Source organism: Urocitellus parryii, chromosome 5 (genome assembly GCF_045843805.1).
Source record: "Urocitellus parryii isolate mUroPar1 chromosome 5, mUroPar1.hap1, whole genome shotgun sequence".
NCBI lineage: Eukaryota > Metazoa > Chordata > Mammalia > Rodentia > Sciuridae > Urocitellus > Urocitellus parryii.
The window spans coordinates 68,868,377-68,992,306 of NC_135535.1; the positions used below are offsets into that span (position 1 = coordinate 68,868,377).

The 123,930-nt window shown below is 38.2% G+C and overlaps 2 protein-coding genes and 1 long non-coding RNA gene across 7 annotated transcripts; 2 read left to right on the plus strand and 1 right to left on the minus strand.

Moving 5' to 3' along the window:
• Window positions 1-25,327: 25,327 nt before the first annotated feature.
• LOC113191059 (uncharacterized) lies at window positions 25,328-29,366 on the minus strand. The gene is made up of 5 exons (XR_003301856.2): window positions 29,302-29,366; window positions 29,043-29,159; window positions 28,887-28,934; window positions 26,409-26,432; window positions 25,328-25,438 (listed from the first exon to the last, which is right to left on the minus strand). It is a non-coding gene; the product is annotated as an uncharacterized LOC113191059 (long non-coding RNA).
• Window positions 29,367-40,234: 10,868 nt separating this feature from the next.
• Window positions 40,235-103,724, plus strand: Slc38a4 (solute carrier family 38 member 4). 5 transcript variants are annotated; one of them, XM_026400660.2, is made up of 17 exons: window positions 40,235-40,400; window positions 64,306-64,363; window positions 73,982-74,211; window positions 78,279-78,369; window positions 78,862-78,977; window positions 81,464-81,537; window positions 81,979-82,071; window positions 87,392-87,473; window positions 87,558-87,640; window positions 87,750-87,808; window positions 88,663-88,938; window positions 89,070-89,149; window positions 90,370-90,470; window positions 92,497-92,621; window positions 98,015-98,159; window positions 99,527-99,624; window positions 101,574-103,724. In XM_026400660.2, the coding sequence occupies exons 3-17, from the start codon at window positions 74,093-74,095 to the stop codon at window positions 101,673-101,675; spliced, it is 1,644 nt and encodes a 547-aa protein (XP_026256445.1). In that variant the 5' UTR covers window positions 40,235-40,400; window positions 64,306-64,363; window positions 73,982-74,092; the 3' UTR covers window positions 101,676-103,724. The 5 variants fall into 5 exon arrangements, with proteins under 5 accessions (XP_026256445.1, XP_026256444.1, XP_026256447.1 ...); XM_026400659.2 differs by lacking the exon at window positions 64,306-64,363; XM_026400662.2 differs by lacking the exons at window positions 40,235-40,400; window positions 64,306-64,363 and adding an exon at window positions 40,532-40,747.
• An 11,538-nt stretch (window positions 103,725-115,262) lies between these two features.
• Window positions 115,263-116,681, plus strand: LOC144255006 (uncharacterized protein C12orf71 homolog). The gene is made up of 2 exons (XM_077799065.1): window positions 115,263-115,919; window positions 116,421-116,681. The coding sequence occupies exons 1-2, from the start codon at window positions 115,263-115,265 to the stop codon at window positions 116,679-116,681; spliced, it is 918 nt and encodes a 305-aa protein (XP_077655191.1).
• The last annotated feature ends 7,249 nt before the right edge of the window (window positions 116,682-123,930 follow it).

A 123,930-nucleotide genomic window follows, 5' to 3' on the forward strand; every position in this document is an offset into this window, starting at 1 on the left:
AGGTTTTCAAATATTTTCTCCTAGTTTGTAGCTTGTCTTTTTCGTCTCTTTCACATGTACTTTCACATGCCTAGAATACAAGTTTTTTCTATTTTCATGAGGTCCAATGTACCACGTTTTTTTCTTTTAGAGCAAAGTTGCCCATAATGACTTCAGAAAAATATTGTGGTAAAGTATACGTGACATTGTGATCTTTTCAACTTTCTAGGAGGAACTTTTAAAGCACAAATCAAATTATGTTGCTTTTCTATTGAAAATCTTTTAGTGGTTTCCCACTGCCCTCAGGATAAAGTAAGGCCCCTAATGTGGATTACAGCCTTGCAGGATGTGGCTGCACCCCTGTCGCTCTTTGAATTTTCAAATATTGGGAACTACTTCAGTTCCTCTGAGACATCTGGCTTTCTCTCCCCTCCTCCTGGGACCATCTTCTTCTACCACTTCCCCCTCTTCAAATTCTTTCAGGACTTAGCTGCTGCTTCATATGGTGAGGTACTAACATCTCCACTCTCGAGACCGCAATTAGACGTTAAGTGCACATCCTCTTGCCACCCCCTTTCACTAAACTCCTCAAAGGGAAGAACTGTTTCTTCATTTCTGTCTCTGCATTGCCTGTCCAAATGCCTGCCACATAGAAAACCCAGATCTACATGACTCACTTCTGGGACTTGCAAGCCTCCTCATAGCACCATGCTGCAAGGAAAGGAGAAAAAATCTAACCACACTGTTTACTCCCAAATTAGCATCACTCACATCATTCTCTGGTCAGCTTTCAAAACATTCTGCAGTTACAAAGCAGCCTTTATTTTTGAGCCGTTGTGTGGTATGGTATTTTGGCAAAGTGTTTTATAATTAGCTTGTCAATTGTCTCTCTAAACCCTTAATGAGAAATGTTTACCCTGTCTCAGGGATTAGGGAACTGAGCCCAGATGGATCAGAAAAACCACATCTAAAATCAGATGGCAAATCATTAAGCTTCACCAAGGTGGCTTTGTCTCCCCAGCTTTGACCCTGACATGTATTGTGACAGCATTGGCAAAGTCCATGAAGCCCTGGGACACCCAGAGAGGATCATTCGATAAAACTTTATCTTTTAGACCAACAAAAATTGAGTGATCATTTTAATTGATGGTTGAATGTGTGAATTGAACAATACATCCTTATTTTTTTTGTTAATTATTTAAAGCAGTAGACCCTTTCTGCATCCTGGCTTACTGGATGGTTTCTCATTTATGGAATAGACTTTAAAAATTAGTATAATTGCCTGCGCAAAGTGGTGCACTCATGTAATCCCAGCAACTCGGGAGGCTGAGGCAGGAGGATCTTGAGTTCAAAGCCAGCCTCAGCAATTTAGCAACACACTCTAGCAACTCAGTGAGAACTTATCTCTAAATAAAATATTAAAAAGGGCTGGGGATGGGGCTCAGTGGTTAAGCACCCCTGGTTTCAAGCCCCAGTAGCCCCCCCACCAAAAAATTAGTATAATCATAACTATAGCTTTTATAACATTGAAAATAGAGAAAAAATCTTCAGAAATGGAACTATTTTTCTTTATTTTGCAAAAATTGATCTGGATTTCTTCTTTATTAGCTGATAAATATTAAAGAAAATCATTATAAAGTTAACCCACCCACATTGTCAGACCAGCTTGAGCCTCCAATGAGGCCCCTCATGAGAATGAAAGTCCTTCTCAAAGGGAATATTAGACAACAAGAAAAATTTAGAATACACACACCTAGCCTCCTCATCTAGATCTAAGGTAGCCCATTCCAAGAGTCCAAAGAATCCCTGGGCACAGCTGTGATTCCAATTAATGTAGGATTAGGATCACTTCTTGGATCCAGGTTGGACTACTAGTACATCTCCATCCCTACCCCCTCGTCAAGAGGGAAACCAGAAACAGATCAGTCTGAAAGCATCATCTGAAGCAGTGAGCCAGGTCCAACAGTAGCCCCAACCCACTAGGGCAGGTCTCACTCTTCATCCACCTACCCAAGTAGCACCTGCTCGTCACTGGTGTATCTGCACCAGGACTCTTGCATCAGCAGCAGAAATTCACTTTGCGTACATAGATTTTCTTTCTCCTAAACTCACTCACCCTGAAATGGGCTCAATGGTTTGAAATTGCTTGTCTGAAGATAACATTTAACTAATATTGGATCTCAAAACATTTTTGGTCTGGTTTTATTGACCAATATAAAACTGTTATTCATTTATTTATTCAACATTTACTTACTGAGGACTCCCTCTGTGCTCCTTCTCTCTATTTGGCACCGAGGATAAAATGGTAAACAAAATAAGCAGGGCCTCTGCTCTTTTGAAGCTCACAGTGAGGTAGGGGAAGAGGCTAAAGTTCACCAACGCCACTAGTACACACACACATCTCCTTTAAAGGCAGCCTCTGCCGCGGCATTGGGTTGGGATGACACTGTTAACATCTGATGTACAGTCTATTGCAGCACCCTGTTGTTTTCCTAGACTCTTTGAGAGCCAGCTTGGACAACGGAGATTCCATGCACCCACCACACAGCAAAGACCCTCAGCATGTGCTTCTCAGGACCACCACAATGGCCTTTCCTTTATTGGGTATTCTGGTGAGTCATTTTACTTAAAATACCTGACCAAAAATGATGTTCTACTGTGACAAAGAAATAAATACATGATAAACTTTATGTTAAACACCTAAGTGTGGGAACAGTTAGAATCCATCTTTAATGATGGCCAGGAATAGAGAGCAGTAGCCAAGAGGTGAGTGGACTTGGAGGATTTCCTCTGACATGACAGGATGTCAGAAGCATCCCTGAAAGCCCTGAGGGTTGAATACTATTAGTGTGGTACAAGTTGTATCTGTTGGAGACTGGAAGAGACTTAATGGAACATGTCATGGTGTCAGGGTCCCTGAGGTGAACAGGAGAGTGCCTACCCACTGCAGTGGCAATAAAAATGTATCTTGAAAATCCTCTTGCTGTTAGGAACTTAATTACCAGGGCATCAGTGGCTACGCATTGGAATCCACCACTGTGCGCATTGGGGCTCTCCTGTGCACTTTTCCTAAACATGTGTTTGACCAATAATGAAGGGAAGATTATTACTCATTGACTGAGTGTGGTGGGCATAGACCATCAGATCCCAGGAACATGTGTCATCAATCTTTGGCTCAAGAATTTTGTAAGGGCTTTTAGAATTTAGGAATTAGTCTTTCTTAAAACTAATGCACCTGAGGTTCCATCCAGCCTTTTTGCCCTTTCTCCTTAAGTTGGAGCCAGGCTCCCCCCGATACTGACAGCTCTTTCAGCCTTCACCAGTTCCTTCTGTTCCTTTTCACCCAATTTCTCTAATAAAGCCCTGGCATACTTAGTTCCGTCTTGGCTTCTGTTTCCTGTAAGACCCAGACTAGAACACCATCCTACTAGGATTTAAACTATAACCACCAAGGACTGACTCAGTATGGCTATTTCTAGGAAAAAGCCCTGGCATACTTAGTTCCGTCTTGGCTTCTGTTTCCTGTAAGACCCAGACTAGAACACCATCCTACTAGGATTTAAACTATAACCACCAAGGACTGACTCAGTATGGCTATTTCTAGGAATTCTTCCCCCACCCCCCTGCACTAAACCCTGTAATTATAGATTGTTATAAATATTATGAAGAAAAAGAGCAAGGTACTCATTAAGAAAATAAAAATTTGGGACATCAGGGAATACCACTCTAAGGAAGTCACATTTAAACTGAAACCTAAAAGATAATAATGAATTCACCTATTCATTTATTCCAAAAATGTTGATGGAGCACCTACCACGTGCCAGGTACTCATTGTTCTGTATGCTGAGGATACAGCAGTGAACAAGACAAACCCCTGCCCTCATGGAGCTTGTATTCTAATAGGGAAAAAAAATGCCAAAACAAGTATTCAGATGGTTTATTTACATCTATAAGTTAAATAAATTTAATTTATTCCTTCTGTAGGTCTACAGAAGGAAAAAATAAAATATAAGGAGTCAAGGAAAAGAGGAAGACAGGGACTAAAAAAACGTCTAGGCCTTACTCATAAGGTGACCTGTAAGAACAGTCATAGAGGCATAAAAGGAGGTAAGGAAATGAGCCATGATACTGAGAGCACAAAGCCCAAGGCATAGCATGACTGACAGTTTGGATAAACCAGGAACCAACATGACTGGAGTTGAGGAAGAGTAGGGAGATGAAATTAGAAAGGTACTTGGGTGGCCGGGTAGGGGAGAGGTGACATCTTATAAGACTTTATAGGTCTCCCTCAGACTTTGTCTCTTTCTCTGAATGGAATGAGAAGTCCCTGAAGAGTTTTGAAAATAAAAGTGATAAAATCGGCATTAATATTGTTTAAAGATCATTCTGGTTGCTGTGTTAAAAACAGATTATAGGGATGCTTTGGCAGGCAGAATTTCAAAGATGTTCCCTAATAGTCCCATCTCTTAATTATTCTTCATCCCTCAAACACTAATCTAGGCCCTTCTCTGAAGGGACTTTGCAGACGAATTAAGTTTACGAACCAGAAGACCTTAAAATAGCAAGACTGTACTAGATTATTGGGGTGGGACCAATCTAATCACTTGGGACTTTGAAGAGGAATGAAGCCCTGTTGGCACCTTCGACTTCATGAAACCCAGAGCAGAAAGCCAGCCAAGCCTATTGGACTGCTATGAAGTTGTGAGATAATAATTAGTTTTGTTTTTAGCTGCTGAGTTTATTTAAACTATTACAGCGGGAACTGAAAACTAATATAGGAGTAAAGCCCTTAATTAAGAAATTATTGCAAACTTCTAACAAGAGCTAATGGCGTGGACCAGGCAATAGAATGGAAGTGACACAAAGTGGTCAGATTCTAAATATATTTTGAAATTAGAGCTGAAAGGATTTGCGGATATGGCTTATGACTGGGAGGAGCTGAGGATGACTCCAAGGTTTTTGTCTAAGCACACGGAAGGATGGAGCTTGCTATTGGTGGAGACAGCATCAGCTATGGAAGGAAGGGTTTGCAGAGAGGAATTTTGAGAGGCAGGAAGGAACCAACTCATATAGAGTTTTCTGAGACAAGAATTTTGAACTTTATCTTAAAAGTAAAGGAAAACTACTGAATAATTTTAAAAGTAGTCAAAAATAAGAATTGGATTTGGAACTTTAAAAAGAACTCTCAGGAGTCCTTATGGTGGTGAGACTGATGTGGTGAGTTGTATCTACACTATGAGGTAACTGGAGAGATTTTTTTACCCCATATTTAAGAAAAGCAGCAAAGCCAGGGTCTCCCAAAAGGAGAACCAAGGAGAGTCTCTTAGCTCATAGGAATGGAATTTCTCAAATATAAGTAATAAAATGACAGGCTATTTCAAGAAAAAAAATCCTCATAGGGCTCCAGGATTTTATTTAAGCTATTTTAAGCATAACAAACTAAGCATAAACAATGTATAAATAGGACTCTTATACTTCAGTATACATATAAAGTGAACATTAAGAAAATTATAACTAAAATTTAAAACAGTAATCTACATTATGTAAGATGTTATGTGGAAACTAAATTGTCAAAATTTGATTTAATAACTGAAAGATGCAATCTGGTTTCTTCTTTTTCTTTCTGTCTTCCTTTTATTTTTTTCTAAACATCAACAATACAAATGCAAATGCCTGTTGAAAAATGTACGTGCAAAAATGCTGTTACCAATATCAAAGTTTTGCTTGCTAGTTCAAAATAATCAGATATCATATTAGTCAAAATTTTGCCAATAGGCAGTCTTCAAATGGCATTTCTAATGAAGCACAATTTAATAATTTTGTGAAGTTTTTTGCTGCCATAAAGATGACATAGCATTGCAACATCTTAGAAATCTTCATTAACATGATATTTAACAGTTTTGTTGAACATCTTTCATTATATATTTGTTTCTGCACAATTACCAATAAACTATTGCAACCAGACACATTTAAAGGTGGAATTTGTGTGGTCCATCTACTTAACAACACAACAGATTTTTCAAATTTAGAAGTCAATAGGCAAAAAAGGTTAAGAGAAGAAATTAAAAGGATTAGAAAGGAAGAAATGAAATTGAATCTATTTGCAATTGTTTCAATTTTGTGCATAAAAACTCTAAAAGAAGATTCAGATAAGTTAGTAGAATTGACAAGAAAGTTTAGCAAATTTGCTGAAAACTAAATCAAATAAACATTAGTATGCATCTCACATACCAGTAGTGGTTGAAAAATAAAATTAAAGTGATATTATTTAAAATAGCACCAAAATACCAAATAATGAAATTACAGAAGATAGGCAAGTCCTTTCTGGAGAAATATGTAAAACTTTTCTGAACAGTGTCAAAGAAATTCTAATTATATGGAATGTGATCATGTTCATTGATTAGAAAATAACATTTTGAAAAGGTCAACTTCCTGTCATCGGTTCAATGAAGTACTAATCACATCCCCTACACACTTTCTTTCTTTTTTGGAAATTGACAAATTGATTATAAATTTTATATATTCAAAGATCCAGGGATAAAAAAGGCATTTTAAAAGGAAAAAAAACATATGGGAGTGACACCCCAAGTAAACATGTTTTATGTAAGGCATTATTGAGCTAAAGTAATTAAAACCATAGGAATTGTTATAGGCTGAGAGAAACAGACCCTAGAGAGACACTTGAAGCAAACCCATAAATATGTTTGAAACAAGATAAGGGTCATATGTAGATCAATAAAGACATGATGCCTTTTTGAAAAAAAAATATCATTCTTAGAAGTTGGTTATCCTTTTATACAAAAATAAAGTTGGATATCATTCTTACATCATAAATTTTAAAAAATAACAACTGGATTAAAACCCAGTAAAGCCAAAATTACTGAACTATAAAAATAGGATATATTGTGATGTCATGATAGGAAAGAATATTGGAAATATGACATAAAGAGCATAAATCATAAAAGACTGATAAATTTAATTGCATTAAAGAACACTAGAGCCAGACATGCACCTTAGTCCCAGTATTTCTGGAGCCTCAGGAAAGAGGATCACAAGTTCGAGGCCAGCCTCAACAACTTAGTGAGACAGGTCTTCCCCCCAAAAAAATAAAATAAAATAAGAACTGCTATTTATCAAGAGACCCATAAAGAGAGAGAAATGGCAATGCACAAATTGGGAGAGGACATTGATAACACATTGATAAGATGGGAAAAATGAGGGTTTTTTATTAGCATAAGTGAGATGGAGGGTAAAGAGATGTGATAATCAGTAGACTGAGGCCTCTGGAGGGGACAAGGTAAAAACACCTAAGCATTGCCTTTGATAACAGTGGAAACTCTTGCCCACTAGCAGGAGGGAGGAGAAAGAAGAGGTCTACAGGTACAGAGTAGTCGTAGAGTTGGTGGGAAGAAGCAGGAGCTCCTGAGTGATGGTTTCTATTTGTTATGGATTTTATGAGGTTGTCTCAAGTTAGCATTGAGAGTTCAGGGAGGTCAGATGCAAGGTTGAAGATCCAAAGAGGGGAAGAAGTCATGGAATAGTTGTGGAAGGAAGAATGATTTTACTTCTGAGCCATGTTGGAGGCCAGTTTAAGCTTGATCAGAAACATGTAGAGGTACCATTTTTCACAATTACATGAAAATGTTTCTGGTATTGTTCATTCTTTGAATATATGTTCAGAGGATGCCAATGTTTGCATTTCTCTAGGGTTGGGTTTTTCCAGGTAGCCGTGACAGCAAAATACCTAACCTGTTGCAGGTAAATTTCAAAGTGTTTTAGATACACTGATATTTAATTCTCCTAATGATCCTATGATATAGGTACTAATATTATCCTCATGTTACAAATGAGGCAATAGGATTTTAATTGTGGCAAAAAGAGACTAGAGATTACCAAGAGAGAGAAAGTGTGATGGGTCATGGAATCAGTGCCAAATAAGGAGCTAACAAAGATAGACGGGGACTCAGAAATCACCAGGTTCAATGAAATGTAAGTCTTAATGAGGTTAAATATGATTTCAGTAAGAGTTAATAAGTGGGCCACCAAAGAGAGTAGGTTGTGCTGGAAGAACTCCAGAACTAGTGATTTCAGGGGGTGGCACAATGTTGGACCTGGATTTCAGGTAGGAGGATACAGTAACCCTATGCATTGGGATGGAGAAGAATATGAACCACATGCTGATGTGTCAATCAGTAAGACATTGTGCTTGGGAAGTTCTGAGATGAAGGCAATTAGACAGAAGTTGGTGTAACCAGATAGCACAGCCTCAAAGACAGAAAATGCCTGAGAAAGAAGTGGAAGATATAAAGAAGACTATTGATTGCAGGGTGAGTGTTCTATAAATCACAGGGGCTGGGAATGGGAGGAAGGAGAGGATCAGGGATGGAGTTAACAGGACACAGAACGCAGCATGGGAATAAACACTCAATAGATGGTACATGCCTAGAGGTGTCTGCAGTTGCTTCACGGTGAACCATGTAAACTCACTCAGGAGGCAGGTGCAGGAGGTGAGTACCTAGATTGAGGTAAATTCAGCTGTGTCCTTGAAGGAAGCTCAGTGACAGTGTAGGGGCTCCATGTATGTGCCTTTACTAGTAGTAGCAGCCACAGTGACTCTGGAGGAATTAAACAAAATACACTGGATGGGTTACAGTCATAGGTGAGAGATTGGGGTCTCAAGGTAGCCCAATTTACTCTTCCCATGAATTTTATTTGCTTCATGTAAATTCAAATAGTTTCCTATGTATCTGCTCATAATTATTAGCCTCTCCTCCCCTAAGGCAAGAGAAACTTAACTTTTTATCTCTCTCATTTAAATACTGGGAGTCATTTAAACTTGAACATGAATATTTAAATTTTAAGAAAGCTTATTATTTATTCTGGGTTAGTAGATCGAGATTGAATGGATATCAAACCTTTGCTAGTTGTGTTATGTTTTGGGCAGATGCAATGGGTCCTTATTCAAGATAAAAAGGCAGTATACACATAAAAGTATCCTGCTATGTTGTAAAAGACATATAACACCGTGGAAAAGTTTATGGATATGAGTAGATAAGTGTGGTAACCTTAGTGTGTGTGTTTGTGTGTGTGCGTGTGTGTGCACACGTGTATGTATGTCAGCAAGGCAAACTCTAACTAATTTAGGAAAAGAAGCACAAATACCTGAGGTCCCTCTTTAAGGGCAGAGGCAGAGCCACCAGATGGTGACAGAGCCATGCACCTTTGTCTTTTTTACATAAAGGTCCTTGACAGACCAGTTGTGGCACTGGGGGAGAATCTGGTATATGTGATAGAATCTGGAAAATGCCCCCATCACACCAGGGGCCTGGTCTGGAGAAGCCATCTGGGCTTTGCCCACGCCACAGGCATTCCTGCCACTGTGACCAGAGACAGTGTCCTCCAAGTCTCTGGCTCTAGGGTGGGGTGGTTGGCTGTAGTTGCAAAGGAGGCCTGGCAAGCAAGTTTCTGACATAATCAACTTTATTAAGGAGCAGTGTGTGAACCACCCACCAAGGCCCAGAAGATGAGGAATTCCCCAGAACAGGGAGAGGTCCAGATGCTGGCCATCTAAGAAGAGAGACGCAGCACTTATTGTTGCTGTTGTTTTCTGCCCTTGTGTTTTCTCATTTTCTTTTCTTTTCTTTATTTGCTTGCTTGTTTTTGAATTTACTTTTACTTTTATTTTCCTTTACCCTGACATTCTAAAACACAGGCAGATGAGATGGTGCTTCAGTGCAAAAGAAGACAACTGGAATCAGCCCAAGGTTGAAAAAAGGATCAGCCTATGGATAAGCAATAAATTAACTGAAAGGAGGAACTGTTTTTACAATAATCATATGGTGCTTTAGACTACTGATATTCACTCCATTTACAGGGATCACTGCATGAATGAGGCAATGTGAAAACTTAGATGGTAGTTTTAAATGAAAGCACTAAATATGAATATGTTTAACTCGATTGTTCACTTATTAAAATTTGACCATGCAATATTATTATTATTTGTACTATCTACATCTATAGTGGATCATGAATGTAGGTGCCGATGTCCATACTTGCAAATGTCTCTTCATTTTTCTTCTCTTTTCTCATTTTGTCTTATCTTTTACCCCCTTTCTTTCCCTCAGTACTGTGGATTTAACCTGCCACCATAGCAACATGTACCTCAACCATCAACCACACATCCTTGATCCTGCCTCAATTTAAATCAGTTCAATAAATATTTATTATTTGCCTATTGTGTGCAGCACATCAGAGCTGTTATTAAAAATTCAGCAACAAATCTTTTCTCTCCTTGTCTCCCTCATCACAGCTTATAATACAACATACTGTGCCAAATACATACTTGATAAAAGCAAATTAGGTGAATGGAGAGATAGAGTCAAGATGCACACAAAACAAATGAATCAAAATTATCCACAAGACATTAGCAAAACACTCTTTTTGTCACAGTTTCTTTTTTTTTTTTTTTCCTGTTGCTGTTATCTTTTAATACCCAAAAAGCACCCTTATTTTAGTACACAATTCAAGAGCAAACTATAAATGCATCTAGAATTCCCCATATAAAAGATAGAACCTGTGATGGATAAATAAAAGAAAGTACACTTCATATAAGAGAAAAATGTTAGAGATGGTCATCTTATTTTTTATTTTCTTTTCTAATATTTTGCAAACATTCTCATAAAATAGTGAATAATTTTAAGAAATGTGTATTTGAGGTTAGGAAAAAAGTTCTGAGGCACTTATAATTTGTAAGAATGTAATTAAGAGGTAATTGTTAAAATATGTTAGTTGCAGTTAGAGTCCATTCGTTGATAATCCACTCTTGGCACTTAACCATGGCGCTAGTGCCTATGCCCTCGGAAGGCAATTGATAGAAGCTTGTCAAAGCCCAGGGGAACAGGGCTCAATGGCTCCTATGAGCATCATTTTGAAATCTCATAAGGAACCTAATAAGAACACAGTTGTAGCTTTCCATCTAAACATTTATCTTGTCACTTAACAGGTCTGTAGACATGGATTAGTTCTTTCTAGTAAATTTAGTGTGAGTTGAAGATTATTTCTGCAAAACACAGCTGTTGGCAGTGCTGGGATAAACACAGTGGTGACTAACAGACACTGGAAGGAAGAGTCTGCTGTTTTAAAGACAAACATGTGACACACATGGCCAGCTTGAAAACACGTTCCGAGGTTTAAATTTGGAGACATTCAAGCAGAGTACGCACACTCTTGTGGGGTTACACCGCCTAGATCTGCCTGGTCTCCCCTTCCTGACAGCTGCCCTTTCTACCTTCATGTTCCTTGCAGGTCACCTATGGAATTCTATCACCCTTCTGAACAAATCACCTTGCCTCCTGCCTACCAGTATGTGTCGGGGGAAGCTCTCAGGGTAGAACTCCCCTAAAGTTCCAACTTCATAAATAGGTGTGTGATTATTGATTTAACATCTTCATGTCTCCCTGGGTAATAGAAAGCTCAATGGGGTCAGGGATGGGCCCAGTTCACCAGGGTCACCAGAAGCTAGAACATGGTCTACCAGTTCAATAGGTATCTGCTGCATAAGTGAATGAACATATGTCCTTTGCTCACTTAAAATTTTTGTTTTAAAAACGAGTTTTTAATGTAATATATTATCCTGGCAAAATCCCCCCCCCAAGTACCACATTTTATTAAAGGAAATGTTAAACCCCTTCCTCTGTGCATCCTGCTGGAGCCCTGCTTTGGCCTCTTCTTCTCCAGCCTGAGAAGCCACCCCTCCCTGTGTCCCAGATTTCCTTCTCTTGCTGTGATCTTCTTTGGGAAGCGCTTCTCCCTTAAGTGGACCATCAGGGAGGGGGCTTGGCAGGGCAGTTACTCAGAGTGGCCAAAGGAGTTGCAACAGCTGAGGGCGAGGGCGGCAGCGTGGCCAACAGAGCAGTGGCCAAGTGCCAGAGCAGCTGAATCAGTCATCGGATCTTCAGGGCGAGTGCAGGCTACAGAAAATAAGAGGCAAAGCAAAAGGTCAGAGAGATGCAGGAGGGTCAAGAATGTAAATGCAAAGCAAGACCCAGAGCAAGGGCCCAGGGCCACACAGGAAAGGGAGAGCTGAAGGTATATGTGTATTTGGTGGCAGGAGTCTGACTGGAGCTCATCCGTGGGTCACGGAGCTCAGGGCTGGCACCCTAACACCTCTTCAGATCTTCAGTTCTGTTAATTATCCCTCTCCTTCCAGTGCATTGGACATCTTCCTTTCCTCTAATGAATTCTTTCTCAGACTATAAATAGTCTCTATCTCTTCTACCTAAAACAAACAAACAAAAAGACCTCTCTCAACCCTGTCTCTCCCCCTAATTACTTCACCCAATCTCCCTTCTGCCAATTCTAGACACATTTTTTGAAAGAATAACATAAACTCCCTCTCTCTGCTCCTCCCTCCCACACACTGCTCAACTCTGGGGTTCTACCTTCTGCCCCAACACTTTGCTCAAAGTAATTTGTACTAATGTCACCAAAAGCACCACCACCCGCTTCAGAAGCCCAGATTTAATTGGGAAAGCAGGTTCCACATTTCAAGGGAGAATGCAGGCTATCCCAGGGGAGAGATATCTTTTGGGGTAAAGCAAAAAATACACCTTGAAGGGAAAATGCCAGCCATCTGGAGAGTGAGAGACTCCTGGAGTCAAAGAAGGGGGTACACCTCCGAGGGAGAACGTGGGCCATCTCCAGAGGAAGAGGCAGCCACCCACAGCCTTCTGACTGCTAACATTAGATACAGATGACGCTGCATTTCTATCTGAATCGACTCTGATGCAGTGGCCCACTTCCTCCTCACGTGGCCTCTCTGAGATTCCCCTCTGCTGGTTCTGCTCTGTGACTTACCACTTCACTTCCTCTGTGGGACCATATTCAGCCACTCACTTTTGTATGTAGTTGCCATGGACGCCCAAGTCACACCGTGTGGCAGACTGGTTGTAGGTGTCTCGCCCTCTCCAGGCACCATTCCCTGGTATTAAACCTCCTCTGGGTTATTGTTCAGGATTGTTCCACCACTTACTTCCAGTTTTCTGTTCCTAGGTGACCTCACTGCCTCCTTTTTCTTACAAGAAAGCATCTTTGTCCGTCATTTTTATCACATTATTTTAATGGCTATGGTTCATTGAACGCTTCCTGGGGACTTTGCTATCACTATTTATTCAGAATCTTCAGTCTACAGATACTTACCAACTCATTATGGTGCAGGCACTTTGCGGATATGTAATTCCTAGTTATCACAACTAATTTAGAAGTCAGTATTTTGTTATTTTACAGGGGATGGGAGTTGTATTGACCTCACCTCTGAAGATTACATAACAGGTAGACCAAAGATCTGAATTCATAGCACTTTCCATTTCATTAAGATACCTTAAAAAAAAGTATTTTATCTTTCATCAAGCTTTCTATGCCAGCACCTCTCCCAACCTTTATCTCATTATACCAGTCAGATCATTCGCCTATAATCTGATGTTAGTTTTAAAACATTGAAGAGAGAGAGATTCACAGCACTAAAACCCCAGAATTCCATAACTTTGTCATCAGCACCATCAAACGTGTTTCCACAGATCCCTGACAAGGCTACTCATAAATCAGGTAGCTTGAGATTCACTCATTTATTCATGTTTTCCTGGAACTTACAACACAGTGATAGGGGTAGGGTGTATTTTTTTTACATCTAGGAAAAATACCAGGGAAGAAAACAGTACAATTAAATAAGAATGGATAACAGAGAGATCTGATCTCGATTGAGGGCTCAAGGAAGCTTTCTTAACAAGGTGATATGTGAGTCGAGTACTGAGTGTCTACTAACCCCGTGAACAGAGGAAGGAACAATTCGAGATAAAGAAACAGGATGTATAAAGTGGGGAGGAGGAATCATAATATTTTTCAAACCCCAAAAGGCTACACCAGAGAATGTCAAAAGAAGCCAAGAGAGGCAGGCTGGGCCAGACCATTCAGACCCGACACCATTCTTTATATCTCAAGAATCGTGGTCCAGCAGAATGGGGGTCACATCAGCAAATTTGTTTTGAAGAGTGGCTATGATGTAGAGAACCTGTTGAGGGGGCCCAGGAAAGATGCATAGAGAATGATCAGAAAGCTATGACCAAAGGCTGAACAGGAGATGGCAGGGGCTGGGAACAGTAGGGTAGTCACAGAGGAAGAGAGAAGTATATTAATTTGATACATATCAAGAATGTGGAATCAGTAGGACTTGCTGACCAATTAAATAAGAAGTGATAGAGAATGAGGTATGAAGGCTACATCCTAGGAGTCTGAGATGCCTAAGGGTGAGCCATGGTGTCATGGCTAAGAGAGGGATAAATGGAAGTCAGTGAATGTCATGGACTGGCTGCTGTGTGGGTTAAATTGAGGAGTTTGTGGCACAACAAGACAATCTCTGTTATGTACCAATGTGAAACTACAAGGAAGGTTGAGGGCATGGACTTAGATGAAAGCAACAATGCTGTAATAATTGAGTCATGAACATGGATGAGATCAAGTAGGGAAGAAATACAGAGTGAGAAGAAGAGGGCCCAGGGGGAGTCATCCAGAATGCCTTCCTCTACAGGATCACTCTTACTCATGGAAAACATGTTCTGAAAAGATGCGTGTATTTATTAAAATAAAATTTCTCTTAACTGCTTTAAAATCTTAACCTCAACAAGAAATTTTTAAAAATATCTGCACCTACCTGGCCTCAAATGACTCTGTATTGCTTTTTTTATTAAAAAATAAAACTTGCAAAATATTGGTATTTTTAAAGTCTGGGGTGAACACATGGGTGTTTGTTATAGGTCTCTGTATTTTTTATATGAATAAAATATTTCATAAATAACAAGAGCAACCACAAAATATCCTAGGAAATAAAACCTAAATCAATAAAAACTCAGGATAAAAATAAATGCCAGAAGCCAGTTAAGAATAAAGGACTAGGGACATTGCCAAGGAGCCTCCTGGCCCCAATAGGAAAGGCTTTAGGCTCAATATAAGAAGATGTATCCTGAAAGATTCTGCTGGTAACTTCATAGGACAGGAATTTCTATTGCTATAGAAACCATAATAAATAAAACCTTGGCTTTATTTATATTTCAGGGTAATTAGGACCAAGAAGTTGGCCAATATTATTTGCTTTGGCTGTGAAGGAAGGCAGTTAGCCAGTCTGCCTGAATGGATGCTACTTTTGTGAGCCATATGTATGGGGATATTAGTTAAAATGTGGGGCTTGAAATGTAGCTTAGTGGTAGAGCACTTTGCCTAGCAGGCACAAAGCCCTGAGTTCATCCTAGTACCATAAACACAAATAATAATATTATTATTAATAATAAGAAGAATAATAAAATGTGAAGCAAACTTGGTCTAAAAGAAGAGCAGTGATCTCCAAGTGATCTCTAGTTGGAAATGGCTTGGTAATATAACCAAAAGCAAAACTGCTCTCTCCCTTATCATCTACTGCTACCACCACCACCACCATCCCTTCCTTACCACTACCCCCAAGAGATAATTTTAAAGGAATGCTTTCTCAAAGGCCTTACTCAGGCCCGTAGAGTAAAGGGCATGTGACTCAGTGTTGCACATTTTCTCATACTACCTAAAAGAACATAAACTCCACTACTTTGATAAACTCTCCTTAAGAGAATGACAGACAATGAGCAGGGCCGGGGGAAGGAGCACAGCTGTAACTTGCAGTGGTGTGATTATTTAAAAGGAACCGAGCATGGAGAGCTACACCTTGCCCAAATTATTCTATAGGGGTATAGGGGTAGGGATTCCCAAGCCCACCTTGAACACCCCGTTCCAGGCATTCTTGAGATATACTCTAGTAGTAACCAACTCAGTCTTTAAAAAATAGCCCATGATGATGATCATTCCACAAACAATCCAGGGGGGAAAGGGAAAGATTCCCAGGGCAGAGCCAGGGCCTGGAGTCCTGAACTGTGAAGGCTGAAGAAGGGAGCCACCCACAGGGCTCCCAGACTCAAGGGAACGGGCCTGTGTTATCCATGGGGTGATGGCTGTGAAGGTTTAATTTTTTGAAGACTCTTACTAAGTACAGGAAAATTAGGTGTAACCTAATTATTTTTCCCTCATGTGTTGTAGCTCCTTTTGATTTTTACCAAACTTTCTCAAAACCTGATTTATCACGTAATAAGGGTAGGCCAAACATGGAAGAATTTGTTCACCCCCTCTTGTTGGGGATGCAAATCAAGTCCAGATGGCGCCTGGAAGTTTGCCAGGAGGAGTGGTTTGTGAAGCAACGCCAGCGAGCCATTAAGACGATGAGGATTCCTTATTGGCTGACTGCTGTATCTAGATGATGTTAATCGAGTCAAGCGGTGTGTAATTAGTTAGGTATATATACCTCTGCTGTCCCGCAGAGAGGCGGTTCCGCTACCTTAGGAGCCCGCTACTTTGAGTTCTCCCTCGGTTCCCGCTGAGTTCACTTACAATAAAGTAGTTCCCGCTTCAACCTTCAAGTTGCTTTGCCCAGCCAGACTTCGGCACCCTCTGACATAATCATATATACATAACAAAAGGATCTTTAGATGAGATCATTCTGGACTGGGTGGGCCCTAAGTTCAAAGACTAGTGTCAATATACACAATAGAAAATGGGAAGACACAGAGACAAAAAAAAAAAGGAAAGACTATGTGAAGATGGAAGCAGGGATTGGAGAGATCCACACACCACAAGCCAAGGAATGTCAAGGATGGTCAGCAGCCTCCAGAAGCTGGGAGGGAGGCGTAGACTTTTTGGAGGATTCCGTGCCTCCAAAAAGAATCAACCATCAGGCACCTTGATTTCAGGCTTTTGGCTTTCAACTATGAAAGAAAATGTGTCATGTTTTAGTAAATCATACAGTTTTTAGTACCTTGTTATAGCAGATTTGGAAAACCAATCCACAGAGATTCTTGAGGAGTGACTGAAATCATTGAGTTTGGGGCTGTAAAGAGCAGGAGACTAGGCAGTGGCCCAGACCAGTGTCCAGTAGCCAATGGCCTAGAGGAACATGCAACTTGAAGGCTCAGTCGTCCAGAAGACCACTGCTATAGTGTGGATCTCAAATGTCTACCAAGTCCTACATGTTGAGGCTTGGTGCCCAGAGTGGTGCTATTGGAAGATAGTGTAGCCGTGAAGAGTTGGGTCTTTTTTTTTTAGTTTTTAATATTTATTTTTTAGTTCTCGGAGGACACAACATCTTTGTTGGTATGTGGTGCTGAGGATCGAACCCGGGCCGCAAGCATGCCAGGCGAGCGCGCTACCGCTTGAGCCACATCCCCAGCCCACGAGTTGGGTCTTAATGAGAGGTTCTTAGGTCACTAGGGATATGCTCTTGAAGGGAACTGTGGGACCACATGAGCTAAAATAAACTCTTTCTCTTTGTGAGTTAATTATCTAGGGTTATTTTATTTATTTACTTTTTTACAATAACAGAAAGCTGACTACCACTTAAGCAGCCACAGGTCAAAGAGGAAAGCGTTCCCCTTTCCCAAAAACGTTAGAAAGAGGGGATTCAAAGAAAGAGGGAAAAGCCAGTGCCTGTGTTCTATTACACTCTCCCTTCAGATTGCTGCTTGATGCTCCTCATATTGTCCTCCCTTCCTCTTTTCTTCTAATGACCTTCAGACCTCTATGCTGAAGGTGGATGAATATGTCTCACTTATACCTACATTCGTCTTGCTCTGAAGATTATAAATAATTTGGGGTAAACAAGCTTAAATTTCTACTAAAGTCACACAGAATTTCTTGGGAATTGTCAGAGACCACAGTATCCAGAAAAGTACTATTTTTTTTTTTTACTTAAAAAGAAAAATACAACTTTATTGAGATCAAATCATATACCATATAATTCACAATGTATACAATTTAAAGTATACAATTCTATGGTTTTTAGCATGTTCACAGAGCTGTGCAATGATGACCACACCAATTTAAGGACGTTTTCCTCTCTCCATAAAGAACTGTTGTATTCATTAGCAATCATTCACGATTCCCCCAACCCCCATCAACAGCCTAAGGCAACCACCCATTTATTTTATGTCTATGTAGTTATTTATTTTATGTCTATGTAGTTACCTCTTGTGAACATTTCCAGTAAATGGAATCATACAGTGTGGTGGGGGGGCGCTAACTTATTTTACTAAGCATAATGTTTTCAGTGTACATCCATGTCATAGCTCACTTCAATATTTCATGCCTTTTATTGACAAATATATTCTATTATAAGGACATATCAATTTATCCATTCATAAGATGATGAACACTTGTGTCTACTTAATAGTTATTATGAATAATGCTGCTATGAACATATCGTGGACATATATTTTCATAGGAATGGAATTTCTAGGTCATGTAGTAATTCTGCTTAACTTTTTGAAGAACTGCCAGGCTGTTTTTCAAAAGGAACTGCCCCAATTTTATGTCCCCTCCAAGAATCTACAAGGATTCCAATTTCTCCATGTCCTTTCCAACACTTGTTGATTAAACTTACCCTGTGTGGGAAGTCATACCTTATTCTGGTTTTCGTTTTAATTTCTCTAATGACTAATACTATTGAATATCCATTTATGTACTTACTGGACATTTGTATATCTTATTTTTGGAGAAATGTCTGATCAGATCCTTTGCAAAATTTTAAGTTGGGTTATTTATCTTTTTATTATTTAATTGGAAGAGTTCTTTCTGTTTTTTTAATGCCTAATAAGATAAGTCATTTACCAGAATTTTCTCCCATTTTATATGCTATCTTTTCACTTTCTTAGCTGTATCATTTAAAACACAAAAGTTTTTATTTTTCATGAAATTCAATTTATCAGTGTTTTTCCTTTGATGGTTGTAATTTTGGTATCATATATAAGAAAACAATATCTAATCTAAAGTCATGAAGATTTCCTTCTCTGTTTTTGTCTTAAGGGTTTTATAATTTTAGATCTAACATTTAAGTATTTGATCCATTTTGAATTAGCTTTTGTACATGGTATGTTGTAGGGATCCAGCCTCATCTTTTAACAAGTGAATAATCAGTTGCACCAGTATCACTTGTTGAGAAGGCTCTTCCAACTTAATTGTCTGGTCACTATTATTATTATTAGCATTACGTTGTATTGTATTTTGGGGGAACAGCTTCTAAAGAATTCATTGGCACTGATTCCTCTGTAAATGTTTGGTCTGGAGCTGGGCTGTCTAGACTTGGGCTTTTCTTTGTGGATGGTTTTATGATTGCTAATTAAATATATCATTTGTTATAAGATTTTCTATTTCTTCTTGAATCAATTTTAATAGTTTGTGTCATTCTAGGAACATACTCTTTTCATCTGGTTTAGCCAGCTTTTTTGCTGCTGCAACCAAGAGACCTGACAAAAATATTTTTATTTTAAAATTAAACTTTTAAAGAAGAAAAAGTTTATTTGGGGGCTCACAGTTTCAGAGGTCTCAGTCCATAGACAGCTGGCTCCATAGCTGGGCCTAAGGTGAGACAAAACATCATGGCAAAAGAGCATGGTGGAGAAAAACAGCTCAGGACATTGCACCCAGAGAGAGAGAGAGAGAGAGAGAGAGAGAGAGAGAGAGAGAAACCCCCCTCACCATGGACAAAATATAAACCCAAAGGCACACCTCCAAGGACCCATTTCTTCCAGCCACACCCTACCTGCCTATAGTTACCACCTAGTTAATCCCTATTTAGGGTTTAATGCACTGATTGGGTTAAGGCTCTCTTAACCCAGTCATTTTAGCTCTAAACTTTCTTGCATTGTCTCACACATGAAGTTTTGAGGAACACCTCATATCTAAACCATAACATCATCTAAATTATCTAATCCATTGGCATTCAGTTTCCGTGTAGTATTTACTTATTTTAATAGTTTGTGTCATTCTTTGTGTTTTTCATTTCTTTAAGGCCTGTGGTAATATCCCCTTTTTTGTTCTTAATTTTAGTGTTATGAAATTTATGAATCAAAAAATTTGGATCTTCCTTTCTCTGCTCCTTCCTTTGGTCAGACTAGATAAAACCCTGACAATTTTGTTGTCTTTTTTTCCCCAAGAACCAACTTTTGTTCTTCATTTATTACTTTCCACACTAATCTTTATTATTCCCTTTCTTGTCTTTTTTTTTTGTCCTTCATTTTCAGTGTCTTAAGCAAAAAAATTAGATTTAGTTGAGATATTCCTTTTTCTTTTAATATAAGCATTTACAGTCATAAATTTCTCCTTAACAACTAGCTTACACACTTCTCATAAGTTTTAGTATGTTGTACCTTCACTTTCACTCACTTAAAAATATCTTCCAAACACCCTTATATTTTTTTAAAGTGTATTATTTAATTTTCATATATTTGTGAATTTCTTAAAAATTTTTTCATAAATGAAACTGAAAAACATATTTTATATGATTCTAATCCCTTTAAATTTATTGAGATGCTTTTTATGGCCTAACATATATTCAATTTGGAGATTTTTCCACATATACTTACAAGAATATGCTTTTGGCTCTTGCTAGGCACAGTGCTCTGCTAATATCTGTTAGGAGCACTGAAGTCTTCAACTATTATTGTTGCATCATCAATTTCTCCCTTTATTCAGCCAGTTAGTTTCCTGTATTTGGGGGCTCTATTGCCAGGTGCATACATATTAATGATTGGTATGTATTCCTGATGGATTGATCCTTTTACCATTGTAAAATGCCCCTCAAGCTCCAGAAACATTTCAAGCATTTCTGGTATTAGTATAGCCACTCCAGGTTTGATATGCTTACAGCTTGTATAATAGAACTATTTCCCCATTTGTATCTTTGAATCTAAAGTGTGTCTTCTATAGACTACATACAATTTAATCTGTATTTTAAATCCAATAGGATAATCTTTGCCATTTTATTGGCTTGCTTAATCCATTCACATTTTGCAATTTTTTTAGATTATATATATAATTTTTAAAAATTAAATTATATACATATATATGTGTGTGTGTATATATAATTTTAGCTGTTGATGGACATTTATTTTATTTATTTATTTATATGTGGTGCTAGAAATTGAACCCAGCACCTCACACATGCCAGGCAAGAGCTCTACCACTGAACCACACAACTCCAGCCCTACCCTTTGCAATTTTGATAATAGTTGGAGATACGTCTTCCCTTTAACTTTTTTTCTATATTTCTCATGTCTTCTGCTCTTCTTTTTTTCTCCTTTTCTGCTTTCTTTTGCATTGAAAGAATATTTTCTCACGTAAGATTTTAATTCCTTAAGGAGTGCTGCCCCCGACCTGTGTGGGCAGCTGAACTTAAGGTCGCTGGTGTGAATTTCCAGGGACACCAAATAAAACACAGATACACACTTTACCTTTACACAAGCTTCAGGAGGGCTTCTCTGCTCTTGGCCTCAGGCTCCCCAAATGGGAGAGCAAGAGAAGGTCACGAGAGGCTGGCAAGAGAGAGGGAGCACGTTTGGAAGTGGGCTTTTATTGGGGGGACGCTTGTTCTTAGAAAGTTCCATCCAAAAAAGGCCAGAAGGGTCAGGGTTACAAGGGACAGGTGAATGTAATTCAACCCAAGGAGTTTCACCTACATCTGAAGACACACCCTCAACTTTCTGAACCAGGACAACGCCTAAGTCACAACAAAATGTAATTATCCGCCAAAGCCTCTCGCTTCAGGATGGAAGGTGGGAGTCATTCAGAGTGGCTCCCCACAAAGGAGTCGTAGGACTCTAGGACTCACCATACACATCCTAATTTATGAGACTTCAATTCAGTTTTATACTAGCTGAAGTAAGATACAGAAATAATCCTCTAAAGCTCTGTTCTTTCTTCTGAGCTTATTGTTATGTATATTGCATTCATATATTTGAAAGATCCCAAAATATATTGTTATAATTGTTACTTATATTAATTTGTCCTTTTTAGAGAAAAAGTGAAATCAAGAATATTTTTATAGAGTATGTTCTACTAACCTTCTTATTTTCCATTTGTGGTTCTCTTCCTTCCTTTCTGTGAATTTGAGTTACCATGTGAAGTGATTTCCTTAGCTCACTACAGCTGTGCTCCTAACCACCACTTTTCAGCAGATTTTGTTAAATATATTACATTTCTGTATGAGATAAGAATATAATAAATGTTGTTTTATGCAGTTACTTCTAAATTCAGTTAAGATAAGAAAAAGGACTGAATATGTATTTATTTTGTCTTTCATAATTACATAATTACCCACAGTACTCTTTGATTTTCAATTATTCTTTTGAACCCAAAGAACTTAACATATTATTTATTGTAAATTGAGTTTTCCAGCAATAATCATTCAGTTTTTAATTTCCTGGGACTTTCTTTATTTCACCTTCATTTTTAAAAGATAGTTTTGCTGAATGTAACATCCCTGGTTGACATTTTTTTATCCTTTGAGAACTCTGAATATGTCATCCCACTGTCTTCAGGGCATCCATTGTTTCAGGTAGGAAATAGGCTGTTTATCTTATTATTCTTCTCCTATCTCTAAATCAGTTTTCTCTAGTGGCTTTCAAAAGTTTGTCTGTGTTTTTAGAATTTTCACTATGATGTGTCTTGGCATGTCTCTCTTTGCATTTATTCTACTTGGAGTTTTTTGAGCTTGTTGGATATATTATTTAATATCTTTCTCTTAAATTATTGAAGTTTTCAGCCATGATTCCATCAAGTATTTTTATGGGCTCCTTTTTCTCTCTACCACTCCCAATACTTGTATGTCATATGTTTAGTAGTATTTCACCTTTCTCTAAGACTCTGTGCATTTTCTTTAATATTTTCCTCTGTTCTTCAAATTGCATAATTTTGATTAAATCATTTTCAACTTTGCTAATTTTTTATTTTACCAATTTAGAATCAACCGTTGGGTCCCTCCATTCAATTTTTCATTTCAGTTCTCTTACCTTTTGTCTTGAGAATTTCCATGTGGTTCTTGTGAATAATTTATGTTTCTCTATGGACAATCTCAATTTCGTGAGGCATTGCTATCACACCTTTATTTCTTTAAACATAGCCTCCTTTTGTCCTTTGAATGTGTCTATAACAGTTGTCTTGGGGTCTTTGTAAAATTCAATATCTGGGCTCGTCAGAGGCAGTTTCTGTTATCTGCTTATTTCTACTGGATATGGCTCATGGTTTCCTTTATCTTTGCATATTTCATAACTATTTTTATTAAGAACTGCATATTTTAAGTAGTGATTTTGGGTACTGTTCTCTCCTTTCCCTAGATTTTGTTTCTTTTGTATTCACTTGTTTGTTGGGTGACTTTGGTGGGATGTTTGTAATGGAGTCTTCTTCCCCTGTAATGTAAAAGCTCTGATGTTGTTCCTAAGAGCACAGTCTTGGGCATGCATACATTCACCCTGGGATTACAATGATTTGGGCAGAGCTCTCTTTGTCTCTTTTCCTGATCTCTCTATTAAGTTGTCTGCCTCTTCTGGTATCACACCCAGATGGTAGGCTTCACTCATGTCTGGATGTCTGCTCTATTGTTTTGATAATGTCCTAGAGCATACACTACTCCACAGTATTATCCAATTAAATTGAAGCTCCTTTGCAAGGGCAATCTTTGAAGCCAAGCTTTAAGGCTTGTTCTAATCCCTGGAAGCCTCTTTTCAATTGTCTTTTTCTCTGGTTTTCTTGGCAAACTTTCTGGCCCACAGTTTAACTTAATGCTTTTATGAAACTATCAACCTCCTCTTAATTGCTTAAACCTAAACTATTATTTTTCAGAATGTTTGCACTTAAATTTCCCCACTGCCTGTTTTAAATAAAATAAATTTCTCTTGGGAGAGCTTTGGAGCTATTCTTGTGGACTCTCTCCCTAGGCAAAATCTCTTGTGTCTGCCCTAGAGCTGGATACGGAGATAGTTGTCCACTTCTCTGTGACAGGTCTCTCTTTTATAATCAGAGTGCTAAGCGAGGGTGGCCCTGGTCTTCTCTGCTGGTGAACTTCTTCTCCAGAGTGAACTATTATGAAGGTATTCAGGCCCTGGTATTCTTCGCTGTGACACCTTCTGTATGCATCTGTCTTCTGTATAGAGGCTGGATGGAGGAAGGGTCTCCAGACATCCTTATTGCACTCACCAGAAGTTTAGCCTTTGAAATCTGGTGCTTGAGGTCATAAGAAGTGCTGGCCGTTCACCCTTCTTGTGAGAAATCATATCCCTTGACTGGGGTCCAATGGAGGAGAAAGCCCCAGATTCTTAGTTTCATCCCCACCATGCAGCTCCCATCACAGTGAGCTTAGAGCTGGGGAGCAGGTCAAGCATGGTTCAAGCATCACAGACTCTTTATTATGGTTTGCATAGGAGGTGTCCCCCAAAAGTTCCTGTTAATGAATGAATATTCAGAGGTAAAATGATTGGATTATGAGAGCTATAACCTGATTCATTCAAACTAGTCCATTCAAACTAGGATGAGGCAGGTGAGGCATGGCTGAAGGAGGTGGGTCCCTGGGAGCTGCCCTGGAGGGGTGGTTCTTCCCTGTGGCCTCGTCCCCTTCCCTCTCTGCTTCTTGACCCCACCATGAGCTGAGTGTCTTTCTTCCACTGGTCTTTTCCCCCATGATGTTCTCCTTCAACTTGGGCCCGGAGTAATGGAGTCAGCTGTCTATGGACTGAGATCTCTGAAACCATAGGCCCCAAATAGCTTCTCCTCATCTAAATTACTCTTGTTGGATATATTGGTTATGGAAACAAACAAACAAAAAAGATGACTAGAACACTCTTACTACTCTTAATGAGATTTAGTAGATTTTCCTGAGTAAATGTTTCTTTATTCGTTGTATATGCTTTAAAGATGATTTTCAGAGTCTTAAAATTATCATTTTTATTTTTAATACCTACTGTTACTTCTCTGAAGACTAGATCTGCAGAGTTCCTCAAGCTTCCATTCCTAAAAATAAGTCCTTATCCATATTTTTTAAAACTTTTGTTAGGAAGGAATCTTCCATGTCATAAATTTAGCCGTATGAAGAATTTTTTTATTATTGTTAAATCATTCTCATTGTGATAGATTCAATTTGTTTTCAAAGTTTTGACACTTTTATCATTAAGAGGTAGGGGCAAAGGTCATGCTCTGTGACTTCATGACCAGTAGAGGACGATGGAGGTGACCCAGTGTTTTATTTCAGGTCCTGATATAAGAGATCAGGATAATTCCTGCCTCTTGCAAACAAGTTACCCTGTTGTGAGAAAGCTCAAGCGATTCCCTGGAGAAGCCCATGAGGAGGAAAATTGAAGACCTCAGACAATCACTCTGATAGTCAGCATTTTGTTAACTGTTAAAACTTTTTTTTTTAATGAGACAATCAATTTAAAAAGAGGAAAGATTTATTTTGGTTCAAAGTTCTAGAGGTTTCAGTCCATGACTAGTTGTCTCATTGCTTTTGGGCTTCTGGCAAGGTAATATATCTTGGTAGGACATCTGGTGGAGGAAGCTGCTAACGTGGTGGCTGGAAAGCAAAGAGAAAGTGTGTGAACACACATGGAAGAGACAGAGCCCACCATCCCCTCCAAGGGCACACCCCCAATGACCTTCAGGGGCACACCCCCAATAACCTAAGACCTCCCTTGGAGGCCCCACCTCTTAAAGTTCCCACTGTCTCCAGGAGTGTCGGGCGGGTAACCAAGCTTTTAACACGTAGGCCTTTGGAGGACATTCTAGACCCAAACTCTAGAGATAGCCATAAACCGTCAACACCAATCTACCACCATGTGGGTGACCTCTTTCAGAAGGGAGTTCTTTACTATTAACACCAGGTAGAGCAGAGGCAAGTTGTTCTCAATAATCAAATTTATATGTAAAACAAGTGACCATTTTTATTTTGAACCATGCTATGCAGCAATAGATAACTAGAGCATTCAAGAAAATCATTAAATATTATGACATAGTTTTCCATCACACACACTTCCTTAACTCTTGTCCTCTGGCTCTCCTTGGTATATCTGAATAGCAGTTGCAAAACAGAGGCTCAAAAGAGGTTAGTAAATAAAGATAATTATTGGCACTGTAATGGTTTCCAAAGTATCCATTCTGTCACTTTATCATTGATAGCAGCAAAGTGGTTTGGTTGTGATTGACTTTACTCCAATATGCAGAGGGGAGGTGCTGACTGGCAATCAATAAGATATTTTGAATTCCTTTGGCTATATTGATTAAGTAGTAGCAAAAAAAAAAGAAGAAGAAGAAGAAGAAAGAATTTGGAGTTTGATTTCTTGTTTGGCAACTATTTTCAATTGCCTGACTAAGGGCTAAGCACTTTTATTCATATATTCTGGCCTCCTAAGTGTCCCCTTAGGTTAGACTTACCATTTTGTTTATTATTGTTGTTGTTGTTAGCTGTGCTGGGGATTGAATTCAGGACCTAGCACGTAGTAGGTAAGTGCTCTATGACGGAGCTATATCCCCAGCCCCAGTCTTACCTTTTTAGGCTTCAATTTATTCATCTGTAAAGGATAGGATAATGAGATTTGACTAAATTATTTTGGAGATCTCTTCCTGCTCTCCTGTTTAGACTTTATTTTTAATATAAATACTGTCATCCCTCCAGCATTGGTAATTCAATTACGCACTCATTAACTAAAATCAATTGGGTATTTACTAGTTATGTGCCGAAATTAAAAGGATAAATAGGACATGATCCCTTAACTTAATGAGTTCATAGTCATTAGTAAAATAGATATGTAATATCACTTATTGCACTATATTAACTAACTCTAATATAGTGCAATAAGTGATATTAAATATGTGCATAACAAATTTAATAGCTGTGGAGTATGGACCAGGAAAGCTTTCCAAGAAGAAATATAAAGAAATATACTTGCTCTGGGCCATGCAGAGGAATATAAAGTTTAGATAATAAATACATAGAAAGTTTAGAAGAAAGAGAACCTATTTTGGATATAGATAACATTAATTGCAAATGGGAGAAAGCACTCATAATTAATGATAACAATAAGATAACATCAATAACTAACGTTTTCTGAGTGTTATGAATATGTCCCCAAATTTCACACATTGGAAACCTGGTCCCTAATGCAGCTGCATCAAGAGGCAGGATCTTGCTGGGTGCAGTGGTGTATAATTGTAATCCCAGTGGTTCTGGAGGCTGAAACAGGAGGATCTTGAGTTCAAAGCCAGTCTCAGCAACATCAAGGCACTAGGCAACTCAGTGAGACCCTTTCTCTAAATAAAATACAAAATAGGCTGGGGATGTGTGGCTCAGTGGCAAAGTACTCCTAAATTCAAGCCCTGGTACTTCCCCCTCCCAAAAAAAGAGGCAGGATCTTTGGAAAAGATTGGTGGATCCCTCATGAATGTACTAATCCATTTGCTCTAGCTCGCCATGTGATACCCTTTGCTGTCATGACCCACATGGGAAACCTTCACTAGAGACTGAACAGATGTTCTTGGCTTGGAGACAACACTGTGGTTTTAGATTTTCCAGCCTCCAGAATTAAATAAATCTTTTTTCTTTATAAAATACTCAGTTTGTGGTATTCGGTTATAGCAACAGAAAATGAATTAAGACACTATTTATCACATGCAAGTTACCATTCTATTCTAGTTTAGGTGCTTCCTTATTCTGTACTTGACAACCTTATGAGGGACACCATCATTATCCCAAGTTTACTAATGAAAGCCCAGAGACAGCTTGGTTATACAGAAAGCAATCAGTTTAGGCTACAGCTTAGGCAGATTGCTCCTGAGCCATTTCACTACACAGCTTGTGTGAGGAAACTCCAGCAAGATACTATATTGGAGGACTCTTTTAAACTAGAAAGTAGGGTATATTTGATCAAAAAGTCAACAAAGGGAACATAGGTGTTTGAAATATTAAAAATAATTAGGATGTGATAAATAAAATTAAAGAAATAATATCAAAGGCATTGCCTTTGGCAGAAAGATGAAGGGGTGAGTGCTCCCCGTGCAGCCTTCACTCTTTGTAAGACAGCCCACATTTGGTGTGCTATGTTTGCAAATGTGAACAGCACATGCAGCACCAGTCACAGTGCCCAGCACGTAACAGCTAGCTCGTAAGTTCTCGTTTCCAAAGGCTAGACAGTTATAAAGAGAGAATGTACACAGAGATAAAACCACAGACATAAAGAGAGAATGCACACAGAGAGTAGTTGGGGAAGGACAAAATATTCTTCATACGAAATACCATTACTTTCATTTGTCAAGTGGCACTTATAAACTAGAGAAAAGTTGTTTTCCACAAAAGCATGATTTCAACTTTTCATCATTATAAACAAGCCTCTTTATTTTTGCTGGGATATTTGTTTTCTCACTTTAACAATCAATAATTGTAGTTACAAGGCTTGAGTGAGTATAGTTTTGAACTAAGAAACAAAAACTAGAAATATATATATTTTTTAAATCTTACTAAGTATGTCCTCTGGAAACACATTCTGCTTGGTGTTCTCTCGAAGAAGCAAGAAAAGAAGTATTACTTTCAATCTCACTCTTTAGAACTCTGGTCTAAAGAAGCACATGCTCTGGATTCTTTTTTTTTTTTTTTTTGGCACCAGGGGCATTTATCCACTGAGCCATATCCCCACTACTTTTTTTTTTTCTTTTTGAGACAGGGTCTCACTAAGTTGCTTTGGGCTTGCTAAATTGCTGAAGCTGGCTTTGAACTTGTGATCCTCCTCACTGGGCTAACAGGCATGTGCCACCGTGCCCAGCTGGATTCTTAAGCAAACTTGATCTCTTAGCAGGATTTTCGGGATGATGTGCCTGGCAGCCCTACTGTCATTGAGTCCTTGAGACTCAGATTGATGTTAGCTCTGCGGAAGTCCCTCTTCCCTTCCCACAGGAAGGGAAGTGTCTGTCATGCCTTTGGGTGCACACTTTACTCTTAGATGGCCTGTCAAGCTTACCCCCGGAATACCCACCTGTGTCTGCCAGCTGCATAGGTGATGAGCTCCTTCCTCATGCTTGTGCTGTGTCACCCAGCAGGGAGAAGTCAGATATCCCAGACATGTTCATTGAATGAATGAGAAATATCAAATTTAAACTTTGCAAAAAGAGATATAGTAAAAGGAGACTACCTGTGGCATTCTTCAGACTGTTCCTGTTCCTCCTGTGTATATATATTAATGCCATCAATAGTATCTCCATGGAAGGAGTTATGTGGGAAGTTTAAACAGCAGCTGGAAATCCCATCTCTACAACGTGGAAGCATCTTTCAGCAGGAGGGCCAGGTACACCATCTATCCTTGCTGGTGACCTAATGCTGGGTTCACAAAATCTGACTATTCCAATTACTCAAGAAAACAACAAAGAAAGCACACAACCACACAGAATTACCTTTTCAATAATCCAGAGACGTCTCTTCGAACTTAAGGGTCTTTGGAAAGAGAGAGAGCCACCGGAATTCTTTTTTCTTATATAGGGAACACACAAGAGGAGGTTCCATGGAATATGATATCCCCAAAAGGGCAAAGGGGGAGGGTTACAAAGAAATCGGTAAGTAGCTCAACCCCCATGGGTGATACTTACACCTGGAGCCATGCCTTGCTATCTGAGCTGGGACAATGCCCAAGTCACCACGAAATGTAGTGATTGGTCAGAGGCTTGTGTTTCAGGACTGGAAGGCGTGGTCATTCCAAGCGGTTCCCCACAGCCAGGCACTTAGGCAAATATGTTGTTGATGGATCAGTTCTCCAAAAGAGATGGGTAGAGAGGTAGAGAGGTAGGAGAAAATGCTACAAATCAGGAAATTATTGTACATTTTCTTTGCCAGGAGACTCTAAGTAGCTCCCTTTTTAAAAACTTATCAGGGCTATCTATGTGTGTGTGTGTGTGTGTGTGTGTGTGTGTGTGTGTGTGTCTTTGCCAGTACCCCTGCATCATGTCTTTTTTGTTAACTTTAGAACACAAATGAGCTTATTATTTAGGGCAGGAGGATGGCACCTAGGGGAACAGCAAAGTTGCCTGGAGATAACCCCCTAAAGATCTGTCAGTGATCGTCACAGAGAACTGAGAACTAGAGTCTCAGGTGAACCCCAAAACCAAACAGTGTGAGATCAGGGAAACAAAGCAAGCTCCTCCAACTTCTCTTCTCTGTGCTATCCTCCGAGCACTGACAGGACTCCTAAATCTGGTGCCTTTGATGTTCTGGCCCAGACAGAGGAAGGGGAAGGTGGCTTTGTATCCAAGAGTGGCTGGGCCTAGGCCCTCTGCTTCCTGAAGTGAAGTGCTTTGCCCTCCAGATTCTCCCAACACTCAGCAGACCCCAGACCCCACAGTGTACTAATCATATTGTAAGAGTTAAATCACTAGCTACTGTACTTATTTGTGAGCTGATAATGTGCAATGGTGGGAAGTCACATTCTTTGGAGGAGGAGGAGGAGAGGAAGAGGAGAAATATGAAGAGGAGGGGAAGAGGGAGAGGAAGGAGGAGGAGGAGGAGGAGAAAGAAAAGATTGTTCTCCACAGTGCTAAATCCTAGCCCAGGCATGGCTTCAACCATTGAGAACTTACACTGGAGACTTGGGCTTCAATCCTGCCAATGTAGAAACCACCAGGCTCCAGTCCCTTTCTCTTCCCTGCCCCCAGCTAATTTCCTGCCATTACCTTGCAGGAAGGCTTTTATGGCAAGAGGGAATGGGGCAGAGCAACGAGGATGGGTAGAGAAGGATGCAGCTGCCCAAGGAACTAAAGAGCCCTTTCTCCCTACCACTGGGTCAGCCCATCCAGGGTGTGGCCCCATTGGCTGGAAGCTTGGGCATCTCCTGACAACAAGCTCTGGGTGTGGGCAGGGATGTCTTGTTCTGAATTTTTCCAAGTAGCTCCATAGAAGCTATGGTGAAGGAGGTACCAGAGCATAGGGGTAGAATCAAGTTGGTGACTGGCTGATGGGCTGGTCATGTGCGTGTGATATATTCCCTTTAGACATGCTCAGAAATAACTAGGGAAACTTTGAAAGAGGGGAAACAGACCTTAGTTACTGTGATGGAAAAATTTTTACATATGTATCTGTCTGTACATATGTATATATGTAGGTGTGTGTGTGTGTGTATATATATATATATACATATATAATAAAAGCATGCTACATTTTACTGTATCAATATGACATCTTATTATTCCTTATTAAATTTAAGCTTACATATAGGTAAGACTTTATACAGGAGAACATATAGGGAAAATATTTATGAATAAAAGAATAGAGTAAAAATAGACCTTTTAGGGCACTGAAACCTCATGTACCTTGCATATCAAAAGAGACAATAGATGAGTTGATCCTGTTGCCTCATTTTGCATTTAAAATTGTTATCCATTCCAATTTACATAACAAGTTGCTGATAAAATATCAATTTTTTAAATATCAATTTTTATAAAGCATGTCCAGCATGAGATTGTTTTCACTAAAGCTCCTGTCTTTCTCTTAGCTATATGATCATGGTGTTATTTTATAATCATTTCCTTTAGGACTGAGGTTCTATGAGAAAATCTTACCGTGAATGATGGCACCAGAGTTCAAGTACATGACTTTCTTCTCCCAGAGGCTGAGATGCTGGCAGTTCCTCCTCTCTACAGGGACCTTCCCTCCAGACAATGCAAAGCTGCCTTCCTAGGCTTCAACCTCCTTTACTCAGAGCTGCCACGTTATTTTCCACCTGAAGAATCAGTTTTAACTCAGTCCAGAGGAACCTTACACTTGGGAAATCTACGTTGAGTCACTTGAGTACCAGAGTTCACAGCAGATTTCTACATAGTTTCATCTATAACAGGGGCTCCTTTAAAATCAGAAAATTTAAAAGACCCAGCCATTGCCCCGACAAACTCCATTTTGTTCCTATGATCTTTTCTTTTAAGTCATTTCTCTGACCAAGTTTCCTACAGGCAGACATCTCGTGCTGAGAATGGAAGCTGAACAGAAACTGTTCCCCAAGTCCTGGTACCGGGAAGACACCCACACAACCTGCTGAGCCAGGTGTGCCACAGCTGGACCAGCCTGCAGGTACATATGCACATCTCTTGGCTCCCTGCTTTTGCTCTTCCCCTCTGTGATTCTGAAGCTGTCATCAGTATGGAGAAGACAGATTTCTAGGCTAGCTCTTATCCCAGTTTTGGCCCAGCTGAGAATGAATTCATTTCCTGCTTCAACACTGGTTCACTCTTCGTTAATGAAACTCTTGATCTTCAAGTCAAGCCTCTGGTTGGGGTCCCCAGTAACACTTCTACCTAAATCTTCCATTGGACACCAGTGTCTTTGTGATCCTGTCCCCAATTTCCAGTTCCATGATCAAAGAACTCTCTGACTGAAGTGTCCCTTTAGTTTTCTGACAGGGTCTCTTCTTTGTCTACTCTTCCCCCTAGAATGTCCCAACTCTTCCTAGAGGTCAAGGTCTTTAGGCTGCCTCTCCTGCTTGGTCCTCCTACTCCTCCACACTATGGCTAGTTGTCACCAGGTTTCTGTATTTGGCCTACTAGAGTGCCCCCCCACCCCCAATGCACCACTTAAATCCCTCTCCTCAGTGGGTTAGTCTAGTCTAGATAGCTTAACTTTAATGGGATCAAAAACCATTTAGGGAACCTGTTAAAAATTGGATTCTTGGGGCTCATCCCAGGGATTCTGATTCTATACGTCTAGGGTGAAACTAAGGAAACGTTTACATTCCCATTCAGGGTGTCTGTCACAAAACATTGATGTGGTCCCAGGTTTTATGTCATTTGGACCCATCCTGCTGAAGTTCATGGGCCTGGTCTCAGGAGTAAGCAGCATTCATATAGTAGGAATGGACCCTGAAACACAAAGAACCCCACACTGTTTGGGCCTGAGTTATTCCCTGAAATTGTTAGGGTCCTAGGATAGGATGAGAGCTGACCTTACGAATAGACATCTCCCTCCAAACCCAGAGTGGTTTCAGGCATTTCAAGAGTTTGAAGTGTGGTTTCCAAACCTAGTCACACATTAGAATGACACAAGGTATGTGACTGAAATATAGATTAAAGGGCCACAGCCCAAATTCTCAGTGAATTGACTTCTTCTGAATGGATTCTAGGACTTCCTGATTTACCCCATGCTTTTGATGAATCTGAGGCAATCCTGTGGTTGTTGGGTCTGCAATCAGGTACTCTAGGGATATGCACATTTCCTCCTGCCACCTAAAGTTCCACAGTTGGAGGTTTATCACTTTGTCTTAAAGGTTATTCTGTTAAACATACTAACATCCGTGGGAAAGAGGGTCTCTTCAAATGTCAGAGAATATAAATAATTAACACGAAATTATAACCATGATGTTTTGGGGAAGGTATTTAGGTATATTCCCCTTAGAACCATGAGGCTGCTTAGTTCTGCCTTGCTTCACACTTACCCACTGACACTGCTACCTCTGTAGCAAGTGCTTTCGTGTAGAATACTTCTTTTTACACATTTGCACCCCTCCAATAGACTGCAAAATCTTAAACAGGAAGCATCTAATTAGTTTCTGTATCTTAGACATTGTTCAACATGTGTGTTCAGTCAATGGTTGCTTAATCAACAGCAGAGAGCACCTTAGTCTACACACCCCAATGCTAGTGGGTTTATCAGTCCTTTTCCTCTGAGTAGATTTTGATATGGAGAACCTGAGGACATCAGGATGCCACCTCCTCTGGGATGAGAGAAAGCTGAAGACACATTAGACAGATGCCAAGTGGTCATCTCTTTTGCTGAGGTCAGCTCTCCCATGGCAGGATAGTTTTTAGCTGCCATAACACAGCTCTGCAAGGTTTGCTTTATAGACAAGCAGGAGAGGTTCCTAAGGCTTGTTTGCCCCCCAAATATTTAGTTGTTGATATCTGAATAAAAAACATCTGATAAAATGAGAAAAATTTCATTAACGAGGTGGCCAGCCATTCCACATCTGGAAGCAAAGTAGGGAGTTGATTTTATATTGGGGCAAAATACTCTTTCTTTCCTGAAAGAAAGAGGAAATAGGTCAATGGACAGTCATGCAGGGACCAGTTTAAATAGGAGGACAATTAAATGAGAAGGCAGGACGGGGTACCAACAGTATATTCCTTCCCATGTACTCTTCTGTCTAACACCAATCTAAGGAAGAGTGTGCTTTACACAGTAGGATGATTTTGAAGTGAGAGAAGTGGTCACAGAATATAGGTTTATAAACAAAGGAGTCAATCTGAAGAGGATGTTTGGAATTTATATTCAGAGACCAAATGTCATGACCATCCTGACCTTACCTTTGAATAGGTCCTTGCTTAGCATCTGGATGGCCATCTTAAGTGAAAACTGCCATTTTAAGGAAAAAATTTCTCTTTCCGGCCCAAGGGCATTTCTGAGAAAGGCTCACGACTTCTTCATATCAACCCAACCCCTAACCACCCACATCAGGACCCGCCTGGCTCTCTGATTCCTGAGCCCTCCCCATAAGAGTCCTGGAACCCAAGCCTGTTTTGCCTCTCTCCGCTACAGAGAGATGGCCTTTATTTGTCAACTCTGACAAATCAACTCTCTGCCTGGTCTCCATCTTTCATTTCTCGCTTACCCATCCCTTGTTCCTCGCTTTCCCTTCAATAGGGATGGTCAAGTTTATCTGGTAAGATTTTCCCTTCATGCTGTGAATTCAACCAGTAACATGAAAATTGCTTGCATTAAAAGACACAAGCAGAACCTAGGCTAGAGGTGTGACTTTGTCCTTTACACATTAAATATTGCAGAATCTTGCAACATGTCTTTCTTAACAAACTACCCACTGCAATATGTCAACATAACTCTAAGAACAAATGTGGGATTGACTGTAAATCTCAGTCAAGTTGCTTTTTTTTTTCTTGCTTGTTTGTTTAAGGCTTAAAGGAACCTCTCTAAATTTTAAGTACCAACAAGCAAAACCTCACACTCATCCTCTAGTTGTTTCCTCAGTGAAATCTTCCCTCAGGCTCCATCTTTCCTTCACTGCAGTTTTGTCATTTTATATTTATTTGTGCCATGACTTGGATTAAAATATTTTCTCCTACCAAACTGTAAACTTCATGAGGACAAGGATTGTGTCTGTTCTTCTCTATTCTATCCCCAGTACCTAGCTGTTAGGAGGTACCCAAAAAATACCTGTGATATTGGAGGACGAGTAAATGGGATTTTTCGAGGGAGGAAGTAGGGTCACCAGATCCAAATAATGGGAGTGCCCATGGGCAAGCACAGTACAGGAAGCCATGTCTCAAGGGAAGGCAGTGTCCGAGGGGCTCAGCCTCCTCCAAGAGGTCTTCATATTCCAGCCTTCCTTTGCACAGTCATATCAACCAGCATTTTAACCTTTAATTTTCTGGTTGGAATATTCTTCTGAGATGTGCCCCACTCTTCAAAACTTGGCACATGTACATAGTCCTGTGTTTATGGGCTGTTGAAAGCTAACCAGGCAGGATGGCTATTATGGTTCAGTATATGTATAAGGCTTAGTCCCCAATGCAGCCATGTTCAGAGATGGGGCTTTGGGAAAGTTATGAGATCACGAGGACTCTGATTCATCTATTTATCAGTGGGTTAATCCATTGATGGATCCATAATTCAGTGAACCATTGGGAGGTATGGAAACTATAGGAGATGGGATCTACTTGGAAAAAGGAAGTCACTGGGGGAGGGGAGTATACCTGTAGAGGGGATTTCTTGTCCCTGACTCTTTTCTCACTCTCTCCGCCATACCCTTCCCAGCCATTTTGAAATGAGCAAATTTGATTGGCCATGCCCTTTCACCATGATGTTCTGCTTCACCATAAGCCCAGAAAAAAATGGAGCCAGCGCTAATGATGAACTGAAACCATGAGCCAAAATAAATCTTTCCTTCTTTGAGTTGCTTTTCTCAGGTATTTTGTCACAATGAAGAAAAGCTACATAATACAATGACTGTGAAAGACAAGAGCCAGGCCCGACCTCCCCCTTTCCTGGCAACCTCATCAGAGAAGGGACTAAAAAGGGCATTGGTTTCCTGAGCGAAGTAGGAGACAGAATTTCCCTTGCTCAGTAGAAGTTGCATAGAGGGGCATAGAAGGTGACTCTGTAAGACTTTACTTCTCCAATATCTCATACAGGTTAGGAAGATGCCCTCTTTCAGTCTGAAATAAGATAAGCACCCCCCCCCCATACACAACATAAAACCACTTAAGCATTAACATGCTAACTAGGTCTTAAAAGATGAGAAAAAGTGAAGTAGAAGGCAGAGTCCCATAGCAAGGGCTTCCAGGAAGAAGGGACAATATGTTGAGAAGGGCTAAGGGATGGAAGACCATGGCATTGGGAAGCTAGAGGACAATGAGAGGTTTATAGTGCTGGCTATAGGGAGGGGTAAAATTGGTGCCCTGAGTGTCAAGCTGGAAAAGGAAGTAGAGGCTTGGAGGACTTGACTGGTATATAGTATCACTTCCAGAGCAGTGAGATGAAAGCCAACCTCCTTGGTGCTGGGTGTCGAATCCTGACCACATGGGCACAGATTCCGCTCTCTGAGATTTATCCAGATGTTCCATAGTCTCAGCTCTCCCTTGCACCTCCTGGATGGGACCTCACAAATCTTCATCCTGAAATCCCAATCTTGGACACCCGAGTTGAACTTGTTAGAGTCCTGATCTAGTCTGGTATTTTTGTTTTTAGATCAGTATCTGTTGGTTTCATCATATGTGAAACTGAGACAGTGAGTGATCTATTCAAGTATTCTCAGCAAGAACTAGTCAGTAGCATATTTAGAAAACATAACACTAAAGAAACTCGACAGAAAGACAGTTCATGGATTTACTTCTTAGCAGAGAGATTAAATTCACATTTATATAAAAGAAAATCATTATATTGTCATTAGAAGATATATAAAGGTTCAGTAATTGTGATAAAATGAGATAATTACCTTTTAAGAGTTATATTTCAAATCATAATTTTATGGTTAAACATGCCATTTGGGATTGGCTTCATTGTAAACAGAAAAACAATAATGGGTCTTAATAAAGGCTCAGAAGAAAGGAGGTGAGCTGTGGGAGGGAATACACTGAATTTGGAGTCAAAAAACCTTGTTCATGCTCCAGTTCTGTCATTCTTTGGTTCTAAGTCCTTGCATAAGTCACTTAACATCTCTGAGCCTCATTTTCTTTTCTCTTTAAGGGGTGGGGACAATAGCAATACCTACAGGACAGGTTTGTTTTAGTACAAAATGTCATAACACATGTGAAGATGCTTTGTAACTTAGAACCATTTTACTAATTGTGATAATCACTGAAACAATACTTTGTTAAAACTCCACTGCTGAACAAAACACCATTATAGAAACGTCCAATAAATCAGTGCTATCAAACTTGACAACGATAATCCACGAACCAAGGAAATCTATAGCATTGTCATGGTATTTGAATTGTATTTGAATAATAATCATGTTATATTTCTTTCCTAGGGTATTTTTTGTATTACTCCCTATTAATGGCTGCTCTCTGTATTGTTGGACCTGAGAGATATTCCTCAAGAAGGGCCCATGATCACAGAGAAATACTGCAAGCTTCTTACCGATCCAGAAAGTCAAAAAGATTTTCAGCGACTGAAACCTCTGGGAACTCACACAATAACTACAACACGATGTTTGCCAAATTTATGGGAGCATAGAACTCTATTTCCTAGTATTGACTTTAGTTCTAAAGAATATGTACTGTGAATTTTTTGTATAGGCTTTTCTTAAAACAATAGTGACCACAACAAAACCAATAGCCACTCTGAGGACCAGTGTGCTAATAAAACTTTAGAGTAGAGAGCTGCAACCAATTCAGCTTTATCAAAATGATGAATAAATTCTAATTGCTATGTAAGCTCTTCTATTTGTTGCAAACATTTAATTTTCCTCTATCATTAGGTGAATTTGTAGTACTATTTGTAAATAACTTTTTCCAGAAAAGCAGGCTTTTTGTTGTTGTTGTTGGTAGCACAGAAGATAAAGAAATATCAGCTGTCTCCTACCGCTCAGACATTGCTCTGAGATGGTCTCCAACTCTACTGTTATGGAAAATAACCACAGAAGATGACAAACTTGATCATTGCTCAATACTTCATTGTTTTATAGATGAACATAAGACTCTTTTTACCTCAACCCACAACTCGATTAATATTACCAGCATATGAAGATGAATAACCCATCGTTCTTCATTAAACTAGGCAATGAACCAAGTTTTGATTTCTTTTGAACTAAAATATATATGCCAAGAACTGATTATATAGTTCATTAAAAAGTTGAGTAGTTGCACAGGAGACTTGTTTCTGTCTTAGAATTGCTTTGATCTGTTCTTCACTTGGTATTTTCTCTGGAATAGCCTTTTGTTTTCTAAACCTGACTTTTGCTTTTACGATATATCAAGTTAGTCAAGGAGGAATACATATCTACCTTCACTTCTTGCTACTCCTCTCCTAATCTTGCCTATTTTTTTTTTGACATTTTAGTGCCTTTATAAAATATACTTATATTTTTAAAATAAGAATCAGTGTTGCTGGCTGCAATGGAGCACACCTGTAATCCCAGAGATTTGGGAGGCTGAGACAGGACGATTGCAGGTTCAAGACCAGTCTCAGCATATTAGTGAGGCCCTAAGCAATTTAGCAAGAACCTATCTCAAAATTAAAAAAAAGGGGGGGGGGCTAAGGATTAACTCAATGGTAAAGTCCCCCTGGGTTCAATCCCCATTACAAAAAAGAAAAAAGAATCCATGTAGAACCATGATAGTTTAAAGACAGTTTGCTTTTAGCAAGCTTAAAAGGACTTTAAAATTATCCTGATATATGTAAACTTCTTGATATGATAAACTGAAAAGGCATATCATATATGGTCAGGGAAGCTAATCAATTTATAAAACTAAACATTTCTCCTATTTTTTTAAGGTTCCAAAATGGTACATGAAAGTAAGTATTGCCTCATCCTGCTATTGAATTTGTACTATTGGATGGTTTTAGTCTAATCTGATGTGTGTATGTGGTGTATATATGTCTATGCGTGTGTGTGTGTTAAGGTAGTGTTTTTGTACTTTTTCTTTTCACATCTTTATTAGTGCATTTTAGTTCTACATAACAGTGGGACTTATTGTTACATATTCATACATGCACACAATATAACAATATAATTTGACCAAAATCACTCCCCACCACTTCACCCTTCCCCATCTCTTCCTCCCTAATCTTCCCACCTTTCCTCTTCTAATCCCTCTTTGGTTTTCATGAGATTCCCACCCCAATCCCACCTTTCTTTTCCTTTTTCTTTTTCAGTTTCCACATAGGAAAATACATGGTTCTTGACCTTCTGAGTTTGGCTTATTTCCTTTAACAAAAAGGGTCTCAATATTCCTGATTACTATACATCATCCAGGTGTATTTCTGTTGTTACTGTGTTTTTTTAAGTGTTAAAGGGCAGCTGGTGTTACAGGTATTGGAAACTATGAAATGAATGAGAAGGTACTAGGTGTTCATGATATGGATAAATGGTGAGACTCAGCATTCTGAATAAAGTTAAATTGGATGTGTGAGAATTCAGAAAGTAGTGTGTGTTTCCTGTTGAGTTTTTGCTCAACTGTGGGTCAGGTCTCCATTGGTGATTTTCTTCCCCCTAAAGGAGACAACTGACTACTAAATAAGCAGGTTTCTGAGCATATTTGTTACATAGGCCTTTCTTTGAAACAATAATTTTGCCAAACATCAGAATATGGTTTTACTTAGTTTTCTTTAGGATGATAGGTAGAAACTTTAACAACCAGAATTGAAGTGTTATTCATTATAGCCTAATTTCTTCTTCACATATATTGAGGATTATGCTTGATCTAGAATTCCGGGGGTGTGGAGAAGTTCCCACAAAAGACCCATGGGTGAGTACTAGCCAGTTGTCCCATTTTGCTCATGAATGAAGTGACTTTTACAGTGCATAACAGGTTGTTGTTTTTTTTTTTAATTTTGTATTCCTTCTCCATATTTTTTTTCTTTAGGTAAAGTTCAAGTTTGCCCCCCAAACTGTGAAACTTTACTGTTTCACCTACCCTGAACCCTCTGAAGATCAACACGTATTCCTGCACATAGGAACATGCAATAAACGCATCTTTAACCAGTGAAGAAAACTAATCGTTAAAAATAAACTCACACTCAGTTCTTCTCTGTTATTAGGGACCCAGGAAAGAGGTAGCAGGGACTGAGCTCCAGGGTTCTCTAGGGGGACAGCTGGACTACTCGGCCCCACCTGGGAGGATGCTTTTGTTTACATCTCAGGTTGCCGCCCGACGATTGGTGGCTGGTCTGGAAGGGAGGGTCCGCAGGAAACGCGACACTGGGGATGCTGCCCCCTATCACATGATGGAAATTTCCACTCTTTAGAAAGGCGAAAAGAAAAGAAGGAAGGGTCTTTCAATCCACCCTTTTCCGATACTTCCCCTGGATTCCAATCGGAAGAGGGTAGAAAAAGAGGCGGGTGAGTGAAATTTTGCACATTTTCTGTTAAACTTGGAGCTTGTTGGTGTGTAAACTTGTGGTTGGGTACTAGCCTGGACGGGCTGGTGTGTTAGCACCGGGACACGCACACGTGTGCAGCCCTGTCTTTTAGCCGTCTGGGGCTTAAGTTAGGCGGTGTGGCTCTTCGCAAGTTGTGGATAGTTCCCAGTTCTTCTTACTTTCCAAACGACCACACTCTGGGTGGGCTATTGCAGGCTAATGACTGGACTGACTTGAAATAAAGTCAACCCCGCACGCGGAAGGAAGGAGATTGCCTGGAAAGGCTCCCGCGGGACTCGCTTTCCAAAGGGAGGTGATTATGCCAAGGTAGCCTATGGGGCTGGGGTGGGGGTGGGGATGGGGCATCCCGTGCCTGCCCGGGCCGGGGATTCCCTTGGCACTGGGGTTTAGAGTCGGCTGTATGGGGATCGCCTTCCACTGCTGTGGCCACGCAGCTGAGGGGTCCCACCGCGCTAGGGGAGCGGTTTCGCGTCCCCTCTGGGTATTGCCGGCTAGGTGTTACCCGAGTCCTTGGACCCGTGCCGGTGTCCTCAGGATGGGGACACCCGGTGCACAGTTTAAAATAGACCCGGCGTCCCTAACAGCTGGGGCGCCCCGATGGCCAGTGTGATTCTCCGGGTGTGGGGGTCCTAGCCTGGGGAACTTCCCAGAGTCTCTCTTGCCGTAGAGGAAGGCTAAGCGGTTCTGGGTCCGGGGACTCATTTTGGGATGGTAGGAGGGTTAGCCGCAGAGCAGCACCCCCGGATTTGGGAGCCTGTTGCGCGCTGGAGCCAAGGGGAGGGGCGAGGCAGAAATGCCGAGTCCAAGGCTGCTGGGCTCGAGGGGGCGTCCGGGGGATGAAGAGAAGAGGTGAGAAGTCCAGGGAGGAGGGGGAGAAGTGGTAAGAGGCCAGATCGGCGGGAACAAGGGCAGAAAGGAAAGCAGAGCCAGGAGTAGCGAATGGAGGAAGGAGGGAAGGAATGGAATGAAGGAAGGGAGCTGGTCTCAGGAAGCCCCAGGAAAGGTGAGCAGGGAGCACCACCAGCTCGGGGAGAGGCGGGAGGTGAGCGCGGCAAACAGACAGGTGTGCTCTGAGGGCAGTGGCAAAAAGCGAGCCTTTGTCTACTGTTGGTACAGGTGGACGCTGCACCCTGGCCCCCTGGCCCAGGCGCGAGATGGGGGTTGAGGGAGGAGCGAATCTTCCTGCAACTCGTCCTCATCCGTCTGGGAGAGGTGGACAGAAAGCCCCCTTCTATATACGCCCCAGGGCCAGCTCAGGAGATGCGCTCCTGGCTGTTGGGTTGATTGGAGGAAGAGGGGTGAACTAAGTTGGAAACTCAGGGGAGGGAAACCTGGTCATGGTTATGTCAGGGTGTCTGCAGTGGACTTGAGAAACTAGACTGAGGCCTGGAGATCCCAAGCCCCAGACCATGATAGACCCTTTAAGGGAGGACAGTTGGAGCTTGAAATCTAATTCTCAGAGCAAAAGGTACATCACCCTACGTGTCTGGGGTGAGGAGGGGAGGGGAACTTAAATAGAAAATGAAGCGTAGAAGCCACCCTGGAATAGCCAGGGCCTGGCACTTCTCACAGCCAACCCCCTTCGCTGTGTCCCATCCCCCAAAAGGGCTGGATCAATTCCCCTGGTTATCCACGTGGAAGCTCAGCTTCTGGCCCAAAGAGGAAGTAGGAACCCACCAGGACTTAAATTTGGATCGCTTCCTTCCCCATTTGCCCATTTGCTGGTGATTGTTTGTTTGTTGTAGAGCCATCCTTATTTGCTTCGGAGGGCTCAAACACGATCATTATGAGTAGATTGCCTTATGTTGTAAAAAGAACATCTTACACCTGTGTCACAATTTCTAGGGCCTAGAAGCTATGTGGTTAGGTTTTGCTTCAATTGCCTTTTTGTGGACTTTCATTTTGGGGGGATTGTGGGGTGAGGAAATCAGCCTCTAATTGTTGTTGTTGTTGTTCCCACTTTTAAAAAATAGTAAAATTGTTAGACTTTCTCATGCAACACAAGAATTGTGGGGGTGGGAAGGGAGGAGAGAGAGACTCAAATTTTAACAAGTGAATCTACAGAAAATTTATGTTTTTGATAAAAATCTGTAACGATAGAGACACTGAAGAGAATATGTAATCTTCCCAAACTGAAAGTACCATATGTGTTCAGAGACCGGAAACTTTTACTGGGATAATTTGTCACAAAACAATAAAAAGCTAGGAGACTTGTGTGAAGGGAAAAAGAATTTGCTTCTGAAGGCTGCTGCCATAGGAGAGCTGGAGGGCAGACTTTACTAGATTAATGGTGGTAATGGCTCACACATACATGGTAATTAGGTTTCTTCTTGTTACCACTTCCTTTGTATTACTATTTGACCAGCTTATGAGAGAGGGTCTATGATTGCACTATTTTGCAGATAAGGAAATGGAGGTATAGAAATGCGAGAAACAAATGTTTCTGGAAATTTTATTTGGGCATTAATTGTTCTTAAATGTAAAGGAATAAATCTCTTTGACTTTATAATTTATCATGGGCACAATTGGACAAGTAACTTCTAGGGATCACCCTAGAAGCTGACTTCTTGGTATGTTACAGACTAATTCAATCCTAAGAGAGGCAAAGATGTGATCTTGGAGTTTAACAATAAATGACATTTGAGAAATGGATAGTATACCCACGTATCTAAACCTTTGTGGTTTTATGTGAGCTAGTGGAACACTAAGGACAAGCACAATAAGCAGCCACTTGTGAACTTGGGTGTTTTCTTTTTTTATGGCATTGTCTTTGTTCATTTCAGTAGTGTTTTTCAGGCATCTGTGTATCAATTCTTTTTTCCTCCTTATTCCATTTTTAAAAACGTAATCCCCCTTTTATTTTTGCTTTTTACATATCCAAAGTGATGATTTCTACTTTAAAAAGCCCAAAGGTTTGATGTCTAATTGATATTCTTGATGGACATCAAAATATTAATATATTAAGATAATAATACAGCCTCTAAAAATGTGCTTCCATCTACCCTATAGGAAGGACTGGGGTGGAAGAGGGGTGACACTCAAGAAAGGAGAGGAAGATCTTTCAAGAGCCAGGCTTTGTGCTATTAAACTCTTTGCACATGTGAATCTCATCTAATCTTCACATAGTACTTTCTGCTATAGGTATTTGTTATCTCCATGTTATAGAGCAGGTGTTGCAAGCTCAGAGTAGTTAAGGAAGGGAGCCAAGAGTCACACAACTAGGAAGTGACATTAGAACCAGTGTCATTAGAACCAAGTCTGCTCAAATCAAAGCTCCTGCTTATCACAGTAAAGGTGGCAGAAAAATACAGATAATTGGGAGGGAGAACAACAACTTAAGAAAATAAGAGGGTTAGAAATGTTGTTACACAACATAGGATTTGAGCAATGGGAGAAATGGAGAAAAATCCTTTTCATGTGACCTGCCAATCTTCCTCTGGTCTTCCTCCTGCTATTTATATAATGACCTAATTCCACTCATTCATTCCGAGAATAATCATTGAACATCATTATCTTCCAGGAAACAGCCCTAACACCTAGCATGGTGCTGGGATAACACTAGGTGCTCAAGAAATATTTGTTGAACTATGAAGTAGACTAGTAGAAGAAAGAATAAACAAGTAAACAGTTGCTCTACATAATGATAAAGACCAGGGAAAATTCAGATTTGAGCACTTTACCATAAAAATCTAACTTTATAATTGGTCAGGGAATAATTCCAGAATTATTTGAATCATTGCCTCAGGCAGGTTTTGAGGCAGAAATAATAGACAAAGAATTGGAGAAAGTGGGAAGAGGACCCTCAATGAAGAGACCTCCCTGAACAAAGAAAGAATGTCAGAGACACTTTAGGAATTTAGGAGTTCAGTACTCAGGAGTAGAGAATGGGGTTGAGTATGGTCAGGGAGGTGGGCATTGTCTCTGCAAATGTCCCTTTGATCTGCCCTTCCCTTGGATTTTGGAAGTGACCTGTGCTAACAAAACAGAATATTTAAATACAGGGATAGCAATACATTTTATCATTTCATCATTTTATTATGGCCTCATAACAATATGTAGATTTTTAGACTCCACATAATGTTAGAATTTTTAAACCTATGCTCAGATGGGAAGATTAGGCTTTGTTGTCTACTATGTGGAAATGCCAAATTATTTTTCTTATTATTGAGGGTATATTCTACTCTAGTGTGGATACAGTCTACACAACACAGAAAAGATGTCCAAACAAAGTTATTCTGTTTTTCTGGGGGACTACTGGAGGTGTTTTCATTCCTGATTTTAGTTTCTTAGTGGCTTTATATTTTAGTGTGTTATAGAAAAGTCAGGAAGTAAGACTGTAACAGTGAAGAACATTACCCGCCTATCTCCACAGTAGAGTGTTTATGCCAGTTAAGATTTTTGCCTTTTCATAACTTACTTTGAAAATTTAACTCCCAGTGTCTCTTCTTTTTTAAAGGATATTTTATATACCATTTTGCATTATAGGCCCAGAGGTCTGTGGGAGTCTTTACCACATCCACACTTATAAAACACCCTTGATCAGAATGTTATTAGGAAGGAAATTCTGAGAATAAATGATATCTACAGATTACTCAAAACATAATTTCAGTTAGTAGATTAAATACTCCACCTATTTTAGCATTAAATCCTTGGGCAGATATCTTTATATTTCTGAGCTTCAGTTTACTCATCTGCAAAACCAGAATCATAATGCCATCCGCCTTGTGGGATTTTGAGGATTAAATGCATTATCACATGTAAATGTTTAGACGAAGTCCAGTGCATAAGAGGCACTCACTACATACTTATTGTTATTACTTCTGCCACCCAAAGCATTATTTGCAATGTTAACAACAGCTGTCTACATCAAATGTTTTTGATAGTATATTTTCCTCTGTCATAACTAAAATGAAGGAAATAAGAGAGGAAGTGAAAAAAAGGACTAAATAATACTCATGAAGGACTGTCCAGCTCAGAGAATGATGGCATTCCCTGTATGACATGAGTGAAATGTTCCCTTAGTTCTTGTTGGTTATGTCATGCTGTGGCTCCTGACCGATCTAGGATGTATCTGTCATTAAAATGAACATCATCTTTAGTTCCCCTGTTTGTTTCATTTTTGTCTCTTTTGTTCACTGCTGTTACCCACTGCCTTCTCCGGTGTGTGGCACAGGCACACACACTTCCTTGTGGAAGGAAGGAAGGAAGGAAAGAAGGAGGAAAGGAAGGCAGGGAAGGAGGGAGGAAGGAAGGAACATCTGCCTCTTTTCCTTTTTAATGATAGTATTTTTCTTCCAGTAAACACTTTTTTTAATTTAACGATTAAATGCCTGTGCACTGTTGACAGTGGAAATATTTTAAAATTAAATTATTTATTTAATGTGGATTATTGCTCATGATTAAGGATGCAGGCTTGGGAGTGGCAGTGCCCCAGTGCCCCAGATAGGAGCCTCAGTGCCATCCGAGAGCTGTTTCTGAGTTCAGAAACCTGAGGTCAGGTTATGAGTTTGGCTGGATCATTGAAAGTCTCTGGGTTCAAATTTTGGCTCTCCCACTTTTTACCTGAGTGACCCTGAGCAAGTTAGTTACTCTCACTGCTTCACTCCTCATCTGTAAAGTGGGAGAAATAACAGTTCTTACCTCACAGGGATTTTACAAGAAGTAAATGAGTTAATATTTGCAAAGTATTTGGAATTGTATGTGGCACTCTTATGAGTGACATTAGACTTGTTTGTTAAACAATTAACAGAAACCCTAGTTTCCCAGTTAGACATAATGGTACCTCCCTTATGAAATGATCACGACGACACTGCCTGGCATGTATAAAACAATCATATGTTATTTCTACAGATCTTATTGCAAATCTTTATTTCTATAATCTGCAGTAGTGATCTGGGGTCCTGGTTTAGCCTTTCCATTTTTCGGTCCATGAGAGTCTGATTGATTCTACCTTACCTTTCGCGCCAACTCTCTTCACCCACCCAATGTTTATCATGTCATTTTGCCGTGCGTCATTCGCACCTTTTAATCTGCATACTCCTCAGGACAGGGACTTTGCTCTTTGTTTTGTAATAATTTTTATAACACTGGGTACACTCCGGGTACTATAATAATATTGAAGAAGAAAAGAAAAAAAAAGAGAGAGAGAGATAGTTCACCTAAAGGCAACTTCGACCCAGAGCTGGCCCGACGCACCAATGTGTGCGGTGTCGGTCGCTGGAGGCGCCCTGTGGCCTGTGGCTCGCTGGCTGCGTGGCAGGGCAGACTGTCGGGCATGCGCCGCGGGGGTGCGCGGGGAACTTGAGCTGGGAGGCGGCGCCCCGGGACACTGCGAGAGGCCGCTGGCTGGGGACACTGCGCTCACACAGGTCAGCTTGCTTCTTTTGCTAGGATCAGGCGATTTAGACAGGGAACTAGTGAGTGAATGAGTGAGGGAGGGAGGGAAGAAGGGAGATGAGAGTGGAAAGTGAATTGACAAAGGAGGGGAGAGGAAAGGATTCATTAAGGACGGAGGCTGCGGAGGCTCCTGGTTTTAAGAAACAAGCTATATGGGGTCCACATACTGTGGTCTTGTTTGAAGTTTTTTGCATATTAGGAGGGTTGTAATACATGGGTTGTATGACCCATCATTTTAACAATCATTTCTTGTTAGAATGATTTAGTACTTAAAAGATTGAGCTTTGCCACCTCGCTTTGTGAATGTGGGAAAGCGTTCAAATGGTTGAGAGGACTGGAAGGAAGAGCTGCTCTGTTATAGTCCCCCAAACATGTTTATTCCTCTTTTGAGGCAATTCTTTAGTAATAGCACACTTAAAAAAAAAAAAAAAAAGGAGGAAAAGTAAGCTTAACACCTCTTTAGCATATGTGGCTGTGTTATATATTCTGCTGTATTTAATTATTCTTTCTGTATAGAGGAGTCTATGCTGTTGGCTGACATATATATTTAAAATTTTATTTTGAAATCGTTATAGATTCACAGAAGTTGCAGAGCTAGCACAGAGAGGCCCCCTATACTTTTTACCCAGTTTCCTCCAGTAGTTACATCGACATACTTTCAGTACAGTATCAAGATCAGGAAATTGATATTGGTACAATGTGTGTGTATAGCTTCTGTGTCATTTTATTGCATGTGTAGATTTGTGCTGCTATCTCCATTCAAGACTCAGGACTTCCATCTCCATGAAGAGCTCCCTTGTACCACCCTTTTATTGCCACACCCACCTTCTCCTCCTGACCTTTGGCAACCATATGTTTCCTGTCTCTGTATTTTTATCATTTTTGAGAATGTCATGTAAATGGAATCATGGAATACTACTGTTTTATCTTAAAATAAGATTGCATTTTTTCTCTCTGTTTAACGCTCTTAAAGATCCATTCAAATTGTTATGTAAACCAGTAGTTTTGTCTTATTTCATGTTTGAGTAGTGTTCTAAGAGTATTTTTTGTTTTTTTTAATCTATAGAGATACTTATTTGGCACTCAATGGGACTGAATTTCACCTGATGAGGTGGAAAGTGAGAGGACAAAATTTGAACAAGTTTTTCTTTTCAAAATGGCATTTGTGTGTTATAGTTCGAAAGAATGTGTAATATACCTGAATTTAAAACAGATCCCTGGCTATGCCCAGTGGCGCACACCCATAATATCAGTGACTGGGGAGGCTGAGGCAGGATGATTGCAAGTTTGAGTCTAGCCTTGGCAACTTAGCCAGACCCTCAGAAATTTAGTAAGACCCTGATTCAAAAGAAAAAAAAAGGGGGCGGGGGAAAGTGGGTTGAGGAGGTAGTTCAGTGGTAAAATATTCCCGGATTTGTATCCTGGGACCAAAAATTAAGAAATAAATAAAACTGATCACTGAAAGATTAAAAAGGAGAAAAGGAAAAGGACAGAGAAATGTATGTACTCAGACAATAAGGCATAACCCTGTACCTTGGAAGTTTTTCATATCCTTATGACAGTCTGTTCTTTGATGGTTACCTTAAGTTAAACAACTCAGGTTTCCTGAAACTAACAAAAACAAAGCCTCTGCCTTAGGAAAATTCCTGTCAGCCTTTGCTCTGTCACATCACCTGACAACTGAGGAACAGGCATGACTGTAAATGACAAAGAGTAGCTCTTTGGGTTGACAGCAGTCACCAAGAACACAAAACAGCATCTCTAGCCCAAGGGCATCTATCAAGATCAGGATGTTCTTGGAGACTGTCAGATAACACTATTCTGGCCCTTTGCCCCACCCACCAGTGGGAGGGACATTTCTCAGTAGTCGATTTGTCTCGTTTTAGTGGAAGCTGTTATCCTTCCCATGTGCACTAAAGCTTGAGCAATATGAAAACTGGAAGCTGCCACTAGCTAGGAAAAGTATGTCACTGCAGGATGGTATGCAGACGCCATAGGCTCCACCCCTCCCTTCAGCCAGTGCTCACTGGAAAGCTCCCTCACCACACCCACCCCACCAGCAGAGGGGAGAAGAAAATACCCACTATGATTCGAAGAGTTTGCAAATAACCCTTTCTTTGCATTTTTAGAATCTCACATTCTGGACTTTCAGAGTCATGTTGTTAAGTCACAGAATAAAAACCTATTATCAGTCTGGAACCCTGACTAGTCTTGCATCTAATTCAGTGCGCTGTCTTAATTCTTCATTTTAATGATTTCTGTAACCAGAGGAATATTCCTTATCCTACACACCCTGCCAGAGAACAAAGGATAGGTAGAGAATGGTTCTAAAATCTAAACATGAAGAATTGTCACAGCTAAAGTAATTTATAACTCCTTTACAGGCAGTGTGCTTTTCTGAATCTTGCAAGATGCAATTGAATTCTTAGTCTTGTCTTTCTTTATGATTTATTTTGAGTAAACATTAGATACCTGTGTCACTTTGCGGTGACACTTCTCAGGCGTAGCTGCTGAGCGTGTGTATGGTCCAAAGTTCCCTCAGCATGGGCAGGGTAGTTAACTTAGTCCTGTAATCTTGAGGGAGAAACTACTTTGTTGCAAGTCAGGCGACTGAATAAAAGCCCACTGACTTTTGTTAACCTCTTTCATGTTTTGCTGTTTACTTATTTGACTAATGATTACAGCCATTAGGAAGGTGTGCTAGGAAATGTAAATATATTGATTATGTTTCCAACATTGTAGGCATTGATTTTTCTAAAGGATCATGGGAGGGTGGTTGTTTTCTTTTAAACCACTTCATTCAAAAAGAAGAAATAGAGTTTTCTCAAGAAAAATAGAAATGTCACATTTAGTATATGGATGTAGACAAAGATCAAGTATTAGTTGTATAATTACTTTCAAACTAGTTTGTAACATTCTAGCAGTATACACACTTTGAAGAATGAAATACCTTATTCTTTATTTCAAAATTTCTTAAAATGTAAACTTCTCAACCTGGCAGTCAAGGTCAACCTCAGCCAAATTCTATGTCAACATTTCATTTTAGCTCAAGTAGACGCCTTTTGTTTCGGTGTTACTTGGGTTAAACTTCTGATCCCATTTCTCTTTCCTGGGATCCTTTCTCTTCTGTCAGAAGTCACACGTTCTTCCTACATGAAATCTGCTCACCCTTTTCTGTCTGCCTCAGCTATCATGCTGAGCTCTCCAGTTCAAGTCACAAAGATCTAAAGACTGCTTTATAAATAGTGTCTGCTACGGTTTAGATCTAAAGTGCCCCACAAAGACCCATATGCTAAAGGCTTGGTTACCCACCGGTGGCCCTTTGAGAGATGGTGGAACTTTTAGGAGGTGGAGCCTAGTGGTAGGAGTTGGATAATTGGGGGCGTACCTTCAAAGGGGATATTGGGATCCTGGCTCCTTCCTAGGTCTTTCTTTACTTTCTGGCTGCCATGAGATGAAAGGCTTTGCTGCACCACATGCTTCTCACCATGATGTTCTGCTTTGCCACAGGCCCAATGTGACAGACCAACAGAGATTGGCAATTCATGCCTTGTGATATAGTTTTTCATGTTTCAAATTAAAAAAAAAAATCTGCTTTGAGATACAAAGGATCAGGCTCAAGAAATATCTCACATGTAAGCCTAGTAGATAAATTAATGTTTCTAGAAGTTTCTTCATGTTGAGCATTCAAATTAGTCCTGTTCCTGGGTTCACACTGGGAGGTAGAAAGCAACCCCTCTATGCCATGAGTTCAGAAAGGCATTGGATGTTTTGGTGGAACAAGACCACAAAATGTCCCCTGGTATCTGTTTGTTTATTTACAGCAAAGGAGTGGCTTGCAATTATTGAAGCTCTGGGAGAGAAAGACCTTGGAAGTTTTTATTGAAAAAAGATGGTAAATTTAAATATAATCGTATTTATTATTGCCATTTAAAAGTGTTTAAAAATATTATTTTAATTTTTATATATAGAAAGATATTTTAGTCTTGGTCCCAACCCTGTATACTCTGTCTTCCTCATAAACTATTAAGTTATTCAACCTCAAATTCTCCTGTCACAGACTTTTCAGGAATTTTATTTTTCAACTGATGAGAGGTATTCAATACCAAGATCTCCCAATTCTTCTCAACTGTTATTTTGTACATAGTCACTTTTAAAAACATTTGATCAGAATTAAAATAAAAAGTCTATTGATGCCCCTTTGTAATTCTCTCAATAAGGCAAACACAAATAACACATGCATACACACACAAGCACGTGCACACACACACAGAGGAATATGCATATTTGCACAGGTATATTTCAGAATTTCTAGCTTTGTGAATGCTTTTGATTTATAAAAGATTAGAAAACCGGTTCAATAACTATTGTGAATACTTTAAAAAAAATTATCCCTTTATTCTCCACCAAATTTAAACTGAGAAAAACAAATGTAGGAAGCACACTTTTTTAAAGTCAAGAATTAGTCAAAAGGGAAAGTCAAGAAGTAGCTGAGTGTGGTGGGCCTCAGGTTGCCCAGGACTTGGTCCACTGCACACACTAGCTGGGATGAACAGAAAGCCCACCCGATTATAAAGCACAAACGCTTTCCCTACAATAAAATAGAATAAGGGTTTTGTACTTCAGAAACAAAGGATTTTGCTTATTTTTTTTCTTAAAAGTTCTTCAAGATTTACTTTTGACAAATAAATCTCAAACATACAGAAAATGTCAGCCAGAATAAAAATAAAACATTCTATTTACATATCATGCTCTTTTCTAAGGTGATAATCATTAACCCGAATCCTCATATTTTTCTGGTTGTGTGCTCTTTGCTGCCACCCTAATATTTTTAAACTCTAATTTCTTTTTGTTAAAAACAATAACAATAGCAAATACTTAGAAACATTCTAAGTAAAGGATTTAAAATATTCTTGTGGTCTCGTATTAAGATATTACTGTGCACATTTCCACTTTGTAGAGTATCCAATCTGTACCGGTATAACTAAAACATATTTGTAATTTCTTTCCTTCTTTCTTCTTTTTCTTTTTTTAAAAAATAGTCTCCTTATCTTGGAAACACATATGTATAAACTCTGTGCTGCACAGGTTGCTAGGGCGAGTCCTTATAGTCTATTAAATATCAGACCAGAGTAAATAGACCTTGCAGCAGACCAGAGTCTTCCAGAGTCGAGCTGGAGGCCTGTAGACCATGTCTGCATTTCTCTTATAAATATATAGATATATATTTTCAGAGCTTTCTAGACCTGGAATGTTAACTCCTTAACTGGTTAACAAGGCAACAAGTGCTAATGCCCAACACGGTGACATTTTAAGGGGCCTACTAAATGGAGCCAGTTGGCCATAGATCTGTCAACATTACAAATATCAAAAGTTTGGGTACCATTCTTTTGCCAGAAGGCTTAGGAATTAAAGTTGCCATTTAGTTTTTGGCCAGGGAAATGGAATAAAATTTTTGAATTGGAATTTAGTAATTTCATATTTTATCACTATTCTGAATCAAAAATAATCTATTGCTAGTAAATGTTCATAAAAATATTAAGTACCTAGGTTCTTTTATGTGGTCTACTTATTTAAAAGTACGCAGCCAGAAATAACAAATATTTATGTTTTATGTATATCCCAGGTGTGTGTAGCTTTTTACCTGCATTATCTCATGTACCAGCTACTGACCCTCTGGTCATTTAGAATCCTTGGGAAGTCATTTTGCCCCCAAATCTACTTAACTGAGGCATGTTATCTGATGTGTATTTTGTAGTTAATTATTCTCAAATAATATTAGTGATCATAACATAGAATAAATAAATGTGATTATGTGAGGTAATGAAAAGCCTTGAAAGAAAATCGTTTTTTAAACATGTTAGCTTTACTCTTGGTAAGCATTTTAGATTTAATTCATGTGGCACAAAGCCATAGTATTGCAGCTATTTCTGTACACTGAAGTGAATGAAATCCTTATTTCTGTATTTCAAAGGATGAGTCAAACTGGATCTAATAAAGGATGTGACACCATAATCTTTCAGACTTCAACTCAAATTCTAAGCAATCTTATCCAGATTAACCTCATGTTAATGGAAAGTAGCATATATGTAAGACTTCCCTGTATTAAAGCTAAAAGATGTCCATCAATTATGTGTTTGGTCAAGAAGCTGCCTTAGAGAGAACCATTATTGATTCATGTAAGCCAACTTATCCATTCACCCATTCATATTGATTAAAAAGTTCTTACATTTGATTCAGCTGACTGTGAATGACACCAAACCAGTGTGGCCAGCCAAATTTGGGAATGAGTACTGAAATGTTCAACAATTTCAAATCTTAAAGTATAAGCAAAATGTAGGTCACTTACTTTGGCATTTGGAAAATGTGCATTGGTACATCTTTGAGTCTTCTGATCTGTCAATCTCACCAAAAAGAACAATAACCCAAAGCAAGATCAAACCAACCCCCCCCCCCCCCCCCCCCCCCCCCCCCCCCGCTAAAATCTACCCACACATTTGCATGTTTAAACACTGACTAAAGGACGAATTTAGGGGTAAATGGTACCATGGTGCTGTTCAGCTTCACAGGTTGGTTAATATTAAGCAAACACATATTGCAAACTGTGTCTTATTACAAGGTTGTTTTCTGAGATTCCATGAGTCAGGGTCAAAAATCTGTCCTTTTCTAGCTGGCAGCAGTGCTAATCGATAAGTTTAACAAGAGAAATAATGGTCTAATAAACAGTAATAATACACTTCCAAGCAAAAAGTGTTGAAACTAATTTAATTATCTAATCAATTTTGTGAATATCATATCACTCTTATAAAAAATATCAATAAAAATTTATAATGCTTAATTCCTAGTATCTCCTTTAATCCTCACAGTAATCTTGCATATGTTTTTTTTTTATTAGATCCAGTTTTAAAAGAGAAAACTAGGTTCCAGAATATTTCCATTCTGATTTAATCTCCTTCTTCAACAGAGGTTTATGAAATAGGCACCACATGAGACATTGACATTAGAGGCAATTCTTTAGATATAATCTTCTCTATGTTCCAGACACTCTGCTGAATGCTGTATAAATATTAACTTACTTAATCCTCATAAGAGCAGTGTGAGGTAAGCATTATTATTATTTCCTTTCTGTAGATATGGAAACTGAGGCAAACAGAAAAGTCAAACAAGAAAAGGCAAACAACTCATCCCAAAGTCAGAAAGTTAATAAGTGACTGAAATCGGATTTAAGTCTAAGCAGACAAGCTCTTGAATCTATACTGTTTGACTCATGTGTGGTAAATAAGACACAGTGTCTGCTTTTGAAGACTTGAAAGTCTAGAAGGACAGATATAAACAAATACATTTCAGTCTGGTCTGTAGGAGGCAGAAACAGGAAAAAGGAACAAAGGATTAACTCCACCTTTTTAAACTCTCAGCAGATTGGCAGCAGAGTGGAGGTCAGATATGAATCCTTGAATTTGGACTCCAGAGGCAATGTGCTCTGCATTTCATTGGGTGCCCCATATTTGATAATGAGTTTGAAATGACAGTGAGAAAACAATAACGCATTTACAGGACCATTGTATGGGAGCCAGAGGATAAAAACTGAGCTTCTTTGAACAGGAAAAAAAAAAAAAGTACTATACCTCCTAGTAGGTAAGAATAAAGACATAGATGTCTAGATCTCTCTTCATACATAGAACATAGTTATATGTAAATATTGCCAGAATTCTGTCAGCTTGACTGTAAAGCTCCCTAAGTACTCTAAGGTTTATGGTCAGTTGGAATGAAATACAGCCAGAAATCAGGAAGCAGAAAGCAAGCCTCAAGGCATGAAGACACTGATAAGCCCTGTTTGGGAGCATCATAGATATATGTTGATTGAATAATTGGTTGATTAATGGCTGAAGACAGGAAAGGAAAATAAAAAAGGGCTAAAGACTATTCATTCCACTCTTCAACTTTTAGTGAAAATTTTAATGAGAATTAAATTGAAAAATTAAAATTGGAATTTCCTATGAACATAGAATTTTATGTCCAACAACTTTCCCTAGTGGATAACCCACTTTAATATTTCTTTGGCCACTGTGTAAGTAGAGTTACCATGTATTTACATTGCTAAGTTTGTGTAGTCCAAACAGTGGAGAAGGAATTCCATGAGAAGAAAGAAATTTGATCCTTTGGAAGTGCTGTTTTATTTATAGTGTATTTTAGAGCTATAGATTTCTCTCTTTTTTTTTTTCATTAATAAAATAGGGCTTGGCACAAAGAAGGTCTGCAAAAAAATAAGTGTGCGACTTTCATTTCTACTCGCAAGGGTCCTATTGTCGCCCTAGGAATAATCTACAATTTGTAGATGAGGAAATGGAGTTTACTGACTTCTTGATAGTACAGTTGGTAGTTGATGGAGTCAGAATTGACTCAGGTACCTTCTGAATTGAAGCCCCAATCCCATGCTGAGTACTGGCATTGTAAAAGAACTTAGGGATCCTTAGGGATCCTTAGGGATCCTTACATGTCCAAAGACTTCTCCTGTTGGTTGGGAGGGGGTAGGTACAGTTTCAAGACAAAGGCAGTGCAACTTCTCTGTCTTCTTCAGGAAAAGCTAATACTAAAAGTCTTAAGCAAACTTCAAAGGAAATACCATCAACTTTTGAAAACACTTTTGAGAGAAAAAAACACAAGTTAAATTGCTTGAGTCACTATGATTATTTTCTGTGCATCTAAAAATCAGACCACCCATCCTAAAAAAAAAGCACAGATCGGTCACCCACTTGTTATTCTGCCACACTAAACTGTACCTTATAAAGAAGATTTAGAAAATAGAGATGCTTGCAAAGAAGGACTTGTGTGTTACTGGAAAAATGGTTCATATAATTTGTTTAAGCATCAACCTCAGGTGAATTTTAAAATTAGAAAAAATATATGTTAAAAATTTAAAGATGTTCTTACTTAAAAAATAATTTCCAAATATCTTGGAAGGAGTAGATAGTCAATATATCTATTGTTAAATATTTAATTGCTATAAGACCTGTGATTAACTCCTTTTTAATATACAATATTTTGCTTTATGATTACTTCATGATGGTGTGAAAGTGATATATATTCAGTAGAAACCATACCTTGATTTTTATCTCTTCCCAGGATAGCAGTATGTGGTGTGATATTCTTAACAATGTCTAACTGTAGGCTAAACTGAGTGAGCACATTCCAAATAGGCAAGGCTAGCTTATAATGTTTGGTAGGTTAAGCATATTAAATGTATTTTCAGTTTATGGTGGGTTTATCAGGACATGATTTTATCGTAAGTCAGGGAGCATCTACCTCATGAACCTGAGTTTTTCTGTTCTTAGCTAATTTATAGTACAATAATCCTTGTGGTCCAAGCACAGAGCAGGGGACCAAGTTCACATAAGCCCTCTTTTCAAGGATGCACAGCAGGGAAAAATTGATGCATGCTATGTAGATGATGTTTACTGTTTACCATAACCTTGATTATCACAATTTCTAACAAAGAATGTGTTCTTGACGTGTCTGAAGTCTTGAGCTCCATGAGGCACTGGTGAGCTAGATTTGTTTGTTCTTATTATGAAATCATTTTAGTTGAACAACAACAACAACAAAGATATGGTACCCAAAGCCTCCTGTGACCCCCTAGTGACCTCTCCATTTGAGTCTCCTCATCCCAGGAACACCTGGCAGCCAAGAGCCCCTCTCACCTCCTTACCTTGCTGGTGCTGTCCCCTCTGCTTGCAGTCTGCTCTCCATCCCATTCCTCCTGAGAAGTCCTGTCTACTCTTTCAGCTTGAGCCCAGCGTCACCTCTTCAAACAAGTCTTCCTGCCCCATCAAACTGAGTTGGGAGCTGTCCTTCTCCTACCCCTTAGATCCCAAGTGCATTTCATGCACCATCTTGTATCATCATGGCCTAGTTAAGCAACAGATTCATTTGAGAGACAGCAGGAAATTGATTCCCCCTCTCCACAGTGTCACTTGTGTTAGCTTCTAGCATAAAGTCAGGCATAGGTGTTCAATATTTTTTATTGAATGAATAAATGAAGCTGTCTGCTTATAATACCATAATAGAAGTTGATTATTTCCCAGAATTATGAAAAAATATTGATCTCCATTTTTCTCAATGGTATTTTGAGACCTCTTGCAGATTGGGAAGAAACAATCCATCTTTTTGGAACAAATTGGACACATATGATTTTTTTTTTATCTAGATGCTAAATAGCTCATAAGTGCCCATTCAGAATCAGAGAATTTTTAAGGGAGAGTCTGATTGTTTGCTTGTTAAGTACCCCAGATATTTTCACTAAAAATAGAGGTTTAGCTGATGGCTGGGATTGATTAACAATTGTTGAAAAAACTGAGAGAAGCTTTTTATTTTTGTAGGTTTTGTTCTAATTATCTTTGTTATTTTCTGAAAAACAAAAATATTCTATATTTTTTAAAGATCATTCAGCACATGTAGATGACAAAAAATAAATATTATCTACCTTTCCTCATTCTGGAAACAACCACTATTAATATTTTGATATATGTTATTTCAAGTATTTTTTCTTTGTATGTATTTTTATATATTGTATACATAGTTCTTAAAATAATTTAGGGATCATGTTATTATGAGATTTTGACTCTTACATTTTACAACTTATATTTTTCCTGTGTTCTTATTTTCCTGTGAATCCGTGATTTTCAGTGATTCCTTACTATTCCAAGAAGGCAGCTCTCTCCAAAGGAACTAAGGAATCCTTGCATATAAGCAGGAGCATTTGCTTTACCCTTTTACAATTGACCCTGAGCAGAAGGAGCTATTGCATTTAATATGACAGGACCCATCAATTAGAATAATTAGAATGTCTCTTGTTGCAACCTTGTAAATAAGTTCTTTCTTTAGAAAAGTATTGGATGTACACACTTTGAATCAATGTCTTTAATAAAGACTTTCATTCATTCAATATTTATACAGTACCTAGTATGAACCAGACAGTCTGTTATTAATCAAGGTAAACAAAATAGGTTGTTTAAAAACTAATATAAATTGGCTGTCTAGACAAAGTTTGAATCTATCCTCAAATCTAAATATACCATCTGCCTGAATGTCTCCCTTCTGCTGTTGTCCCACTGAATAAGGTCAAGATATTTATTTTTTCTGAGTCAGCTTTGCTATATTTAAAGAAAGACTGGTGCTACCATTTTTATACCCAGCCCTCCAGGAATTATAATTCTCTACTAAAGCAACTGAATTATAATTCTCTACTAAAGCAACCCATAAAGAACAAAAAACTGATTTAATGGTACCAGAGCTGGCACTGCCAATTCTTATAGCAAAGGACAATCCCATCGCTCAGTGAGTGTGCTGTGTAGGGCTGGGTTGCATCATGACCCCCACCAACAGTAGAAGTGACCCCTGTATAGAAACCCAACTTCTCCTCTATTGAGGAGTCATGCATGATTCAGGAAATCCAAAGTTCTCTGAAAAGTGAATTAGGAAATTATTTTTTCTCTTTTCACTCAGATTCCTTTGAACAATGCGTTTTGGTGAGTGTGCATTTCTTATTTCAGCATTCTGAATAGGGTACTAAAAAGGCAAACTAGAGTATGTCTTTGGTCAGTAGGGATGCTGATTCTCTTACAGCATAGTTTGGTGTTACCATCATTTGGGATGGGACCTTCCTTTCAAAAGCCCTACTGAGTGCTCCCAGCCCAGCTCCTCCCTAACAGCCTATTGGGTTACAGCTTCAGGAACTGTTGAGAGTTCAAATTCAAGTCAGATGACACCAGGATTACAAAGTCCAAGCTCTAATGAAGCTTCAAAAACAAAAATTCTTCTGGTAGGAAATTTGGTTTTCAAAGGAATAGGATGGTGAGAATACAAAAGAGAGCATAGGAATTAATATATTGTGACCCAAGAAGAATGTAATTTTTAAAATCACCAATTGTCCTTAATTAGAAAGGCAGTCAACTCAGCCCAGTACTGTATTAATATTGCAATCATTATAAAGAATTGAAATTGACAAGGTGATTTAGCTGTTTAGGAAGTGTCACTGTAATAATCTGTGTGATTATACATCTCTTAGACATGCTATTTTCTCTACTAGGCATTTTAAAGGCTGGGAATCATTCTTTAAAGCAAGCTTTTAAGAACTCTTAATTTAACAGAATATCAGTGTATTATTTAAACTGTAATTACCCATAAGTTTCACAGAGCTTGTAATCCTTCTTCACCATAATATATCTGTTTAAGCAGAAGTCTGGAATAAACTTGTAATACTTTTCTCTACATCATTTATATGTGGGATTAAGAACTGATGTGGACGAGGCGGGTCTCTTTCAAAGAGGAAAGACAGAGACTGTCAATGTAATGGACTATCCCCTAACTCGCCTTTTTTTTTTTTTTTTTGGTCAGCTGAAGTGAAGTGCATTTTTCTGTTTAGGTCTATGGCAAAGTCAATACATTTGTCAACTTGCACCAAACTTGTTTGCTGATTTTGCAACACCATAGTTGACTATTCAAACATTTCCCAAATGCTGCATTGTATAACTGTAGAGGTAGTTCAGGTTGGATTGAATAGAGGGTGATGCCATAGACTGAGCATTCCTTAGAGTTCATGGGCCATTGCATTTTCCTTTGTTTGGGCTAAAGAAGCTCTTCGGGGCCTCATATTTGGAAGGGTCTCAAATTGTGACTTTTTGAAGGTGTCATCAAATGTGGCTATTCATATAGTCATTTCAAATATACATGTGTGAAGATCTTGATGCAGTGATGCAGACAAAAGCATCTCAAGCCCATTCCTGGCTTCTGCCTAGGCAGATATATTATGGTGAAGAAGGGTAATAAGCTTTATATGTGATTGAGACTTAAATAACGTACAGAAATTCTAAATTTTAAATAGAAACATTTAAAATGTGCTACATGAAATCCCAGCGGCTCAGGAGGAGGCTGAGGCAGGAGGATCACGAGTTCAAAGCCAGACTCAGCAATAGAGAGGAACTAAGCAACTCATTGAGACTCTGTCTCTAAATAAAATACAAAATACTGCTGGGGATGTGGCTCAGTGGCTGAGTGCCCCTGAGTTCAATCCCCGGTACAAGCACTACAGTTTAGGAACCCTATTTTAGATTTTAGAAACATTTAAATATATTTGGTGCTCAAAGGTCCAAACTTCTATGGACATTCAGAATTCCAGCTGAAGGGAGATTAGAAAATTATTTAATTTCTGCTTGTAATTAATTGTATATGTGTATATTATCTTTGGGGATAATATTCAACTTTATCTTCTTTTACTTATTTTTATTCTGTAGGTTGAGGTGAGTAGTTACGGAACTATGAAAAAGAAACCCATAATATAGTTCAGCTTTTACCACCTGCAAGAAGGTAGAGAGGATAATATACCAGTACAGAGTGCTTGACTCATCTTTGTGATAATATGGAACTCTGCTGTTTGAATAATTTAGAAAGATTTCTGTAACATTTCTCTATGGATTTTTACCTTTCTTTTTTTTTTTTTATGAGAACCAACATTTAAAAAGAGATAAGGCAAAGAATTTGGAGTGCCAAAGCCCTGACATCAGAAAAGATCACAAATTGTCTTCAGTTCTCTAAGCCTGGAAATGAAAAGGCACAGGGTAAATCCTATGTTAAAGAGAAATCATAAAAGTGTTTTTAACTGCAGTTCTGTTAGTCTTCCATTTTTTTTTTTTAGGAAAGTCTTAGTCCATCCAATAAACATTTACCTACAACACCATAAAAACCAGTTGGATTCACATAAGTGTGGTCCGAATTTGAGAGCTGCAGGATGGGGAGAGACGGGAGGTCTATGGACTTAATCTGCTTTATTAGATTCTGAGTTCACAAACCTAAGGGCTGAAATGATAAAAGACAACTCTTCTGGGGAGAACAAAGCATCATAAACACAGTGTAATAAAGAGAAGATAAAAAGAAACAGAATCGAGAAAAAGGTAGATAATTTAAAGAATAGGTGAAGTGAGAGCAAAGAAAGCAGTGGATACAGTTCAAAATTACTCAAAGTTAGGTCATTTGGTTTCTTAAGTATTACTGGTTCTATACCTCTTCTTCCAGTTTGGCTGTAACCAGAGTCTATTTCCAAGTATTATTTTGTCCCATGACTAAAATTAGCAATTTGGGTACAATCGAGATGAGAACAAGAGGTTATCTTTCCCTGTACCATTGCAAAATGCCAGGATGGTCTGACTGAGGTTTCTGTTTTGCTTTTAATTGTTGACTAATCTTGATCTAGCTGCAGGTCTCTCTCTGAGGACACTTTTGAAGGTAGAGATTTTAAACAGGATGACCAGAGATTTTAAATATGGGTGAGAAAAAATATAATTCAATGCATAGGTATGAGCTAAATCAGCTTCTTCAGAGCTATCAGTTTTATACTCTCAATAGATAACATTATACTGGCATGTGCATTCTAGCACCTTCTCTGTACTGTTTGAAGATGATAGGCAGGAATCCACGGAAGAGCTGCTAAAATGGTTGTATTATCACCACATATTCTCTTTCTCTGTGTGAAGAAAAATGAAGATTTTATTGCAAGTTTTTTGTTTCTTATAAAATGATCATATAAAACTCACAGCATGTATTGAGAACTAGTGAAAATGACCAAAAGAAATAGTAATACAAGAAAAAGAGCCAAATTCCGTTAACCCCAATTTAAACTCTATATCCATCTGCCTTTCCTTCATCCATTGTTCTCAGATAGGCGAATGTCACCAGACCCAAACTGTCAGTCAGCCTCCTGGTGATCCTCCACCACCCATCTTCTCCCCTGCTTCCCTGCCCTGCTAGTTTCATTATTTTCTTCAGAAACTTTTCAAAAGATCTCCATCACTAAAAATTGGAGTTGTAGACATAATGCTCTTTTCAGTCAGGATCATTCCATTCTATTCTTCTATTTTGCTTCAGAAAGTTCCCCTCTACAGTCAGAATGACTTTCACTGTTGTCAGAATTTGCTTTTAGAATTTCTGCCTTTTTCATGCACGAAGCTTTTCCTGTCTTCTCTGCTTACTGGAATCTCACATGAACTTTCAAGGCCCTGCTCAAGGCCCAGGAGCTCCCCGAAACCTTCTTGCATGGCCGACCCCAAGAAGGGACTTTTCATCTGCCGGAGTCCGGGAGCACACTGCAGTCATCCTGGCATTAATTATGTCAGAGTCTGGGAAGCCAAGCATCTCTTCATGTGAACACATCGTATTCCTCAGCCCCAGCCCTGGAGTGCAGACCAAGTCTTGCACACCTGTTCCTGGTGGCACTTACTTGAATTTCGTTTATGAACAAGTGGTGTCTGTCACCTTGTTGCCCAGAATTGCTTCATTATGCCCTATCACCCTGCTTCTCATTTTGTTTGTTTTTAAAAGGCTGTACATATTGTCATACTGGAACCAAATCGGAGCTGAATATGTTGCCTTTGCCATGTTTTAAAAATTTTAAAAGAGCATAAATCTATTACCACATTATGTACAATCATATTACAGTATGATTTTGAGAAATATTCAGGGCTTTGGGCTCAGTGAGAGAATGCTTGTCTACCATGCATGAGGCCCTAGGTTCCATCCTTAGCACCATTAAAAAAAAAAAAAAAAAAAGAAAGAAAGAACTATTTAGGGCATTAAATTATGTTTAAGTTTGTACTTTCCTTACCAAAGAAAAGTTATTATGAAGTTTGTCAAGGCCAGACCAGACCAAACATTTCTTCATTAATTTTGGTAATATCTAAACATGTCAAAATGATCTAGGATAAAACGACACACAAGGATCTTAGTTATTTGGTTCATTTAATTTCTGTGAAATTAGTTTTTCTGTACATAGATTTGATTTTTAAAAAGTATTAGAAAAAATTTTTGTGATAAGAATTTTGCTATGTAGAGCAGGATCAAAAGGAATATAAGATCCTTTATAGAAATCTCTAAGTGTGCTTTTAATTATCAAATATGCTATTTGCTACAATTTTTATTATATATAAAGGTCAGAATTACAAGCAAAATTTTAAGGGAGGAAAAGCTTTTGAAGATTTATGCATTTATCACTTCTTTAATATGAAGATATAAAATAAAATTCACTTATTGGAGTACATCCACTCTTGTTTAGTTGACCCACTATTAAATAGGATTTTACCAGAATAGAAGTCTTTAATTTTCTAAAAATTATTGCTGGTCTTTGCTCCATCTCACATTCATGAAGTAATTTTGCAAACAGAGTGAAAACCTAAGTTGGAAAGATCACAACTGGATGATGGAAACAGTAATTTAAAATGGAATATTATTTAGATTTTCCTGATATTAAAATTAGGACTTTTTTTTACTATTGCTTTATTCCCAAAACCATAATAATTCTCATCTGAGTAAAGACAAAGCTACCAGATGACTCTAAAAATGGAGAATATGTTAAGAGACAAGTATAACAATAAAATCAAGTATAACACACTAAGTTAATAGATCAAATAGGCCACATTTGAAAGGAAAAAGAGAAATGGGTAACTAGGCATTTTGTTTAATGTTTAATGTATTGCATCAACTTAAGAATTTCTTAATCAGAGAACAATGTCTAGGTTTTTTTTTTTTTTTTAAATAGAAATAGGAATTGACACAACTGATGTAACCTAGCATTGCTTCTGATTGGTTATCAGATTGTGCACTCACTTCCTAAATATTTAAAAGGCAACAAACCCTTAATTTTGGATTGATTTCTAATCTGTTTTTCTCACCTTACTTTCAGAATAGTGTCTAGCTGACAAATTTCCATAACAGAATAAATTATTTGCTAACACATTTCAACCCTTCCTTATGTATATGGAGAGCTATGTGGGTTTTTTAAGTGGAGAAAAATGTCCATTTAGAACTCTTTCAAAACATCAAATAGCCTTTGCTTATTTTGAGGTTGGTAGCAGTGGCTGATAATGGCATATGCTTTTCAATCTCCCACACCTTGGATAGATAACTTGACATCATTTGGAAGTGTATGTCATTCTGTAAAATTTCCTCCAAACAGATCAACAGTTCAAAAGAAAATAACTCCTCTACTAGGTAATGAATTTTTTTTTTGCTTTTGTGATTATGTTATTTCATTAAATAATCAGTCCCCATTACTGTGGTTACTGGTTTGACTTGTATTCATTAACCCCCCAAAATCAGCATTTCTAGATTTATCAGCCAACCAATCTATAGCATTTTGTTGAAGAATGACACCCAAGTAAAAATTTCAGTGAGTATTTTGCTGTATAAAAGCCAGAATTCTAAAAGCAAATAGAAATTGGTGTAACTGATGTTTAATCCAGTTGTACAACAGTAAACTGAGTTTGCTTCTTCTTTTTTTTTTTTTTTTTAAGCTGACGCAAGTTGGGCAGAGGGAGGTGTTGGAGAAAGGTGATGGTGTTGATTGGCTTGTCTCGTTCACTCCCACTGGTCTTTAAATCATTGTCTAGGTCTCCAAAGGTTCATCTCAGTCAACTCTGTTTCAGGGGTCTGCCATTCCAAACAATTCAGGAAAGACTGCACAGGACTGGATAAATAATTAAGGTACAGCTATTTTTACATATAAATGTTTGCAGTGTTAAATAGTGCTTTCTTATTATGTTGCTTTTTTATTCATTACAAACTAAAATGTTTGAAAATACTACTTGGGTAACTTTTTTTTTCATTTTAAAAAAGATCAATCAATGTCAAACATTGAAATTATTTGCCCAGATCCTGAATGCAGTTTTCTTTTATAGAAAATTTTAGATTTGAGCATAAAATCAGAAATGTGGATAAGAAGAAAATGAAACATTATGAAGACAGTAGGTTTAGTTTTAGTTATTTATGTCTTCTGGTTGCTCACTGAATGTAATAAAGTGTTGACATAATTTGTCTTAGGATCAAACACAAAGTTGTAGAAGTACAGTTTAATGTTACACCATTAAGGATTTTCCTGTATTTTGAAAACAAAATAAAACAAAAACAACCTAAAAACATTGAATCAAAAGAAGGAACATCACATGAGTACAGCAGATGTAAATGACTAAAGATTTGGGCTAAAACATAATCGAAGGAAAAAGAAAAAGAGTTATTCTTACCTTATCTTCTGAATTTGACCATTTTAAAAAGAATTTTTAGAACAAAGTTACTAGAAGAAACTGGGGAATTGTATAGAATATAAACATAGCTTTAGTTTTTGAAGGACTGGAATTGATTACCTAAAAATAGGGTTGTTTGCTTCAAATTTATTAATCAGAAAGGGAAAATTCCCAGTGGATTTAAGTATAGTTGTGTCTTAAGCACCTTACAGAGTATATGATGATGATCTGTCTTAAAAGCCCAGGCAATAGCAAAATTGAAAAATATTTGAACTGAAGGAATATATCATACTCATGGAAATTGATTGGGCTACACAGAGGTTGTAATATTTGGACAAACTGAAGAAATTTAGGTGTTGTTTTCTATAAAAGATTGCTGTTTACTTTACAGTTCAAGAACCTCCTGTTCATATTTATATTTACATCATGTTCTGGGATTTTCTTGATAGAATTTATACATAGATTCCTAAGAAGTACATCAGCAATATTGGAAATTCTGAAAAAAAAAATGTACTTTTGATCACTCTCTGGAGTTTTCTTTAACCATGTTATACAATATGTTTTAAAGATTGTGAATCATAATGGCGTAGGGGAGCATGTGAGGAATGGAGGAACTTCAGATAGGGCAAAGGAGAGGGAGGGAAAAGGAGAGGGGATGGGGATAGGAAATATGGCGGAATGAAATGGACTTCATTCCCCTAGGTACGTGTATGAAGACACGAATGGTGTGACTCTACTCTGAGTACAACCAGAAAAATGAAAAATTGTGCTCCATTTATGTACTAAGAATCGGAATGCATTCTGCTGTCACGTATAACAAATTAGAATAAATAAATTTTAAAAAAAGATTATGGAAGCAATTATTTTTAATATGATTTACTTTAAATAAAGTAACGACAATTTTTTTCCAAAAGAAAAACAAGTACCTGTGGGGTGGCCTACTATCTATTATATAGAATATAAATATTTCAGAATTCACTGCATCCAGTTTATTAGCTGTTATGCATTTAAAATGTATAGCATGAAGAGTCACAGTGATAATAACATAGATGCTACATATCCTTGAATATTCTGCAAGCTAACTACTGTTGGAAAAAAATGATCTCAAATTTATTTCAGAATTATATGATTAGAAAAATTTATGTCTTCTAAGAACAGATCTGGAAAGCCTGTCTGGGGGGAAAAAAATTCAAATATAATGCTTTAATTCTTATATTAGCCACAAGGTAGTGTTTTAGCTCAGGGAAGAGACCTCAGCATAGGGTTAGTTATTGTGCCTTTTCTAGATTTTTCCAGATTCTATTTCTAAGCTGCATCTCAGTAAGGGAAAGGAATGGAAATGCTAAAATATTAGCACCAGCAATAGGAAATAGTCAAGTAAAGAAGGCCCTATTGTTATTGGCAAGTTTCCTCTCTTAAGACATTCCACCTCAGACTGAATGTCTCGTGGAAGCTAATTTCTGTGAGAAACTGTGCCGCAGACTAACAGGCTACCTTACTGTCGAAGTGTGGCTAGAATGGAATTGCTGGGATATTAAAGGAACTTAACATAATGGCAATATTAGATAGGCTTAAAAGTTAAAGCCGTAGTCATCTATCTGAGGTATAAGTTAGATGTCACTTTAAATTAGTCCCTTGGATGTAAGATACTTGACTTTCTGAAGTTGCATGACCAGCTAGCCTCACTTGCTCAATGCTGAATGCCATGTGGGGCTGTCTGCTACCTAAACCAGACGTCAGAGTAGACTTGTGAGTTCTGGGTTGGTATGAGAGATCAGACCAACAGTGATGGTGGGAAGTCTATGCTGATGATGATAGCTCTCTTTCCACCTGGATTTACCAGCAAAATAAATGTTTGCAGTACCTACAAGAAGGTCATAACTTCTGCTTCTTGACTCAAGAATAGTTTTGCTTACCTGATTTGGTATCTTTCTTTCAAGTTGAGCCACGCATGTAAAATTTGAGAAATTTACTGTTTTGAGAATCTTCCATCCTCAGTGTGTTAGGTAACCACTCACACAACAGAACATTAAAATGTACTAGAATTTGGATGTAAGGAATCAGTTACTTAGGGCATTTAGATATTTCCTTTTCTTTTGATATTGTTGTTGTTTTGATTTTTTAGGTAGTCCTAGGGATGGAACCCAGGGCTTCACACCTGCTCAGCAAGTACTGTACCACTGGGCCACATCCTCAGCTCCTAGATGACTCTTAATAAATGTGATAAAAATGGAAGTCTTCTAACCTGATAGTATTCTAAGTACTTTTGCTTCAAGCTTTGATTTTCTAACTCCACGAATGAGTCAATTGAATCGGCAGTGCTGTTGACCTCTGTATTGGAATATCCAATCGTTTTCTGTAAGACCTCTTTGTATCACAGGGAAACTTAATGGGCAGGAAGGCTGAACTACAAAAACTTCTGTCAAATCAAATTTGATCTTTCTTTTAGAAATGCTTTGACTATCTTTGAGCAAAAAGCTGTTCTTTTTCCTGGTGAGCAGGAAAACAGTTCCATTTTATCTTGAACTATTAATCCCTACAACTGCAACAGGAGTGCATGCCTGTATCCATAATGGAGATCACTTCAAAGAATGTTGGTCTTAGTAGAATATGGCATCAGGCACCGTGCTAGATGCTGGGGACAGGTAGAGTCTACAGTCCCAGCACTGTTCCACCTTTGGAAGCTTCCTGCCTAGAGGGAAAGACAATTCTTTGTCAAATAATTACACACATAAAAATGTAGGTACAGAGAATGATGAGTATTCTGAGGGAAAGGAGAACATGCTACAGGAGCATATGATGAGGATCTAGCTTTGTTGTGGGGGTCAAGGAAGGATTCTCAGACCATACGGCCTTTAAAGATGTTTAGGTTGTCTTGGTGAACATCAGGAGACACCCGGTTAAGAATGTGTAGAAGTTCATACCATGCAGGGAGCCCCGCTGGGTTGAAAGGTCCTGAGGTCGTGATGGGGAAATGAAAGAAGCCCATTGGATTCAGAGCATGTGATTCTACCTGGGGCTAGATGGCTGTGCCTGAGTAAGAGGATGTGGAGCCCTACAGGATATGAGGACACTTGACTCAAAAATCCAATAGAAAATCACCACGGGACTGTTAGGAAGTTATCTGGAATAACGGCAGCCATGGAGGTAGAAGTGGTGGATTTTAACATATGTTGAAAGAAGGACTGATCGGACTTGGTGATAGGTTGGAAATGAATAGAGAGGTGACAGACAGCGGATGAGAGGTGTCAATGATGATGGCTAGATTTCTCCAATGGGTGAATGGGCAAATGGAGGCGCCATGTACTCAGACGGGGAGCAGTGGAAGAATTTAAGCCTGTGGAAATTGTATCTTTGAGTCAGTGGTGGCGTTTGTCCACATCATGCTTTTCTACTCTGCTCCTGCAGTGATTCACTGTGTAGTTCAATAAGAATTTATCCAGAGGAAAAATAGCAAAGATGTTACTTATGTATATTATATAGTTTATTCCAAACTCTGTTTGCGCTCACAGGTCAAGCTCCTCGGGTGCAGGAATTGTCTTATTCATTTTCTGTAACTTTCATAATTTCTGGCTCATGTTTCATTCTCAATATTTATTGAACAAATGAATAAATAAGTACCATCTGTGAAACACTCCAAAATTGAAATATAATAATGTGAGTAATCATGCAACTAAATTTTAGCATTCACAATGCAGGCTAAATACTTCAAGGTACACCCTTGGTGCTGCAGGCAAAGGATTCAGAATATTTCATTTCTCATAATGTTCTAATGATTTTTAAAAATGTGCTTTGGGCTGCTATTCCCCTAAAATAGGCTAGTAATAGAATGTTCAGAGGCAAAAATACGAGCTATGAAAATGTTTTCTAACTTTTGTGAGAGTTCCCATGACAAGGACCAAAATTAGGACTATGGGCTGAGGTCTTAAGCTACTATTTCATGGGATGTATCACCGTCAAAAGAGAACCAGATGAATGTTTCATGTATGGTAAAAATAGCATAAAATAAGGTCTTAATTTTCTTATTTGTGAAGGAGGACCTATCTTGATTGCGATGTTAATGAAAATTATGAGAACTATAAAGCCCTCTTTTAGAAGTGCCTGAGATAAATTAAGCATATGAAATGCGTTGTCTGTTTGTGTGCAGATGCAATCATCGATAGGATTCTGAGGGGAAAAGAATGTGAATGTATTGAGGGGCTAGTAGATGCCAAACTTTGACATACATTATCTCATTTAGATCCACACAGTGTTACTTTTGTGGGAAACAATAATACCCTCATTTTGCAGAAGATGAAAAGGGCAGAAGTTAAATAACATGGTCAGGATTTATACCCAGCTCTGTGTGTCACTATGGCCAGAATTCCTGTTCCCAGTACAAACTTTAATTCTCTTTAGGAGAGATAGCAATACAGAGATGGCAGAGTCTGGAGTCCACTGAGCCTGTGTCTCCATGACTCATCTGGAATAAGAACAAAATTAGCCACTGTGAACAGCATGTGCAAATAGCCTGACATGTTAGAGAACATAGTCCAGTGCATTCCTGAAACTCAAAGAAGAGTGTATCTAGAACACTGAGAAGGGAAGTGTATAGCTCAGAGAGGTGGGTGGACTATGTGGAACCTTGCTGGATGTTGTTTGGATATGTGCCCCCCACAGACTCATATATTGAAGGCTTGGTCCCCAATGCAGCAATATTCAGAGGTGGGACTTTTGGGAAGTTATTGGATCAGGAGTTCTCTGACCTCATTAGTGATTAATCTGTTGATCACTGAATAGACTATTGGGAGGTAGCAGAGGCTGAGGGAAGTGGGACTTAATAGAACGAATGGATCCTTAGGAGCGGTCATGCCCTTGGGAACATCGTCTTGTCCTTGGTCCCTTCTCTGTTCCTCTATATCTCTTTCTCTGCCTCTCTTCCTCCCTCCCCCCACTTCCTGGATGCCATTAGCTGAACAACATTCCTCCACCACACCCTTCTGCCATGGTGTTCTCCCTTGCCTTAAGCCCAAAGCAAGGAAGCCATCCAACCATGGACTGAGACCTCTGTAACTATGAGCTAAAATAAATCCATCCTCCTTCTAAGTTGTGTATATCCGTTATTTTGTCATTGCAATGAAAAGCTAACACACTGGGCTTGTTGAGAGTTTGGGATTTTATTTAAAAATAAAGGGATGACATTAAAGGGTTTGAAGCAAAGAAATGTCGTGATCTATGTTGTTGCTGTTTGAAGATCGCTTTGGCTTTTGTGTGGAGGATGAATAGGACAGTTAGAGAGGCATCCAGGAGCTCAGTTAGGAGGCTATTAAAGTACACACTAAGAAATGATGGTAGCTTAGCAAGAGTGATGGTGGAAGAAATGGAAAGGAGACGAACTCGAGAAATACTTCCATTAGCTGTAAAATCAATCAGACGTTTCTTAAGGACTGGATGTTGGGGATAAGGAAGAAAAATTCCTAACAGAAGACTCTTGAACTCTGGCTTAAATAATTGAATAAATAGTGCAGCAGTTTTTGAATAGGAAAGAAGGGAACTATCACAAGGTAGATTTTAGGCACATTGAATTTAAACTGTCTTGAGATATGCAGGTGTCAGCTACGCCACTGGACTCAGGGCAGGGGCTTACATCAATAACTCTGTGGTCCTCAAAGACTCCTCAAGTTCCGTCTTCAGCCCAGGCTTTTCCTAAGTCCCTGAATATGAAGCTCTAAGAACAGGATCTCCAATGTCTAAGGGCAAAGGATGGATGTCCCAGGCCAAGGAGAGTCAATTTGTCCTTCTCCACCTTTTTATTCTGTTCAGGCCCTCAACCCCTTGGATGATGCCTGTCCACTTTACTGCCGGCTGATACTCTTTACCAGGTCTTCTGATTCAAAGGCCAATCTCTTCCATAAATACCCTCCCAGACACATTCAGAAATAATGTCTTACCAGCTTTCTGGCTGTCCTTTAGCTGAGCCAAGCTGACATATAAAATTAACCATCAGTGTGTGTTAAGTCTTAGAAGTCGATTGAAAGAAGAGGGCTTAGGATCTAGCCTTGAGGAAATCAAGCAATGAAACCTCAACCAAAATTATACTTCTTAAAAGAACAAGCCCACAAAAACTGTGAAAAATAATAGCAGTGTCATCAACAAACAGATTTTTTTTAAAAAAGAATTCCTAGAAGCTGGAAATGATTTAGATAGTTTGAGAAATAGGAAAGGAACCAGGATAAGTGTGGTTTTTTTTCTGAAGGGAGCTCTGTAGCAGCTCCAAGTTAAGTCAACAAATTCAAAGAGGCATAGATTAGAGGAAACCAGTGATAGGACTCAGCAAGGAACCTCACTTTGGATGTGATGGTCCGTTAGGGCTGCTGGTTTTGCCCATAAAATAAATCTCTGATTGTGTTTATAAAGAAAAGCTGTAAAGAAAAGACTATAGAATTAGCATTAGGGCCTCCATAAAAGACAAAGAGGTCTAACAAGCAGATATAGATACTCCACTCCCTGGATAATATATTTCATCCCCAGAGCTGTGCCCAGGAGTGAAGTTCTCACACACACACAAGCCACAAAGGAGCCACTTACAGAGACCTGCAAGGAAGCAGTGAAATGAGCTGATAAAATGTCTGAGAAACCCCAAGCGCTAGCTGTCTAAAGTAACCAGTCCACTCCTTCATTCATAACTATGAACAGACAACCAAGGATTATAAGAATTTTAGGTAAACCAGCAGCATGAAAGAGAAAAACAACAATGAGCAAACAGAGTAACTGCCCCAGAAGAAACAAGGAACTTCTGAAAGCTTCCCATCAATATCCTTATAAAAGATTTGGGAAGGGGCCAGGGATGTGGCTCAGTAGTAAAGTGCTTGTCTCACATGCATGAAGCCCTGAGTTTGAACCCTAGTAACACACACACACACACACACACACACACACCAAAAAAAAAAAAAGAAGAAAAGAAAAAAAATATTTGAGGAAATGTTGCATCCATAAAACTAAAGAACAAATTATGAATAAAAATTAGAAACATGATTAAGAAAAATAGTTGCTTGAATAGTTAAGTTGAAAAGTCAAATGGATATGGTTGAAGATAAGTTTGTTATTTTGGATGTGACATGGAGGAATTATACTTGAATATAATCAAAACCCCTCTGACTCAGTTTATCAATCCCAGACTGGTAACTAAAAAAAGATAAGGACATTAGCATACTTCTTTCTACCCTCTTTCTACACTTCTAACTATTCTAGTTAATACATATGTTTACAATGATTCATTTATTATGTAGTCAAATACTCCACTTGGTTCTTTGGATGATTCTATTTATGCTATCATAATATAAATCTTGGTTATTGGTTTTCTGTGTTTAGAAGCAACCTACAGACAAATTATAACAGATAAAATTGCTTTACAGCAATCATGTGTTGTAATTCTCAACATTGTCCTATGGTAAGTAACAAAGCACCTGGGTCAGAGGGGTTTCAGTGAATTATTTAAATTTAGAACAGCTAACTTTAAATGAAGAAGTAAGAACAGAAACAGTTTGGGTGCTGTTGAGAAGTGAGGCTGGTCATGTGTGATAGGTGAGGGAAACCTTCATACTCATTTGATATGAGTTTCTATTTTTTTTTCTTTTAACTATATGCAAGTCTTCATTCTCTCTGGTAGCTTTTAAGCATCTTCTTTTGACTTTTCATGTAATTAATTTAGACTGCCTGGTATTAGTGACGAATGATTCCTCCTCCTTGAAACACCTGTGCTGTTTTAAATTCTGAGAGTTGCTTCCTCTGGATGATTCTTTACCATTTCATATTTGTTCCATCTCTTTTATTCTTTCCCCCACAATATCTCTTAACATCTCCTTCAATATCTTTCTTTCTTTAGCTCCTGTGCTATAATTTGAGTAATTTCCAGGGGTCTATTACTATTGCTTTTTAGTCTAATAATTTAAAAGTCTTCAATCGCTTTGCTAATTGTAGTTCCTCAAATGTGAATATTACTGTTTCTGGTGCCTATTGACAATCATATGAGAGAATTTCCCTGTGTGGACTTTTGTGACTTGTAGTTTGGGGTTATGAACTCATCCCAAGTGTGAGCCGCCTTCCAGGTGCTCAGTCTGGCGCTGCATTAAGGAGGCATTGCTTTATGGTTGTTAAATGTTTGTGAGGGGATTTATGGATTTTTGTAAGTTCTAGAGCAACTTTTCTGTTAGTTTCTCTGCTTGGATTTCCTGATCAAACGTGAAATCACATTTCAGAACCACTCCTTTCAACAGTGATCATATTTCTCCCATATAATGTTTCAAGAATGATTGAATGAATTAAATAGTAAACATTTCAGAAGACGTTGTATCAACAACATAAAATGGATACATGGCATTTAAAAAAAAAAAAACAAAAACACAAAGCCATTTTCACTTTGAGAAAATGAGGCCCAAAAAAGTTAAATGACTTGTACTGAGATCCAGTGAGCAGAACCTAAACGCTGTCGTTTTCTGGTTGTTAAAATGCATTTTAATTTGATATGGATGGTAACTGATGCTGATTCAAAGGTAAACCTGTGCTTTCGTTTGTTACTATTCTTAACTTTGGCTTCAGGATACAGATGCCTAGAAAGTGGCTTCCTAACCTTGATCCTCTCCTGGATTGCATGTTCATCAATGTGTAGGTTGTTATAATTCTTTCACACTCAGTTAAATTCAGGCAGTAGTTTTCTTTCTAATTATTGTTAGATCCTATTGTTAGATCTTCCTTTGTCAACAGGAAATCATGCAGTCTGCTTACAAATACCTAAATCTTTGTGATGACACCTGCCACATCTTACCATTTCTCTTTCTTCCTATGGTGACTAGCAAAGCACCTGTCATGTTCATTATGCACAGGCACTTGTTAAGTATCTACTGGCTTAGCAGCTTTTTGTAAGTTTTCTTCTTCTTCTTTTCTATATGAAGCCAAGGAAACTCTGGGGATATATTTATGTAAAGTTTTTAGGAGTTTACTTCTTTTCCATGTTTGACAGCAAGCACCTTCAAAGTAAGAGATTCATATTTATTATTCTAATTTAAAGAAAATGATAATGATTTATTTTGTGTCCTGTTTGCAGAACACAGCGTTCTGAACATCAACACAAAGTAGAAGAGCCTTAAACTGAAGGGTCAGTATATTATTTACACTGAAGGAGGCGTGCGTGGACAGGAAAGCGCTGACAGGTCAAATGGATCCCATGGAGCTGAGCAATGTCAACATCGAGCCTGATGATGAGAGCAGCGGTGGAGAAAGTACTCAAGACAGCTACACAGGGATGGGCAGTTCAGAAAAGGCAGCAATAAGCAGGTATGGGGTTAAAAATCACCAGCTCCATGCAAAAGCAAGACTGGCTTCTGGATGTGGAAAACAAGGGTGTCATTGGGAAGAATTGGATTTATTACAAATTGGAGATCACAATGGCCTGGATGTCAACATACCAATTCCCTGATATAGTAATAAAATGTCAACCCTTGGTGTGACTTCATGTCCTTTTCTCCACTAATAATGTTGCCTATAGTTTGATTATATTAGCCGAGCACTGAACTTCATTTTAGAACTATTGTTTCTCAGAGTCTTCTTCCCTTGCTTGCCCTTGAGTGTTGCTTCATCCCCAGGGTTCGATAGCGATCCTTTTCTAGGTGTCCTCTGAGCAAGCTCATTGTAACCATCATGGGGTTACCCACTCAGATGCCACATTCCCAGCCTGTTATTTCACAACCAAGTTTCGGATCATTATACTTAATGGTCTACTGCTACACATTTCTACTGGATGACTAATAATGTCTGAAATACTTCATTCCTAAAGTCAGACTTGTTTAATATCAAATTCCTGTCATTCTCTTCAAAACCTGTTCCTCCTCAAGTTAGCCCCATCCTGCTGAAAATCACCATCAACCTTGGAATCCATCAACTCAGGATCCATCGTAGACGCGTACCTCTTCCCAGACCACACATCCAATGGCCGTCTGTATACAGTCATTTTTACCTAATTAATATTTCAAATCACCTTCTTCTCTCTATCCATTCCATTGTCATCTTTAGGCTCTCATCCTCTCTCACTCGTCTGTCAGAGCAGCCCTGCTTTGTCTGTCCATCTACCATTCTGTTCTCTTCTGTCTAGCCCTTCTCACTTCCACAAGAGTAATCTTCTGTAATTGCATATTGGGTTATATTCCATCCTTGGATAAAGCTCTCCCATGAATCCACCTTAGCTATTAGATACAACTGTACACTGCTTGGCATGTGAGACCCTTCATGACCTGCTCCTGACCGACCTTACCTGTCCTGTTCTTGCCCTCCTCTTATGTACCCGCTTGTCTTCACTCATTCTGTTCCATCTGCTAGAATCCACCCACTTCCCTTTTCTTTCTTGTGATACCTCTCATTCTTCAAGAATCAGCTCAATGTCAGTTCTCCTGGGAAGCCTTCTCCAAATGCCTCTACTCCCCCAGTGACCATCCCTCCTCTGTGCAACCTCCCCTGCAATTAGATAATAATCGTATCATTTTCACAGGTTAATGACCTCTGCACTACAGTTATTTAATAAGTAAGTTAATTTCCCACAAAGCATTATATAACACAAGTTGTACATGATTAAAGATGCTCAGAAGGGAATCTTTTGACTAAATCTAAGCCTGAAGTAAAAAATATTATCCTCAAGGTCTTCTTCATTCACATCATCCTAGAAGGGCTTTCAGGAGGAGGCATTCCAAGTAGGTCAGTGCAAGGAATTTGAGGGTTGTTGAACTAGAGAGGCCATTGAGATATAAATCAGGGCAATTTGTAAATTGGGTAAGTTTTGTGGTAGATTCTGTGGGGTAGGGACTTGACTTTAGAAAAGATCTATCTTCTTTGAGCTTCATTTAAAAGAATAGACTAGAAAACCAACATCTACTTTTCTAAGGATTAAATGAGTTCCTGGAATACAAATGGTATTCAATAAATGCTTGTGCATTTTCTTTCATGTCATGTCCCTTAGTAAATTGTTCAAAATCTGCAGGCTTTTTTTATTCTGAAAGGAATAGACACAAATAAGAACTCAGCAGAGATTGCCTGAGATGAAGGGGATATTGGAGCAATTCCATTTGGCCTTCAAAGCCCTAATGAAAAGAACCACAATGTTTTTGTTGTGTTTTATACAAGGACCACACACAGTGACTTACCTTTAACTCCTGGCTCAAACACAGATCATCATTTTGCAATTTTATGATCACTTTTAAAACATAGGTTTTGTTTATGATTGGTTTGGATTGAACCTTTAAATGTAAAGTTTTGAGAGATTCAATATATTGCATTTATTTGGGATCATTTTACTGATGTTTTCAATACATTCTGGGTTTGGTACCAAAAACATTTGACACACTGGGGACATTTCTCATGTATTTTATATAATCTTGGCATGTTCTATGGCTATCACTCATCTCATGCCAAAATAGGAATATGCAAAATGCCTTAAAAGTGATCTGTTTTCTTTTAAATTTTAAATTTTAAAAATTACTCATGGACTAGAAATTCTAGTTTATTGAGTAAAGCAAAAAAATAGAACATTGAATATTCCTGAGTTTAAATTCCACTTTTAAGTGACACTTGTTTTTATAGTCCTTCGTCCTATTTTATCATCTTATCTCAGTTTCCGGCTAGGAGCCCCCTATAGCAGTTCCTCATAAAGCAAGTATATGAACTACAGACTATTAAAGTAAATCCCAAAAAGATGGTGGAAGAAGTGTGGAAATGAAAGAAGGCAACAGGTTTGAAGGCATTGTGTTTGCTGAGAGAAACGTGGGGAGGGAGAACAGCAGGAAATGTTCTCAGTCTGTACACTCAGAGCTCTCTACCCCTGGAGGCTCCAGGAATATAGCACATAACGCTTGGTGGGTTTTGTCTACTGTTTCTCTCTGCACCTTGTCTTGCTCTGTATCCTCAGAGAATGACTCTGTCATTTTCATCCTCACCAGATGATTTTCAGGATTAATTCTTAATTATGAAGGATAATTCGTACTTCTCTCTAATAATAATTCTTTTCCACTTCATTTCTAAGGTTTATTTTAGTAAAGGGTGAACGATTTATATATTCCGAAGAGAAAATAGAGCATTATAAGTGTTATTTTCATAAAATACACTCCAATTATTCTATCTTACTCTGTAAAGCAAGAAATTCCCCTAAGAATTGCAATCTTATTCATAAAGCATTTTTTTAAGGATTGTGCATAGTTGAATATTTTATGTAAAACAACAAAAAATCCTGTGGTATTTTGGTGGGTAAAAATGCAACACTGGCAGCTGTTTCATTAGCCAAGCCTTTGGAAATGTGGCTGGCCCCCTGACTATAGCTTATAAGCTTCTGGCATGTAACTCCAAGAGCTTACCAGTACAGTAAGGAGGTGGCATTAGGAACAAAGTGTGCAGCTTCCAGGCTGTGCCCAAGTAGACTATAATTGCAATGTTCTCTGCCTAGCAACATTTTGGAGTCCCATTTCCCTCCCAACTCCTCTATCAAGTCATTGAACTTTTTTTTTATTAACAATTTTCTTAGTTTAATTTTTTATCTAATAGTAACTCAGGTACATTTTCAGAGTAGTCAGCACACACACACAACCAACCAAATTAATACAGAGCTACCATCTAACTACTCTGTAACAAGAAATGCATGTATATAGACACACACACACACACACACACACACACACAGATACACATACATATGTATCTATAGATATATATATAAACAGAGCCAGCAAAGGGGAAATGCCAGCTCTAGGGCTCTGTCCAGGCTGTATGATGTCATGGAAGGCCATGGACTTGAGTCTGGCAGTGGAGGCAGGGCTCCTACCCTTTTCTGAGCCACAGTTATCTCGTCTTTGGAGTAGGATCATGAAAGTTCCTCTCACAGGGATATTTTGGGCATCTAGGAGAAGAGGATCACAGTGCCTAGGCATTTAACAAATAGCTGTTAAAGTAATAAAATTATCTGATCATGGCATGGTGGTAGTTTAGAAAACTCAAAATCAAGATCCTGTACCCTTTCTTTGGAAGGGATATAAGTGGGTACAAAATCAGTTCCAATTCGTCTCTTCCTTGCATAGTTAATATGGGAAAGAAGAAATGTGGCAGAAGCAATTTTTCAACTAAAAATAATATTTCCTTCCTTCATGACATCTTCTCTCCCTCCCGAATCACTTCATAAATGGAGCTCAGTTGTTAGCCTGGAGGAAACACTGATATGAAGGAGAAGAAAATAGGTTCTAGGTGTTTTGTCTCCTACATTGATGTTTGCTCTCCTATTTCAGTTACTTTGATCACCCAAAATGCAAATATTACTTAGAGTGAGCATTCACATAGATTTTGTTACTTTCTTATTTTCCCTTTGTGTTTAGTCAATTTGCTAATGAAGATGCTGAAAGCCAGAAGTTCCTGACAAATGGGTTTTTTGGGGAAAAGAAGCTGGCAGATTACGATGATGAACATGTAAGTTGAATCTATGCTTTCAGGAAATAAACAGGTCTGAGGGTGTCTGATGTACCTAGGTCTCTGTGGGAAAACAATGTGACTGAAATTTTCCGAGCCTTGGTCAGCACATTCTCTGTTTATTCAGGCCCTTACTGGAATAAGGACTTGTTTTTCCTGTTCGCCATATGGCTGCATAAATCATTTATGAAATTTATTTGTTTTTTGGAGGAATCATTCTAACCCAAATGTAATCTGCTGTCATACATGTTTTCTCTTTTATATTACACCACCTGTACTTTTTTTTTTTACTGAGTTCTATGTTGAAATCAAGCATCACATTCCATTTTAAAAGTACATGCTTTTATTGAAGTTGAGTAATAAGATGATTTTATCTTAGTCTTTGATTTGGTACTGTGATCACCAGGAGAGGTAATGTGAAAATAAGAATGACCCAGGAAAAGATGGGTCCTTTGGCCAACGTTTGCTTATGGTACATTCCTCTCCTTCAAGCATCCTGGAACGACTTCCTTTGGAATGTCCTCATTCAACCTGAGCAACGCCATCATGGGCAGTGGAATCTTGGGCTTGTCCTATGCCATGGCCAACACAGGGATCATACTTTTCATGTGAGTATCTGGATTGGGTGATGAGGTCTGTCCACACCTGCTGTTCTTTCAGTTAACACTCTGAAATGTGATCTTGGTGAGCAGGAAGAATTTGAGAAAGTATTAGCCAATTTCTCTTGCTTTTGGATAAAACAGCAGCCTGTGAAATAACTAGAGCGGTCTAATCATCGTACTTGCTCCCCCAACTGAATGGTAGACACTGGCATTAGTGGAGACACTGGTGGAGCAGCCCTACCAGTCCAGAGAAACCATTTTACAAGGATCTCAGTGTTTAATAGATGCCTAAAGTAATTGTTTAGTAGTCAAAAAGATATTACCCAAAAGCAAACCCGATTTTTTTCACATTCTTAGAGAAAGTAGCCCATTCAGTCCAGGCTTAGGAGTCCTGCATGCCTTGATGATATCTCATGCCCTGTTCCCTGTGCTCTTGGGCATCAGATACAGGGAGCACACTTGCCTTCTCTCTGTCCCATGAAAGTGCAATGTGCCTTCTCACCACTGGGCCTCTGCACATGCTTTGGAACACTCTTTCCTTTCTTCTTCATCAAGTTAACTTTTCATATGTCATCTCAACTTCACCTTAGTGCAGCCTTCCCTCACTTAACCTAATCCATTATATACGCACCACAGCTTTAGTATTTTAGTGTGTCTGATTCACTTGATTAATGTCCATTTCCCTTGCTAGACTATAAGTTCCAGAGAGTTGAGCCCACCTCCCCAAGACCTGGCTCAGTGCTTGGCTCAGAGAATCTTTGCTAAGTGACAGAGCTTATTCCTAAACCTGTGAGCTAAGGGTAGTAGCCTCACTTAGCTGACCTGTAGAATGGATAAAACATCATGACAGACACAGGCTTTTATGTGCAAAATGGACATTCTGGTATTTGTCAAGACACGGTTGACAGCAGTGGAATCCTTCACAAGAATAAAGTCTGAAGCATCAATGTGAACGCAAATCCTGATCCCAAATGCAAGCTCAAGAGTTCACTGTCTTAAGAATGCAACATTTATATTATAGATATATGCTATTTATGTTCTGAACTTCACATGTGATTAGATAATCATACAGCTATTTGAGGACTGAGGATCAGGACTATAAATATTTATCTTGTGTTAGTTCTTTAAATTATTTTATAAATGATATTCTTTAGCTGAATGAATTTTTATATCAACTTAACTTTTATAAGCCATGGTTGAAACAAAGTTGCTCTTTTGTTATCTGATTCTTAATGCCTGGAAATGTATTCTACATTTGTATGCTTTTGCAATGTGTACTACCTCTAAAACAAAAAGACTGCCTTCTCCTTATTAATTATACATGCCATTAAAATTAATTAGGAAGTTAACACAGATCATTGATGAATAGAAATAGGAAGCACTTCCCCCAATTCTAGAGCCATAGATCATTTTTACAGGAGGAGAATATTCTGGTTTTTGAAAGGGGCTCATTTTAAACCTATAAACATTTAGTAGATTAATTTAGCAAGAGTAAATAAATCACTAAACACATAGGATCTGTTTTGTGTGTCCAGTTAGCTCAAAATAGATTTAGCTGTCTCTCTTTGTTCACAACAAGTGACACAGTATTTCATTGATTTTACTGGTGGTATTTTCTGCCAAAGTAAGTACATGTTTAAAATACAGGAGTGCTTATTTTTCCATTGAACAAAATTGTGTAATCTGATTTACATAATTCTTTAGAAACAGGTTAAGTTAATTAAGCATATGGGAAAATAAATGAATAAGTCATTGATTAGACAGTTCTGGAAAATAAGAGCACAATAAAGCTTGAGTACTTACAAAATGTTTAATTCATGTTCTAAATGTGCATTTGCAGCATTGATCTCATTGGGAATTACGAAAGGATTGAATCAATTGTTGGGAAAATGTTTAGTGTGTTCTCATCATGCAAAATAAACACTAAGATTTTTTTTTTTTAATTCAGGTAAAGGTTTATAATGTCCCTTCATTTATTATGTAGTTAATTCTTCTACACTCTTATTTTTGTACTGTGTTCCAAGATTTAGAGAAATATTGATCAGTATAAACTAAAAGAAGTAAAGAAACAATACACACATATTTTGGTTTCTGGATTCCTAGATTTTAGATTTCTTGAATAGCTCTTCAATTCTAAATGTTGTTGCAAATATGTTAAACCTATTCCTGCATGCTGAGTAAGCAAATGTAGTATTTGCTAATTTTGCTATATGTTTAGTTTCTAAGTTATAATGCAGATTCTGTAATTGTATAACCCTAAAAAATTTTAGGAATTTCAGCATGTAGGTTTAGACTTGTAAAATATAGACAATTCTAGATGTGTGACATATAAGGAAGAATGTGGCATTCTGAAAAGAATTTCTCAGTGTTCCCCAAGCACACATACTTTTGGAAAGCTATTGATTGAAAGTGATCAGTTATTTTAACATCTAACATTACAATATCTCATTTACTATAGAAATTTTATTTTTTACTCTCTGTTCCCTTTACAGAATCATGCTGCTTGCTGTGGCAATATTGTCACTCTATTCAGTTCACCTTTTATTAAAAACATCCAAGGAAGGAGGTATGCACACTTAAATTCGTATCTTAAGATAATAAAATATCTTCATATTTTTTGATTCTCATAAAAGAGTATTTCAGTCTATGTAGCTCCATAGCCAGAGATGACTTAGTCAGTTTCACATTTCCTTCTCTTCTAAGCCACAGTGACAAATCTCTCAAGGTTTTTAGTTATTTGGGCAAATTGCTCTGGTTCAAGCCCAATAGACAAAGAGAGACTTATCATGGATGACAGAAATAACTATTTTGACTGATACTTGCAGCTCAAGTGCCTGAAGCCATCACTTCCTATCTGGGCAACATTTTACTATATTGTTTCTTGATTTTTGACATTGCTTCATTTGGGTTTATAACTTTTAGGTAATGTTTACTTACGTGTTTGGTACTCTGGTGCAGAAATACTTTAGTATTTCTTCTAACAAGGTTATTTTATCTTTCATTGTAGGGTCATTAATTTATGAAAAATTAGGGGAAAAGGCATTTGGATGGCCAGGAAAAATTGGAGCTTTTATTTCCATTACAATGCAGAACATCGGAGGTAAGGGGGTATAGCTTTCAATAAACCACATAAACTTTTCATAGAATATTCAATAGATAAAGAAAACTCTTATGGCAATGAACAAGCACCTTCAAGATTAAAAAAAAAAAATAGCTGTTTAGATGGTTCTTAAATCTTCGAACTAAACTTTCTGGAATAGATTTGCTATTCATTTATAATTAAAAATACCAATATCTAGGAATTTAATGGTGTATAAATATCTACCAACTGAATTTTTAAAAAAATTTTTTTAGTTGTAGGTGGACACAGACCTTTATTTTATTTATAGGTGCTGAGGATCGAACCCAGCGCCCCGCACATAAGCTAGGCAAGCACTCTACCGTTGAGCCACAACCCCAGGCCACACCAATTGAATCTTTCAGTTTATATAGGATAAAACCTTTCTTTATCTCAAATGCTATTATGCTGTTATGACTTTTTAAGTGGAAGCACTAATGCTTGTTACTGGCATTGGCAAAATAGTTAATATGCCATAATTATGGCTGAGTTCCTTTCATAGGGTAAGTGGGGGCAGGAATAGCCAAATGCTGTGGCCCTTGAGCACAGTTGGCATAGAGCCAGCCCATGGAAGAGGCTCTTTAGTTGTCCTAAGGCCAACACCCATCTTCACACCAGAAGCTCTATAACAACAGATTGCTTGGTCTACAGATTCTTATAATCCCAGCTGAATTAGAATTCCCATAGTAGAGCCTAAAAATAAATATTTTTATCAGTGTTCTGGGTGATACCCACCAGCTTCATATGAGTTCTGTGATGTCTTTGACCCCCAGAAGGCATCATATAAGGTGTCCTGCTGGCGACATCTCTGATGTGGTCCCAACTGTATCCCCACATAATAGCTCTTATTTCCTTGCCTCCTACTCAGTCCCCCCACCTGCTGTTCTATTCCTGGGTTCTTTCTTCTGTAAACACCAGCAACCATCCAGTTTTATAAGCCAGAAATCTTGTGTCAGCCTAAACTTTTCCATCTTTCCCTGACTCAGCATATGCCATCAAATATCACGTCCTGTCCACTTGATCTCTTACTTCTCGAGTCCCTCCTCTCCTTTCATCCTCAAGACCATAGAGATCTGCAATATCAGCTCATACTATTGCAATAGTCTTCTGGTCTTCCAGCCTTGAGTTTCCCCTCTTCCATATCTGACTCATCCTCAAGATAAACTTTCTCAAAGTCAGATCGAGTCCTGTTTCTCCTATGCATAAAGTTCCTCATTATTTTTAAGGTAAAATCTAAACTCATTGGCCGGATATAAGGGTCTTCATTACGTTCCTCTGCTGACCTTTTTATGTCCATATCTATCCCCCCATTATCAATCCCGTACATTTGAGACAGGCATCAAACCATATCAAATTGTATTCAGTCTCTCAATAATACTAGTGTTAATTAAAAATTCCTCTATGAGGGTTTCTTTACACTCGCTGTTTCCTCTCTTTCAGTGTCTCTTGAAGACCTCCAACCCTGACAGATACACCCCAACTAGTCTTTTTCTCTTCTCTCTCTTCCTCAGGTCCATAGCTTTTCTAGGCTGTTAGATTCCCCTAGGCGCTCTTGGTCCTGTTTGTATATATTTGTACAAATGTTACTTTTTTAAAAAGGTATTTTTTAAAACATTTGAGGGAAAAAAATGTTTTTGGAGTCTATTGCACCTGCTTTTGAGACTTTTTCTATCATTTTCTGTGACCTTGAGAAAAATCACTTTATTCCTTTGAGTTTAATTTTTTCACCTATGAAAGTGAGTAATACTCTAACCTCATAAGGTCAATGTGAGGAGGAAATAACATAACATATGGCTAGTTCAGAACCTGCTTCCCTCCTCCCTCTTCTTAGCTTCAGTAGCCACATCTCTAGAGCCCCTCTGATCACTTTAAATGGGTATTTTTATAATTATAAAATAAATCTATGCTAATTGTAACTAAAACATTATATAAATATATAAAATACCCAGAAAAGTTTGTGCAAGTCACCCTCAGAAATAACTGCTCCAGGTTTTCTTCTACTCCAAATTTAACAATTGATATTGTTAATACTGGATCATCTTATAAATACTGATTTGTGGCTTGCTGTTTTTATTTAATAGTGTGCCTTGGATGAATTTGCATGTTATTCTTCTTTGTGACTTTCAACTTTTGCATTATCAATATGTATCATATTTGGTTTACCAAATGCTTTTTGATGAATAGTTGAATCATTTCCAGTGTTTCACTATTACAAATAATGCTGCAGTCAATAAATCGGCACAGAGACTTTGCAAGAAATCAACCCTTTTGATAAATGAACTCAGTGGAGTTACCTAGGATTTCTGAAATGTAGCAATTCCATTAATAACCTCTATCCAATTATACCTGCCCTTGAGAATGGACAGCTGTAATCAGATAAATAAAATCTAACCATATCTTAATGTGTTTTCTTTCTTATCTTTTTTCTTTTTGGTACTGGCAATTGAACCTAGGACTTTGAACATGCTAAAGATGCACTCTACCACTAGCTTAGCTCCCAACCCCCAATTTGGTTTGTTTCTCTTCATAGCTTTATACGTTATTATAGTCTTGGGTAGAATTTGGCAGTAACACCAAGATTGTCTCATTCATTTTACTGGATTTGGGCCATAAACATCTAAGTCCCTGAATCCCACCAAATAGACTGCTTTACATTTGGTTCACATATTTAGCCTTATCAAGATTTAAAGTATCAAGCATCTCATAGGATCACCTCATAGTTGATCTAATTTATTTGTTTTGACAACTAAAATAACCAGACATAAGCATATTTTGCCATGAACTCATCAAGCTGTGTGCTGGCAGCAGCAGTCATTCAAAGTGTAGCCACTGTTATGCTTCTAAATATGGAATAAACTATGCAGTGGGCTGTGTCAAGCCACACACAAGAAGTGTGGCTTTAAGGGAGTGAGATGAAATTTCATAATACCACTGCAAAAAATGCTCTCACTTTTTTTTACTTTATATGATTGGTGTATATTTGGCTTAAGGAAAACCACTTGTATTTTTTGATTAAGCAACTCCATGTTTGGAACACTTCATTTCTGCTATATTGAGTACCAAAAATTTAACATTCACCATAGATGTTTTAACACTTAGCAGAATAATGTTGACATTACCCACACAGATCTGGATAATTCTGAATTTTCAAAGGCCAAACACATTAACAGTGGTGACATCACTGAAAGTCAGCAATTAATAGCTCTAAAATTGGATGGGACCTCACTGAGTCAGTTAATCAGAAATATCTCCTGTTTACGCTCCATAAGACTCAGCTTTAGCCAAGGTCTTTGTAAAGATTAACTAAATAGTGTGTACAGAAGATGCATCTGGTATTATAGAAATCATTTCACTTCGACAACAGAGCAGCACTGATCCAGAAGTCAAGAAACTTGTAGTTTAGATGTGTTCTTCCCTTTATAAGCTGTGTGATCTTGGATATGTCATTGAACTTCTCAAAATCTTTATCCTCAGCTGCAGAATAGGATAACAACATATACCTCATCATCTCACAGGACTTTTTGGATGATCAAATGAAGTAATTTGCAGAACTAAACAATGCCAGGAAATTTTTATCACCATTATTACTTTCATTTAAAGTTAAGGAAGTATTTTAAAACTGTAGTTCAATTTACAACTCAGATATCTGTTTTAAATAAATGTCTATTAGCGAAAACTCATGAAGAGGATATAGCATACCTTCAAAGCTTCTATGTAAAATTTGTTAGTTTTATTTTAAATTTTGACCTTGTACGTTGTATCAAATAATAATTTAGTAATGTATTTCACTGAATGGATAGATCTGGTAAAGGGATGTTGCATAAATCTCTACAGTTTTCACAATCTATGTTATATATATGAGAAACATGTTTGTTTTGTATATAACATGTTATAGATAGATAGATAGATATTATATGTTTTTTATATATATATATATATATATATATTCATTTTCCCAGATTTTCAAAACAATGCATCATCATTCATATATTACTTACCAAGATTCTGATGGAGTTTTGCCACTTTGTGTGATTTCTTATTTGGACAAAGGGAGACTAGAATATGGAGTAGAAAAGGAAACTCCCAAAAAACTTACTTGGCAAATAAGGGGAGAAACTGTCATCTTTTATATTTTTTCTTGGTTCTAGTCATATATAATAGTGGGGTTCTAGTCATATATAATAGTGGGGTTCATTTTGGCATATTCATAAATGCATATTAGATGATTTGCTCCATTTCAATCCCTACTACTTCCCCTTCCTCCTCCAATCACCTTTCTCTATTCTGTTACTTCCTTTTATCTATTTAGTGTTTTTAATTGGTACATTATAGTACCAAAAACTTAACATTCACCATAGATGTTTTAACTCTTAGCAGAATAATCATAAAAGTGGGATTCATGTGTGAACATAGCATAATTTGTTCAGTTTCATTCCACAGTTCCCTTTCCTATCCCTCCTCCATACCCTTTGATCCTCTTCCTCTGTTCCACTGTTCTTCCTTTTCATGAGGCCCCTCTTTTCTTTAATTTCCTTATTTCTCTTTAGCTTCTGCATATGAGAAAAAAAAAATTTGATCCTTGACTTTCTGAGCCTGGTTTATTCCACTGAGCATGATGTTCTCCAGTTCCATTCATTTACCAGCAAGTGCCAACAATTTCATTCTTCTTTATGGCTGAGTAAAATTCTGTCGTGTGTATATACCATCATTTTCTTTATCAGTTTGTCTGTTGATGGGCACATGGGCTGGTTCCATAACTTGGCTATTCTAATATTCTTTTATCAATCCAGGAAGACTCTATATCTAGTCACCAGTGGTCTGAGACTGTGTGTCCCTCAGGGAGATCACAGAGGATCAGACAGGTCTTCACCTGGGGAAGGTCAGAGTGATGTAGAGTCTCTTCATCTCTGCCCTACACTTCCGCCCTTAGTCTTTTGGCCCATGGCTTATGTTGTCAGACCCTGACACTAAACCTGGATCACTCAATACCATAATAATTTATAAATAATGAGGACAAAGTTTGAAGTTGAAGCTTCCCTGAAAACTTGGAGCCGAATCTAACACAGAATTGACATTGACCCCCTGAGCAACGGTCCACATGTGAGAGCTACAGGGCCAAGAGTCTATTTTAAAAAAGAATTTGGAAGCACTGCAGAATCCATGGTGGCTTCCCTTTCTGTTTGGAGGATTAGATGATCATCTTGCCAAGAAGAATGGATGTTCCAAATGTCATGACTCCTTAAAACTTGCATGTGACTATAGTGCCGTGCACACCACTAAGCTGTCCCATTTTCCATTTTAGCAATGTCAAGCTACCTCTTTATCATTAAATATGAACTACCTGAAGTAATCAGAGCATTCATGGGACTTGAAGAAAATACTGGGTATGTCTTATGTTCTCTTTATAACATCAAGTGACTACTTCATCTTTTCTGATCCTAATATCCTCATCTCTTTTTCTGTCCCAGGGAATGGTACCTCAATGGCAACTACCTCGTCATACTTGTGTCTGTGGGAATTATTCTTCCACTTTCTCTCCTTAAAAATTTAGGTAAAATTATTTTCTAATTGAAACTATTTTTACTTTTATTTCATATTCTAATAGGTAAGCTGTTTGCGGATGCCATATTCACCTTCAAAATATTTCTGCTAACTCCTAGGTTACCTTGGTTATACTAGTGGATTTTCTCTGACCTGCATGGTGTTTTTCGTCAGTGTGGTAAGTGACTTGTGGTCCCAATCCTTGTAGCTTGGGAATCAAGAAATTGGTGTGTGTGACTAAATTGATGTCCCCATTTTTTGTCAAGCACTTCACTAGTTAGAAATAGTTCTTGCATCATGAGCAATTTTATTGTATTTTAATTTGGAAAAGGAAAAGAGTAGTCACAAGTTTAAAAATAGTTGCGTTATAGTTAGAATGTCAAGGCCACTGCTAATGGTATGCTGTAGGCACACTGGATGGATATTTGGATAAGAGTATATGATATTAATCCAATGTTTAGAAAAAGGGAGAAAAAAGTGAGGAGGCCCATAGGAGACATGAATAGGTGATACCATATCTGCACCAACCAGCTATTTTCTTTTCCACAATTCTACCCAGAGAGGGCAACCACAGCAGGATTAAAAATGAAGTTCTACCCCATCTTAAAAGGAGAAATTTCTTGAATTATCATGGATGCAAAATGTATAAAGCATTTCCCCAAAGAAACAAAGGAGGAAGGAATCGTTGACGACCCATGTTGTTATTAGTTTAAAGAAACAAAAGATATGAAATGTAGCAAGGAAATGATCATCTTTGTCATGAAAGGGCATGAAAAACATAGAATGGGCTCATGGAAAATAAGGTCTTACGGACTCGAGGGGGGCAGTGCTGCCAACCACAGTTCCTGCCCTTTCCTTAGGAGAGAGACTAGAGGGAGTCCCCATCCATAGTCCATTAATCTAAACGGAATCCGCAGTTGAGTTCCCTCACGTCCGCCCAATGAGCCACACATAGGGATATTTATTTCACTGTTTTTCCTTAAAAGCTTGAATCTGTGTTTCTTTCTTTCTTTCTTTAATAACTGGGTTTAGGTGATTTATAAGAAATTCCAAATACCTTGCCCACTGCCTGTTTTGGATCATAATGTTGGAAATCTGACATTCAACAACACACTTCCAATGCATGTGATCATGTTACCCAATAACTCTGATGATACTGGCGTGAACTTCATGATGGATTACACCCATCGCAATCCTGCAGGGCTGGAGGAGAATCAGGCCAAGGGCTCTCTTCATGGCAGTGGAGTGGAATACAAAGCCCACGGTGATGACCAGTGTCAACCCAAATACTTTGTATTCAACTCCCGGGTAAGTGAGAGACCCAGGCTCTAATGAGCCCAGTAATGCAGGTTCTGAGTTTTTATTTCATGAACTGAGATGGTCTGGAATTGCCATCTGTGTTGACATGCTAAACATGTGGTGTTGTCTTTGTTTTACAGACGGCCTATGCAATTCCTATCCTAGCATTTGCTTTTGTATGCCACCCTGAGGTCCTTCCCATCTACAGTGAACTTAAAGAGTAAGGCAGCCATCATTTTAGCTCTTAATTTACTATGAAAATGTGCTCATATGTTCAATGGTGCTCTACCTGGAATCATGGTTTGTAGCTCTCTCGTGGGAGTCAGTGCTATAGCATTCATAAGTAACATGCTTCAACCAGCAAGGTATGAGTCAGTCTATGCACTTCATTACCTTATCTGCTTCCTTGTCTCCTCTCCCTCAACCATAATGGTTCAGGGGAAGGGTTCGGGGCTGGTAGAAAAGGAGCCAATGGGTTTAATGATTTGGGCAGGTGTAGGGTATTTAAATAGGAATTTTGGTGGGAAGTAGTGATATCAACAGATTGGAAATGACAATATGCATGAAGACCAAAACTTACTATTATAGTAGCCTTAATAAGCCATAGATATCACTTATAGTCGGTTCTTAACCTTTGTCTAAAGAGATGAGCCATTATATGGCCTACATTGTCTTTTTCTGTCTTGAAAATCTTATTTCTTTCAGCCGATGACCTATGATTCATTCATAGTCTTTTCCCTTTGAGGTTGTTGGCACCTACATGGGGACCAAGTGGGTATGAGTCCACTTTAGCAGCTTTCCTCTTTACCTTTTAGTTAGGTTATCACGCAGTGAGTCTCAACATTTTTATCCCCAGACAATAGCGTTACTTTTCCCCATAATTCTGATTGACCTCATAACAAATTTTTGGAACACCTTCAATTATTTTGATGTCTTTGATTTACTATGAAAACCACATATAGCACATACCTCAGAAGCCTAGCAAGTGACTCTAGGTAGGTGCATCCCTCTGGAGTGGTCTCTAGAAGTGGTTCACATGACAGTATCAAGCTTTGTCATAGTCTGAGCTCTTGGCAGTAGCAAGAGGTGGTTCTTTTCCTCATTAAACTCTTCTCATCATGAAAGGCAAAAGCTTTCTACATTAGGATCCAGTTTGATTCTTATGTTAATTACATTTTTAATTATTTAGTAGATAAGTTTACTTATTGATAGACCCTCTTCTAGGGAAATCGTTGTTTCTAAAACTAAAGAAACAATGTTTAAGAAAAAAAGAAAAAAGGAAACAAATCATCCTTAGCTCTTTGATAAATTTATATCAGCTGTAACACCAGAAATGTGGTTTCATAATGAGCAACAGACATAATTATTTTTTCTTTTAATTTTAAATAGTGATGTTTCACACGTTTAAGAAATGAAATTCAATGTTCTTTTTATCTTTAGTCGGTCCCGGAGGAAAATGCAAACAGTGTCAAATATTTCCATCACAGGGATGCTGGTCATGTACCTGCTTGCTGCCCTCTTTGGCTACCTAACCTTTTATGGTAGGTCACTCTGTCAAAGTCATTTGTTTGTGCACATCCTGGTTAGACGGAAAATCCACCTGGGTAGGTGTAATGCTTTTAATTACCTCTATAAGCAGCCTGATGAATAGATGATGCACATTCAATTAACTCAATTTTACCTTTGTCATCTGATCTAAGGAAATGAGCCCTGGACCAGTCTGGCTAACAGGTTATAACAATTTGTGAATTTTTGTGTTTTTTTATTTTTTATTTTATTTTATTTTTTTAAAGAGAGAGAAAGAAGAGGGAGAGACGGAGAGAATTTTTTTTAATATTTATTTTTCAGTTTTTGGTGGACACAGCATCTTTATTGTATTTTATGTGATGTTGAGGATTGAACCCAGCACCCCGCGCATGCCAGGCGAGCGCATTACCACTTGAGCCACATCCCCAGCCCATGTTTTTTATTTTTAATATCCACATATTAAATCATTTTCCTTCAGATATAAGTTGCATTTCTTTGCTAGACTTCCTGGTCCATCTCAGGCTAGAAGCAATGAGAAAGAATCCATTGCATGTGACAAGGCTCTTTTGATGGAATACCTACCTAACTGCCAGGCAAATGGCATAAAAATTATAAATTCTTAAGTTTGAACCTGCTTCTTATTTATTCACTACATAAAATCTGGGAGATTGTAACACTAAGAATTATTTCTGGTTTATGTTATTCTCTTCTATTATAGTGAGGGGTTTCCTAAGAAAGAAAGGCTATAGCAGAATTTTCTTCAATATGGGAATGTTCTTAAAAAATAGCATTATGCATTATACATTTTCTCTTTAGCATCTTAATAATACACAAAAGGAGTAGAATTTTTATATTCCTTCGATGAAGCCCAATAGAAAAATTACATGGAAGCAAATAGACCTAGAGCTGTATTCACACTAGTCATGCTAGTCAGTATCATCTTGGGTCTAACTTTCCTGACTGAGTTGGTTAAATTAAATTCATTGCATGACAAGTTGGGGAGGAGATGACTCAGGAGTAGGCCACTATTTGCTTAGCTTTGTTTTCTATTTGACTATTAATCAAACACTCGCTTTAGATTGGGCATTAACTTATTGTTGCTTATGGGTTAATGAAAGTCAGGGCCAAGGGCTGAGGCTGTAGTAGCTCAGTGGTAAAGTGCTTGCCTCGCATGTATGAAGCTCTGGGTTCAATCCTCAGCACCACATAAAAAACAAATAAAAACAGATACTGTGCGTTCATCTACAACTAAGTAAATGTTTAAAACAAAAGAAAAGAAAGAAAGTCAAGGCCAATACCATTGAAATCATTTTTATCCCTTTGTATCTGATTTTGAGAGGGGTAATGGGAAAATCAAACTACATTTGCTTCCATAAATATCTCCATTTGTGTCTGGGATGCTGAGTGAATATATTTTCAAGATGAGCATCATCTTAATCTTAGAGCAATATTCATGGGAAACCCTATAAAAATCATACTAATTCTTTCTTACATGTTGCTCTAATGAGTTTCTTAAGACAAATACAAACTTTAAAAAGTCCAAGAGTATATGTGCCAGTGTCATGATGGAGTTGTAACTGTTGAAACTGAAAAAGTATTAGAAGTCAGTAGTCCCAGAATTTCCAGAATGTACTTGGAGAAGCTGTGTCAGGGGTGGCCGGACAGAAGGGATGTGTGGATAATATGGGATGGACAGTTTGGTGAGGTCTGGACCTTTTATCTCTTTCAACAAGAGTACCCCAGCATGGTTTGTGATGCTTCTCTATTGCAGACATTGATTTATCATGATGCAAAACAAGTTAAGAAACACCTGATCATTTTTCTTTTAGCTTCTACAACTTTTTTAAGCTTCAAGACTCCTTTGTTCATTTGACCAAAAGCCTCATGGCTTTATAAGGTTAAAGATAAGATACAAATGTGGGCATCTGGATTCCCAGACCTGAGTCTTTTTTCCCTATCCCAGGTTCCCTGCATAAAATGTGTCCTTGAGTAACCAGTGGCAACTTGGTAACACTAGGCAAACTCATTCTCTTCTTGTAGGAGAAGTTGAAGATGAATTACTTCATGCCTACAGCAAAGTGTATACATTTGACACCCCTCTTCTCATGGTACGCCTAGCAGTCCTGGTGGCAGTAACACTAACTGTGCCCATTGTCCTGTTTCCAGTAAGTACATAAAGCTCCAATGAAAGAACCCTGTTTAATCCATAGATCAGTACTATATTCTGACTTGATGGAGATTTAATTATCATGTGAGTTTGCAATTGCAATGCCCGAGGACATTATGCTTTTTACAGCATTTTGGAGTCACTCGGAGTTGATCATTTAAGATGTATGCACAGCCAACATTTTTAAGCAGTGATTTTTTAGGTCTGGGAAAAAGAATCATGAAATTTACTTTTAAATTCAAAAAGCAGAACTTAAGCTGCTATCTTGTGGATTAGTAAAACTGAGGAGGAGTTCCGATGACTTCTGAAACTTGAAAGCAAAGACCACTTTAAGTGTCAGATCACATTGCATTTTCACAACAGTTTTAAAGGCATTTCATTTTTTTCTAGCTTCTTGTGCTGCAATAACATCCAAAAATTGTTTTATTTAATCCAGTGATTTGAAGGCCAATGAGAAGGGGATTCATGTTAAGTAAATTAATTACTAGAACAGAAATTCTTAAAAAATAGTTCTGTTATCCATCATGTATCTTTTCCCCCTCTTCCCCCACCAAGACTGACACATGCCTCTGGCAGGACTTGGCCTGGGAGCATCCCTCCTGAGCATTTGCCATTGCCATCAGTCTGTTGTGGGATGACGGAGGAGAGCTGACCGGGGGGCTGGGCCTGGGTGAGTTAAAACCACCACATATGGATAAACACAGGTCTTCACCCGCCTGCCCGCTCTTCTCCTTTCATAAACACTGAATTTGCTCATTCATTTTAGGGGCAAAAAAATAAGTGACACAGTAGCTAGGATTATTATGTACAGAATGTTTCATAGAGGGCCTGGTGTAGGAGGACTCCTTATATAATGACACTGTGGTCACTTTAAATGCAGCTTGTGTGCTGAAATATATTTTGGCACATTCCTTTTTCATGAGCACATGAAATCAGATCCTTATTACTATAGTGGCTAATAATTTACTCTTAAATAATGTCTTGCCTGTAATGCATCTGAAAGTAATTCAAATGACACACACATAGAGCTTTAGCCTAAAATCAGCTCCAGCTTGCATACAAAGCAAAAGACAGCTGTAAACCAGAAGGTGTGCTACAGGATAAAATTTCCAAGCAAGCTGTTTCAATGAGAAAAGAATATTTGGATTTCTTCTTTTTTGTGGGTCAAGATACCACCGAATTTCGGAGGAGGCACTCACAGCCTTGTTGAATCAAAGCATTTGATGAAGGGACTCTATTATATGCTTCTGTGTTTCTTTATTCATAAGCCTTAAACAGTGTTTTCATGCTGGGTCGTCAAGAGATTGATGGGTGTGGCCATGATCATGTAGCTAGGATGTGAAGCTTATTGCATAATACCACCAACGGCTACTACTATTGGAATGGGAAGTCAAGTCAGCCTATTTATTTATTTATTGGTACCTGGGATTGAACACAGGGGCACTTAACTACTGAGCCACATCCCCAACCCCTTTTTATATTTTATTTTGAGACAGGGTCTTACTAAGTTACTTAGGGCTTTGCCAAGTTGCTGAGGTTGGTTTTGAACTTGTAATCCTTCTGCTTCAGTCTCTCCATCTGCTGGGATTACAGGCATGTGCCAGTGTGCCTGGCTAGCCTTTCATGTATTGGTGAGCATTTCATCTCACCATGAAAAAGCCTCATCTCCCCATGTGAGAGAGAAATCACTGGAATACATCTGATCATGAGGAATAGTAATAGTTTGTAAACATTAAAAGCCATTGAAATCAAAATTGGTCATGAGAACCAAAATTGAGAAGAGTAACTAATCACTATCTTTCATTATGCATTTTCACTCAACATTAGCATTTAGGCACCATTTTGCACAGTGTTATGATAAAATGATCTGCATAAGTACCCTCTTCCCCACTGGCTTACAAGTCCCTGGAGACTGGGTATGTGAATGGTGACTGGCAAAAAGGATGGGCCCTGTAACATTTGCAAAGGAACAATGGCTTTTAAAATTTACCTTGCATTTTCTTGAAATGTATAAACTGCTTTTTCTAGTAAAAGCATAGGCTGTTTCCCTTGCTGATGTACCATGAATTCAATTTGGGTGAGGATATGAGTTAAGTGAATCAAATCCCTGTGAATGTGATGGATTCATCCATATCTGTGATGGTGACAGATAAGTGGGTGAAACCTCTTTGTCCCAATCAAATCCTACAAGACTAAGTTCAGAGACTTTTTCGTGGTGATAGAAGTTGTTAAGTGTTGTCTTTGGTTATTTGCTTTCTTATAATTTAGGACCAAGGTTTTCAGTGTGTCAAATGCTGAGCCCCAGCATAGTTCTCCTGCCAGGATTCTTTGTATTAAGAAATCCTTGACCACTAAGAATTTTACTTGCTTTGATGTTCCCATGTTCAGACAATAAAACAAATAAACCTAGTCTGGATTAAAATGTATCAGTGTTAGCTATTATTTTGTGTTCCCCTTCTTTCAACAAATGATAACTGGGGGCTCTCTTTCTTGGGAGCTCAAGAAGATAGAATAGGGTTTGTTCACTTGTTTTCCTTTTAGTACACTATTATCTTCTTTTCCCCAATTGGATTAGTATTTTTCCTTATTTGTATAAGGCACATAGTTATTTCATGTCAAATGCATACATGCGTAAATGAAGTGAATTAGGTCAGCTTTTTCCCTAGCAGCCCCACATTTATTTCCTGAGTAGTGGGGAAGGGGCCTATGACAGGCCTGTTTTCAGCTTGTGCTTCCCTTTATGTAGTTAAGTTCACATGTCACCATAGTTTATCGTAAACACACAGACTCGAATTCCACCTGCTGTACTTTATTTTAAAGAAGTGATCACATCTCAAATTCTTTAGCTACTTCTATTTCATCTTCTTATAGTAAAATCATTCTTCTTCTCACTTGTATTGCCTTCAAATCCCCTGTGTTTTGAAGCCTGCACAGATACGGGCATAGAAATATGGCACATGTTGCCATGAACTGCAGTAGTGTAGGTATTTGCAAAACTCTTGCCCTAAGCAATCCTGCAAAGTGCAAGAGTCTAAACCATGGAAGAATTTAATTGATTGATTGATTAGCGTTCTCTTTCTACAATGCCTCTGGGTTTCTGACCTTCACATTGGGTCCACTCCTCAGAACACACCACCTCCTAACTGGCTGTACTTGGCTGGCTCTCAATAACTGTTTTTTCTAAAGCTGCACAGAACCTTTCTGGAATCACACTGGGTCAGAGGCCCTGGGTGTTGCTGGGGACTTTCTCCACCTGCAGCATCTGACCCACATTTCCAGATTCTTATCAGTTTATGTCAAAAGAGAAAAGGGCACATGGAAACATAGAAGAGCAGACAAGCCTTTGTGGGTAATAAGAGTTGTCTCTGTCTCAACACTAGTGAACAGAGGCCCTGAGGACCTTTGGTCCCAGACTCAAAAAGGGCAGCGTGTTAACATAGGATGAATGTTCCCTTCCTGTTCCCTTCCATCACCACCACCACCACCAGCCTCCCTCACTCTTCACTCTGTTGCCCTCTTCAGGAATCTGTTGGCAACTCCATATTCCTTTGGTTTTGTTCAGGATTTTCTTAATCCTTACTCAGTAAGACAAAGCTTTCACCCTTTACTCCAACCATCCTACCTATTATTCCTGTAAATCTTCTGTCCTTTATCATCTGATATTTTCTCTAAAACTGCACACAACCTACCATCATGAAACAAAACCTAACTCTTTTTAGAAGCCACTAGACTTTAGGATGCTGCATTTATACTCAGAGGCCCTATACCTATATAGGATTGCTTTAACTCGCTTACTGAATTGAATGCACCATTGTAACAAAGATTACAAAGCACATAAGTGTGACATCTGCCTGAAAACAGAACCTGTCTTTGATTTGTTTGTAAGTTTAGCACTGTCAGTCGAGTCCTTAAGCACACTGTATGTATCACAGAAAACTTATTTTAAGCCTGCTAATTAGATCACTCTGGACAATACTGATGAAACACTAATTGTAAGACATAATGTAGAACTTACAGCCTGCTGGGGGAAATGACATCAACCATGTTCCTTTCCTTAGTGTGCTTTTCAAAATGAGTTTCATAATTTTCACTGATCCAGTTTTTAAAAAATTCCTTGTAAAGTCATTCCTAAGCCATTTTCAGGGATTATCTGGTTTGCCATTCTAGAAATGAAATTCCCTTTTCAACCTAAACAGATGGCTTCAATTTTTTGATGGAGAGGTATGAATGGAATGTCGCGTGAGAATCTGTGAGCAATGCATTTTTTTGGTTGTTCATGCATGTTGCAAAATGTATCTCACATTTTTTCTTTTAAATGAGTTCCCATCTCAACACCCTAAAAAGACTTCAGAACTAAAATTATTTAATGAAAACCAGTGCAGGCATTTCTAAAAAAGTGGAGTCTTAGCTTAACTGAAGTACTCATGTATTAAAACGCCAGTAGAGTAATTCCACTAAGTCAAAGAAGTGTCTTCTAACAGATTCCAAAGATAAGCAGGCTTCAGCTTTGCTAAGCTGTACAAACATAATGCACTCCCTCCCTCTGCCCACAGGGATCTCTCTATCCACTCACACCACAGTAACTTGAGCGGCTGCTGCCAACGGAGCCTCTCTTGACTCTCTGCCCACTTGTTTCAGCTGCTGAAATAAAGCTGAAATCTGTCAAGGACTCTGAAGGGAAAAAAGAGACTCCTACTGTCAATTTATTTCAGCATTTACTGTGTGCCTGCTACATGCCAGGCACTAAACGAGAAACTCTGAGGAATGTTGAAATTATTAAATTCTTTCTATTCCTTGCCTTTTGTGGGCTTATCCTATACTAGTGGGGGAGGTAAGAGGAGATAAAAAGAAAGGAACAAGCACAAAAAGTACATTGTTTTAAATATCAGAAGGAAAACAATGCTAAATAGAAAGGAAAATTAAGAAAAGCCCAGGTTTGTAGAAATTCCTTTTACACTCAGGTGTAAATCAATTCAGTGCATGCCATTAGTGTTTAACCAGTCTGATGAGATGCCCATCTACAAGGCTTTTACTGTCTCTGAATTGTATATCTTATCTGTTCTTTTAACCACAATTCTGAAAAATAAGAAAGTGAGCATACAACCACAGAAAAATAACATTATCCTCCGACATCAAAAATCAGCATGAAATGGGCACAACATGAGTGTACTTAATGCCACTGAACTGTATACTAAAAAAATGATTGAGATGGTAAATTTTATGTTATGCATATTTTAAACACAAATAAAATATTGGGAAAAAAGCATCAGGATATTTTCTGGGAAACAAGGGAAAAAGAAATAAAATGCTTTAGACGGATGAGAATGCTGAAAATAATAGAAAAGGTCAAAAACAAAGAAATGATCTTGCCATTGAACATTGTGCTTGCAGATTCGTTCATCAGTGACCACATTGTTATTTCCCAAAAGACCCTTCAGCTGGATAAGACACTTCCTGATTGCAGCCATGATTATCATACTTAATAATGTTCTGGTCATCCTTGTGCCGACTATAAAATACATCTTTGGATTCATAGGTAAGTTTCAGGAAGACTTTTAGTCAGCCTAAATTTATACCTTCTTACATGGTGATCAGGAAGCCAGTGCTGGGTGGTCAAAATCCCTAGTCCATCTCAGGCTCCCAGCAGCCCTACTAGATTCCAGTAGCTGTGCCAGTCATCTAACCTCCCTAGTGACACTGGGAGCTACTTTTAGAGGTCACTTAGCCCAGCTGCCTTTTCTAAGGAAACTAAGCCTCAAAGAAAGCAAGTCATACACCTTGGGATGGACCCAGGATTTGGAGGTGGCTCCTATCTCTGTCATCAAGAAAAGAGGAAGACATCTTTGATATAATGAGAGCAACTAAGAATAGAGCAGGGAGGAAGAGCAGGAAGAAAAGATTGATATTAAACAGAGACACGAGATGGGAGGGAAAGAGAGAGAAAAGGGGAATTGCATGGAAATGGAAAGAGACCCTCATTGTTATAAAAAAACTACATAAAAGAGGTTGTGAGGGGAATTGGAAGGAAAAACAAGGAGAGAAATGAATTACAGTAGATGGGGTAGAAAGAGAAGATGGGGTGGGGGAGGGGGATAGTAGAGGATAGGAAAGGTAGCAGAATACAACAGTCACTAGTATGGCATTATGTAAAAAGGTGAATGTGTAACCGATGTGATTCTGCAATCTGTATTTGGGGTAAAAATGGGAGTTCATAACTCACTTGAAACTAATGTTTGAAATATGATATGTCAAGAGCTTTGTAAGGTTTTGAACAACCAATAAAAAAAAGAAAAGAGGAAGACAGATTTTATCAACAGAAACTCTCTCAAACCTATAAGTATCAGCCAAGCATTAAGGAGCTCTTTGGAGGAGTAGGAGGTTGATTTTTTTATAGTATACTATTTCTATTATAGTATACTATTTCTATTATAGTATACTATTTCTATTATAGTATACTATTTCTATTAGTATAGTTAATATAGTCTATTAGTATAATTAATTTTTTGTCTGATGATTAAGGATTTGCTCAAATTTTAAATGTTAAACTTTATAAAGAATCAGGTATAGGCAACTTGAAAAGTAAGAGGTGGTTAGGAAGGGAATGTGATGAGCTGTCTCCTTAGTATGTACTTGCATTACTAAGCCTTTGTAAATTCATATTATTTTGGCCTTTTATTGCTTATGATACATTACATGTACTTGTGCAGTTATGCTGTTAGGTACACTTTAATTTTCTTTATAGACATACCTTCCATGAATAAGCAACCAAGATGAACTTATGTGATTTAAGCACGTGCTTTTAGAAGAACAGGAATAAGTTTATATTTGGTTTATTTATATTGGTGCTTTTCAGGGAAGATCTGCCTTGCGAGACCGTAACCTGCCCTGCATTTCCCTCCTCAGGGTCTTCTGCTGCCACTATGTTGATTTTCATCCTTCCAGCTGCGTTTTATCTTAGACTTGTCAAGAAAGAATCTCTTAGGTCACCCCAAAAGGTCGGGGTAAGTAAGGGCTCGCAATTTATCCCATTATAAGTTACTCTTAACTACATAGAGTAAACCAGAGAATATGATTGGTATGGAAAAATGAAAAAAGGAACAAGGACCCAAAAACAAAGATGGGCTGGAACTTTCTGGTAGGAGGAAACAGGAATGAGTTCTGGCACTTGAATGATCTAGGATATCGCTCTTCAAATAGCAAATATTTTGTGTTGAGTCCTCTCACATCAAATGCTCATGGAATTTTCCCTATAGGAACATGTGCTTTATGTGCACACCAGTTTCCAGTGCCAAGCTGCAGCTGCACTGTCCACATGAAATTGTCAGGAAGGAAGTTGGCGACCCACCAGTGTTATAGAGCGGTGCAAATGTTTCCAACATGTTAGTTAGGTTTGCAAGGGCCAAGAGTTGCCTTGATTTTTTTTTTCTCCTTCTATAGTTCCCTGCTGTTCCCTGGTTTGAACTGAGATCCCAAACAGAACTCTTTGTTTTTCAGTTAACTTATTTACATACAAAATATGATCTTATTGAACTAGGAAGTGCCTATTTCTTTTCCATATAGTACTACAGAAACATATACTAGGAATATTTTTTTCCCAACAATTAAACATGCTCAGTGACTGCTTAAGAAAGTCTTCTATTAAGGTTTGAAAAGAATGGTTCTTACTGAATTACTCTGAATTTTTGCCTTGAATTTTTTCACCTCTTGGGATTGTTCAGAGAGTTCAGCACAGTTTGATATCAAAAGCTCTTTCCACCATCTTACCCATGAATTTTCTCTATATAATCCATCTTGCCTAGACTTTGATAGCAGTATTATCTGGGCAAGTGATTTGCCCTAATGGTGACCCATGTTTAGTTTGATTAGATGTAAAATTAATACCTAGACCTTTTCTAGTTTAAAAAAAAAAAGCTTCTGTTTTCCCATACATAGAATTAGATTGATTTAAGGCTTCTTCTAATGTTAAAATTTGAAACAGTATATATACATATGTATGTGTAAGTAGTAGTAAATACCAAGATATATACACACTAACATATGTTAGTCTGTCATTTTTATTTGCATGCTTTATAAAATTAGAATTGTATCATACGTACTATTTCTTTATGACCAGCTCTTATTCACCTAAAAGATTCTGTAGGTCCTTAAATTTTTTGTCACTTTTTAAAAATTTTTTTATTAGAGCTTTATAGTTATTTATAGTAGTTGGGTTCATTCCAAAAAACTCATACATGCATGGAATTCAATTTCAGTTCATAATGCCCCTCTTTTCCCTTCCTCCCTTCCCCCATTCCCCTTCCTCTACTCCTTACACTTGTCTATTTATTTATATTTGGTTGATTCTTTTTATTTATGCATAAAAGTGAAATTCCCTATGGCATATTTGCATAGGCACATAACATGATTTTTTAAGAATTCATTCTTCATTGCCTTCCTTTAACCATCCCTTCACTCTGCCTCTTGATCTCCTTTTTCTACATTATTGGTTTTCCCTTTGTCTTTAGTATATCCTATCCTTCCCTCCCCCTTTCCTTTTTTTTTTTTTTTTTTTGAACTCTGGCTTCTGCATTTAAGAGAAAACATTCAGTATTTAAGTTTCTGAGTTTGGCTTATTTCACTTAACAGGATATTCTCCATATCCATCCATTTACAGGCAAATGCCTTAATTTCATTCTTTTTTATTTTTTAATGATCATAAGATATTCCATCCTTTGGATGTACCAAATCAATTAGCCATTACTCTGTTGTTGAAATTTTAGGTTAAATCACTATACTGTATTCCCCTTCTTTTCCCAACTAGGGTTCAAAATAGATTTGTTGGACATCTAAGTTATTAAGAATATTACAATTTAGAATGCAAATAGGATTGCCACCTTATGTCAATAACTTATAAAAACAAACAGCTAAATATGGTTTTCCTGTTCCCTAACAAATTCTGTCTGAATTACAGGCTTTAATTTTTCTTGTGATTGGAATTATCTTCATGATTGGAAGCATGGCACTCATTATACTTGACTGGATCTACGATCCTCCAAATTCCAAGCATCACTAACCTAGGAGAAAATGCTCTTTTTCTGTCGGAAGTGGTTGCAAGTTATGCCCAAATCAAGACATTTGAGTTATCTTGATTGGAATGTTACTCATAGGAAATAAAAGGAAGATTCCCAAGACATTTGCTATTAATATCACCAGACACCTACGAGAAAGAAAATCATGGTTTCTGTTGAGAATGGTTGTTAATGTATTTAAAATCCATGGTGCACATTGCTACCCAGGTTTGACTAGAGCATTGTGAGATGATGAAGGTGTGTTTTTGCTGCTATACAAGCAGAATAAGTGTGGCTGCATTTAAGGGTCATCAGATAAATACCTTTTCCTTTGAGCTGGCTCCCCACCCTCCACCTTCCCAAAGTAACAGATAGTTGTATTCTCAGAGCATTAAATTTAAAATGCCCTGGTGGCAAACTATCAACACTTAATGCCTTTCCACATCTTACACCAAATTCTTTGGGGCTTTTGGCTAACAGAAAGAAGCGAAAGACACCTCTGTGAGCTTGTCCCTGTGAGGTAGATGAACTGTCAGACTCTAGCCAACAGCACTTGGTGTCCCACTAAAGGGATAGTTTGCCCATCCCATTTGTAACATTGAATTAGTGACTTCTTCATTCAGTGGATTGTTAGGTAAATATTAAAACATTTTATTAAACATAGAGAGGGGCTTTATTTAAATTTAAGCAACAACAAAAAATAATGCTTACAGCTCAGCTGCTTGCTGTGGAAGCATCTGCTTTGAAGTTGTTCTTAGTCGTCTTGTCATACTTTTGTCCTTGAACAATGCTCTCCCTCTCGTCTTCCATTCTCACTTAGAATGTTTAGAATACCACAGGTCATGTGGAGATACACTACCCAGTATTGTCTGATACATTTTTATTTGATAAACATTCAGTGCAGGAAACTGTAATTTCCTATATGTTTATGTATATAATCTTATTCTATAGTCATCAGAATGTTAATGTATGCTACATTTGATTCTGATTTTTTACATGTGTAGTTTTCTTTCTTCACAGTCAAAACATTTATATTATTGGGGTGGGAGCAGGGAATTAAGTTGGTGGGCTCAGAAATCCATTTGTATGCATCTGTCTATTGGAGATATTCTAAATTTGAAACCTAAGTTATACATAGTTCAGTAATGCTCTTCTTTGATGTTTACAATAATCATCATCTATGAGAAAACAGGCTCCTTATTTGTAATTATCAATGCTAAGGTTGTTCTTTTAATTTAGCACATCTAAATAGGATTTGGTTCATTTTAGCTTACGGAGGTGTTTGCTGACATTCGTGTGTCATTTAATACAATGTTGAGTGATTGTCCGTAGAAATAAAAGTGCTAACACTACAGAGAAATGCAAACTATCATTCTTGCTCATTTCCAAAACATACTTGTGTAGAATGGATTTAAAAGTTACTACTCACTGCCTAGAACTTCTAGAGTTCATTTCTTTGTCAAATCAGTAGCAAGAACATTTGTTGTATATTTTATATGTTAGTAAAGCCAAGTATGAAATATAAGTATCATACAAGTATGACATAATAGATAATATCTCAATAGTGCTTTGGGAGTGTACCAAAGAAAAGAAATATTTGTTTTATGTATTATTTTCTAGAGACATAATACTATAAAATGGTGCACTTTGCTATGAAAATTGAGTATTACTAGAAACTATCATAACTTTTAAGCACTGTTACTTGGAAAAAATTTGCCAAATAGCATCTTTAAGATATATTTCCATCTTCATTTCTCTAAAGAATATATCAACGGGGCTGGGGATGTAGCTCAAGCGGTAGCGCGCTCTCCTGGCATGCGTGCGGCCCGGGTTCGATCCTCAGCACCACATACCAACAAAGATGTTGTGTCCACCAAAAACTAAAAAATAAATATTAAAAAAAAATTCTCTCTCTCTCTCTCTCTCTCTCTCTCTCTCTCTCTCCCTCTCTCTCCCCTCTCTCACTGTCTCTTAAAAAAAAAAGAATATATCAAAACAAAGTTGAAAATGTGTCTTCTGAATGTTAAAAACTGTTTAATCTGAATTTATTTAAATGTAAATATTAAAGATTAATCCAAAAATATTGAAAAACTGTAAAATCTGTATATATTTTGAATCTTTTTCATTTAAAATACTAACTTGAGAATATCAATTGTATACTTATATAAATATTCAAGAGCAGTCCTACAGTGCCAAATAATAAAGCACCATTTTTTTCCTCGTGGCCATTTTCAGGATTAGAATTCACATATTCTGCAGGGCAGACATACAGATGGTACCTTGTGCTGGTTAATTTAACCCCATTTGTAAACAGATGAAATTTTTATTTTCTTATTTCATTTATAAGATGGTTCAATGTATTGGGAGGCTTTTTTATTACAGGAAGTGTATATTGGTATATAATAAATGAACTTTGCAAATGACCATGTTGTGATTTTCTTTCTCTTTTTAAAAAAGGTCATGAGTTGCATATACATGAAACAAAATTTAAAATCTAATTATTGCCCCTCTTCTCTTAGTATAGGATGCATTTTCATTGTGCACCATCACAAAAGCATGATTTCTCTATTCCCTGTACACACAAACTCCCGGATTGATTTATCTCACACAAACACACACATCCTGTATTATAAAATATTTGTATAAAAGAATACAAATAATTTATTTTCTTACAGTTCTGGAGGTCAGAAATTCCAAAACCAAGGTGTTGGTGGAACGGCCTTCCTTCTGGGATCTCAAAGATAAAATCTAATTCCTTGCCTTTTCCAGCTTCAGGGAGTCACTTAAATTCCTTGGCTCTTAGCATCTTCCTCCATCTTCAAAGTTAACAGTACAGCATCTTCAAGTTCAAATCTCTGTCTCACTCTCTTTCATCACATTTCCTTCTCTGTCTGGCCTCCCTCCTTCTCTTTTAAGGGTTCTTGTCATTACATGGGGCTCACTCAGATAATATATAGTAGTAGTCCCTTGTAAAGATCCTTACTCACATCTCTAAAGCCCCCTCACTATCTAACGTTACATACTTGTAGGGTCCAAAGATTAAAATATGAACATCCTTGGGAGACCATCATTCTGTCTGCCACGTGCCCACATACTCCCCACACATCACAAGCACACCCTGCATGCCCTCTACCACTCACACAGGTGTACAGTCACATATACACATGCCACTTGCACATGTATATTATCCCAGAGGCAGTGGAACAAAGGATGTTAAGGAGAAGATGCATTGTAGAAAGACTATCCTAACTGCTGACTTGGAAATGGAATGGGAAGGTGCTAAGATAGAAAAGAAAGACCATTGAAAACAGGAGGGTTTTAGTCAGTCATCGCGCACATTAAGAGCAAATATTCTCCTTGATCCCTTCATTCTGTGTTAAACTGAAGATGTGGTTTTTGTTCAGGAGTTTTCCAGAGACAGAGATTTCTCTAGAATGTTTTGTATTTGATGCATCTTTCTTTAAAATTTAGAGAGGAGGGAAGGGAAAGAAGTACTAGAGACTGAATAGAGTAAATTATATTCCATGAATGTATGATATGTCAAAATGAACCCACTATTAGTACAACTATAATGCACCAATAAAAACCTTTTAAAATTTTATTTAAAAATGATTAAACTGAAGGAAGGGGTATAAACCTGTATAATAACACATGAGATTCCAAACAGTATTTTTGACATTTTAGAAATACGGAGGCAACTTATTTAATGAGTTTTAACAAGTGGCACTTTTGACATACTTGTCATTAATTGTCTCCATTTGTGTATCAGACTTGTAGAATGGACATCACTAGTTTGAAAGAATACCCTAGTGATAATAATGGTGCTTTTATTAAACACTTCTGCATTCCCAAGAATCTGCAACAGAAAGGATATATATTCTGTGGAAAATTACAAACATTTGGGGAATATCTTAACCTGTTTATGTTTTTTACATACACACAAAAGTTCAATTTGATTAAAATCTATATCTAGTTGCTCTCATTATATCAAAGAAGACATTTGGTATTTGTTTTTTAGGGATTGACTAGCTTCACTAAGCATAATCTGCTCTAGTGCCATCCATTTCCCTGCAAATTCTATGATTTTGTCATTTTTTATTGCTGCATAGTACTCCATTGTGTATAGATGCCACATTTTTTTTATCCATTCATCTATTGAAGGGCATCTGGGTTGGTTCCACAGTCTAGCTATTGTGAATTGTGCTGCTATGAACATCGATGTGGCAGCATCCCTGTAGCATGCTCTTTTAAGGTCTTCAGGGAATAGTCCGAGAAGGGCAATAGCAGGGTCAAATGGTGGTTCCATTCCCAGCTTTCCCAGGAATCTCCAAACTGCTTTCCAAATTGGCCGCACCAATTTGCAGTCCCACCAGCAATGTACAAGTGTACCCTTTTCCCCACATCCTCGCCAGCACTTGTTGTTGTTTGACTTCATAGTGGCTGCCAATCTTACTGGAGTGAGATGGTATCTTAGGGTGGTTTTGATTTGCATTTCTCTGACTGCTAGAGATGGTGAGCATTTTTTCATGTACAGCAGGGAGGAAGAGCAGGAAGAAAAGATTAACATTAAACAGAGACATGAGATGGGAGGGAAAGGGAGAGAAAAGGGAAATTGCATGGAAATGAAGGGAGACCCTCATTGCTATACAAAATTACATATAAGAGGTTGTGAGGGGAATGGGAAAATAAACAAGGAGAGAAATGAATTACAGTAGATGGGGTAGAGAGAGAAGATGGGAGGGGAGGGGAGGGGGGATAGTAGGGGATAGGAAAGGTAGCAGAATACAACAGTTACTAATTGGGCATTATGTAAAACTGTGGATGTGTAACCGACGTGATTCTGCAATCTGCATTTGGGGTAAAATTGGGAGTTCATAACCCACTTCAATCTAATGTATGAAATATGATATGTCAAGAGCTTTGTAATGTTGTGAACAAACAATAAAAAAAAATTAAAAAAAAAATTTAAAAAAAAAATCTATATCTAAAGTTCTAAAAGATCTCCTTCAGTAAAATAAAACTTCTGAACACAAAAAGCACTGTGAGGGACTGGGGGTATAGCTCAGTTGGTAGAGTGCTTGTTCGCAAGCACAAGGCCCTGGGTTCAGTTCCCAGCCCCCCTGCCCCCCCCCCCAAAAAAAAGCATTGTGAGCCAGGCGCAGTGGCACATACCTGTAATCCCAGCAGCTTGGGAGGCTGAGGCAGGAGGATTGCAAGTTCAAAGCCAGCCTCAGCAACTTAGCAAGACCCTGTCTTTAAATAAAATATAAAAAAGGGCTGGGGATGGGACTCAGTAGTGAACACCCCTGCATTCAATCCCCAGTACCAAAGAAACAGACAAATAAATAAATAGCACTGTGGGCTATGTGGGAGGCATTCAGAGAAGCTCCTGCAGGCTTGAAGCTCCTCCAATGGGAAGACACTAAAAGGATTTGCTGCAGACCTCCTCTGATAGATTCACTAAAGGAATTTCTTTAAACAGAAAGTAAATGATAAAGAACAAACACTGGAAGATCTGGAAAGAAGAAGAAACAGAGGAATGACTGGGAAGACGAGTTACTGTAATAGACCATGCTATTCTCCATGAACTTTACAAATACCTTTTTTTATTTAAGAAATTATGACATCATCTGACACTCAAGAAAAGTTGTTTGTTTGTTTTTTTAATGGAGAAGTTAAAAGACCTGATTAGAATTAATGTGTTCATACTGCACTCAAAGTGGTTAATAATGTAATACTCAGAAAAACCACTATAACAACTCTACAAAAGAGATATATTCAACAATCCTATAATAAATGAAGAGGAATTTACCAAAAAAATATGTTTAAGTAATCCAACGGAATCTAATAAAAGAAAAACGGAGAAACAAGAACCAAAGAAAATAATTGATAAAACAGCAGACTCATGCATGAGCATATCAAGAGTTACTTTATTGGCAAGTATGATTTAAATATACCAATCAAAAGAGATTGGAAGAGTGAGTAAAAACCATGATCTAACTGGGTGCTCTTTATAAGAATCTCACTTCAAATTAAATGGCATAGATAGGTAGAAAGCAAAATAATAGAAAAAAATAGACATATAGAAACTAATAATAGAAAATTGACTATAGTAATATCTAACAAAGCAGACTTCAGAGAATGGAAAGTTACCAGAGCCAAGAGGTGTCCATTTGTCCACATCAAGTTTGTAATGACAAAATTGCCAGGCACATGGCACATGCCTGTAATCCCTGTGACTCGAGAGGCTGAGGCAGGAGGGTTACAAGTTTGAGGCCAGCCTCAGCAACTTAGCAAAGTTCTGTGTTAAACACACACACACTCACACACACACACACAACTGAATATGTAGCACCACTGGGTTCAATTCCCAGTACCAAGAAAACAAACAATGACAAAATCATCAATCCAATGAGAAGATATAACAATCCTAAGTGTGCATGCACCAAATAATAAAGCTTTGAACTACATAAGATATAAAATGATACAGCTAGAAAGATTAAAATAAAACCATAAGTTTTTAGTTGGGGACTTCAACATCCCCCTCTCCAAAACTGATAGAACTACTAGAAAGAAAATCAGCAAGATTATAGAAGCTATGAACAACACAATCAACCAACAGTTTCTAATTGATATATTTAAAACAGTCCATTGTCAACAGCAGAAAATACTGGATTTTGAAGTTCACATGAAACATTTACCAAGACAGAGCATATTCTGGGGCAGTGAAGGGGGACCTCAACAAATTTAAAAGAGTTGAAATCATACAGAATGTGTTTTCTGACCATAATGGAACTAATTAGAAATCAACAATAAAAAGGCAATAGGAAGATCTCTAAACGTGAAGATTAAACATCATAGTCCCATGTAATTCAAAGAAGTATCAAAGGAAATTTTAAAATACATAGAGCTGAATGAAAATTTTAAAACATGTCAAATATGTGAGATGGATGTAATGCAGGGCTGAGAGGGAAGTTTAGAGGCCAAATGCTACATTAGAAATAAGGTCAGACTGAATAGTCTAGGTCCTGTATCAAGAAACTAGAAAAGAAGAGCAAAATAAACCCAAAGCCAGCAGAAGAAAGAAAACTCATAAGAGGCAGACATCTATGTGACTGAAAATAGGAAAACGATAGAGAAAAATCAATGAAATGAAAGCTAGTTCTTCAAAACAATCAACAATACTGGTAACCCTCTAAGAGGAAAGACAAAAAGAAAATGGAAATCACAGTGTCTCTTTTTAACGGCAGCAACTTTCTCTTTTTGTAGTATATTAAATAATGATGCATCTTAAAATTTAAAAAATCTTTAATAAAATATGATTCTTAATTTTCAAAAATTTTACTAACATTCTGTGGTTAAAAGTGTACGGACGGGTTCCACTTCTTCCAGAGGTCTTTTAATGTGTGCGTGTGAATGGTCATGCGCATGGTACAGTCACCATCACAAGGGTAGTAGTGTGTGTGTGTGGTGGAGATGATGTGATAGAGGAGACCAGGCCAGACAAAAGAAAAGTTGACGGAGGGTGACCAAATCAAACATGACAAATACCAAATGACTCCTTTGATACAAGGGGAGTAAACAAGGACAGGGTAGGGACAAAGAGCTTGAGTAGAAGATGTACATTAAACAGGGACGAGAGGTGGGTGGGAAAGGGAGTGAGAAGGGAAATCGCATGGAAATAGAAGGCAATCCTCAGGGTTATACAAAATGACATATAAGAGGAAAGGAGGGGTAAGACAAGATAATACAAAGGGAAGAAATGATTTACAGTAGAAGGGGTAGAGAGAGAAAAGGGGAGGGGAGGGGAGGGGGGATAGTAGAGAATAGGACAGACAGCAGAATACATCAGACACGAGAAAGGCAATATGTCAATCAATGGAAGGGTAACTGATGTGATACAGCAATCTGTATACGGGGTAAAATTGGGAGTTCATAACCCACCTGAATCAAACTGTGAAATATGATGTATTAAGAACTATGTAATGTTTAAGGGTAACTGATGTGATACAGCAATCTGTATATGGGGTAAAATTGGGAGTTCATAACCCACCTGAATCAAACTGTGAAATATGATGTATTAAGAACTATGTAATGTTTTGAACGACCAATAATAATAAAAAAAAAATGTTAAAAAAAAAAACATGAACTCATTTAAATCTGGATTTTTTTTTCCCCAAAGCATTCTAATTTTGGTCTAATTGATTGGCTTAATAAACTCATATTATGTGAGCTTAGGAGAGCAATCTATTACATTAATTCGACTAAAGGGAAATGGAAGCCCTAGGAATAAAGGTCTCACATAGAAAACTGGTCTCACATACCAACTAGCATTCCTGGTTTCTGTAAGTTCAAAGTCGAGCTCAGACAGCGTGTAGCTCTAGAAATAAGGCTCCTAGACAACTCTCTTAACTCTAGTTTGACATTAAGTACAAGTGTCACCATGTTGGAGGTTTTCCACCAGCCCTGGGAGTGCAGGGAGAAAGACAGAAACCCAATACTCCCCTGTGGGGTGTGACTCAGACACCCTGGCACAGGGTCATGAAGCATTGTATCAGGGTCATTTGTGAAGAAACTACTTGAGATTGGTTATTTTATGGTTAGATTCCTGATATTGCCATCTCTAAGGAAAACTTGACTGTTCTCCATGAAGCAATAGGCATGTTTCCTCTACTTTTGCCAGCATTTTCATTTAAAATTTTGGAAAATCTCCAAGTTTTACTGACTGAGTAAGAGGTTGTCTAACCCTGGTCTGCAGCCCAAACTTGTTCCCAAATGGATAATCAGCATTTCTTTTAGCCTTGCTAACTCAGCAATTTAAAGGGGAGAGAGAGAGAGAGAAAAAAAAAAAAGAGCTGCCGTTTTCCATTTCTCTCTCTTCCTAGAGTTACAAATCTTGGTTAACCATTGATAGACTGCTGAAAGGTATAGATGCTGATAAGATGATGTACTTCTTCATCTTTCTGTCCAGAAAAATGAAAAAAAAAGAAATTGGATTGTTTCATGAAATAATTATTTACCTGTGAAAAGTGCTCATCACATGGCCCATTTTCTACTTCGTAATGTCATGAAATGAAGCACTATTTAGATGAGTATTTCAGTTGCTTGTTGGGAATCAGGGAATGACTAAATCATTTTACTTTTTTTTTTTTTTTTTTAGAGAGAGAGAGAGAGAGAGAGAGAGATTTTTAATATTTATTTTTAAGTTCTCGGCGGACACAACATCTTTGTTGGTATGTGGTGCTGAGGATCGAACCCGGGCCGCACGCATGCCAGGCGAGCGCGCTACCGCTTGAGCCACATCCCCAGCCCCAAAATCATTTTACTTCTGACTCTAGCTATACTTACAGGAAAGTAGAAAAGTCCTGCTCTGAGGCTTTGGGGACCTGAGTGCCATCACCACTCACTGCTCGGTGATGCTAGGCTCAAAGCCCTGCCCTTTGCTGCTGCAGATCGTGATTCTCCTCCCCACATACACACGTACAGATATTTCTCTATTTGCATCATAGAGTGCACACATCTTTAGTTTAATAGAAATTGCCAAATTGTTCTCCAAAATAACAGCATCAATTGGTTCTTTCACTAGCTGTATATAACTTATTTAGTCTTTTTTTCAAATATTTATTTTTTAGTTACATGGAGACACAATGTCTTTATTTTACTTTATTTGGTGCTGAGGATTGAACCCAGTGCTTCACACGTGCTAGGTGAGCGCTTTACCTGTGAGCCACAATCCCAGCCCTTATTTACTCTTTGATATCGTCATTATTTAATATCTGCCTGATGACAGGTAAATACAGTATCTCATTGTCTTAATTTTAATAAACCTGATTGCATATTTACCAATACACTTATAACCACTAATAGGCATTGGAAAGTTGTTTATTATATTCTTTGACCATTTTTCAGTTAGGATTTTGTTTTTGCTCTTTTTTCACATTAATCTGCATTATCAGTCTATTATAGATGCTGCTAATGTGTCTTTTTAATAAACTGAATGAAGTCTTCTAATCTCAGATCTCTCAGGATAAACAGAGTTTAGTCAGGGAATAATTAGGGGTGTATTTATTAACAAAGCAAACATTCAAAGTGATGAAAAACAGGACAGAAAAGCATGTAAGCAAGACCCTTCTGACATAAAATGCATTGCTTTTGAACAGATCATCCTAAGGGTCTTTTTTTTTTTAATTAACTGTATTTAAGGAAACTTCACTTGCACAAATGAAGTTAAAGAAAAATTGAATCAAATGTTCTATTTTTGTTTTTATGATCTTTCATCAAAAGACAACATGTGTATTTCCTAACTTCTATATTTAGTCCATTTGGAATGTTGATATTTTATAACTGCCTAATGCAGAGCCTGGTGTGACACCAAGACAAGGGGAACCTACACCTGGAACAGCCAGCAATGCTGTGTCCCCCAAAGGCCTTGTGTTTAAAGCTCCGTCACCAGCCTCCAGCACCACTGAGGAGTAGGTGGACCTTCAGGAGGCAGAACCTAGTGGGGAGAAGTTAGGTGACTAGGATGTGCCCTTGAGCAAGATATGGGGACCCCTTGCTCTCTCTAGCAGCTTCCCCTTCCCTGCACTCCCATCAAACACCCAAAAGCAATTGAGCCAACTGACCATGGATTGAAATCCCCCAAAACTGGGAGCTCGAATACATCTTTCCTCTTTTAAAGTTGATTATCTCAGATATTTTACAGTAACGGAAAAAAGGACTAGCAAAGAAGAATGAAGATTTATTTATCTGACAACATGTAGGTCTTTAAAATTTTGTTTTGGCAATCATGCAATTCATTTGGAAAAAATAAGAGGCCCAGAATAGCCAAAGCAATCCTTAGCAAGAAAAGGAAAGCAGGAAGCATCATAATACCAGACACTACATTATACTACAGAGCCATAGTAGCAAACAAGTCATGGTATTGGCACCAAAACAAATATGCAGCTCAATGATACAGAAGGAAGACACAGAAACAAACCCACATAAAATACAGTTCTCTCATACTAGACAAAGGCACCAAAACCATACCTTGGAGAAAGACAGCTTCTTCAACAAATGGTGCTGGGAAAACTGGAAATCCATATGTACCAAATTAAATTAAACACCCATCTCTCACCATGCCTGAAAATGAACTCAAAGTGGATCAAAGATAGGCACTAGAACCGAGACCTTGTGCCTAATGAAAAAAAAAAAAGTAGTCCCAAATCTTCACTATGACAGCTGAGGACCTGACTTCCTTCATAAGACTCTTAAAGTGTAAGAAGTAAAATCAAGAATCAATACATGGGATGGATTCAAATTAAAAAGCTTCTTCTTGTCATAGAAAAAAAAATCAATAATGTGAAAAGAGAGCCTACAGCATGGAAGAAAATATTTACAACCTGCACCTCAGATAGAGCATTTATCTCCAGGAAATATAAAAAACTCAAAAAAAAAACTAACAATAACGACAACAAAACCAAATAACAAATCAACAAATGGGCGAAGGAACTAAACAGACATTTCACAGAAGAAGAAATACAATCAATCCACAAATATATGAAAAAAATGTTCAATTTCTCCAGCAATTAGAGAAATGCAAATCAAAACTACTCTAAGATTATATTCCACTCCAGAATGCCAATTATCAAGAATACAAGCAACAATAAGTGTTGGCAAGGAAGTGGATAAAAATATACATTCACACATTGCAAGTAAGACTGCAAATTGATGCAACCACTCTGGAAAGCAGTATGAGGATTCCTCAGGAAACTCAGAATGGAACCACCATTTGATCTGGTTATCACCCTCTTCAGTTTATACCCAAAGGATGTATATATATATATATATATATATATATATATATATATATATATATATATATCAGCAATCTACAATGATGTAACCACATCAATGTTTATAGCAGCTCATCTCACAATAACAAAACTATGAAACCAACCCAGGTGTCCTTCAACAGATGCATGGATAACGAAAATGTGGTATAGGTACACAATGGAATTTTACTCAGCCTTGAAGAATAAAATTATGGCATTGGCAGGTAAATGGGTAGAGCTGGAGAATATCATGGTAAGCAAAATAAGCCAATCCCAAAGAAACAAAGTCCCCAATTTTTTTTATATGGGGATGCAAATTCACAATGGCAGGTGGGGCTAGGAAAGAAGAGAGGGGAATGAAGGGAGGAGAAGGGATACAGGGTAGGAATTACGGTAGAATGAATTGACCATTTTTACCCTATATGCATATATGATTGTACAACCTGTGTAATCCTACATCAAGTACAACCAGAAGAATGAGAAGTTATATTCCATTTATGTACCATGTGTAAAAATACTTTCTACTATCATGCATAACTAATTAAAACAAATTTTTTTTAAAAATGACTGAGATGAGTCTTTGATTTTCTATCCCCCACTCCTCCTTCCACACTTCTGGCTCTAATGTGGTTCTTCTGTTTCCACGGTAGCCAACATTCTCAGAACACAGACTTCTGACAATTGTACCTCTTAGTTACTTAGCTCAGGATCTGAAGGATTTCAGTTATCCTGTGTATGCCTCAGGAATTGGAAGCATCTCCTTCCAAAGGAATCGTAAGAGACTAACATGACAGAGTCTCCAAAGTGTATGTGTGGGGGGGAGAGTGGGGGGGAGACAGAGAGACAGACAGAAAGCCATTTGGTGTTTATTTTCTCCCCCAAGCACTTGCTAGAGTATCATGGGAAACGTTGGACTAAAGATGCCATCAGATGAGGGGAGGATGGGCATTTAAATAGTTGTATTCTTTCTAGAAAGTAATTTAGTATCAATTATAACTTTAATATATTTCTAATCCTAATCTAGTAATTCAACCTATAGGACTATGAGAAGAAAGGCAGAAATTTGTGGATAAGGGGGTTTACTATCATTAATAAGACCACTGTTAGTGGTCTTAATAATCTAAGCGTCATTGATCACCTAAATTAATGGTCATTAAGAGGTGATCCTCAAAAAGAGTTCATGAGAGAGTGGTTAAGAATTACAGAGAGCCATATATGTGTCTCCTGCAGGCTGTGCCATAAAATTGAGTAATTTCACATTCTTTGATGTGGCATGAACATATATATATATGGATGAGTGCATACAAGTTCAGATGTACATATAGGTATGTATATGTAAAGAAGGAGAAGATTCTCAAGAAATCCACAAAACTCTTTTCCTGCTGTTATCACCCCAGATGGTGGGACGGGGTATTTACTTTCATCTTCCTACTTTCCTGTATTTTTCAAATTTTATACAACTATCTTTTATGATTGGCACTTCTTCCAACTGCAGAAAGAGGACAAAGCAGGAGAGGTATCAAGTGGATGTGCTCAGTGCAGAGGGTTTTTATACAATAGAAAAAGTTTTTAAAGAGAAAGAACTGCCTCTTCTGCTCTTGACTGGAGAGTGCAAGCATAGGATGCTCTTCTGCCCGAGTGGGATAGTTCTGAATGGGAAACGGATTAGATTTATCTGCTGAACTACACGACCCTCTTCTCACCTTCACCTGTTAATGCTTTTCTTTTGAAGTTTCCAGTGCTGAGGGAAACTGGGCGTCTGAGCCCTTGGACTCCATGGGAGACTCATCGTTGGGCAGCAGCCCTGACGTGGAGCAGTGTGTTTTGGAATCCTCACCCAACCAGAGCCTCTCTGTGGGCTATTTCCCCCATGAGGACAGCATTGCCTGTGAGGACATCATACCCTGTGAAGAGCTGACTTCTGAGGGTCCCTCCTGCCACGTGCTGCCTCCTGTCCAAGGGGCATGGGGAACCGAAAGTGTAAATAAACCTGTGGAGAGACAAAATCCCATTCAGGAGAACCCAGAGAAGCCTGGCGAAGAAGCCATCCTCGAGGTCTTGGATGCCTATCTGGACTCGCACCAGGAAGACTCGGGAGCTAATGGGACTCCCAAGGAAGACTCCCAGAGGATGGACGAGAGCCCACAGGAGAGCATAAACCAGACCCTCTGGGACCTGGATGAGCTCATGAAAGATCTGGAGGCATTTCTGGAGAATCAGAAGGTTGACCAAGACCATGACTCTGAGCTGTCCGATTCTCCTCCGGAGGAGGATCTCCAGCCGTGCACCAGTGCCTCTCCCGATATGGATCAGGTCAGTGACCAAGAATCTGAAGCTTGTGAGGACTTGCCCAAGTGTGACCCACCAGAAAACAGAGACATGGACCAGTTCCCAGAAATGCCTCCTGAGCTTGAGGACGACGAAATTGTTGAGGTGAGCACCGAGCAGCCTCAATGCAGAGCAAGGGGTGGGTCAGGGAGGGGGATGCCAGGTGGGACAGCTCAGGGTCATTCTACCTGCTGTGAAGCAGGTAGACCCGAGTCTCTCAGCAGATGAGCAATGGGGGAAGGAGAAGAGCAAGGAAAGGAGCCAGGGAAGAGGTGTAGGGAAAGTGCCAAGGAGCACGGAGAGAAAGAGAGGGGAGGAACAAAGAGAAGGACTAACGATAATACAAACGTGTGTGTGTGCGCGCGCGCGCGCGTGTGTGTGTGTGTGGGTGTGTGTGTGTGTGCGCGCGCTCACGCTTGTGTGCGTGTGTGTGTGTGTGTGTGTGTGTATGTGTGTGTGTGCTTAATGATTTATGTGTACAGAAACTTTGCGTTTACACTTGGCTATTTCTGTTAAAACAATAAATCAGTATCCATAAAGGAGTAAATATTGACTCCACTGCTCCTGACGTGGCTTGTCCATCCCTCACCCTCTCTGTCTTGGCAGATGGAAAGCCAGGAGATCTGCCCTGCAGAGACCTCCTCAGTCTCCTCAGAGCCGCCCAAGGAGGAGGACGAGCCTTCAGAAGAAGAAAACACGTGCTGTCTGAACTTGAGCTTAGGCTTCAAGTGGCTCAGGGAGCTAGTGGGCTCTGCCCTAACAGGGAGAAATCGCCCTCGGAGGGCCAACAACAGCTCCATTCTGCTGTCAATAAAGAGAAGACATTTATTTGGAGGCAATAAGGCCCATCCTCAAGAATCCCTCTAGTTAGGACCCCCTGTCTACCCAGAATTCTAATCATTTTCATAGCTCCTTCTGTACAGTTACCATGGTTTTATGTTTCCCAATAAACACAACAAATGTTCTTGTTATCCATCCATGTCTTTCTCTTCTTCCATCATAACATCTGGGCCCAGGTTGAAAGTACATATGTTGTCTGGAAGACTGAAATTCATTCTCAGGACATTTTAGATAGTATTATGCTTCCTAAATACAAAGCATGGTTTTCTCTCTCTCCCTGTACCCCTTCTACTCTATTTCCTCTCACTTGATCTATGATTTTTATCATTAACTCATACCTGCACTGTCAGAGGCAGCAAGACACCTGGGACCCCCACATGGCAGGATGGTACTGGTGGAACTTCTGGTCTTGAGCAAGTGGCAGTGCGCAGTGAGCCACTGGGAAGTTCACTTCAGTCAGTAGTATTCAGACTCTCAGAAAGCAGTTCTGATGACCCTGGGGAATCAGACTGGTTCTGGCCTGTTATTCTAAAATGTTCTGACATGTTGATGGGTTCTAGCAAGTTGGCTGGCATAAGAGGCCCATGGAGGAGGATGCTAAGGGCTGGGGATGCTGCTGAACCTCCCTACGCCTGTCTTTCTTTATTCATGAGGTATAGTGAATTATACCACAGACCTCAGAGGATTTGGGGGAGAATGAATGTGATAAAGCAAGCACTGGGTAAATAAATACTGTGGCTGGTGCTGGTGGTGGTCATGTTCCTGAGCATCTCCCAGGAAGACTTGATTCAAGATGTATCCAAGAGGGAGATTTGGAATCAACTCTCACAGAGCTATTTCCTACACTGAAGTCATGTGACCACAACTTCAGGTTTTCAGCAGAACTTGATTGAATAAGTCTTCTCTCAACCCACTGCACTGGGCTCTCTGAAATTCCTTTCTAAATATCATTAAAATCGTCCCTATAGGGCCAACTTCTTTGAGGAAGCCTGGACACATCCTTCTTGCTGACTCTTCGTGTGTTGTCAATTCACCTCCCATGACCACCATCATCTTCCTCACTCACCCACAGGTTCCTGCAAAGGTCCTCCTCCTTTGGCTTGTACTAATACCCTGTGTGACCTTCAGTGTTCATATTGTGAAAAATCTCTGAGTATTTACTGTGAAAGGCCTTCCTTTCCTCAATTCCACCCTCTTTTACTCCCTCCTCCCTTCCACGATCATTGAGCACATAGAAACCTCACTAGCTGCACATACCAGAAAAGATATCTAGATTTTGGGGGCTCAAAGGGCTCCTTCTTCCAGAGTTCAAGCCATGTAAACTATATGACCATAATGAGTTGTGGCTGAAAAGCAGTCTCTAATCTAGCATGTTTATGAAGAAGTGCCTAGGAGGGATGATTTTGAAAATCTTCATCTAAAGTATCATAGAAGTCCATTTACACTGGTATTTTCCCCTATATACAAAGTTTACCACTTTCACTATTTTTATGTATTGAGTATGTTCCTACCTCCATATGCTTTAACCACGAAGTAAAGCAATATATTAATAAGAAAGAGTGTGAAAGCATGCACCAAGTAAATGTGAAGTGAGAAGAGTGCTCATGAGGGATGTGGGACACAAAGGGAACAGCAAAGAGGAGAACACCCTAAGTTTTATTTATAATGTACTTTTTTATTTTATAATTTTTAAAAAATATTGAATCAGATATGACAAAATGTTAACGCCTGTCACTAAGTTGTAATGCATGAGTGTTTGTTATATTATTTTCCATACTTTAATGTATGTTTTCTTTTACCTTTTGTCTTACCCTCAGCTTACACTTCCAGAGAAAGCAAGCCTGCTGGCTGGCATGCATATAATCCTCAGCCCACTGCTCCAATGTTGACATCTTATACAACGAGCACAGTGAGCACACCAGGATGTTAACTTTGGTGCAATACCTTTAACTAAGTCAAAGGCAGTACTGGAATTGCCCCACTTATTGCACTAATATCCGTTTCCTATTCTCCGATCTCATTAGGAACACAAGTTGCACTTAACTGTACTGTCCCTTTAGTTACCTGCAGTGTGTGACAGGACCTCTTGTCCTCTCTTACCTTTTATAATCTGACAATGATCAGATTTTTGTCAAATGTCCCATACTTGTAGTTGTCTGTCATTTTACCATAATTAAAATAAGTTGATACCCATTAGGGGCTTTTCTAGATGGCAGAGAATAGAAGAGATTGCTTTCCTGGTAGCTTCATGGCATGAAACCAAGAAAACAGACAAGTAGCTTCTCTACCAGGTGGGTGAACGAAAAAAAAAATGAGGTGTGACTTTGCTGGAATTTAAAAGTAGACATTCAATGCAGACCAGGGCCACAGGAGGATGGATATAATACAATAAGGAAAAAATCTACAGCAGCATAGCTGATCTGCAGCTGGGCCAGAAGTAGGACCATTGTAATTCTCCATCATGTACAATCAGAAAAATGAGAAGTTACACTCCATCTATGTTGATGTGTCAAAATCCATTCTACTGTCATATAGAACTAATTAAGCACAAATAATAAAATTTTTAAAAAATTTTGCTTTCGGTATGTTAGGTGACTACAGATTTTTTTGATAGCAGGACAAACCAACTTCTTGCTACTGATTTCATCATGATGAATACCTATGTTTTTAGCTTTTCACAGCACATTCCTATATTCAACATAAATCTTCAAAAAAGTTCATCACTTTATTAAATAATATACATAGGATGGCACTGAAATTTTTCCAATCATGCTGGGATTCCTTGAAAAATCTTGTTTTCACATGCTCTGCCCATCAGACTTATATTGGTGAATGCCTCCTCCCACAGGCCTCTGCACCATCACAGACCACCGTGGACCTTTCACCTAGATGTGCATTCATCTAACCTTTGGGCATCATGTGGCACCCACTGGCCCCCTCAGAAGCTCTGAAGTCTCACCTTCTCAATAATCCATCCTGCTGTGAAGACCTCCCAGCAGAATAAGTTTAGGGGCTGACTGGTTAGATTCTGAATTCTGCTATGGCTGAATTCAAATCAATTGTTTCCCTCTTCCTGGCATAATTTACATACAAAGCTTCCCACTGAGATTTAAAGCTCTAGGTTTTTTAGATTTTTGGTTACATAAAACACATGACATATTATTCATCTTACACTTTTCTAACTGCACAGCTGGTAGTGTTCAGTATACTCATTCTGTTGTGCAACACGGCTCCACAACTTATTCATCTTGCAAAACTAAAACTCTATACACAAGGAGCCACGACTCATCCTTTCCCCCATCTCTATCCCCCAGTGACCATCATTCTATTTTTTTGATTCTGTGGATTTGATGACTTTAGTTACTTTATCTAAGAGGAATTTGTCTTTGTGACTGGCTTTATTTCACTTGGCATATTATCCTCAAGGTTCATCCACATGGTCGCATGTGACAGGATTTCTTTGTTTTGCAAGGCTAAATAATATCCCATGTGTAGGTACCATATTTTCTTTATCCATTCATCCATCAATGACATTTAGCTTGCTTCCACTTTTTGGTGGAATTAGCATGGGCATTAAAATATCTTTTTGAGACCCTGTTTTCAATACTTCAGAATATATAACCAGAATTGGGATTACTGGATCCATCCAGTAATTCTATTTTTAGTTTTTTGAGTTATCTCCATTCTATTTTCCATACTAGTATACCATTTTACATCCCCACCAAGTAGAATGTTTCTTACCTATTCATATTTTTACATATCCTAGATAATAGTTGTTTCTCTGTTATATATTACAAATATTTTCTTCAAATTGGTCCCTTGTTTTTTAGCTTTCTTAATGATGTCTTTTTTCATATAATAGCTTTGTGTTTTGACATAGTCTAAGACACCATTTTTCTATTTTAATTTTTCTTCTAATTTAAAATTATTGGGCTTAAATTTTGATACAGATCTGAAAACATTTAGGTATTTTTATCTATTTATTTTTTAGTATGGCAAGTGGAAACTTTTTGTCCTTATTGGTAATTGGTTGCCTTCTCTGGATTGGAAATTCCATTTCTGTCATACAAAATCTCACGTAAAATAGACACTTCCGCTGCAGTGGCCTTGGTTTCTGTCTTCTGAGTCTGAGCAGAAATAAAAAGTTGGTCTCACATGATGATCAGGAAGACAGTGCCGTTTTACTAGTATGCTAGCTATTCTAGTTTATTAGTTTACTAAACTTATCAATCTATTCATTTTGACACTTTTCTTATTTGTTATCACCTCTGATGGACTGAATGTATTAAGTGGGAGAAGTCCATCATGGTCTCAATTCCAACCCAGAAGGGATTTTAAAATAAGTGGAAACACAGAGCCTTGCTTGGAAGACATTCCCATGTACCTGACAAATACAAAACACACAGGTGGTAATGAAGAACACCGGGGTAATACCAATGGTAATAAAGAATACCAAGGACATCAACATGTGGTATACACAAGCACAGAAGTGCTGTGGCATCCACTGTGAACCAGAGGTGGCTTCCTGAAAAAAAAAAAAAATGAATCTTGAGTGATGCTTAGTATGTAGAGAAAACTATCACTTGGTTGGAAAGTAAAAGAGTCTGGGAGGTGGGTAAGGAGAGACATAAATAGAGGGGACATTTACATCTATCCATGTAGAGGTGATAACAGATAGTAAAAGTGTCAAAATGAATAGATTAATAAGTTTAGTAAACTAATAAACTAGAATAGTTAGCATACTAGTAAAAGGGCACTGTATTCCTGATCATCCTATGAGACCAATATCAAATAATGAAATTAAAACAGCAATTAAAGGCTGGGGTTGTGGCTCAGCGGTAGAGCGCTTGCCTAGCATGTGTGAGGCCCTGGGTTCGATCCTCAGCACCCCATAAAAATCAATAAATAAAATAAATGTATTGTGTCCAACTACAACTAAAAAAAATAAATTTAAAAAAAACAGCAATTAAAATCCCATCAACAAAGAAAAGCCCAGGACCAGTCTGATTCTCAAATAAGTTCTATTAGACCTTTAAAGAAGAATTAACATTAACCTTTCTCAAATTATTTTATTGAAATGGAAAGGGAAGGAACACTGCCAAATACAATCTGTGAAGTCTGTATCACCCTGATCCCAAAACTAGACAAAGACACATCTAGGAAAGAAAGCTACAGATCAATCTCCCTGATGAATGTAGATGCAAAAATCTTTGATAAAATATTAGCAAACTACATTCAAAAACATATTAAGAAGATAACACACCATGATCAAGTGGCCTCATCCCAAGGATGCAAGGTGGTCCAACATATGCAAATCAATGAATGTAATTCACCACATAAATAGAATTATGAACAAGAACCATATGATCATCTCAATAGACACAGAAAAGGCCTGTGATAAAATAGCACCCATTCATGCTGAAAATTCTAGAGAAACTAGAGATAGAAGTAATTTACTCAACATTATAACAACTAGACATGACAAATCCAAAGCCAACTATCATACTGAATGGGAAAAAAAAATGAAAGGTTTTTTTTTTCCCAAAATTAGGCACAAGTCAAGAATGTCCACTCTCACCACTTCTATTCAACATAGTTCTTGAAACTCTAGCCAGAGCAATCAGAGCAAGAAAATAAAGAAAAAGAAGTCAAACTATCACTGTTTGCTGATGACATGACAGTATATCTAGAAGCCCCCAAACTTCACCCTAAGACAACTAGAACTGATAAATGAATTTAGAAAAGTAGCAGGATTCAAGATCAACACTCATAAGTCAATGGCTTTTCTATACTCTAACAGCAAGTCATCTGAGAAAGAAATAGGAAAACTATCCCCTTTATGATATTCTCAAAAATAATAATAATAAAATATCTGGGAATCCAACCAAAGAAGTGAAAGATATCTACAATGAGAGAACTATAGAATACTGAAGAACAAAATTGAAGAAGACATCAGAAGATGAAAGACCCCCCATGTTCTTGGATAGGCAGAATTAACATTATCAAAATGGCAATTCTACCGTAAGTAATATACAGATTCAATGCAATCTCTATTAAAATGCCAATGACATTCTTCACAGAACTAGTGAAAATAGTCTTTAAATTCATTTGGAAGAATAAGAAACCCAGAATAGTCAAAGCAATCATGAATAAGAAAAGTGATACAGAAGGCATCACAATACCCAATCTCAAATTATACTACAGAGCTATAGTAGAAAAACCAGCATGGTATTGGCACCAAAGTCAGTATGAAAACCAATTGAATAGAATGGAGGACACAGAAACAAATACAGATATCTGATACTTGACAAAAGTGCCAAAAATATATGTTAAAAAAGATAGACTTTTCAGATAAACGATGATCAGAAAACTGGATAGCTGCATATAGAAGAATAAAATGAGATCCCTTTCATCATGCACAAAAATCAAATCAAAATGGATCAAAGACTTAGGAATTAGACCCAAAACCTTGCAACATAGGGTCAATACTTCATCAGATAGGTGTCGACACCAACTTCCTTAACAAGGTTCCTAAAGCTCAATAAATAAAACCAGGATTCAAAAGGGGGCTGCCATCAAATTAAAAAACCTTCTATACAGCCAATTATTAATAGGGTAAATAGAGAGCCTAAGGAATGGAAAAAAGTGTTTTCTAGCTACTCCTCTGACAGGGGATTAATATCTAGAATTAAAAATCTAAAATATATGAAGAACTCAAAAAACTCGAAGCCAAAAATACCCCCAATAAATAAGTGGGAAAAATAACTAAATAGAAATTTATCAAAGGAAGAAACACAAATGGTCAACAAATATATAAAAAAAGTTCAACATCTCTAGAAAGTCATGGAAATGCAAATCAAGACTATACTAAAATTTCATCTCACTCCATTCAGAATAGCAAATATCATGAATACAAATAACAATAAATGATGGTAAGAATGTGGGGGAAAAGATACACATATACATTGTTAGTGAGACTGCAAATTAGTACATCTACTTTGGAAAGCAGTGTAGAGATTTCTCAAAAAACTAGGACTGAAACCACCATCTGACCCAGCCAACTCACTCCTTGGTATTTATCCAAAAGAACTCAAATCAGCATACTGTAGTGATACAGCCACATCAATGTTTATAGCAACACAATTCATAATAGCCAAATTTTGGAATCGTTCCAGATGCACATGTGGTATGTATACAAAATGGAGTTTTACTCCACCATAAAGAATGAAATAATTATTTCCTGGTAATAGATGGAAATGGAGAAAAATCATGCTAA

Bases quoted from the DNA above. Each gene is read 5' to 3' on its own strand.
- Slc38a4 (XM_026400660.2), top strand. From the start codon at position 74,093: ATGGATCCCATGGAGCTGAGCAATGTCAACATCGAGCCTGATGATGAG. The intron at 81,538-81,978 runs GTATGCACACTT...CTTTCATTGTAG, and splicing joins AAAAACATCCAAGGAAGGAG to GGTCATTAATTTATGAAAAA. The intron at 87,474-87,557 runs GTATGTCTTATG...TTTCTGTCCCAG, and splicing joins GGACTTGAAGAAAATACTGG to GGAATGGTACCTCAATGGCA.
- LOC144255006 (XM_077799065.1), top strand. From the start codon at position 115,263: ATGGGAGACTCATCGTTGGGCAGCAGCCCTGACGTGGAGCAGTGTGTT. The intron at 115,920-116,420 runs GTGAGCACCGAG...CTGTCTTGGCAG, and splicing joins AGGACGACGAAATTGTTGAG to ATGGAAAGCCAGGAGATCTG.